Source organism: Oryza brachyantha, chromosome 3 (assembly GCF_000231095.2).
Source record: "Oryza brachyantha chromosome 3, ObraRS2, whole genome shotgun sequence".
NCBI lineage: Eukaryota > Viridiplantae > Streptophyta > Magnoliopsida > Poales > Poaceae > Oryza > Oryza brachyantha.
Window position 1 is genome coordinate 5663603 of NC_023165.2, and position 140950 is coordinate 5804552.

The 140950-nt window shown below is 41.0% G+C and overlaps 12 protein-coding genes and 3 long non-coding RNA genes across 20 annotated transcripts in view; 10 read left to right on the top strand and 5 right to left on the bottom strand.

Moving 5' to 3' along the window:
• The first annotated feature begins 12225 nt into the window (after positions 1-12225).
• Positions 12226-17311, top strand: LOC102708223 (metal tolerance protein 4). Its single transcript, XM_006649600.2, has 7 exons — positions 12226-12620; positions 14689-14861; positions 15020-15218; positions 15833-16011; positions 16104-16254; positions 16596-16729; positions 16820-17311. The coding sequence occupies exons 1-7, from the start codon at positions 12446-12448 to the stop codon at positions 16997-16999; spliced, it is 1191 nt and encodes a 396-aa protein (XP_006649663.1). The 5' UTR covers positions 12226-12445; the 3' UTR covers positions 17000-17311.
• Positions 17312-25264: 7953 nt separating this feature from the next.
• On the top strand, positions 25265-31486 carry LOC102708504. Its single transcript, XM_006649601.2, has 8 exons — positions 25265-25658; positions 26932-27264; positions 27487-27746; positions 28113-28254; positions 28356-28727; positions 28846-28977; positions 29102-29230; positions 29319-31486. Exons 1-8 carry the CDS (start codon positions 25557-25559, stop codon positions 31365-31367), a joined length of 3519 nt encoding a protein of 1172 aa, XP_006649664.1. The 5' UTR covers positions 25265-25556; the 3' UTR covers positions 31368-31486.
• Positions 31487-32070: 584 nt separating this feature from the next.
• Positions 32071-34686, bottom strand: LOC102710289. The gene is made up of 2 exons (XM_006651125.2): positions 34082-34686; positions 32071-32360 (listed from the first exon to the last, which is right to left on the bottom strand). Exons 1-2 carry the CDS (start codon positions 34656-34658, stop codon positions 32164-32166), a joined length of 774 nt encoding a protein of 257 aa, XP_006651188.2. The 5' UTR covers positions 34659-34686; the 3' UTR covers positions 32071-32163.
• Positions 34687-38153: 3467 nt separating this feature from the next.
• Positions 38154-41579, top strand: LOC102710575 (proline-rich receptor-like protein kinase PERK4). The gene is made up of 9 exons (XM_040522168.1): positions 38154-38263; positions 38624-39277; positions 39395-39880; positions 39974-40060; positions 40179-40249; positions 40338-40414; positions 40515-40659; positions 40764-40928; positions 41035-41579. Exons 2-9 carry the CDS (start codon positions 38722-38724, stop codon positions 41266-41268), a joined length of 1821 nt encoding a protein of 606 aa, XP_040378102.1. The 5' UTR covers positions 38154-38263; positions 38624-38721; the 3' UTR covers positions 41269-41579.
• Positions 41580-43391: 1812 nt separating this feature from the next.
• Positions 43392-51297, top strand: LOC102708780 (coatomer subunit gamma-1). The gene is made up of 18 exons (XM_006649602.3): positions 43392-43654; positions 44412-44509; positions 44641-44691; positions 44766-44879; positions 44964-45164; positions 45239-45340; positions 46553-46660; positions 46746-46976; positions 47060-47310; positions 47417-47588; positions 48323-48478; positions 48563-48613; positions 48790-48930; positions 49019-49213; positions 49281-49412; positions 49496-49669; positions 50476-50715; positions 50848-51297. Exons 1-18 carry the CDS (start codon positions 43573-43575, stop codon positions 51040-51042), a joined length of 2694 nt encoding a protein of 897 aa, XP_006649665.1. The 5' UTR covers positions 43392-43572; the 3' UTR covers positions 51043-51297.
• A 2229-nt stretch (positions 51298-53526) lies between these two features.
• Positions 53527-62735, top strand: LOC102709347 (DNA polymerase I). 2 transcript variants are annotated; one of them, XM_006649604.3, is made up of 15 exons: positions 53527-54013; positions 54320-54551; positions 55237-55316; positions 56521-56559; positions 56972-56990; positions 58574-58630; positions 59244-59371; positions 59453-59521; positions 59940-60025; positions 60107-60216; positions 61001-61051; positions 61806-61864; positions 62121-62165; positions 62299-62373; positions 62476-62735. In XM_006649604.3, the coding sequence occupies exons 1-15, from the start codon at positions 53915-53917 to the stop codon at positions 62590-62592; spliced, it is 1266 nt and encodes a 421-aa protein (XP_006649667.1). In that variant the 5' UTR covers positions 53527-53914; the 3' UTR covers positions 62593-62735. The 2 variants fall into 2 exon arrangements, with proteins under 2 accessions (XP_006649667.1, XP_015691061.1); XM_015835575.2 differs by lacking the exon at positions 58574-58630.
• A 163-nt stretch (positions 62736-62898) lies between these two features.
• Positions 62899-68570, bottom strand: LOC102709061 (glucan endo-1,3-beta-glucosidase 7-like). 3 transcript variants are annotated; one of them, XM_006649603.3, is made up of 4 exons: positions 68117-68570; positions 64112-64491; positions 63379-63996; positions 62899-63269 (listed from the first exon to the last, which is right to left on the bottom strand). In XM_006649603.3, the coding sequence occupies exons 1-4, from the start codon at positions 68187-68189 to the stop codon at positions 63060-63062; spliced, it is 1281 nt and encodes a 426-aa protein (XP_006649666.2). In that variant the 5' UTR covers positions 68190-68570; the 3' UTR covers positions 62899-63059. The 3 variants fall into 3 exon arrangements, with proteins under 3 accessions (XP_006649666.2, XP_015691060.2, XP_015691059.2); XM_015835574.2 differs by having other exon boundaries at positions 63373-63996; XM_015835573.2 differs by having other exon boundaries at positions 63367-63996; positions 68117-68569.
• A 5888-nt stretch (positions 68571-74458) lies between these two features.
• On the top strand, positions 74459-77886 carry LOC107303967. The gene is made up of 2 exons (XR_001549987.1): positions 74459-74717; positions 77589-77886. It is a non-coding gene; the product is annotated as an uncharacterized LOC107303967 (long non-coding RNA).
• A 21190-nt stretch (positions 77887-99076) lies between these two features.
• On the top strand, positions 99077-106858 carry LOC102709630 (cytochrome P450 90B2). The gene is made up of 8 exons (XM_040522551.1): positions 99077-99602; positions 99764-100088; positions 100212-100364; positions 103136-103387; positions 103551-103643; positions 104672-104750; positions 104860-104966; positions 106197-106858. Exons 1-8 carry the CDS (start codon positions 99343-99345, stop codon positions 106440-106442), a joined length of 1515 nt encoding a protein of 504 aa, XP_040378485.1. The 5' UTR covers positions 99077-99342; the 3' UTR covers positions 106443-106858.
• A 3661-nt stretch (positions 106859-110519) lies between these two features.
• LOC107303939 lies at positions 110520-112723 on the top strand. Its single transcript, XR_001549929.2, has 3 exons — positions 110520-110863; positions 110962-111493; positions 112335-112723. It is a non-coding gene; the product is annotated as an uncharacterized LOC107303939 (long non-coding RNA).
• Positions 112724-116278: 3555 nt separating this feature from the next.
• On the bottom strand, positions 116279-118005 carry LOC121053991. Of its 2 annotated transcripts, none has more exons than XR_005811465.1 (4): positions 117829-118005; positions 116857-117030; positions 116712-116777; positions 116279-116523 (listed from the first exon to the last, which is right to left on the bottom strand). It is a non-coding gene; the product is annotated as an uncharacterized LOC121053991 (long non-coding RNA). The 2 variants fall into 2 exon arrangements; XR_005811466.1 differs by having other exon boundaries at positions 117772-118005.
• Positions 118006-118629: 624 nt separating this feature from the next.
• Positions 118630-122902, bottom strand: LOC102710102 (probable receptor-like serine/threonine-protein kinase At4g34500). Its single transcript, XM_006649606.3, has 7 exons — positions 122280-122902; positions 120409-120513; positions 120170-120292; positions 119887-120057; positions 119670-119799; positions 119362-119571; positions 118630-119288 (listed from the first exon to the last, which is right to left on the bottom strand). Exons 1-7 carry the CDS (start codon positions 122855-122857, stop codon positions 119178-119180), a joined length of 1428 nt encoding a protein of 475 aa, XP_006649669.2. The 5' UTR covers positions 122858-122902; the 3' UTR covers positions 118630-119177.
• Positions 122903-130928: 8026 nt separating this feature from the next.
• LOC102710384 (uncharacterized protein At1g01500-like) lies at positions 130929-133272 on the bottom strand. The gene is made up of 3 exons (XM_040522348.1): positions 133045-133272; positions 131620-132346; positions 130929-131517 (listed from the first exon to the last, which is right to left on the bottom strand). Exons 2-3 carry the CDS (start codon positions 132256-132258, stop codon positions 131263-131265), a joined length of 894 nt encoding a protein of 297 aa, XP_040378282.1. The 5' UTR covers positions 132259-132346; positions 133045-133272; the 3' UTR covers positions 130929-131262.
• A 3272-nt stretch (positions 133273-136544) lies between these two features.
• On the top strand, positions 136545-139464 carry LOC102710674 (AP-3 complex subunit sigma). The gene is made up of 7 exons (XM_006649607.3): positions 136545-136971; positions 137184-137226; positions 137312-137373; positions 137772-137868; positions 138310-138380; positions 138960-139051; positions 139137-139464. The coding sequence occupies exons 1-7, from the start codon at positions 136903-136905 to the stop codon at positions 139201-139203; spliced, it is 501 nt and encodes a 166-aa protein (XP_006649670.1). The 5' UTR covers positions 136545-136902; the 3' UTR covers positions 139204-139464.
• Positions 139465-140412: 948 nt separating this feature from the next.
• Positions 140413-140950, top strand: part of LOC102710957 — a 5271-nt gene continuing 4733 nt past the window's right edge. Inside the window, exon 1 of one of the 2 annotated variants that reach the window (XM_006649608.2) lies at positions 140413-140772. In XM_006649608.2, the coding sequence (XP_006649671.1) occupies positions 140644-140772 (129 nt within the window). In that variant the 5' untranslated portion in view covers positions 140413-140643. The remainder of the gene's footprint in view (positions 140773-140950) is intronic. The other variant, XM_040522242.1, reaches the window with a different exon arrangement.

The window sequence follows — 140950 nt, forward strand, 5'->3', positions numbered from 1 at the left end:
CCCTATAAATAGGGGTGAAATGGTTGCTTGAGTTTGTAACTTGGTAATGGAATGAAAAATATTTTTCGAGAGTGGTTTGTTACTCTAGCCTGTGTTGGCTAGATGTGACAATAACTCTCATGAATTGTTATTGTTAAGCTTGTGAACCAAGCTTTGTAAACTTCAAATGAAATTTGAAGTTTACTTGTGAAATGAAATTTTATTTACCGCATTTAAATTTTACGCTTTCCGCATTTAAATTTCTGTCAATATTTCCTGCTCTGTTTTATTTTTGATATCTCCATTCCTGTCCTTCTATTTTCACGGAGATATTTTTTGGAGTTTTGCGATCGAGTTGGAATTTTGTTCCTTTTCGGGGATAGTTACAATTTAGCTATATTCACCCCCCCCTCTATAGCCAAATCCGATCTCACAATTGGTATCAGAGCACGGTTATAGTTCGCTGTAACTTAACCGTGGCAACGAACTGTACTTAGGCTATGGAGAAGTACTCAACGAAGTCGTTCGTTTTCGATGGTGGCTCAGATTTTATGTTATGGAAGGCTCGAATGGAATCTTACCTCCAGGGGTTAGGGTTGAAGGAATGGTAAAGTGTTACCGCTGCCTACCAAATACCCGAGGATACCTCAAGTCTCACGGCAGACGCTGTTGCAAAATGGGAGGCAAATTATCGAGCTCGAAATGCACTTCTTGCTGGGTTAGGGTCTGGGGAGTTCAGCAGATTGAACCACCTCAAGACTGCTAACGAAATCTGGAAAAATCTATGCTCCTTCCATGAAGGAAGCAAGGAGATTAAATTGGTTCGTCAAAACCAATTCCAGAGGGAATACCAACGATTTGAGATGAACCCTGGAGAATCTATTGATGAGTACTTTAAGAGATTTGAGAAAATTATTTCAAACATGAGGTCAGTCGGTCTTGAGCTTCAAGAAAATGCAAAGGCTCGACACCTCCTCAACAATTTCGATCTTGGACTTTGGGCTATGAAAGTTACATCCATCACAGAAAGTGCACCTTTGAGTTCTCTTACCGTGGAAATGCTTTACTCTAAGCTAAAAACCCATGAGATGGAAATTTTCTATCGCAAAGGGCAAAAGCACTCGATGGCACTTGTAGCTGAGCCCTCTTCTAGCGCTTGTGCTAATGAAACTGCTTTGGTGTGTGGCGGCATCTCCCTTGCTGCATTACACTCCATCTCTGATGAACAGTTTGAAAAATTTCCTGAAGATGATTTGGCTCTTTTTGCTAAGAAATTTACTAGGGCTTACAACAATGTGAGAGAGAGAAAAAGAGTTAAATCCACAACATCATTTACATGCTTTGAGTGTGGAGAACCAAATCACATTCGTGCTAATTGTCCAAAACTGAAGAAGAAAGGCGAGAATATGTCCAAACGACCTGAGGGCCGAGCACGTGGGAGCCGGAAGGAAGGATTGCGGAAGGTGATCCACAAGGTACTTGCCGCGCTCGAGGAGGTGCAGCTCAGCGACGTCGACTCAGACTCCGACAACGATCGTGACAAGGCCAAGAAGGACAAGGAGCTCGCCGGCATGTGCTGCTACACCGACGACTACCTCATCGACATGTGTCTCATGGCACTTGAGAACATGGATGACTCAACCAAGCATTCTAAGGTACGACCCTATGATGCCTTCTCCCTCGATGATTCTGAAAATGATATGAATGAATTCTCTTGTGATGAGAATTATTCGAGTGATGACTTTGATGAGGATGGCATTAGTAGAGAAAGAATGGCTAGGTTGATGACTACTCTAGATACTCTTAGGTCTTTTTCTTGGAATCAAAGAGTGAAACTTTTGGCTTTTTTCGTGATCTTACTCGTCGCTTGGCCATTGAATTTCCTGGAGCCCTAAAAGCAATTCGCAGTGACAATGGGTCGGAATTCAAGAATGATACTTTTGAAACCTTCTGTGATTCTTCTGGTATTGAGCATCAATTTTCGTCGCCATATGTTCCACAACAGAATGGTGTGGTTGAGAGAAAGAACCGCACACTTGTGGAAATGGCGCGTACCATGCTCGATGAGTACTCTACTCCAAGAAGGTTTTGGACCGAAGCAATTTCGGCTGCTTGCTTCATTTCAAATCGGGTCTTCTTAAGAACTTCCTTGCACAAGACTCCATATGAACTGCGTTTTGGTCGTCGACCTAGTGTTTCTCACTTTCGAGTCTTTGGTTGCAAGTGTTTTGTTCTTAAGCCTGGTAATTTGGACAAGTTTGACTCTCGTTCTTCTGATGGTGTGTTTCTTGGCTATGCTGATCATTCACGCGCTTATAAAGTTCTCATTCTTGAAACTAACAAAATTGTGGAGACCTGTGAGGTTTCTTTTGATGAGGCTAGCCCTGGTGCTAGACCAAATATTTCAGGGACTCCAATTGTTTCAGAGACTTTGTTTATAGAAGAGGATGACGATGATTTTCATCACCCACCTCCAGATCGTGAGGTGGCACTTGAGCAAGATAACGGAGCTCCTACCACTACACCTCTGGCAGACGCACCTGCAACATCTTCATCATCAGTTGATCATATGGAGATGAATGGTGGCACTTCAGGACCAACAGCTCCCCGGCATATCCAGAATCGACATCCGCCTCACATGATGATCGGAAGCCTGGATGAGAGGGTAACTAGAAATCGATCCTATGAAATTGCTAATTCTGCTTTTGTTGCTTCTTTTGAGCCCAAAAATGTCTGTCACGCTTTAACTGATGAGAATTGGGTCAATGCCATGCATGAGGAGTTAGAAAATTTTGAGAGAAACAATGTTTGGTGTCTTGTTGAACCTCCCATAGGGCACAATGTCATAGGCACAAAATGGGTTTTCAAAAACAAACAAGGGGAAGATGGAACCATAGTTAGAAACAAAGCCAGACTGGTTGCACAAGGTTTTTCTCAAGTCGAAGGCTTGGACTTTGAGGAAACTTTCGCACCAGTTGCTAGGTTAGAAGCTATCCGAATTCTTTTGGCTTTTGCTTCTTCTAAAGGTTTCAAACTTTTTCAAATGGATGTCAAAAGTGCTTTCTTAAATGGTGTTATTGAAGAAGAAGTTTATGTCAAACAGCCCCCTGGTTTTGAAAATCCAAAATTTCCTAACCATGTTTTTAAACTTGACAAAGCTTTGTATGGTTTGAAACAAGCACCACGTGCTTGGTACGAAAGGCTGAAAAATTTCTTGCTTTCCAATGGCTTTGAAATGGGAAAGGTTGACAAAACTCTTTTTACACTCAGAGATGGCATTGATTTCCTTCTTGTTCAGATATATGTTGATGACATCATTTTTTGTGGTTCTTCTCATCATCTTGTGGCCAAGTTTTCAGAAACTATGAGCAGAGAGTTTGAGATGAGCATGATGGGTGAGCTGACCTACTTCCTTGGACTTCAAATCAATCAAACTGAGGAAGGCATCTTTGTGCACCAAACCAAGTACTCTAAAGATCTCCTGAAGAAGTTTGACATGGCGGACTGCAAGCCGATCGCCACTCCCATGGCCACAACTGCTACTCTTGGACCAGATGAGGATGGGGAAGCAGTTGACCAGCGTGAGTACCGAAGCATGATCGGCTCCCTCCTCTACCTGACCGCGTCAAGACCAGACATACACTTTGTTGTATGCCTTTGTGCACGATTCCAAGCTTCTCCAAGGACTTCTCATCGACAAGCCGTCAAGCGCATTCTTCGCTACATCAAGTCGACGCTCGAGTATGGACTCTGGTACTCTCGTTCTTCTATCTTGTCTATTCGAGCGTTTTCTGATTCTGACTTTGCTGGCTGCAAAATCGATCGAAAAAGCACTTCTGGTTCTTGCCATTTCTTGGGGACTTCTTTGGTTTCCTGGTCGTCTCGTAAACAATCATCTGTTGCGCAATCTACTGCTGAGGCCGAATATGTGGCTGCTTCTAGTGCTTGCAGTCAAGCGCTTTGGATGATCTCAACTTTACGAGATTACGGGTTGTCTTTCTCGAGTGTTCCTTTGCTTTGTGATAACACTAGTGCCATTAACATTGCAAAAAATCCTGTTCAACATTCGAGGACAAAGCACATTGAAATTCGGTACCATTTTCTCCGAGATAATGTCGAGAAAGGTACTATTGTGCTAGAGTTTGTTGAATCAGAAAGGCAACTTGCTGATATCTTGACCAAGCCGCTTGATCGTTCTCGGTTTGAGTTCTTGAGGGCTGAGTTAGGGGTAATTCATCCCTATGGCTTGAGTTGAGGGGGAGTTCTGTGCTTTGCTCTACATTTGTACATAGTGCATCATGTTTACAAATATCTGTTTTGCATTCTATCATGTCTTCCTGCATGTGAGCTTTGCATGTTATTTCTTTCGCATCACTTTGTTGTGCATGGTTTACATATGTGCCAGTTTGATCCCTTGTCTAACTTTGATGTGCTCTAGTAGCTTGTATGAACTTGCCATGTTTAATCAAGTGCGTTGAAACTTGCCTAACTTGAATTTTCACTTAAACATAAATCTTGTGCAAGTGCTTAATCTAAGAGTTTGCTTAAATTGAAGCTTCTTTCTCATACTTATGTCATGCTTTACTCCTTCTTTGCAATAGCTGTACATGCTGTCGGAAAGCTTTGCTATGGTCCATGTTTTGAATCTTTCATATTATCTATGTCATCTTTTGCTCTTGTCCGGACTACTGAGTGTGTTTACGTGCCAGTAGTTCCGAAGATAGCACGGAGACTGCCTGTAATGGGAACTCCAGCTGGATGTTCTGATTGACCAAATTAGAAGTACCATCGCGATTGTGCTATTAAAAACAAAAAGTGTGATAAGGCATAAAAAAAGGATGATGAATGGCGAAAAAAAAATAAAAAAATTTGATGATGACATGTGCTCTTCTTGAAAAACATGGCTGATTCTTCATGGACTTTGACCTAGCACGTCAAGCATGGGCCTTTTGTGGAGTTGGAGTCTTCATTGCATTCTTATGAGGTCGATTGTTTCTTCTTAAGTCTCTTTTAGAATTTGCATTGCACACTAAGCTGTTAAATTCAGTTGAAAGCTTTTACTGTTGCTTGTGATACATTCTTGCTTCAATATGTCATGATTCATACTTCTTTTGCGCATACATAGCTAGATATTGGCACTTTCTTGCTCTTATGTGGACCATGCACCTCGTTTGGATGTTTTTAGATAACTTCCAAAGCTCACACATTTACTTTGTGCATCTTGCATCTCTATGCATCTGTTCTTTTTACCTTGATGGCCTCATTGTCAAAGGGGGAGAAATATATGCTTTCTTTGAGAAAATTAAAAAAAAAGTGTTTTTCTCTGTATTTGTCACTTGGTTCTTGCGTTTTGTTCTCGTTTGACCAAGTTTGACTTTTTGCGAATCTTTCGCTTTTAAAATTTCAAAACATCATTTTTTTCTGCCTGAGTGTTGCCAATGTTTCCATCAAGGGGGAGATTGTGAAACCAAGAGTGGTTTCGATTAATTGTGATAGAAAATTGGTAAGTGTGAGAGAAGCGTGTGTATTGACTAACGAGGGTCAGGTCGCAAAATCTGTGCCCACAAAACGATGGTTCGGATTGTTTGTGTGCAGGTGCTTGGGGTCAACCTTTGTCAACGACAGACCGGGATCAAACTCAGGGGGAGTTGGGGTCTAGCACGGTCGAAGGCGTCAGGTGACAAGGTGGACACAAGAGCATACACAAAAACGAACGTCGTGTGGACGCATTGGATATTCGCGAAGAAAATAGAAAAGGAGAAGGAGTATGTACATGGATGCATGCATGCACAAGTGTATATGGCTGTATGCATACCTACGTGAAAAGAATGGATGGCTAGCTAGCTGGTTGGTGCAAGGCATGGCTGGCTTAGATTGCATGGTCTAACGTGCATGGCCTGGTCAACCTGCATGCATGCATGTACCGGTGCTAGCTAGCTTTTGGGCGGATGGCAAGCAATCGGCAGAGAAGTCGGAAGTGCGAGTGCACGCATGCGTTTTTGCTCACGGGAGGAAGCGGCGTCGACCGTTCGGTCTATGGAGGAAGCGTCACTGGCAGGCGGGCCTAGCGAGGCATCAGGACGCGCGTGGTGCGACCGCGAGCGTTGTGCTCGGCCGCTGACGAGCGGGCCCAGGCCGCAGGTGCGTGCGTGTTTGGCTTCAGGTGGGAGGAGCTCTCCCGCACGGGACACGCGGCCTATTCTGCTTCGGCGCTCGCGAGCGTTCCAAACGGAGGGCGACGCGTGGCAGGATTGCTCTCCCGTGCGCGCGGGCTGGAGGCAGCTGGAGGCTAGATCTTCTACGGTTCAACGGATCAAGATGTGGCAAGCTACGTGGTGCATTCTGGAGCGCTGATTCTCAGTCCGACGGCTGTGAGGACTTAGAGTAGCCGCCAAGTTTTGGGGGTATTTTGGTCTTTTTCCAATGGAGGATCAGCCCTATAAATAGGGGTGAAATGGTTGCTTGAGTTTGTAACTTGGTAATGGAATGAAAAATATTTTTCGAGAGTGGTTTGTTACTCTAGCCTGTGTTGGCTAGATGTGACAATAACTCTCATGAATTGTTATTGTTAAGCTTGTGAACCAAGCTTTGTAAACTTCAAATGAAATTTGAAGTTTACTTGTGAAATGAAATTTTATTTACCGCATTTAAATTTTACGCTTTCCGCATTTAAATTCCTGTCAATATTTCCTGCTCTGTTTTATTTTTGATATCTCCATTCCTGTCCTTCTATTTTCACGGAGATATTTTTTGGAGTTTTGCGATCGAGTTGGAATTTTGTTCCTTTTCGGGGATAGTTACAATTTAGCTATATTCACCCCCCCTCTATAGCCAAATCCGATCTCACACCTATGCAAGCTCTCTTTCCTTTTTCTTTTTTTTGCAGTGTTTTCCTTTTTCGTTCCTTTGTCTAAGAGAACATCATTAGCACTAATAAATATATTTGTTGTACTGACATACTATTCAAGTGTACACCTTATCTACAACTTTTACGATGTGTTGTGAATTGATTTTTGAAAAGAGGCTCATATGGTAAATTTAGATAGATTTAACAGAGTAAATATTAATATAGAAAAACTTCATCTTATATAATTGGTAGGAATTTTCATCAAAAAAAAATTCTAGGTGCTCATGTCACCTAAAAAAGATATCCATGGCTATGGTTTATACGACCAACCAAACAAAATCTCTACTAAATATAATCTCTCGTACAATCAAAAATTACATCCTAGTTAGACTAGACCAATTTAAACAACCAAAACAGTTATATGGGTATTTCCATAGCCAGGATGAACTCAGCATGGAGTCACTAAAGAGACGAGCATGGCCAATCAGATACGAGGAACCAAACATTCTCTAAGAATACCAATAATCTGACATGATTTACGAAAGCAGCAATTTAAGAGACTTTCTTGCCCTTTTCCATAAGTAAGGCCACGTCGAAAGGCAGAGTCCATTGTGGACTCTTATATGATATACGTCAGCAAACAGAACTTTTTTAATAATAGTACGTGCAAAAGTAGAGTAGGTATGATTTTTTTATTAATATAATAAAACAACACTATTTTTCTTTTATCCACCCTTGTATAACAAAACTTCCTTTAATAAATGCTAAGAGTCAATTTTTAGTATGACAACGACTTTTTTTCTGATTCTCTCCTCCATGTCACCAAATTTACATATGTATCGATTAAGACAGTCAGCAAATAAACACTGTTGTGTGTGCCTTAATGTTATCACACTAAATTATCTTTTTAACTTTCTTACTTAAGTACTACCTCTCAAAAAAAGTACTGAGTTAGGTATATTTTAGGACAACGAATGTTTTTATTTTGAGACGATCGTAGCACTTATATCAATATTTAATTATCCTTTGCTTGGTACAGTAGCTTTTACCGTGGAACGTTTTACCCTCTATGGTCTTTATTCTGTAAACCCGCAAGAGTTCTGTATGGACCATATACTCCCTCCGTTCTAAAATAAATAAATTAAGTTTTGTATAGACCATATACTCCCTTCGTTCTAAAATAAATAAAATTTTCACTTTTTACCTATAATTTTTGACTCTTCGTCTTATTCAAATTTTTTTTGCGATTAATATTTTTGTTTTTATTAGATGATAAATCATGAATAGTACTCTACGTGTGACTAATTTTTTTTTAGTTTTTTAAAAATTTTTCAAATAAGACGGATAGTCAAACGTTAGATACGGAAACCGGAGAATTGGTTTTTTTTCACGGAGGGAGGGAGCATGTCTCTTCCTGTTAGCATTGCTCACTTCATTGCAGAGCTCAGAAATTCAGAGGTTTCAGAGGCTCACTGAAAGCTGCACCTCACACTGTGACACAGCAATCGCCATTCGTCACATGTCCATTTCAGAATTTCCTTTTGGCGTCAGAACAAAAAGATGATGATGTGGAGAGAAAGAAGCAACAAGAGGCCGGCCGGTGCAATTGTACGTTTCTGTACTTCGCGTCGCGGCAAGCGGCGATATCGTTATAGCGGTGACTACGCACAATCGCGTGTGGCATCATTCATCCACAGATTCAGGAAGATGATCCTACTCGTTTTCCATTGATCTCTTTCATCTCGTCCTCCCTTTCTATTGTTGCAACTTGAAAAGGAATTAAATGCTGGCTGCATCGATGAAAACAGCAGGAAATGGACAAGAGAAGACGAACATATGGCGTGCAGAATCTGATTGGTGCAACCTGCATCTGGAGTCCTGGTTTTACACTTGTTTCATCGAAGCGTCGATCTGATTCCCTGTTGGCTGTTGCTTTCGCAAAATATATACGATCTTTTAGGCAAGGAAAGCTTCTTACCGTGTCAATTTACTCCTTACAACGTATGTGACATTTCCATAGTTCATGGATCAGGTCTACAGAAAAAAAAAACCTCACATCAATTCTCATCGGGACATCGGGTACGTACGCTAGGTCGTCGGAGTCCTAAGCATATTTAATGTTGCTTCCTTGTCGCCATGCAGGCATCATGTGTGGTGCACTGCATGCCGTGCCAGTTGCAGCACAGTGAGAGGCATGTGAGGTGCCGTCCTGATCTAGTGTAGAGTAGATCCCACTCCTACTTCGTTCACCGAGAAAAAAATCTGTGCCAGTGTGCATCCTCTGTGGTAAGATCCCAATGCGACAGTGCCCCTATGGTATGGAAGTGCTAGTATAAATTTTGAGCAAGTTCAAGAAAATGTCAAGTGGCCAAATGCTGAATTTTTATTCCTTGTAGTAAGATGCCTGAACTTCTCTTGGATCTTACATTATTCACTAGTAGCAAAGCCAAATATCCTAATTGCAGTTGGCCAGTTTATGCTATAGTGGGGCTAGAAAATTGTATGCCTGCCTGCAAGTCTGCAAAGTGTGCTTCTCTTTTAATGCCTGCTGTAATGCAGAAATGAGGCCCTGTTCAATTTATAAGGTCACTGTCCCAGATTTGGTTACTGTCAACAATAGCTGGCGATGGTATTGTTTATGCAGAGATTGGGTCAACTGCAATCCAGAGGTGACAACTGGTAATCCAGAAAATTCAATGTGAAACATGTCAACCTAATTTCTTGGATCTGATCGAGTCCCTCGACACCAATTGTGCATAAAAATGATCGGAGACTTCGGAGCTCCTAATCTAGAAATTGAAGTTTGCTTGTGCAGTCGAAGCATGGAACAGACCTAGATCAACCTGAACAAAATTCTAAAAAAAAATGGTTTTACCTGAACAAATATTTTTCTCTATTTGATGGGGGGTACGAGATCTAAATGAAAACATATCTGATGGATATATAAACGCAATCCGCAACCATCCTACACCCAATCCACACCAACACAACGCCAAGTAAACCATTATTTTGAATAGACCTGAAATTTCTAGGCCAAGTTGGACAATTTTAGGACTAACTTCATATGTAACTAGAGAACTAAACTCGGTGTATGAGCTACAAATGGAGTACTTTAACTAAAGTTTTTATGGATTTAGGTGTGCTTGGGGTTTTTGTTTAGCCTCATCCAAACGAACAAAGTTTACTTGCCCAAAAGCTATGCAAGACAGAACCAAACAAATTAAGGTAAGTCGTCGGCCGTATTAATTTAGAAAATAGATGGAAATGCCGAACACATTAAGAAAATTAAGGTGTTTGCCCCCCTTAGATACGGACAAGGAAAAATGTACAAGAACCGCTCATTCGGTGTGTACAGACGACAGTCAGACGTCATGAGTGTACATTGCAAATGTCGCCTGGTCATAATTCATAAACAAACAATAAAAACGGTAGACCAGTATAAATGCACTGAGTTCAATCAGATGCAGTATATCTTCCCAAAATAATTTTATCATGTTTATACATCTCCATCTTTGAATACACGATTTGTATTTAGATATTGACATGAAGAAGTTTTGTATGGTAGAATGCAGTTTGGAATTTTGGATTATACATGATCACTTGGCAGTATTTATGAAAATATCTGGATCCGTACATGGCGTGAACAAGTGCATCATGAAAAAGACATAGATGGGATCAAGAGCAGCTGCCCAAACCTAAATACTCCCACTGCAACATGTAGCTCGCTAGTTGCCATTTGGAACAAGACAATTCTTCAACCGAAGTAATTAACTAATTATTGTGAAATACATGTGCAGGAAAACTAAACAGTGCACATGCACGGTATACGTTTAAGCAGTGCACACTGCTAAGTACATCAAACAAATAAGAAAAATATTCTTTATAAAATTTTCACTTAAATTACTTACTTATCTTATTTACTATTTAATTACACTGTTGTAGTGAATCTTTATAACAAGAGTTTACATCATTATATAATTTTATAAAAGATTGTAAATTTTGTTTATAATATGTCCCTCTATTTTTTTATAAAATATTTACAATTCAATTACACCATTGTAAAATCTTTATAACAAAAATATAGATGGATAAGTAAATTAAGAGAAAATTTTATTTGAGCGGTAGCTACTCCCACCGCTTTCTTTGTTTTACATAGTTGATTTTGGATTTATATTTGACCATTCATCTTATTTACAAAATTTATATAATTATTAATAATTTTGTTATGATTTGATTTATTACTATAAGAACTTTAAAAATGACCTATAATTTTGTATATTTATAAAAAAAACTTTTGAATAAACAAATAGTTAAACATAGTTATAAAATGTAGATCTACATATTTGTTTCAGCAAATCATGCCACCAAGATGAACTAAAATGTGAAACAAATGAGATAGAATTTAAAGGCTTTTCTAAGGGTAATTCTATAGAGAATTAGAGATGGACCCGACTCTAGTTTAATTAAACGAAAGATCTCAAAATAAAACTTAGCTTGTTTAATTGAACTGGAGTCCGTCGTGCATTATATGCGGGCTGGCCAGCACCTATCCCTAGATAATTCATTGGTCTTAAAATATAACACCTTTATTCAAAATCTATCTTAAAATATAACAATCCACGCACTAACTTATCTCAGCCAATCATCACCAGCTCTTATTTCATTTTTTATCTACTATACCAACAACAGTTATCTCATATTTAATTTCACTTAATTTCTTAATACACTTGAAAAACTCCAAAGTTCTATGGTTATAAATGGAAGAATACCAAACCAAGGCAACACGTGATATCACATTAAACAAATCAAAGTTGAGGCTACGACAATTGTTTTTTAAAGATGAAGGATGGCTATATAGGAGTCCGATCGTTTGCCCTTTTCATGCCAAACAATAGCATTGTAAATAAAAAATAATTCATAAATATAAATTTTATATACATATTTTTAGCGTTCTAAACGTCATGGCTAAAAATAAAATACGATAAAAAATATCAAAATCTAGTCTAAATTTAAAATAAATAAAAATAAATAAAAATTTTGGTTTATAAGTATTGTCAAAAGCGAAAAGATGAGGTATATGTTTTCTCGTAGAAAACTGAAACAAACTGTACATGATTAGTTGGTAACCGCGCTTCCCAATTACTGCTAGGCAGATTAGCAGTGGCTAACAGACAATTTTCCAATTTAATTGATGGGGGTACACGGCGACATCTCTCACCAAACCTCACAGCTCAGTTCTCCGTAACCCCAGCGCCAGCACCGTGATCTGAACCGCACATCTCACCATCGACGGCCCAGCCCAGTGCAACGCTACTCTCACATGCGAAATAGTCCCCACCTTTCCTCCTGTGAAAAAAAGAAAAAATCCCTTCTAATAAGAGGGCGTCGCAGCCGCACCGCACAAGCACGCGACACCCGGCCTCGCTCGCCATGCGCTACGACGCGCAGCCGAGACGCCAAAAATAAGAAAACGAACCGCGAGCGATACCCGATCACGATTCACAGCGAGAGAGGAGGGAGGAGAGGAGAGAGAGAAAGAGGGAGAGCAGAGCGGAGGAGGAGGAGGAGGACCGCCGGCTCGAGTGCGCTCCCCCCACTAGGGCAGGGGCGGTGTGATCGATGGAGGAGAAGGGGAATGACGCGCGGGCGCCGCTCCTGGCGGGGCGGCGGCGCAACTCGGTCGGGTCGATGCGAGGGGAGTTCGTGTCGAGGCTGCCCAGGAAGGTGCTCGACGCCGTCGACCCCGAGAGGCCGTCCCACGTCGACTTCTCCCGCTCCAAGGGCCTCCGCGAAGGTACTGACGCTGGACAGGCCTCCTCGCATTGCTGCTTCTTCTTCTTGGAGATTGCGTTCTGATTTCTTCCCCCCTTTTTGATCGATCTGTCTTCGCGGATCCTAGCACAGAAGTTTGGGTTCTTGACTGTTGGAAACGTTGCATGGAAGGTGTGGTTTTTATAGGCTTTCTTTTCGTTACAGTCACTTGGGTGGTGGTGACTTTTGGTATGATGATGATGATACTAGCTCTCGGAATCACGGTGGATAATGGCGTTCTTTATGGTGATCGCGCAGTCCGTGTTGTTTTATTTCTGAAAAAAAAAATCGCCTTTTCTATTCTTGATTCTCATCTAACTGCGCATGCTTGTTCTGCGTGTCCTCTTTTCTTGTACTGTTTGACGGTGACAGATCGGTTTCTCGGGTTTACTATCTTTTGGTCCTCCTCTGTGGTCATTTCATATGGTTATCGAGATTGTAACATATATTAGGCGCGACTCTTAATAGAATGACACGCAGATCTCCTCCGAGTTCTAAAAAGAACTTCAAGTGACGTTTTTATCAGCTTGTCATGGTGTGATGCATGCTCCTAGGCAGATATCATTCGTTGAATGCTCTTTAAGGATGCTTGAAGAGCTATTAGTTGTGCATGTTTTGGTTAAAAATCCTTCAGAATGGTGATTTTTCTTTCTTGTTCGCCCTAATAGACAAACTTCTTTTTTGGAGCCAGAAGGGGGAAGAGTACATAGTTCAAGAGAGACAACCAAAAGAAACAAAACCAGTAGCTAGGGGAGGGAGAGGCTTTCCCAGACAGTCCAGAGAGAGTTTTTTTTTGTTAATTCCAAATTGCTACCAAAAGGAACCTGGTATCAAAGTTTTAAAAAAATAGGAAACATATCCATTTGATCTTTCTGCCTCTGCATTTCTTCATTGTCCAGGAGGACCAGGACTTTCACCATCAATTTCCTCTACTAGAACAGTAAATACTATTCTCCAGTCCGGGTAATGTGATGACAGGAAAATAATGCTGCTCAAATAGGGTATACCAGCCTTTGTTAACCTGAAATTTTCTGTGGTTTTTCAGTTCTGCCTGCCTGCCATTCAATTCATTATAGCAATATATACTTACCTTTCCAACTTTGATCTTTATGTTTTTGTAATTGTAGCTTAGATAATAAAACACGTCAAGACTAAACTACAGTTTGTCAAACCGGAGAGATAGTCAGATATACAAAAATCAGCCGGCGCTGGCTGCTAAATACCAATATATTTGTCAGGATGTTCTGCGCCTACCAGTGGAAAATTTTGACTTCTCTACCAATAGCAGGCACAAATTTGGTTATGAGATTTCGTTGGTTGTACATTTGATTATTGAATTGCCATTTCCCTGTCTCTTTCTTTAAAATAAGTGAGGCGGGTGGGATGTTTTTTTCATTTATGTTTATCCATGGTTTGATGCGATCTTGCCTAGCTGTGTCAGGACTGTCCTTCTTGTTGCTCGTGGAGAAACAGACACATCAACTATTTCATAAACAATCTTAGACTGTGCTAACAATTGTTGGATGAAAACACTCACAAATAATATAAAATGAACAGTACAGTTTGTACCAGGAAGATAGAGAAATATAAGGTGGTGTTTTGTCTTAGTATTTCTTACATAGTAATAAGTTCTCGGTCGTATGAATTAACGCATATCTTTTTCATGTGAGTTTCTGTTTGTCGGTCCAACAGCAGGGAATGGAGTGATGTAGCGTTGTCCTGTATCGTTACTTATAAATTCTACTCACATTAAGTATAGATATAATATGTGAACCCTGGAATATAAGAGTTTGTTTTTGTTGTTCCTATGTTTACTTCATTTTTATCAGAGGTTGTTCTTATTCACAAGAATTTTTTCACCATAAACCCCATATGCTTGTTAAGATAAATTTTGTCATAGTCCAATATATTGTATGAACTATTCCTGACATTTCATAACCCTGGACAGTTCCCCATGATCCATATGAAGGGTAACACCAAATAAATTGTCTCTTTATATTCTCAAAAGATACTCTTTTACCTACCTGTGATCTGGTTTTCATCTAATATAGGAGAGAAGGAATATTACGAGAAACAATTTGCCACCTTGAGATCCTTTGAGGAAGTTGATTCGCTTGAAGAATCCAATGTGATTAGTGAAGAAGACGATATTGAGGAGCAAAAGCAGAGTGAATTTGCCATGAAGATATCAAATTATGCAAACATGATTCTTTTGGCATTGAAGGTTGTCCTTCCCCCATTCATTTTAATCTCTCTCTCTCTCTCTCTCTCTCTCTCTCTCTCTCTCTCTCTCTCTCTCTCTCTCTCTCTCTCTCTGTGTGTGTGTGTGTGTGTGTTCGCATTCATCTAGCTAACTTTATTAAACTTCCACACTATCATCAGATATATGCTACAATTAAAAGTGGATCAATTGCTATAGCTGCCTCCACATTGGACTCATTGCTTGATCTCATGGCTGGTGGTATCCTTTGGTTCACACATCTCTCGATGAAGAGCATCAACGTCTACAAGTATCCTATTGGTAAACTGAGGGTGCAGCCTGTTGGAATCATCATCTTTGCTGCTGTAATGGCTACTTTAGGTATGCTTGCATCTTTGTCAGACCAAGTATGGACAATCAAATCAAATACTTCCTCCTTCCCAAAACAAGTTCACCTTTCTAGTTCAAACTTGTTTTGGGACGGAGGGATTATTTACTGGAAGCAAGTTTTTAGCACACGGGTGTAGGTACACCCGTTCCTTGCATGCCATCTAAATAGTCATAAAAAATTATGAAAAAATTTAACAAGATAGTTTAACATGAGTTATATCACTCCACCAACATGTAAGTTTAAATTCAACTTTTACAAGTTGTTGTAAAAATAACAAAAACAATTATTAATATGCGTATACTTAGTTTCAGTTTTGTTTATTTTTTTTTGCTATAACTTGTAGAAGTTGAATTTAAACTTGCATGTTTGTGGAGTGATATAAATCATATTAATCTATCTTGTCAATTTTTTTCATATTTTTTGATGACTATTTAGATGGCATGCAAGCACACGGGTGTACCTACACCCGTGTGCTAAAAACTGTTTCCTATTATTTACTTGCTACTTTGAATACTCAGCAGTATTGTTTTCAAAATACAGAATTTGTCAGCTTTCACAAAATTACGCATTAACACAGCAATGTGCATTTTAATTGCATTTCCAGGATTCCAAGTATTTGTTCAAGCTGTTGAAAAGTTGATAGTGAATGAGACTCCAGATAAATTGACTCCAGGGCAACTCACGTGGCTATATTCAATCATGATTTTTGCAACAGTAGTTAAGCTAGCCCTCTGGCTCTACTGCAGAACATCTGGTAACAAGATAGTCCGGGCGTACGCTAAGGTTTAAATCTTTCTCAATATTTTAATATCAATAGATGCCTTGGAAACAAAATAAGTGCAGTTTCCCAAAGTTTCTTGGGTTGGTATTCACAGGATCATTATTTTGATGTCGTCACGAATGTTGTGGGTTTGGCTGCTGCTGTCCTTGGTGACATGTTCTACTGGTGGATTGACCCAGTTGGTGCAATTGCCCTTGCAGTGTACACAATTACAAACTGGTCTGGAACCGTGTGGGAAAATGCAGGTTTGCATTACTCGTGACAATATTAAATCTCCACATAGGCACCATAGCATGCACCCATTGTCTTACTACCCTAACCATTATCTGTTTGTCGTAATAAGAAGTTTTTCACATCAGACTCTTGTTAGGACTTGGGATTAATTGCTTTGATAGGACTAATGTACATGATAATCTGATGAGTTAACCCATGTAGGAAGCAGGAGGATTATAGGGAACATGTTGTTTTCCAAAACAAATAATAATCTGAATCATTTTTTTGTGTGTAACAACAGTTAGGATTATCATCTAAGTATTTCCTGCATAATACCTTGTGTTTATTCTGCTTGTTTCTATCTTTGATGCAGTGTCCCTAGTAGGTGAAACTGCTCCGCCAGAAATGCTCCAGAAGTTGACATATTTGGCCATCAGACATCATCCTCAGATCAAGCGTGTTGATACGGTTCGAGCATATACCTTTGGGGTGCTTTACTTTGTTGAGGTTTGCACCTCTCAAGTTCTATTTCGTCTTGCTGTTTTTTCTTTGAGGTAAATACATTGTTCACAGCTCATTTGATCAATGAACTGGCAGGTTGACATTGAGCTCCCGGAGGAATTGCCCCTCAAGGAGGCTCATGCTATTGGAGAATCACTTCAAATAAAGATCGAAGAGCTCCCAGAAGTCGAGCGGGCATTTGTTCACCTTGATTTCGAGTGTGACCACAAGCCAGAGCACTCCATCCTCAGCAAATTGCCTAGCAGCCAACCATGACCACCATTTGAATTTCACTGTAAAACCAGAGCACTACCTGGCTGTTTGCTTGCCATGCAGGATGTGCAGTGTACACTCTGCATTATGCTATATATGAAATGGCTGAAGTCAAATGAGATTGTCTGGCCATGATTTCTAAAGTAGGCCTAAGAGGTTCTGTATTAGTTAAGTACCTATTTAGAGATTGTATGGACTGAGTTTGTGAACCCCTCCGCCTAAGAGTTTTGTTGTGAGGAAAGTTCGGTAGAAATGGAAATCACGTTCTGGATGATCTCAAGTAAAATTTTGCCCTGAAATTCAGGTCAATTGTAAGTTTGATCTTCTTTGTTTGACAAAAGTGTGCTACTTTCCTGGAAAGTTATGTTCAAACATTAAAAAAAAAACTCACTGGCTAATATGATCTTCTAGTTTCAGCCCAATATAAGGCCCAACATCCTTTCCAAAAGATAAACAGAATAAGCCCAGTACGTGACAACCAGAAGCAGAGCAAAGATTGGGGAATGCATCCGGCAAAATGGCAAATATTCAGTCAGCAACAACCGATAGGCATACAAAATAACAAACTAAAGCCTCTTTGATAGACCGAATATCCATTTATTGAAAAATTCTGCTGCAATTTCTTCGCATGGCAAGCTGTAGGAGTACAGGATGATTCTTCTACAGTTGTACGCTTCGTCACTAGTGGTTGTACCGTTGCAGTCCGTAGCACGGCCGTGGGCCGCGATCGCGTTCCTGAGCCCTGACTGTCTCTGCAAGCCACGCATGATTGGCTCGGTCGCTGGATGGATGGAATCGCACACTGGCATACATGATACATCTGGTATTATTATTCAGTCGATCGGATCTGTCTGTTGTAATGCCATGTTAGGTGACATTTGTGTCACAGTGTGTACAGTTCAATCTGATCTACTTCCTCCCCCGTGAAGACGTTGACACCCTCCGATCTATACTTGCAACCCCTTTTTTTAAGGCATAAGGAGACTATAGTATCAGATTATATGTTAAAAGCGCCAGGCTCACCACCAGTTTTATAAGATAACTCTTTGAAATTGTACAAAATACATAAAGGTCCTGGATTTTTCGGAGAAGGACAAAACAAAATATAAGTCCTTCTCGATAGGTACACGGTTACTTCGTTTCCATTGAAGAAAAAATCATTTAAAGTTTGGTAAAAAGATGTATAAAGATTTCTATATATTAAGGGCCTGTTTGGCATAACTCGACTCCAACATTTTGAACTTTGCTCTAACTTTTTTTTTCTGCCAAACGCGTCCAAGCCTAGAAACTCCGAATCCAAAAAAAATCCTGGAGTTGGAGGCCAAGTCCATATTTTTCCTAGAGCTCCTCAAGGGGTGCTCTAAAAATCAACCTTATCAACCTAAACATGAAGTTGATAGGTAATTACCTACCAATGCTACCCATTATATATGTACCCCTTCTTAAAAAAAAAAGAGAAACCCAACCCCCCTGTTACTGTTCACGGGGTACTGTTCATCCTGAACAGTGGACCGTCCTCCTCCCTGACCGCCAAACCCTAGGGCGCCACTGCCCCTTCCGTGTTCGGTGGCCCTTCATGGATGACAGAATGGATCTCCCTAATATTTAGGATCCCTTCAATATAAGTACTTGCTATAGTAAAAAGGCAAAAATGTCATATCTCACCAAGCTCTTCTTTTTCTAGGGTTGGATACACGAATTTGTCAAACGTGTACTCGGGATCCTGGATTTGCTAATTCTAAAGTTACGAATCCTAGATTTGCTGATCCGAAGTTGATTTTCTAGAGTTGGAGTGCTCCCAAACAGACCCTTAGTTTGTATCTATAATTTTTTTTGTATATATAATATTGGTGTATATGTAGATTTTTTAATAGAGAGAGTGTGTATATATATAAATTTGTATGTCTAATGTTTATACGCCGAACATCGACAATGACAATGACAATATCAATTGATGTTTTTGCTTGGTTTTTTATATAATGTTTATGCTATATAATGAAGCGAATTAACCTGTAGTCTCATTTGTAGGGCCATGTTTTGTATCTTACATCATAACATCGTATTTCTTGGTGAGGGCCTAATGTTACAACAATGTAGAAGTTAAAGTAAGAACTCAGCTGCTTGGTTGGCTGCCATTCCAAAGTTTTCGGCATAGTGGGTAATAAAACAACCCCGCTAAAAAACCAAATAGTGTTATGGCTGCGTTTGTTTGGGTCATTGTTTTTACGTGCATGCTTTTCAAACTTTTAAATGGTATGTTTTTTAAAACGATTTTATATATAAGTTCATCATCTCAAATTTTCAAGTAAAATTTTAACTTTATAGCAATTAATTTCATTGTTTATATCATCAGATAACTATTAGAAAATCAAATAATTTTTCATCCTTCATTATTCATCTAGAAAAAAAATACAGCCTTTGTAGGTCCTAACTTCTAACTCATAAAGTATATGCTCTAGTTCTCCAATCAACAAAAAGGAGAGGCTAGATTTTGCTAGACTTTCTGCCCTTCAACGATGGTCGTAATTACCTAACTTTTAACTCATATAACTTCTAAATCAAATCTACTATATGACTTATATGGGATAGGGGTAGAAGTTAGGACATATGTAACATGGTTTATAATTTACATATTTCTAAAAAATCAAATGAGATGAACCGTAGGTAGATAAAAAAATCAACAATATGTCAATATTAAATAAAAAACGGAGGAGTATAAATCTAAAAATTTACATCAACAGCCAATAATTCCGTAGAGAAGTTCTAAGGTCAATGTATAGCCGCGTATCGCCTTCACGAGATCGATCAGATCAGCACGTGACAAAAATCAGATCCTTCCTGGGTGCAGTAGCAGGCCAGGAATGTGTACCCACATGAGCACACATGACCACATCACTGATCATTTCCTGTGTCGTCAGATTTAAGCGGCACTCGCACTGTTGCACAGGCGTACAGTTGCATGGGCCATCAATCCACCATCGGCGCACACCGTGCCGTGCGGCCTAGGCCTATGAAGACGGGTGTCATCATCGCCCCCTGCGTGCGTGCCCCCCTGGTCCCCGGATCTCGCACATGGGACATAACGTCTCCCTCGCCCAGACGACACGGTGGCATCCATCCATGTATTTTTTTTATTTTAAAAACAATTTCAATAATAATTATACTACTGAATCTCCTTATTTTCACCGTTGGAAGTACCACCGTTCCTGAGTGGCATAAAGATATGGTAAGCTAAGCTGACTGGCGTGATCACGTTAGGGTGTGTTTAGATGGTAGGACATGGGTGGATATAATTTGGTCGCCGATTTTTAGGTGTGTTTGTTGCTGGACGAAAGAAGGATATGATGGCCTAACAGGGAATATTCTGCTCAGATGTTGGATGGAGAGCTCCGAGCAAATTGCTCGAACACAGCCGCCCGCCTGGACCGAGCGAGCAAGGGCCTCCTTCTGCGTCACCTCCTTCCGCATCACCGGATAGAGCCAGCGAAGAAGGGGCGGGGACCGACGCGGCAGCCGCGGCCGACGTCGAGCGACCGGGGGCTACGACCGGCACGGCCGCAAGAGCTAGGGCGGCGACCGGTGCGGGGCCGACGGCGGCGGCCGTCGAGAGCGGGAGCGGCGACCGGGCGCAGGAGAGGGAGCGGCGTCCGCGCTCATGCTGGGGCAGCACGGGGACGGGGGCGGCGGCTGACGTGGGAGCCGTGGCCGCCATCGAGCATGAGAGCGGGAGCGGCGGCCGTGCTCGATCTAGGCGGCACGGGCACGAGAGCAGGGGACAAGGGTGGCGATCGGCGTGGGAGCCGTGGCCGCCCTTAAGCGAGCGCAGGAGCAGGACCGTCTGGGCGTGAGCGCGGGAGCGATGGCCGTGCTCGAGCTAGGGCGGAGCGGGGTCGGCAACCGGCGTCGAGCAAGGGCGGGACCAACGCGGGAGCGGGGGCGGCGATGGCTCGACGACGACGATGAACTGGGGGCATTACTGGGATTTTTTTATTTTCTCTTTCGTTTTTTTCATTTCATTTACTATATGATTTTTTTACCTCGATCATTTTGTTCTCTTTTTGTTACATGCTATTAAAATTAAACTTAGATTGTTTTTAAAGAGAGAAATATTGTACCGTGAGTGATTGGACATTCTCACAAAGGTGATCGTAACAACTATTCATCATGCTAAACAAACAAAAAACTGGCTCAATATATCCCCTTCTTATCCCTTCAACCTAATGAAAAATTGACTAATTTTACTCGCCAACCAAAAAAAAAATGGATGACCATATCCTCTAGATATAGACGGCCATATCCTATCCCTGCTTGATCATGAACTAAATACATCCTTAAGTACTCATCAATCATGACAGCACATCAGATTAAATGACGTGATAAAAAAATTCAAATAATAAAAATATTTACCTCGCATGTTTAAAATTAAAATTATTTGTTAAAAATGTTTTTTTAAAAAAATCTCCATCCACCCTCTCCCCATCATGCGCAGACAGCTCCCGCCCGTGCGCATGCGCATGCGCGCACCGGCGCAACTCTACCAGTCCACCACCCATCGCTCCAGCCTCCAGGTGCGATGCATCGCGGCGTGACGTCGCGGGGCTCCGAGCCCGACCCATCCCGTGACGAGGAGTGGACGGTCCAACGATTTTCTTGAGTTCTTTGGAACAGTTTTAGCTTTGTTTTCGGCGTTCACCCTGCTGTTCCGGTCTTCGGGACCCAATGTATTTGGCACGAGGATGTGGTCATGGAAAAGTGTATGCTTAATTGCTTGGATTGTACGTATGCCGAAGAGGAGACAAATCCGGCTAACAGTTTGTGTACAGCTCGCAGTTCATCGCACTTTCAACAACCAGACGTTTACTATTGGAGAGCGTACCGTGGGCTCTATCTTAAGCCACGTCAGTAATAAGAGTCTATTTTAAAATAATACATATAAAGGTAGAGTTAGGTGTGGTCTCTTCATTAATACAATAAAATATATTTTATTAAGCTAGTTTCCTTGTTATACATTCTCATGTAAGAAAGTTTTATTTAATAAATGCTAAAAGTTGACTCTAAGCCGTTGTCATACATAACAATAATTTTTCTCTCTCTTTCTTTCTCTTTCTTTCACGTCATCAAATTTACTTATGTAACGACTGAGAGAGACGGCTAATAAGAACATTTGTGTGCCCTTATACCGCTGTGCCATGGCTGTTTGGAATTTTTCCCTTCCAACGTGAGGAGAATAGTATAGAAAAAACAAACTGTCAAGTGGGGTTCGACGGCAGTGAGGCTTTGCAGCCAGCACGCGATCCAGAAAGCCTTGCCTTTTGCTTGCCATCTGACACCGATCCGTTGTTCCTTAGCTTTCCCTTTTGAGTTTTTCGTGTCTCTTTTCCAGTCCTTTCCATGCCTCTGCTTTTTTATGTCATTGCCTGAAAAGTCTAAAGCAGAAAGTTTAGTGCCGGTTGCCTGGTTATTTTGGTTGGTGTCTGAAAGGTAAATCTGTTTATTTCAATTAGTGTGTGATCAATGATAGGTTCAAAAACTGCTGTTTATGTTTCAATGAGTTTTAGGAAATTTTCTCGTGTGAATTGTTTATATTATAGCAGATATCTAATGGATTAGTTAGTCTTCTAAAACTGATGGTCTGAAACTAAGAACCACTCTATTTTAAAATGTAAATATTTTTATTTGAGCATTTTTTTGATGTTTAAGAAGATAACATGAGGTAGCACCGTTTTCTATATAAAATTTAGTACCTTTTACTATCTTAAGGTACTAAGAGGTATCAAATTTTACATAAAAAACAGTGATACATTCTCAAGGATAGTAAAATTGCTCTTTTTAGTTTGTTTATTATAGACAAAGGTCATCTCCAACAATAGAGATAACATACTACTAGAGATAACATACTATCTCTAAGCATTTTAAAAAACGAACTTTTCAATGGTCTAGCTCTTAGCCAATAACTCATAATACAAATAACTCTATAATTCATTCTCACTTGACATTAAAATATTTGCAAGAGACTATCTCTTGATTAAGAGATAGCTTTTATCTCTCTTTTTATTAAAAATTGTATAGTATAGCTATAGATACCTAAAAAAATATATAATATAGTTTATAAATAGCTTATAGATACCCATTAGAGGTGGCCAAGGTCACCTCCAATAATAGAGATAGCATACTATTTCTAAGCATTCTAAAAGATAACTTTTTCAATAATCTAGCTCTTACCAAGTAGCTCATAATACAAATGACCCTACAACTCATTCTAACTTGACATTAAAATATGTGCAAGAGACTATATCTCTTGATTAAAAGATAACTTTTATCTCTCTTCTATTAAAAAATATATAGTACATCTTATAGATAGTTTGTAGATATTCGTTGGAGGTGGCCTAAGAAGATGTTAAAGGATTATTTTTAGTCACTATGGACTACTGTTAGCCCCAAATCGTCATTGGGTTTAGCGACACTATTAACTATTGTTATGTCTCCAAGCCGTTAGATGAGATGGACCTATCGGTATACCGCACGATGAGAGTAGCTCAGTAGCCTAGGCTAACGCTTACCCTTTCGCTTAGTTACATCCTTGGTCAACGCTACTGTTTCCCTGTTATTTTACATTACCATTTTTCTAAAATATAAATATTATAGAGAAAAAATATCAAAAGATTTTCGTTCAATCACTTTAGGGGTTAATTTCTGAATTAATTAGATTTCTTTTCTAAGCATTTAATTGGATCTAGAATCATAAGAATCATAGGGATCAACGCAGAAATGTTACAAATATTTATACGTTGAAACCTGTTTAGTATAGGATATTATCAGCTACCTAGATTTATTTATAAACCAACGTATATTTTTTTATATTTTTTTAGATTTATTGGTATCCAAATGAATTTATGTAATGCTAGAAAGTCTTCTTACGTGAAAGGAAGCGAGTACTAATTTTCATATATTTTTTAAATACTCTTTTTGCAAATAAAAAAAGAAATATATTTGGAAGAAAAATCATGGTTCGTCACCACCATCTCATCGTCAAAGTGCCACGCTTAAAAGAAATGAAAACAATATCATGACTTATCTTATTTTTATATTAGAGCGACTTGACAGACCAACCGCACGGTTTAATTAAACACAAACAAGAAACTACCCATACACAGCATAATCAAGATGGTACTACTAGTATAAACCATACTTATAAATACCTAAAAGCTTAATCATAAGCTTCTGGCAGAAAATAAACATGGTTAAACTTTAAAAAAGAAAATAAAGTCAAGGAAGCGAGAAAAACGTCACGCGACAGCATTTGACACAAGTGCATTTACCAAACCTCTGCCTTGGTCAAACTGATTTTTACAGCAAATCCGGCTTAAAATCCCAAAACAGCTAGAACCCATGTTCTTCTAGACAAGAGCATAGTCAAGATGGTACTACTAGTACAAACCATGCTAAATAACTAAAAACTTAAATCATACCCTAACAAAAGAAAATAAATACTGTTAAACTTTAAAGAACAAAATAAAGACAAAGACAGGAGAAAAATATCACGCGACAATATTAGAGCATTCACGATACGATATAGTAACTAGGATTATATCTATAAAATTAAATAAATTATCACATGAATGAGAGATCAATAACATGACAAGTGATTAAATGAAGAAAAAAGAAAATTATATCTTGTATGACACGTAGTCTATACACAATACAGACATGATGTAAAAAGATACGTGACATTAAATTCATATATAAATTAGCAGTGTTTGCAATATAATTAAAAGCATTGTCTAGTTAGTTTCTCTATAACATATAACATAGAGCATAGAGCGTAGAAATAATGGCTACCTCCTCTGTCCTAGATAAGAAGGAATTTTGACTATTTACTTATAATTTTTGACAATTCGTTTTATTCAAAAATTTAGTGTAAATATAAAAATTTATAAGTAATACTTAAATTAATTTTAATAATAAAGAAAATAATAATAATAAATAAATAATATTTTTCAATTTTTTTAAATAAGACAAGTAGTCAAATATTATAAAGTAGAAGTCAAAATCTATTATAGTCTGGGACGGAGGGAGTAGTGTTTTGTATAGAATGGCTGTTACACACCAGTGTATTTTAGCGAACCAACGCCTCGACTAAACTGATTTTTTGTTACAGCAAATCCCGCTTAAACAGCTGGTAGAACCCATGTTGTTCCGGACATCGCAACCCACGACGCGGGTCTAACCGTGGCGGTTAAAAAGCGTACGGTGTCGTCGCGTTCCCTCCCCCATTTCATCCCTCCTCCCCCTCCCCCTCTTTTTACCCCGCCTCGCCTGGTCTCGCTCTCGCCTCGCCTCGCCGCTCCCCTCCTCCCATCTCGACTCGCCGTCTAGGCCAAAACCCCCTCGCCGAGCCACCGGCGGCGGCCGATCGGACCCGGGGGCCCAGCTGCGGCGAGCGACCACCACCTCCTGCTGCGTCGTAGCTGGCGGCGACCACTTGGATGGGCGGTGGATCGGGGGCGAGCTCGTCGCTGCGTTGAGGGCGTCTCTGGAAGCTGAGAGGGGGGGGGGCGTGATGCCGGGCGTGGCAGCGGATACGGCGGTGGCGGCGGCGGCGTCGGGATCGGGGATCTGGTCGCGGCGGCGGGACGAGATCACGTTGGATCGCCTCCAGAAGGTACGCTCGGCGGGGCATCCAGACTTTGGTCGGGTCGGGATGAGTTTTGACGTCAGCGGTGGGAATTCGGGGTAATCGATGTGGTGTTCCCGAGGATCGGACTGAGCTGCTTGCTTGCGTGTGACTTGATTGGCGTTTTTTGCTTGCGCGTAATTCGCAGAAGAGTTGTCTGCAGGTGGCGTCTGGGAAAGCTAGGTGTTTGGTTGATCTGGATTTGCCCCTAAGCTTGTGAGTTCATTTGCGCGGTGAATTTTGGTGCTTGGATTCAATCAGGTTGCTCTTGGTGCCCACGATGGGCATATATATGCTAATTTTGACTTTATGAGAAGCTCGATTGTACTTGATTTGAGCTGATTCTGGCGGTACATTGCTCTAATAGATGGTGGCAGGTAGATTTGTACTTCTAGTTTGTTATATAAAGGTGGGGAACAAAAATGGTGTTATCGGTTACTTTCTGTGTGAATTTTGGAATTGGATTGGTCATTCGTCAGTAATGTAATGTTTCTGCACAAGCATAGGGCACTTGATTTGAGATATTCCAGTAGAAAAGGATGGGGACTGGTTTCAGGTCGTTCATGATGTTCAATTCGAGTAGTCTATAAATGGTGTTATGCGGATGAAATCTGGTGTGTGAAACTATTCTTGTTAGGAAATAAATTCTGTCAGAACAATTTTAGGAAAACAAGCTATTGACTCGTGCAGAATGTTTACCTTTTGCAAGTTCTGTGAAGTTGTTATGAGTTTCTGTTCTTACCAGCAAACTATGCAAAATGTTCTCTTCAATCATAAATCTTCACGCCTTTTGCTTTTGTTCAATTGTTCATCCTATTATTTGTTTTCTTCCATTTCAGCAAGCTGATAAGCTAGTATAGTCGTAAATATAATTTAATAGAATAGTAACTGCTGAATAAGACATAACGATCATTGAACATCTTTCCGCATTTTGACACACAGATATTTTGCTCGCAGCTCTCTTGAAGCACCTCCAATCGTGCACCACCTCTTTACTTTCATGCTTTAAATTTAAATGCTATGCTCCAATAGTCTTGATTAGAGTAGTGATTAATTGTACTGTGATTGAACTACTCCAGAGCATTTCATTTATCGTTGAATATATTATACTCATTTTTATTCTTTTTGTGTCTTTGAAGTAGTACTCCGTAGCAAGCACTTTCATTTGTACTGGAAAGTCAACCAAAGAGCTTATTTAAGTGTGTATTTCTTAATGTTATGGAGGTTTTGTGATAGCCATATTGGATTAAACTTGTTTCAGTTCTGGAATGACCTTCCTCCTCAAGCGCGGCAGGAGCTTCTAAAATTGGATAAGCAAACCCTCATCGAGCAAGCACGCAAGAATTTGTACTGCTCAAGGTGCAATGGATTGCTTCTGGAAAGTTTCACGCAAATAGTCATGTATGGGAAGACGCTACAGCGTGATGGTTCGGATATTAATCGTCTGAATACAACTGGGGAACCAAGGATTAGGCAAGGGGAACAAGAAGACCCATCAGTTCATCCATGGGGAGGCCTCATAGCAACAAAGGATGGCATCCTTACACTTCTTGACTGCTTTGTAAATACAAAGTCATTGCTTGCCCTTCAGAATGTAAGTTTGCAACTTGGGTTCGTAATTCCTTGTTCTGCTCTTCACTGGCGATTGTACAATTAATAACTAATTTCCTATGATTTTTATATCGATCATTTGTGTTACTTTCTTAAGAAACCTTCAAGTCATGTTTGCCGGGTTCACCTAGAAGTTTCATTGCTAGTTCAGGATAGGTTTACTTGATTAGCTTAACCTTAATGAATTCAACATTGCTTTAATCAGGTGTTTGACAACGCACGGGCAAGAGAAAGGGAAAGAGAGATGCTTTATCCTGATGCATGTGGTGGCAGTGGTCGAGGATGGATTAGCCAACGAATAGCTAGTTATAGCAGGGGGTATGGAACACGAGAAACTTGTGCTCTGCATACTGCCCGCCTTTCATGTGATACACTGGTGGATTTCTGGTCAGCATTGAGTGAAGAAACTAGATTATCTCTTCTGCGCATGAAGGAGGAGGATTTCATGGAAAGACTGATGCGTAGGTGAGCACAATGAAGATGACCTCTGTATCATGCAAATTCAAGTTAATGAAAATAAACTGTTTTGACCAGAATAGGCAGTCAGTCCATGAACATTAATAACCTAGTTAACTATGAGTTCATAACTGGTTTGCAAATATTCACTGGATTTCTACTTAATGATCATGGAAGATTTTATTAGTATATCCGATGCAAAAATATAATGAGGGCCTGATATTTTCTCCATTCGCTGACAGCCATCTATGATCTAGCTAGATCTGTAGGAAGCCATTTCCCCCCAATAATGCATCTTCTTTTTGTATTTCCCAGCAACTAACAATTGATTATTGTAAGATACATTTTAAAATTTTGAAATAAAACTGTCAATAGGTTTGAGAGCAAGAGATTCTGCCGAGATTGCCGAAGGAATGTTATCCGTGAATTCAAGGAACTGAAAGAACTGAAACGCATTCGGAGGGAACCTCGCTGCACCAGTTGGTTCTGTGTTGCAGACACTGATTTCCAGTGTGAGGTCAGGGTGCCTCCTTGATGCCTGCTTCACTATTCTTACTTCCATTCAATGACTTGATTCTGAGTTATACACAAGTTACAAGTGACTTGCCTATTTTCTAGGTGTTTGAGGATGCTGTCATAATTGATTGGCGCCAAACTTTATCAGAGGCTGATGGATCTTATCATCATTTTGAATGGGCCATTGGGACAGATGAAGGACAATCTGATGTTTTTGCCTTCGAAGATGTTGGGATGAATGCTCAAGTCCACAGAGATGGTATTAATCTTGATCAGTTTGAAGACTATTTCATAACTTTGAGAGCTTGGAAGCTTGATGGCAGCTACACAGAGCTGGGTGTTAAAGCACACGCCTTGAAGGGCCAATCATGTGTTCACCACAGACTGGTGGTAGGAAATGGTTTTGTGACAATTACAAAGGGTGAAAGTATCAGAAGTTTCTTTGAGCATGCTGAAGAGGCTGAGGAGGAGGACGTACGTGATTACCACCTATGGTGGATTTATATATAACTAGGCTACCCTTAATTAGGACATTTATTAGTGGTGTTAAAAGTTGCCATTCTGAGTTTCTGACCCATAAAAATATTTCCAGGAAGATGATGCCATGGACAGGGATGGAGCTGATCTTGATGGCGATGGCTTACATCCACAGAAGCATGCTAAAAGTCCTGAACTAGCAAGAGAATTTCTGTTAGATGCTGCTGCAGTGATATTTAAAGAACAGGTAATATTACTAGTAGTGGTTGCTCTAGTTACCAAGATCCAGTCAAGATTTTCTGGGTTTTTTTCTTCTAAAATTTCATACGTTTACGCTACATGCTTAAGCATATGCTATGGGTTAATTGCAGGTCGAGAAGGCATTCAGAGAAGGTACAGCTCGGCAAAATGCACACAGTGTTTTTGTGTCTCTTGCATTAGAACTTTTGGAAGAGCGAGTCCATGTAGCATGCAAAGAAATTATTACGTTGGAAAAGCAGGTACTTGTGGTAACTGGATAGAAATATTAAAATGTTTTCTATCATCCATGATTTGTGCACATCAACTTTGTTGACACACTTCTTGCAGAACAAGCTTCTTGAGGAAGAAGAGAAAGAAAAACAAGATGAACAAGAGCGTAGGATGAGGAGGAGAACAAAAGAGAGAGAGAAGAAGCACAGGAGGAAAGAGAGGCTAAAAGAAAAGGACAGGGATAAAGGGAAGCAACTTCTTGAGCCAAAATCATCAGATGATACTTCATCTTCAACTCTCAGAAACTCAACATCTACTAATGATGAATCAACCAATACTCCTGACTCTAGAGATTCAGCTAGTGAAGAAGATAATACCACAGCTGTGGATCTTTGCTCCCCTGACACCTTTGTTGATCAAACTGATTGCAGCGAGGTTAATGGGCAAAATAATATGGACTACTGCAATACATTGACAGAATTTGCTCCAACAAATAGCAGTGACCTTTCCACATCTGGGCAATCAAAATCATCTAGACGGAATCTGAGATTGAGAAAGGATTTCCCTCAAGATCAGTCATCTTGTTGCTATGATGAATGCGGAAATGAAACTGGAAGCGCTGGTCATTTTCAGTGGCAATCAAAGGAAAGGACAAGACATAGTGCCCGAAGTTGTAGCTCAATGTTTACTACAAATAACAGAACAAGGGATAGACACAACTATATTTCCTTCAGCTGTGACCCTCGTGATGACTACGCAATAAATGACAACTGTTCTTCATCATCAGCTGGATCATGTAGGGAGACGAAGATGGCAAGAAAAACAGGAGTCGAGAGACCTAGGGTGCAGTACCGCAGGTGCTATCCATTGGACAATTTTATTGTGTCGAAAGAAAGCCGTACTGGTAATACACAGCAGAAAAATGTTCCAAAGCAAGTATGGGAGCCAATGGATACTCAAAAGAAGAATGTTTTAGACAACAAAAATAATGTGTCAGGAGCAGTTTGCAACGTCGATTCACCCAAATTAGTGGAGCATGATATCAGTGAATGTCCAAATTTTGACACCGGATATGAACCACCAAGTCAATCTTCTGAAAGATCCAGGGGTATTTCAGAAACAGACCAGCCATGTGAAAACAATGAGAAAAACCAAGTTACTTGTTGTGGTGGAACTATTATGGTGGAGCAAGACCGCTACTCGACAAAAGATGGAGGTTCTAGGCATGATGAAGAGCTAATGATGAACTCTGCCAGTTCTGATGGCTCATCTTCATGTACGAGTGAAGCAGATAGAGAAAGCAGCACAAGTAGTGTGACTTCTTTGAGCGCTCAACATCAAGAATCATCGTCATCCGACTCTGAGGAATCTCCAGAAAGAGTTAATAGCATCACGGAAGCTCCGTCAACAAAGACCGTTTCACGGTCTTTACTTGAGGCTTGTGCAGTAAAAGGTTTCAGAGAGTACCAACCAAAAGCCATGCGCCGGCCTCACGATGACATATTGGGACTCAACATACCCCCTTTCCAAGATCAGCTGATGCATCACCAAGGCATGCATGTACCTCCACATTCTTCAGCCACAATGGGAATCCACAACCATTCCTGGGTAGCTCCAGCAAGTGGATACTTACAGTACAACCAGAGGCACTTCTATTCCAATCCACTCGGATTTGGAGTACCTGGAAAGCAGTCTCCTGATTTCCCAGGGCAGTACAGCAAAGTTCATCACTACCCAGCTCCTGCTTTTAGTTATACGCCTCAGGAGCCAATTCAGAAGTCCACGTCAAACTTTAGAGTCGTGCATCCATCGCCAACTTACCCAAATGGATTGCATCAAAATGGTGGCCGTCCTCATGGAGACCTGACTCTAAACAGGCATCCTTCTAAGACTAAGCCGCTGGACCTGAAGGATGCACCAGAAGAGAATAAGAACTCGCTCGAGGGAAGTGCATCATCCTTCTCGTTGTTCCAGTTCAACCTGCCAATAGCTCCGCCTGCCCCACCATCATCCAAAGATGACAAGAGTGGAGAGTCAGCTGCAGCTGCAAGAACACCATTGGCTCAGGTTCAAGTTCAGCCTTGCTCGAGGGAGCAAACTAATGTCAAGGAATATAATCTGTTTTGCTCAAAAAATGGCAGTATGTTTTCATTTATATCGAGATAAAGGCAACACACGGGGGAGATCTCTGAACTGTTTGTTGCTGCTGTTGTTGTCACAATACTTGTTGAGTGATTTGTATTATCCGGACGAAATAAAAGATGCTTTGCGTTTTTTTTTCCTTACATTGGCTGCATTGTGTTCTAAATTGTAGCTTGTCATTCCCTGAGTGTACCGTGTACGAAAACTTGGTAAAGGCATAGATTTCAGAAATGCGGTAAAGCCCGCATGCCAACAGGAAGATAAGATAGAGAAGGAAATATACAACTAGTAGCAGTTCCTAAAAGCATCCCCAGCAGCACATCTATCTCATCCTGATGCCTTCATCAGGATCTTGAAGAGTAAAAGTTAAGCTCCGACAGAACATCTATTATATCATCTATTTTTAAGATGTCATTTAGAATTTTCATGTGCTCTCATCTTTTGACTTTTATTTATGCTTATAAATCAAAACTTAAATTTTAAATTTAAAGATGATTTTAAGGTTTTTTATTATAGTTTATCTTTTAGCCTTAACTTTTAGATCACTAGAAATACTTGTATAAAATTTTTATTCATAAATTATTTTTCATTTACAAATATGTATTTTGGTTTTTTCCCACGAAAAAACAAAAAGATGACCCCCGCGGAAAACAGTTCATTTCCTCAAAAACTCCCATGAAATTCCTCAGAACCAAATATGCCAACTTGGCTGCCATAAAGATCATTTACTTTGAGATAATTTCTTGCATATCTACAGACTATTTGATTCTTGCGGGCACGGATGATAACATGTATATATAATTTTTTGTTTTCAACAAGTTCATCCTTGAAACTCCAAAACAGCAAGATACAAAGCAGGCTCATCAACAAACTCTACTATTTCAAATTTGCTACCGGCTGTAGCCTTCTCCAGAGAAGACCTAGTAGGCAAATCAGCCGTTACAACTTCAGGATATTCCCTGCGATGTAGCTCCAAATTCTGCCGTCCTTGATCCAAGAAGATGACAACTCTTCCACCTAGGGCAAATGGAATACGGTGTTTCAATTCAATTTTTGTGTTGAGACGAAAAATTGTTTTGCATACAATAAACATTCAGGTAGTAAAATGTAAAATCACAGCATATCAGAATGACCTCAAAACATGAAACACCCTGACAAGTTGACGTTCATGAATTTGGCTAAAGTAGGGTGCGACTGATGAGTAATGATTGATAGCCTTGATAATGTCCTACTAATATGAAGCACCGAGTTAAGCTAGCTAATCTAAGAGCCATGTGAGAAGTTGGGTTAGAGGAGGCAAGGAGAAGCGAAAAACCATACTCTCAGTTCCATGTTATAAGACGTTTTGGCCTTATCTAGATTCAAAGATCAATCAATATGTTTTATATATGTATAAAGATTTATTAGCATCTATATGAATCTAGGGATGGTTAGAGAATCTTATAATGTGTAATGGAGGTAATATAATAAGACCAAAGGACAGATAAATACTAATTTCTATTTTACTAAGAATAAAAACATTTTGATAGCTTGATTCAATTCTCAGACGCAAAAGAAGAAACAAAAAGCACCTACTCCTTCCGGTAAAAAATATTTGATGTTTGGGACAAGATATTGTCAAATTTAAAAAAGCTCCGACAATCAATAATTTGTTAAATGCTTAAAGACAAAAGAAAATCATACAGTTTTGCCTCGAAACGTACTACCATGATATCATTAGCTTATTAAATTTTATTAACCTATTCTAATATAAAGTTAATTGTTAGAATTTTAAAAGTTTGGCCAAATCGTATTCTAAAAGTCAAATATCTAGGACAGTAGGGAGTATAAAGCAACACGGTTAGCAATCACCCCATGAAAACTTTAAGTTCCTTTTAAAGAGCAATGCTGAGCAAATACTACCTCCGGTGATTTTTATTTGATATTGTTGACTTTTATATTTGCGTTTGACCATTCATATTATTCAATTTTTTTGTGCATATATGTAAAATTATAGATTATGCTTAAAGTACCTTTTATGATAAAATGAATCACAATAAAATAATTAATAATTATATAATTTTTTAAATAAGATGAATGATCAAATGTAGATCCAAAAGCTAACTGTGTCAGATTAAAAAAACGGAGGTAGTACTAGTCAGTGAATTGAGCTAATGTGTTCCATGAAACAAACACCATCTATAATTAATGTACAACTAGGATTTAAAACTAGACTAACCACACAAAAGGAACAAAACTTCATCAGTATATGCACACGTATCACGTATGCCTGTTTGGCTTTACTATACGTTGCTTCAGTATTGTTCCAACCAAATTAAATCATCTGAACATATAATATAGGACATTATCAATAATAAACCAGCACATCAAATTTAAAGCAGTTATATGGCAAGGCAACAGGTTACCTAGTACTCCTAGCATTGTTCTCATAGAAATACAGTATAGTCTGACCATTCACCATTGGATCACTTCATACACACACTGACACCAATACCAAATTGTAACCATAAAAGAAGTATTCCTAATATCTACTCTATCTTAAGCATCACATACACCCTCAGAAGCAGGAACACACGAATTCGTTGATATAAACCACTAAACCCTCATCTCATCATCCAGGCCACTAGGCTCTTCATATTTAAGCCTCCAGTTAAGTGAGGAAAATATAGAGGCTGACACTCCAATGATTGCAAAACAACACAGAGATAAGATAGCATATCAGTATGAGAAAATCTCACCTTTGGAGCATCTCTTGACCAGCGATTTGAGCAGCGCGGCGACCGAGACACCCATTCCGGGGAGGTAGCAGACGAACACCGCGTCGAACGCGTTGAACCTCTCCGGCACGGCCTCCACCACTCCGCCTCCCCTGCCGCCTCCCCCTCCCTCCAAGTGGAAGCACCTCACCTCGTCGTGCCCCTCCTTGATCCCCGCCAGCACGTACAGGGACTCGTGCGCGGCCACCAGGAGCTGGCAGGGGGTCCCCGAGAGGAGCGCGGCCACGAAGGACGGCGCGGGCGTCACGGCCAGCACGCGCGACGCGGGGGAGAGCTCCCCCGCCGCGAGCGCGCGTAGGAGGCCTCCACCCGCCGCGGCCGCATCAAGGAAGGACCAGTCCTTCTCCACCACGTCCGCGATGGCTACGCCGTCCGGGGCTGCGGCTACCGGGCCAGCGAAACGGGAAGGTGCGCCGTGCGCAAGGCTGAGCCGTAGGCGCCTAGGAATCCCAGGGTTGATGGGTCGCGACTGGCGTCGGGGACGCGGGGCTGGGAGGAGAAGAGGGGAGAGCGCCAACGAGAGGGAGACGGAGGCCATAGCCAGGACGGAGGAGGATGGAGGGTGGAAAGGTAGACGACGACGAGGGTATCGGCAGTGCAGTATCGGAAGAGAGAAGGGTAGTCACTACAAGGGCCGGCCTCCGAAACCATGGGCCCTTCAAAACTCAGCCCAACTGGTATAGGAGTTATGGGCTTCTACCAAATCTCACGGCCTGTTTATTAGGGTTTGGTGCTCATGGTTCATGACCAACCATCCAATTTTTCAGAGTTTTTTTTTTACATGGCGATTCAAAAATTCAAATGGTTGGACAGAACTAATCACGGTTTGGAAAGATGGAGGGAAGTATTTCCAATTTTTTTTCGACACAACGTGTGGCAAAGAAATCGTACGAGTGAAATGCAAGAGAACAAGATGATTGTGAAAGCCGATCGACATATTTGCAAAACGAACAATACTTTGAGATTAAACTATTATATACGTATTATTAGCGATCTAAAAACAAAGGCCAGAAAATAAATTTAGGATTAAAAGCCCCAAAATCAACTCTAAATTTAAGATTAAAAATTTAAATTTTAGCTTAAAAGCATAAGAAGACAAAAAGATAGGGGTTGGACTTGATTACACGGATCTCTATGCCCAAAGTTTGAATTATCCCACTATCGGTGTTTATGCACATGCTAAAAAATTAGTATAAAAGTTCATCATTTCATATTTATAGAGTAGATTTTTTTAACTTTATACTAATTAAATGTATCATTTATACTATTAAATAATTATAAAAAAGAAAATTTTTCATCTTCATATTCATCTACAAAACGCAACGAGGAAAGTTACATTGATTGTTCAACATATTTGTAAATTAAAAATAATTTATGAAATTTCATATTAGCATATTAAGGCAGTCCCAATGGTACATTAATGGTGGTTTCTATCATTATTAAATAACTTATCACATAAGTAAAATGATGACATGAAAACATAATTAATAAAGAAAAAGAAAGAAAAGCTTAGAAATGGTTTCATCAAGCCAGTCTCAATGCATAGTTTCATAGCATAGTTACCAAGACTGTAAACTAGGTAATCGAGTCAGATTAGTTTCATGGGGATGAAACTCGAGTCAGATTAGTTTCATGGGGATGAAACTCCTCTCTCGTCTCATGAAACCCTCTCATTTATTGACTCTGTCAAGTCAGCAATTTTGCTGATGTGATATCCTATTTAATATGAATGACACCCTATGAAATATGCATTAAGACTGACCTCACGAAGAAATCGAGTCTTCTCTTCAACCAATGCATCAAGAAACCATAAATTCATCATTGGAGAGAAACCACTAGTTTCTAGTGAGTATGTGTCATGCTTACCATTAGTGGAATCTATAGAGTTACGAGAAAGAAAGAGAAAACCATTATTACTCAAAGACATCTCTATTATAAAAATTAGTTTATATAGATGATTTATTGTACTATGGCAACCATGTTGGTTTCTTCCATTGAAACTGTACTTAGCGATCTAAAGCCTAAGACTAAAAAATAAACCATAGAAAAACCTTCAAAATTAAATTCAAAGAGCTATCGAGGGTATATTTGTATTAGGAAGATAGCGAGAAAACGTGTATAATAATCTCCATTCACGTAGGACATAGGGCAGAGAGAACTGTGATGGGTACAGGGTGGAGCTACATGGCGCCAAGTTTGGCGTGGTCATCTTACAATGCCAATTACAGATTGGGTTAGGTGCTACTCAGGTTACACGGCGCTAGCGATGTGAGTCCTTTTTGCTCCGCTTACTCGCCACGTCCAGATTTCATCGATGACGTGGCTGACCATCTCTTGCAGTGTTGCCCTTCTCTTCATGAACACTCGGTTCTTCCTTTTCTATTTAATCTATACTTTTACAAAGAGAAGCAGTAGCAATGATGAATCTTTCACCTATCCCACCACTAACCTCCTCATATTTTTTGAAAAAAAATAAGTGAGGCTTATATATCAGACCATTTTTATTAATTTTACTTCAAGAACATGCTAATAATATGTTTTAAATAAAATTCCGTTGTAACGCATCAGTAACACTAATATGTTAGTGTAAGTTATATATTTAATTTGTAAGCATATATCGTATTTAATGCTTTTATGTTGGCATGTTTCTGATGCTTCTTGTTGTTTCTATTAAACAAATTCGGATGACGCATCAAGCAAAAGCTCATGCCTAATCAGAATTGTGCAATGCATTTTCTTGTACACTCGTGGACCACCATATCCAGCTTCGTTCACGAAACAAACATATAAAAAAACTAGGCAGTTATCAGCCATCCAGAAAAGTCCAGCCAACCAAACACACCCTTAGACAATGCGTTATACTTTTATGCATGAATTTGGAACACTGCAAGTGCATGCATTGTCCAATGCTCCAAAACATTTATTGTCTAACCCTGAAAATGAGTAATTTGAATGTCCATTTCCTTCTAGTTTATGTAAGTGAAGTATTTATCTTATTCTAATCTAATTGTGCTGCTTTGGATTGCCACGAGCCCCTCTTCTTTATTTGGGACACTTGTTATCTTTGAGCAAAATCTACTATTTAAACTATTGCTGTATTTGCTTGCTTGAAACGTCCCTACCTTATTGACCGATTTCAATGATGTTTTCTTATATGGGCATTATGGGTGGATATACAGTTATTTTGGTGTCCTGCTCTTTTGGTCTTCAACTAAATTTCGGTCGCTAGAAACTCAGAACCGATTGTCTTGACAAAAAGATGAGCACCGAACAATTCGGTTTCGGTCTTCAACTAAATTTCGATCACTAGAAACTTAGGACCGATCAGTCTTAAGAAAAAGATTAGCACCAAACAATTTGGTCTCTGTCATGACTGAAATTCAACGATAGCTTCATGTATGCAAAAAAAAAGATCATGGAAATTTTGAACACAAAAATCCTTAAAATAGCAAGAAAGTCTGAGTAAAGACTTTAACTGGTTTGCATGCCTAAAAGGAGTATAGATGTGAAAATTAGAATTTAATCCTATTTAACTTAGCAGATTGTAGGTTGCATTGGGATTTTTTGGTTAATTTAGTTTTTTCGGTCTTTGTTAACCTAGGGGACTAACCGAATTGACTAAATAAAATTTGGCCAATCACTCTCTTCGACCGAAATGACGACAGAATTTCTTGTTCTTAGTCTTCTCGGTTTGTGTATCTCGGTTCGATTTTTTTTGCCCATACCTAACGGACATTAGTTGTTTGACGATAACTAATATTCAGTCTCAGCGCTCTTCTTTTTTTACTGATCCAAGATTATGTTCATGCAATTTCTATTACTGTATCTATATTGGAATGACTAAAAGAAATTTACATGACGCAAAACATTCGCATGGTAAATATACAGAAGCTCCCTAGACCACCAATGGCAGTGCTGTTTGTCAGCTGAGCTCCAATGGTTGTCTGGTTGACAACGTCCCATTTGGCATGGAGACCAAAAATAGAAAATATAAAGAGACTGCATCCAAGAAATGTGGCGAGGCGGTGCGGTGGAGGTTGGGCAATGTGACGAAACCAACCCTTTGAAGCCTACTTCCTTTTCCCTCCCCAATTCTGTTTCAACCCCTTCTGTTCTTTCGCAGAAAGAACAGGGAAAAGGAAGGTAAAAATGTCGATTCTTCAGTTTCATGGCTTTTTAGATTCTTGTCTCTTGGTTTGGTTTCCAGGATGCTGTATTCGATCTCACTTCCAGTTTCATAAACCACTATTTCTTTTTAATGGCGTTTGCTTTTCTGTTATGAAATGTGGTTATTCAGTCGATCCTGATTCTAACATGTGAGATAAACTGCGGATGAGCTATCTTACTTTCTCAAGCGAAAAATGGGAATGCGTTTCAGCGTGTAATTTTGAATGCGTGCGTGGACATCCTCAGATTCCCAACTATGCTCTCCAATGACTATGCATTGCTTCTCTTTTTCTTTTTTTTACATAAAGCTCATCTTTTTCTCCCATATTTTTGCAGGGGTTCATCGCGACGAGGGGGAGGCGCACCTTTACATTCAAGAACAACAGCTGGAATCGTCTTCATCATCAGCTCCGTCTCGACGTCCTGTATAGAAAATGGACGATTCCCCGCTAAATAACCTGTTTGATGGAGATGGAATGGATTCACCGACAACCGCGGATAGCTCTAGCTCCACGGAATCACCGCCGAGCTCCACGTCCACGTCGTCGTCCCCGCCGTCGTCGTCGCCTCCTTCCAGCCCGCCACCGTCCACGCAGTCGCCCCCACCGACCAATTCCTCGGGCTCTCCATCGTCGCCACCTTCCCCTCCGCAGTCGGCGCCACCAGCAGGTGCCGGCGGGTCCCCCCCGTTGCAAGGCTCGCCGCCAGCGACGAAGGCCGTCCCGTCCCCGCCGGCTCCGAAGCATAGCGGCGACGGTGGCTCCTCCTCGGGGAGCGGGAGCTCCAAGGGAGGAGGCGTCTCGAGTAGCCGTGGCGAGAGCGAAAGCAGCAGCAACGGCGCAACGCCAATGGCCGGCGTTGTCGCCGGCATTGTGATCGGGGTCCTGGCCTTCGGCCTGCTGCTGGCCATCGTCTCGTGCGTGTGCTGCGCCAAGAAAAAGAAGAAGAGGCCGCCGCATATGCACATGCCGTACTACACCGACGAGAAAGGTAAGCACATTTACACACGATGCAAGGCATGGCGCGCCGGCCATGGCGCTCGCCGTGAGATAGATCTTGTGTAGTTTGACGTTGGGGCACACGCGCTCTTGCATGCATGCATTGCAGGGAACGTGTACTACGCAAACAGCATGCCCAAGTGGCAGAACAGCGTGGACCACGGCGGCGGCTGGCACCCGCAGTACTCGCCGGGCCAGCCGCCGACGAGCGGGGAGATGAGCGGATCACACGGGACGGGGCCGCTGCCGCCGCCATCACCGGGCATGACGCTGGGGTTCTCGAAGAGCTCCTTCTCGTACGACGAGCTGGCGTCGGCGACGGGCGGGTTCTCGTCGGCGAACCTGCTGGGGCAGGGCGGGTTCGGCTACGTGTACAAGGGCGTGCTCCCGGGCAGCGGCAAGGAGGTCGCCGTGAAGCAGCTCAAGTCCGGAAGCGGGCAAGGCGAGCGCGAGTTCCAGGCCGAGGTGGAGATCATCAGCCGCGTCCACCACCGCCACCTCGTCTCCCTCGTCGGCTACTGCATCGCCGGCTCGTCCCAGCGCCTCCTCGTCTACGAGTTCGTCCCCAACGACACCCTCGAGCACCACCTCCACGGTCTCCATCCTTCTCCATTTCCTAGACATGCGCGGCGTCCGTGCGATTCCTGTTCGATTCTGACACATGCGTGCGTGTGCCCGCTGCGTGCAGGGAAGGGCGTGCCGGTGATGGACTGGCCGGCGAGGCTCGCCATCGCGCTCGGCTCAGCCAAGGGCCTCGCTTATCTGCACGAAGATTGTAAGCTCCCGAATTTAATTACCCCGTCGATCGTTTCGCAATCCGCAGGACCGGATCCAGTGTGTCTTTCTCTAACGAATCTGATTGTTGCACTGTGGTTGTCACGCACGAATTGAAGGCCATCCTAGGATCATCCACCGTGACATCAAGGCGGCTAACATCCTCTTGGACGAGAATTTCGAGGCTAAGGTAATCAACCAAGGACTCAACACACCAAGTTAAGCTACGAGTAAGATTGAACTAGTGCTAAGTTATTTGAAACTTTTTTGCCATCAAGGTTGCGGATTTCGGGCTTGCCAAGTTGACCACGGACACCAACACGCATGTCTCCACGCGCGTCATGGGAACTTTCGGGTTAGTGACACATCACTCCGTGGTTCATTTGCTTGCATAGCCAACCAGCGTGTACAGATGTTGACTCCGGCTATTTACCCGTGCGGCCTGTTGCGTGTAGGTATCTGGCTCCAGAGTACGCGTCGAGCGGCAAGCTGACGGACAAGTCAGACGTGTTCTCGTTCGGCGTCATGCTGCTCGAGCTGATCACTGGCCGGCGACCGGTCGACCCAACCAACTACATGGAGGACAGCTTGGTCGACTGGGTGAGCGCCGTCACACTCCCTCAGCTCCCTCCCAAATCAAACCATATCCTTGGCTGGCTCTGACACGCCGGCGGCGGCCGGCCGGTTCGCGTTGGCTGTGACAGGCGAGGCCCCTCTTGGCGCGCGCGTTATCGGAGGGCGGCAGCTTCGACGAGCTGGTTGACCAGCGCCTGGACAACAGGCTCGACGGTTCGGAGCTGGAGCGCATGGCCGCCTGCGCCGCCGCCGCCGTCCGCCACTCCGCCAAGCGCCGCCCCAAGATGAAGCAGGTGAAGACACACACACACACCTCACGAATGATCATCACCTTGGTTGGTTCATTCAACGCAACATAAGAATTGCTTTTTTCTTTCCTTGCCGCTATCGCATGCGCAGATTGTCCGTGCGCTGGAGGGCGACGCGTCGCTGGACGACCTGAACGAAGGGGTGAAGCCCGGGCAGAGCATGATGTTCAGCGGGGGGACGGATTACGACTCCGGCAACTACGCCTCCAACATTAGCAAGTTCAGGAAGGTGGCTTTCGAGAGCAGCATCGAGGACAGCAGCGAGTACGGGACCCAGTCCAGCGCCGACTCCGGGGAGCGAGCCCGGCGGCAACAGCAGCGCTAGCCGGTATTATATGATCCGAGGCATCGAGCTAGGCATATCATTTCTTCCGTGGGTGCGAAAATGTGGTGCGCAATATGGCGAATTGATGGGAACCCAGGGGGGCGTGCTGTGTGTTGGGGGGATACGGTTATGCAAATTTGCATACCGAGTGTTTCGTCTGACCGCTTTGTTGTTTGTATTATATTGCGATTTACTGGTGTATCCGATGTATTCCTGTGTAATGTGCTATTCTTGAATGACAAAACTTGATACGGGATACTTTAAAAACGTGGCTTTTGTTGAAGGATAGCGTAAAAATGTGGGTTTGAATGACAAAATTGGTTCTGCCTATTGATCAATTGATTGAGGGAAAAATAAATCCATCAATCAACTTTTAGATGGTCTAGGTTGTCTTGAGATTTGTGCATGAACAGTAATCATATCCTTACTTCTCCCGCCGTTCTTACCGCTCGTAGCTACATATCGATTTCATCTCTGCTCCGTCATTGCTTGAGCACACCGCCCCCTACTCACCAGTGTCAGGAGACGCCAACGACGCTTGAGTGCACCTCGTCCCCACTCACTAGTGTCACGAGATGCCAACGACGCCGGCGAGCACCCTTCCCTCTTGGGCTCCTCCCTCCCTCTGTTCTCCCCCTTCCCAATCTAGTGACATGCCTCCGCCCCGTCGTTGTTCCCCGTCTCTGTCGGCTCATGCTGCCGAGACACCTAAACCATCACCGCTCTCCTTCATCCCCACAGCTTCGGCACCGTCAATGGCAGCGCCGCCTGCTCGTTTCCATCACTCATGGTTGGTCCTCCACCACTGGACCATCCCTCGAAAGCCACACTTGCCACCCCTATATCCCTCTCCCACTGCCTCCAACCCCGAAACCCTAATCGTAGGTTTTCCACTGAAGATTAGGAGTGGTCATTGCCGTCACTGGATAGTCACCACTACTTTCTTCTCCCTCATTTCCTCATCCATGCTTTGGTCCAAGGTTGTTTCAGTCAATTGATTGGTTCCTAAAATTACAATTGATCAATCAATCGCAAAACTAGACAAAATAGAGTGAAAGTTGCCCAGGTTTTGGCCATGGGAGATTTAATTGTTTGTCACTCTTACAAATTGTCACTTTTACGTTTGTCCTTGTATATTTGTCATTAGAGACAAAGTGTTTTCAACTATTTGCTACTTTTGCCTATGTGGCATGCCATCTAGGGTTGCTTGCGTGGCATCAATGTTGAGTCATCATATTCTTCCTCTCGCTTCTCTTCGAATCAATGATCATGGACACACGTTGGCTAGATTCAATGGCAAAGCCACTGTTAGCTATTGTTGTTATTTTGACCCTCATGTCATCAGATCACTCTTAGGGTGATAAACACACTCTCGAGACAGTCAATGCAGGCCGAGCATGAGGGCTCAACGCCGACCCAAGCACGGAGATGATGAAAATAGGCAAGGAGATGGTGCTCATTGCCGCCAGGGAAAGGGTCGAGGAAGAAGGCGAGCTTGATGCCAAGATAGTTGGATAGGGTGATGCTCCTTCTCTATGTGCAGCTCTAGCGACCTCCTTCACTTGACACAACTTTGTTGAGCTTCTTCTCAAGTTGTGACTTTGATGAGCACCCTCTCCAGGAGTGACTTCGGTGATATTCTTCCTTAGGCTTGGCCCTGGCGAGCTCCCTCTCCTCACTTAGCTTTGGAGTCACTAATGAGCTTCCTTCCCCACGCGCAAGTGCGCAACATTGGTGAGCTCCCCTCACATGCATGACACCAGCTTTTCTCTCTTCTTTCCTCTCTTTTCTTTATATCATCTATTTTACTTATGTAACGATTGAGAGAGTCAGCTAATAAATATGTCTGTATATGTGCCATTCTAGAACGGTGGGGCCGAGGGTATTCATTGGAGAGGTCGAGGACGCTACTGGGCTGTTGGGCCCAAAGGCCGTCTCCCGGGGCCGGGTGGCCTTGGCTCACCAACGAGATTACGAAGACCGGGGCCTTGGCCCGTTGCGTCGGTCATAGCCCATAGCCACGTCGTAACCGAAACCACGGCCCAACTCACCATAGACTCGACTCGACCGAGGGACCCAAGTGCAAAAAGGGCGCGAGCGAGCTGCCGGTCCCGTCCCGTCCCGAGCTCCCCCACCGGCCAGGCCACCACCGCACCGCACGGCCACCGTTGCGTAGGATCCGGGCGCGACAAGGGGAAGCAGCTTCTTCTTCCGCTCGAAGCCTCCGCCCACCACCTCGGCGGCCCTCAAAAACCCACCACCCGCCACGGTTCGGTGGTTGCCGCCGCCTGCCCAGAGCGTCGCATGCCTCGCTCCCTCGCCGGTGACCTCACCGACCCGGAGATGGCGCAGCCCTACATGAAGAAGGACGACGATGACGAAGAAGGTTAGTCCCCTCCCCCCCCCCTCCTCCTCGTGCTCTCCTCTCATTAGCTTTGTCCCGTCCGCGGTGCGATCTGGAAGCCGCCGCCGGCGGAGATGCCGGATCTGGCAGGGTCTCGCGGTGGATCTCGGCTCGTGTGCATGTCCTGCGAGAGTTGGTGGTGGTGATGGTTATGCGGACCTCCTGTTTGAAGTTCTCGCTGTCCAATAGTATGAGTTGCCGACTAACCGTTTGCAGGCTTTGGTCCTGAGAATTGGAGTGGGAGAGCTTGCGTGTACCTGGATCTGGAGTGCACTCCTCACTCCTTTGCGGCATTACAGTGCCAATTCGGCAATTCCACCTCTCTGGGCGTTTGGTGCGGACGCACTTTGCTTTTATGTTCATCCTCTAGTTTGCAGTCGGTGAGGCGCCGAGGCCCCACTGGTGATCCCATAGCGAGATGAGACTCAGTTGCTCCTGTGTGCTGGAACCATTTCGTTCCACGTGTCATTGGAGTTGTGCCGCGAATGTTGCATCCAGATCCATTACTTAGCATATATATGTGTTCTGTCAATTTGTATGATCCAAAATTCCAAATATGGTGTACGATGCAATCTGGTTACATGTGGTGTTTCCCTTAACTTCAGAGCATTTCATTTTTATGTTGCAGTTCGATCTTTTATATAGAGTCTCTTGTTTTAGATTGAATTCAGTCAGTGCACTAAAATGCTTTCAAGTTATTACCTGTTTACTAATTACTAGCCTGTGGATGCTTTTGCAGTTGAGTACTCACCATTTTTTGGGATTGAGAAGGGAGCCGTTCTGCAGGAGGCAAGGGCTTTCCATGATCCTCAGCTTGACGCCAGAAGGTGCTCGCAAGTAAGTGTTGCTTACATGACCTCTGTTATTTTTGTATAATTTTGATTATTATGTTCAACTGTATGCTTCAACCTCTTGTTATTCATTATTTTGATTTTTCTCTTTGCTTGATATGTCTTGGAATTTCTCAGGTCATCACTAAGCTATTATATTTACTTAACCAAGGGGAGACATTCACGAAGGTATGGTACTACAACTCGTACAACTAAACTTGTCTTATGCCATCAATACCCTGATGGATTTGCTTTTGATGCAGGTGGAGGCCACGGAAGTTTTCTTTGCAGTAACGAAGCTGTTCCAGTCCAAGGATGCTGGTCTTAGGCGGCTGGTGTATTTAATGATCAAAGAGCTTTCACCATCATCAGATGAGGTCAAAGGAAACAGTTTCTAGATCCAAGAATCTGAACTTGTTTCTTGTATTGGCATTCTAAGTTGTTATAGTTTTGTACAACAGGTTATCATAGTCACAAGCTCATTAATGAAAGATATGAACAGCAAGACGGATATGTACCGTGCAAACGCTATTAGAGTTCTTTGCAGAATTATTGATGGTACCCTCCTTACTCAAATCGAGAGATACTTGAAACAAGCTATTGTTGATAAAAATCCTGTGGTTGCTAGCGCTGCTCTTGTTAGTGGCATCCACCTGCTTCAGGTACTTCTATGGTTCTATACCAGAAAAAAAAACAGTTATTTTTTGAAGTCACTAACTAGATTTTCTATGTACAGGCAAATCCTGAAATTGTGAAAAGATGGAGCAATGAAGTGCAGGAAGCTGTTCAATCAAGAGCTGCACTTGTGCAATTTCATGGCCTTGCTCTTCTTCACCAGGTATATTTTGTTTCATCGATCATTCCCCAAATTAATGCAAAGACAATAAGAAAGACAAAGGCATAGAAAATGAATGAGAGATAAGCTATAATGCCCGATGTTATGGTATGCCTCATACTCTGTTGGAATGCATTATGGCCTGCTGGATGGAACTGCTGAGGTGTAACCTAGCACTACCGAAGAAGCTGGCAGCTGTTCTGTGCCTTGCTTCCAAGTTCCGAAAGCAAAACTATGCACAACTCTGTTCAATCATGGCCTTTGGAAGAACACTGAACACTTTAGCTGCATGACCTCATTTGAGGGAGATAATTTTAACCATTTAACGGGTTGCCATCCTACTTTATGCCCTTGGTTTGTGCCATAGGCTCATGGCACATTCTGAGATCTGTGCATGAATTTTCCATTAGCTGTATATTTTTTGTGCTCGGGTCTCAAAGACATTTGGATGACCGATGGTACAGGGGGACATCAAAGTATTTTTCATCGTTTGACTGAATGATGGAATGGTGAAATATCAATTTGTTAATTGATATTGTAGCTTTTGACCATTGAGTCTTTTTAAATGTTCTAGGACAGCTTTCTTTAGTATGATTAGAATGTCTACCTGAATCACTTTGTTTGCCCCGTTTGACTTGATAGCTTATTGGTTCAATTCAGGAGGCCATTATCAGGCAGGTCATATGCTTGGCAGTTTATTGTTTTGGAATAGTTCATGGCTCGTTTACCAGTCCTGATGACTAACTTATACGTGAGATGTCAACATACATATATATCACATTCTCAGAATGGAATTATTAGGTCAAACACTCTCACCGAAGTAAAGCTATTCTGAACTAACCTATGACCACCCAATTTTCAGTTGCTGCAGTACATTTATGCTAGTTTTAGTCATATGCTATGCTGGGCTAACATCTTTAAATACCATTGATCTCCACTTTACAAAATCTCAAAATAACTGTAGTGGTGTAGAAATTGATTTATCTTTCTGCATATGGGATGTAAAAGGAATAGTATGGTATGATGTACTCCATCCATTTCATATTTTAAGATGTTATGGCTATGCCTAGATTCATAAATTGTCTAGATTTATTAGCATCCATGTGAATATATGCAATACTAGAAAGTCTTACATTATGAAACAGAGTTAGTTAGCATCTTAGTCTCAGACACTTGATCAACTGATGCTCAGTTAGTTATCTCTCTAACTTCCAGATCAGACAGAATGATCGTTTAGCTGTTAGCAAGATGGTTTCTGGCTTGACTAAGGGGGCGGTCCGCTCACCTCTTGCACAATGTCTTCTGATTCGTTACACGAGCCAGGTAAACCATATAGGCATATATACCTCTACTGAAACTTGAAATTAAGAAAAAGTAAATTGCTAAACATTGCAAGGTGATTTACTAGGTAATACGTGAGTCAAGCGTGAACACACAGACCAGTGATCGCCCATTTTTTGATTATCTGGAATCATGTTTGAGACATAAATCAGAAATGGTGATTCTAGAGGCTGCACGGAAAATAACTGAGATGGATGTGACAAGTCGTGAATTAGCACCAGCCATTGCGGTTCTACAGTTATTTTTGAGTTCATCCAAACCTGTCCTTCGATTTGCTGCTGTCCGAACACTCAACAAGGTAAACCCTGCATGATGCTTAACCTTTAACAAATAAATTCTCTCAGCTTTTGTCTGTATGTTTATCTGCCTGCTGTTTTGCAGGTTGCTATGACACGCCCTTTGGCAGTGACAAACTGCAATGTGGACTTGGAAAGTCTCATGTCAGACCAGAATAGGAGTATAGCAACCCTGGCAATCACTACACTTCTTAAAACGGGCAATGAATCTAGCGTGGACCGCCTCATGAAACAGATTACCAATTTCATGTCAGACATAGCAGATGAATTCAAGATAGTTGTTGTTGAAGCTATACGATCTTTATGCCTTAAGTTCCCCCTGAAGTATCGTTCAATGTAGGTGCAACGTAATTCAGTCTTGATAACATACAATTTTCCAGTGCATTTTGTTTTGACCATTGGTTGCTTTTGCCAACTCCCTTAATTGTTTTTTCTTTTATAGGATGAACTTTTTGAGTAACAGTTTGAGAGAAGAAGGGGGTTTTGAGTATAAAAAGGCCATCGTTGATTCAATAGTAACTCTTATCAGTGAGATACCAGATGCTAAAGAAATCGGTCTTTTGTATCTCTGTGAGTTCATTGAAGACTGTGAATTCACATATCTTTCCAGTCAGGTAAATTACATGAGCGACCCGTTGTTGATTAAGCAATAACTGGTTAACTTCCAATATTCCAGTTACCTATGAATTAGTTACTATTACTTTATAGTTGTTGGTGAGTCAAAAGGTGATTTCGGTTTGATATACTGAAAATCAAGGTAGACTAACAAATGCTGATGCAATAGCTTTCTTTTTTTTAAAAAAAAAAACTGTGACATCTTTCGTGGCATATAACAAACTGAGGGTCTTTCTATTGATAAAAAAAGCAACTGTTGATGATTTTTCTAAATCTATTCCAATTGCTACTACGTCGCAAAAAAGCAGATCTTAAAATGACCAGCAGGGGAAAGACCGCTCCCATGGATTTCAAGCTAAGAAGAAACCTCAGGCAAAGCCAGACGAGAAAGGCCATGAACACTAGCCCCTTGACACATGGATCTGCCCCCATGGTTCAGGCTTTAATCTGTGCTTTGAGGCCCCTTCCCTGTACACTAGGGCCAGCCCACCATAGGTCATTTCTTAACATGTGTTTTAATCAAGGAGCCAACAAGTGAACTTTTTTCAAATTAGCTAGCTCTGAAAATTTTCTCCTGAGGGGAGTCGAATCCAGTAGCTAGTAGGTGCTACTAGAGCACTGCAACCACTAGGTGTCTAGCAGTCTAGGCCACAAACCCGTTCTGCAAAAAAGGTAGATCTTGTTTATCAACATTTGAAACAAAAAATCAACTCCTTTCTCTCTTTATTGCTAGATATTGCACCTTTTGGGGAATGAAGGGCCAAGGACATCAGATCCAAGCAGATATATACGTTACATCTACAATCGTGTGATACTGGAAAATGCCACTGTTCGTGCTAGTGCTGTCAGTACATTGGCAAAGTTTGGTGCCTTAGTTGATGCCTTGAAGGTAGGGCAAATCATATCATGTGCTCTAGTTTACAGATCACTTTTGCATATTCTTAGCTCATTTAGGATGTTTTTTGTGTTTCAGCCTCGGATCTTTGTTCTTTTGCGCCGTTGCCTGTTTGACATTGATGATGAGGTAAATCACAAATCGACACAATTATTATCAATTTATCATTTTTTTTTTGCTGTGAGATGCATACCTTGGAGTATGCTTTATCAGTATTATGAGTTTATTGCTAAGATCACCTATTATAAGATACCAACTTGTCATTTGGAAACATTAACAAGTCTTATTGGCCTTTGCTGTTATAGGTTCGTGATCGTGCTACACTTTATATCCAAACTCTTGGTGGTGAAGTTGCTGTAGGTAACACTGAGAAGGATGTGAAGGAATTCCTATTTGGATCGTTTGATGTGCCACTTGCCAACTTGGAAGCAAGTCTTAAAACCTATGTATGTTTTACAATGAACACTATGTTTTGTATGTTTTAAGTAATTACCATGCCCTATGGTGTACTAACATCTTCAATTAACTTACCAGGAACCCTCTGAGGAGCCTTTTGATATTTCTTTGGTTTCAAGAGAAGTCAAATCACAGTCACTTCAAGACAAAAAGGCCCCTGGAAAGAAGCCACCTGTTAGTACACCTGCCCCTGCACCTGTTCCGGTTGTTGATGCTTATCAGAAGATACTCTCGTCCATTCCTGAGTTCTCTGGGTTTGGAAAACTCTTCAAGGTTTGTAGCTTCTATACCATTAATAATTTAGAACAGGCACACATTCTAAACCTCTATTTTCCTCCAGTCCTCAGAACCTGTGGAGCTGACAGAGGCAGAGACTGAATATGCGGTTAATGTGGTTAAGCACATATATGGAAGCCATGTTGTGTTGCAGTATAACTGTACAAACACTATACCCGAACAACTGCTAGAAAATGTAAGTACAAACAATTAAGTTCTTGCAGGCACAGTTGTCAACTCAAAATGAAGATTTTTGTATTTGTATGCAACTTTTTGTAGGTGATTGTTTATGTTGATGCCACTGATGCTGAGGAGTTTTCAGAAGTTTGTTCAAAGCCTCTTAGAAGTTTGCCTTATGATTCCCCTGGGCAAATTTTCGTTGCTTTTGAAAAGCCAGAACATGTTCCTGCTACTGGAAAATTTTCAAATGTGCTGAAGTTCATTGCTAGAGAGGTAGGTGTTTTTTGTGATCTTACATCCTGATATGGCTGACAGTAGTATCCTTTGATATACTAATTCAAGTATGGCTACTCTATATCATATGCTTTGAATACACTTTATAATTTCTGTCTAGGCCATTTGTTATGACTTTTGGTACTGAAAAAGTGAATTTCCTCCTGATCTCACAAAACTATTCTTTCACCTTCAATGAGTTTGGGATCCTTCATGAAAGACCTGCTCCGCTTTGTTCATAGCACTGTTTGACAATCTAAATTAAATTAAGAATATAGTAATAATGAAGTGTTCTATGGTCTAAATGATTATAAGCCATTGTGTTTTAAACTTCTAATTGAATTGAGGCATCAACACGTAGGGGCCAGTCTAATGGGCGAACCCCCACGTGCCTGTTAACCTGCTCCAACACTTTTATATGCTTACAAACTTTATCCATACAAACTTTTTATAGTATATATAAACTTTATACATAAAGTTTATATAAAGAAAACTTATGCATGGAAACAAACTTAATGTATAAAGTATCTAGTAGGAAAAAAATATCTACTTCAAAAATATAATGTTAGAAAGTTGTATCTACAAAGATTATACACTAAAATTGTATATATAAAATTTGCCTATGGAAAGTTTGTACATATAAAGTGTTCACACGGGTTAACCGGTGCGCGGGCATTCTCCCAATAGACTCTTCAAACATGTACCCTCTACTGGGGTAACCATTTTCTCTGTTTAAGCTGTTTTATTGTTCTGTGACTATTTATTTTTCCTAGAAAATATGAATCAACACTCCAACCTATTCTCAGGTTGACACATCTACTGGGGAAGTTGATGAAGATGGTGTGGAGGATGAATACCAGATAGAAGACCTTGAAATTGTTTCGGCTGATTACATGCTGAGGGTTGCAGTGTCCAACTTTAGGAATGCCTGGGAAAATATGGACCCAGAAAGCGAGCGTGTCGATGAGTATGGACTTGGTGCTAGAGAGAGCTTGGCTGAAGCTGTGAGTGCTGTTATTAGTATCCTTGGTATGCAGCCATGTGAGGTCAGTATGCACTTCTATCCCTCCATCAGCTAAAGTCAGGCATCTGTGAAGTCTATTCATCGTTGTTGGCCCTACATCATTTGTTTGTTGAGAAATTCATATGTTGCTAAATCTCTACGCATGTTTTGGCAGGGCACTGAGGCTGTACCAAAGAATGCAAGATCACACACTTGCCTGCTGTCTGGAGTGTTTGTCGGCGACGTCAAGGTTCTGGTCAGGCTATCATTTGGACTGAGCGGGCCTAAGGAAGTGGCGATGAAGCTTGCCGTCAGGTCAGATGATCCCGAAGTCAGTGACAAGATCCACGAGATTGTTGCCAGCGGCTAGAGCGGGGCGCACGGCCCCTGATATAAAATGTAGAGCCGGTAGATAGGCATTTTCACATTTTGTGATAAAGTAGTAAATTACACCTGTTGATGCCTCAATATTTACAGACAAGACTGCTCCTGCCTCGTGCATATTCTTGCTCAGGTAGTGTAATAGTGTGTGTATCATTCTTCGTGCCCCTTGTGTAGTCGAGTTCACTGCTTGGTTTGGTCGTTCTTTGGACCCTTGTTTACTGGGTAGTTAATTGGTGAACAAGCTATGATTTGTCACACTAACAGTAACCATTAAATAAAGTCGTGACTAGTTTGAGCTAATCTGGTAACTTTAGGGAGTTCTGCACAAGGGCGCAAGTTTAAATGGCGTGAATTTAGAATTAAAAAAAAACAGTGTTCACTAGTTTGAGCTGATATGCTAACTTGGGAGTTCTTCACAACGGCGCAAGTTCAAATGTCGTGAAGTTCGAATAAAAAAAGTTGTTCACTAGTCAAAACTTTTTGCTAATCAGCTAACAGGCAAGTTCAGATGACATGAAGTTCGAATACGAAAAAAAATAAAAAATGATACCCTATTTCAAGTTTGTGAACAGCAAGGAAATAAAACAAAACTATAACTTTGTTGGATTCAATAAAGGCAAAACTTTTTAAGTTACTCAGACACGTGCTATGACGTCTTAAAAATAAAATACAACTTAAAAATTATATGCTCCACAACGGTAACCCTTAGCTGCTTTCATTCAACCACTGTGGGAATGGACAGGAGACGGAGGCGTGGGTTGCCTTTTGCAACGCTGTAATGTTTGAGTTGTATTAGAATCAGAATTAATGCATCGGTGTGAAGAGATGGACCACAATAACACTATTCCATTGCTCTGGCATCTCTAAACATCTTTTTTGAAGTCGTGTGCAAAAGTCTTGCCTAGGTTTTCAACTATATTGATGCTTGTGGGAGTTGTTTCCTCCGTGCAAGTGTTACTATGCTGACTCTCTTCTTTTCGTGAAAACTTAGTTCGATTCCTGGATGAGTGTTAGTGGCATATTTGTTGTTATTTTCCTCCTTGGAGGCTTTAATTTATAAGGTCTTGCTTCCACAATCAGGGATGCATAGTCTTTAGTTTGTTGTCCGAAATGAAAAGTTGGAGTTGTTTGTCCTTTGCGATGAGTTTGTTAACGACGACTTGTGTCGGGCCTCAATAGTTGTAAGACCACGTGCTCTTTTATATCCAACTTATCTATGAGTTTTTATCGCCTTTCTTTAATTTATCGATAGTTATATGGTTTTTGGGCTTAGTTTTTCTAATAAACTAGGTGTAACTTTTTTCTTCTTATCTTAATATACTAATCTCTTTTAATTTTTATGTTTGATGCCGCTAGACTTTTAGTTGACCATCTATCTTATTCAATTGTTTATAGATATATAAAAGTATAAGTCATACTTAATGATAAATATATGTGATAACAACATACATAATAATTATGTTTTTTAAAATAAGACGACTGGCTTGATTATAAGTTCAAAAGTTAATGATTTTAACATAAAAAGGGAGTATATGAACTCTATGTCATCTTTATCAGGGTTTATCTACAAAATAAAAATATTTTGATTTGTTATAAAGAGAGAAAGAGAGTCATAAATGCATTACAAGACGCTCGAAGGATTAAAAAACATAAGGTAGAACTAATGTTGATCTCTTTGAAATATGACAATAATTTCAATCTTGTAAAACTCCTTTAAAACAACAGTACAAATGGTGGCGGGTGGTTGTCCGACCTGCCGAAAGGTGACTCTGCCGATAAGTACAAACAAGATGACTTAATTATTTCTTTGAATTGAAATGTCTCCCCTCAAAACCCTTCCAATGACATAATAGTTTCTATCCTATAAAACCCCCTTTAAAACAACAAACAAACAATGACTCAATTATTTCTTCGAATTAAAATGGTTCCCCTAAAAACCCTTCCAATGTAGGAGCCATCCATTTTTTTTCATTAGACTTAGGCTCGAAAGTTGGAACTAGCCTTGCACCCTCATCTTTTCTCTTATACTTATGGTTATAAAATGCAATTTGAATTTTAAAACTCAGATTTTGAGTTAATTTTAAGGTTTTTTATTGTAGTTTATTTTCCCAGAATTTATTTTTAGATCACTTACAAACACGTATATAAAAAGTTTACCATAATTTTTTTCAATAATTAATAAATGGTTTCGCCTATACTACCCGTTCCAAAATATAATCACTTCTAATATTTAAAATTTGTACCAGGATATAAGTATTAATGCACTGTTTTTTATGATTTCAATAATTCCAATGACTAGAGCCAATTATATGCTTAAAAAGAGAATCTAATCAATTCAAAATTTAAAAGTTAATCAATAAAATTACTTAAAGAAAATTCTTAGTCTCTATATTAAATAACCTAAAAATACCTGTATTTCATAACAACGCATTCCTCGCTAACAACGAATCAATGGCGCTCTTGGCGAAATCCTGATCCGGCATCACAACATGCACAGCGCCACAGGTCACAATTCACAAACCTTCCTCTTGCAGAACGCGGTCGTCTTGCTCTCGCAGCAGGCCTCGGTGAGAGGGGGGCGGCGGCGCTCGACGAGGGGCGCGCGCTCGCTCGCGGTGGGGCACGGTCAAGGGCGGCTTCCTCGCCGTAGGGTGCGGTGAGGGGTGGTTCTTCCTCATCTCGCAGTCTCGGCTCCAGTCCTCTCCGCCACTCGCACATTTCGTCGAACATCTTCGCCTCCATCCCCTCCTACCAATTCAATCCACGTCCTCCCAAAACCCTAACCCCCAGCCGCCCGGCGCGCGGCTGCTGCATCCCCCACCTCAGCGGGCTACGCGGAAGAGCGGTAGCATCTGGCGATGGCGTGCTGCTGCCTCCGCGCTAGCACGGCGCCTCGTTTCCTCCTCTTCCGCGCCGCCGCGCGGCGGCCCCCATTGCCGCTCGCCGTCTCCAGGAAGGTACATGCTATAGCCCTGTCCTCTTCCTCCTGATCTCTGCTCCTCGGAGAGTAGCACGAAGCGAAAACAATCAGCATTAAGATTTTGGGTGGTCAGCTACCGAGCTTAAATCACATTGCCATTGGATAATGTTCGTTATTCATCGGGACACTATTGTACACTTAAGCTGCAAATGAGACTGTCCACCTTTTCTTATTCTGGATGATAATATTCAAGTTCAAAGGGTCTATCCTGTCATAATGTCATTCATACCATGATTTGAGTGTAAGCTAATTAATGTTACTGAAATTTTCGCTGTAATATTAGGGTTTCTCGGAGCAGTCAGTAATGCCAATCACAGACATGATTGAGAATTTTCAAGGACCATCCATGGAGAACACTCCACGAATTCCATTGTATGATGATGGCTTGCCCTCAAGCTTGTTGACAACTTCTCCGGATCCTAGCAATAGTGTAGCTCGTGCTGACCCTTCAAAGAGTAGAATAATGCTTGTTGATGGAACCTCAGTGATGTACAGATCCTACTACAAGATATTGGGTGAGTGTTTTCCTGATTTTCCTTGTTACAATCTTTATTTGTACATTATGTTTGATTTCTCTACCTTATCAAGGTGAATGGATGTTTAGTAAGTGTTTTGATATTTGTCTTTAAATGAAATTACACTGGCACAAGTAACATGCTGTAACTGAATATTTATATATCTTCCAATAATACGAAGTTACAACAGCATGTAGCAGTATATCCTAGACATACCCAAAAATGGGTAAAAGATGTTGTACATGTGTCTGCAATTGCAAGTTTTCCCTCAAACTTTAATGAAATTTGGCCACCCAATCTTTGGGATGGCCTTGCAAAAAAAATTGCAAGTTTGATTTTATGACATGAAAACATTCTCTCAATTTATTTAGTCATGATATGGGCATTATATTTAAAGGTGGTTTAACTTCTCTTGTGCTTTCCTACCATGACAGACGCAAATCTATTATCTCAACATCTGTCTTGTTGAACTATGTGCTGTGGTAGCATCTTTTAAGCAGCAGAAAATTTTATAATTGATTTCCAGTAGTCTGCTCCTCTCTGGTTCCATTAGGATAATCGTACCATACGCATTCAAACAAAATCATGCCTTAAAGGTGACTAAAAGGCTCTGTTAATTCAGAGTTTGGTGCCCACTTGCATTTATTGTTGGATTCAACAACTTTATTTTTCCCCATGTATGTAGCACAGCTGCAGCATGGTCAACTGGAGCATGCTGATGGAAATGGAGACTGGGTTTTAACTATATTCAAAGCTCTGTCACTGGTAAGTATAACTTTCATAGCTGTTTTTACTCTTTAATGACATCTTTGTTGTTAATAAGCTTGTGGAGAGTATGGATAGTAGGTATCCACATAGCTTACCTATCTGGATAAGGATAGGATGTATGCTGACATAAGGGCAATAGTATATATAATAGAATTTGGGTTTGAGTTGCCTTGTTTCCAATGGCAATACTTAGAAAGAATTAGCCGGGTACTATTATGTACGGAATAGGGAAACCGAGGTCGTGTGTGACTCAGTTTCCTACCCTGTAACCCTATCAATATATAAGGGGAGGCAGGGCTGCCTCAGGGACACGAGAATATTCAACACCAACACAGTCAGCGGAATACAATCCACCTACTCCTCAAACAGGGCTAGGGTATTACTTCACATCGAGGGCCTGAACCTGTATAAATCCCTGTCTTCTGCATCCATCGAGCTTTAGGTCTTGTACGCCATCCCCAATATTACTGCCGTTATAGAACATTGACAAAACTTAAATTATTCATAGTTGGCTTTCTAATTCCCTTTAATGATGCCCTGTTTTTTGTTGCTTCACCTAAAGTTTGCCTGACACATTTTCTAGCACAATTTGATCTTGGCATGTGTTTCTATATAAGGTCAACCATAATACATCTGTTTTTGTTTTGTTCTCTTTACAAATCTATAATCCTACAAGTAGGAATAGAAAAATTGATCGGTGGAGGAATATCAAGCAACTTGTTTTGTAAACAAGCAAGGTTTTCAAGCTGCTATATTGCAAAAGGTGCTCATTTGATGATCTGCGTGTTTTTGACACACATGCTGTCTTTAAGGGACATTGTTTAATGATGGACTCAACTTGTCAGCATGATATAAGAATTACTTGTGATAAATAGTGCAATCACAGAACATACGCTTTTTCTTTAGTGAGCTGTTGGGATTTGGACTTATTAGAAAATGATGATTTCAACCTATTAGAAAATTGAAGGCTTTCTTAACCTCATAAGTTTATCGTTTGACATTTGTCTTTGTGGATCGTTATAAATGTTCATCATGTGGTGGTGTTACTATTCAAAACTTTAATCTTTTTCCTCTAGAAGGAATCTTCTTCTCTCTTTGTAATACTGACACATGATCCTTTGTTGCGAATCCATTGGATCTTCTCTATAACATGTGGGATCCTTGCTGTAAGTATAACTACGTTGACTTTTTATGTCTGCAGATTCTAGATATGCTGGAGTTCATTCCATCTCATGCAGCGGTATGCTCATCTTTTTGCAGCCCAGAATTCTCTTGTTATTTCTCATAGCTGTTATTTTGTCATGGCACTATTGTTGATAAAGTGCTTTAGAACATTATTGGATGAATTATGGACAATTTTAAAACCCTTATAATATATAACTAAGATCACAGACGTCCCATGCAATTCCAATCAGTTTTCTTGCTAGTAAAAGTTTCACACCTGCCCTTAGAAACTAGGGAACATTAAGGCATGGTGCTAAACCAAGCTAATGAAAAGTGTATGTTAGCAGCTTAAATTGTATGTTTAGCCCATAATCGGATTCAAGGGCCATTGAGCCAAATGGTTATTTATTTTTGCCAGTATACTGGAACATAATACTTTGTTCTTCTTAGCAGTCCTTTTCCTTATGATATTTTGAACTCATTTGCAGGTGGTGTTTGACCATGATGGTGAGCTGCTTCATTGGGATAATTCACATGTTCATTGAGTAAACTTTGACTTTATGGTTTTAGTGTTTTGCTGTAACTGTTTTTTGATTGCTCTCTGCAGCAAAACACTCTGTACATTTTTTTTTCTGAAAGCATGGAGCATACGTAGTATGAGATGCTGTCCCATCTGCAACTTATTAACTATGTGAAAGGCCCCATGAGTTGGCCAAATGAGGAAAATACACTAAATTGTGTATTAGCGAAAAAATAATTTATGGTTAAAATTTTATATCTGTGTTCGAAGCAACTTAAACTCCAATGCCGAAAAAAGGAACTAGGATGAAGAAACCTCAAAAGCAAATTACAAAATAAAGTTTTAATATTCAATTTTTGGCAGTGGCATGTTCTATATTAGCCCCTGAAATTTGATGATGTGTTTTTTTAATTTCCTGAACCACATAACTGGCTACTCTATTTCCTGCTTTTATTACTTCTGCAATAGCCTCCTAAGATAGTTCTATAGGCAGTTTTGTCAATGCAGATGATGAGATTGAGCTGGTCATGTGGGCAAGGATTGTGCTGATTCAACTCTCCCTGTTTCCTTCACTATTATCTCCCCTTCCCCTCCCTGTCTGCTGCTGTTGCCCTCACCATCTGCTATCTTTTGTTAGTGGTGTATCTTGCCACTGGCCACGATAAGCACACAGCCACATAGGTACATGGCATTACTTCGACTTAGAATGACGATGCACCCATTGATACTGTGGATCTGATAAAATGGCCATGGATGGTGGCAGTGGTTGGTAGTGACTGTAATTGGAGCCCTACCCAGCAACACTGCTTCCTGAACAGAGCTCAATGAAACAATCTGTAGAGTTTTTGTAAAGTCAGAATCCTGGATGAAAAACATACATGCTCTATTTCTAATACTGCCTGTGTATGTAGCTCATACTAGATCTAGAAGAAAACAAAACTTCTCCGTATGCGGACATGACTTTTTAAGAAAAGCAATATATTAAGAAAAATCTTCCTCTTCCCTGCTCAAATATCGGCTTGTCTGATTTGCTCCTTTAATTGCTGCGTGAAACTGCTGGCTTTTTCCTCACTTTCTTTTCTCACATATCCCCTGTTGAAGTGTACTTGATTTCTTCTTTTATTTTTCTTTCCTGCACAAAACATAGTACATGTAGATATTGACATGACACCAAATAAATGTAAGCAATCTCCTATATATAGTTCAATTTAGGAAACTTTTACGGTCCTTGAGAAAGTATTTCGAGGTACCAAATTTTATTATAAAATTTTGGTAATTCAAAATACCTAGTACTAGAAGGCATTAAGTTTTTACACTAGAAAACATAGTACCTCAAAGGTACCATTCCAAGGATCGTAAATGCTCTTCAATTTAACATGCATCCTTAAGTTTAAATTCATATAATGATATAAATGTATCTGTGGAGGGGGTAGTCTACTTGGATCTACATCCCCTGGCTTACTAGATTGTAAGAAAAATCCTGTCATATTTACTATAAATTTGAAATGATGCATTTTCTGAAAAAAGAATCTTAAGAGTAATAAATAAGTGGCCAAACTTTTCTTTTCAGGAGTCCCATATGGTCATTATACTGCCATGCCATCCAAAGAATGTCACATGGCAAAAGGTAAGAGTGATATATACTGAAGTAATTTGATAGGATCATGGGAGAAGGTGATTTTTGGATGCATTCAAGATTTTAGGCTTACTGCATCTTCATGTTGCATGGCCTAGATCTATCTACACATAAACCACTTTATGTTCATTCCATTCCTTGGCCAAGTATGAACACAGTAGGAGTGAGTTAATATGACTTGTCTTTAGCAATTTTGGAAGACATGTTACAAATGCCTGCCATTGCTTTGTTTTATTATGATTTTTAGGGAGATAATGCTTATTCCTGTTCCTCTTTCAAATTATCCTCCCCCCCTCCCCCCAATAGATTAATACAATTATACTTCATTTTATCATTGGAAATATTTTCACTATATATGATTTTTCATTTGTGTACCCTAGGCCCTTAGCTCATCGTTAGTTGCTTTGGGGCTTCTGGAAACTTGACTTGTCTCTAGCCTGCTGAACTGTAACAATTCATCTTATTTATTTTACCATTCACTGTCTTTTTAGTTGCACTCTGATATAACTGTACGCTGAAAAACAATTAAAATTTCAATCAAAAGTGTCATCTTGTAGTGTTTCTCAATACTCTAAAAGCTTGAAACTGTTTTTTTGTTGGTTAGGAATGACTTTCCGGCACATGTTATACCCTGCTTACAAGAGTAACCGCACCCCAACACCAGACACCATTGTCCAGGGCATGCAATACTTGAAGGCATCTATTAAAGCAATGTCAATCAAAGTAATTGAGGTAAAATATTAGCAGGCGTATGACTGGCATGATTTTCTTTATTTTCTGTTGTCACTTGGCATTCTTAAATGATTGTTGTAGGTTCCTGGTGTTGAAGCTGATGATGTTATCGGCACACTAGCTGTCAACAGTGTATCTGCAGGTTACAAGGTTATACAACTTCCTGCCATGAATATTTTGTAAATATTTTTATTCATGAGTTGTTTTTCAATGAATATTACATCTGTATCTCTCTTCATGAATCATTCTCCAGTATAGTCAATAATCATTAACATCACTTAAAGACGAAATCCTTATAAACCGCCGAGGTGCTATATATTCACTGAAATTGTTTTTTTTTTTTGAAATCATTGAATGTTGGTAAAAGATGATTCATAGCTAATCCTTCCATTTGCACTTGATGAAACATAATGACTGGAATTAAGTCTAGGTATGTTTAACTTTGAAATAAAGTGTTAACAACTAAATGCAATATCGTTGAAGTGCGTTGGATATGACATCTTGTTGTGCACTCATCTATGAAACTAGAAATAACTTTGTCTTGAAATGCCTTGGTTCTCTTCTGAAGGTACGAATTGTCTCCCCAGATAAAGACTTCTTCCAAATTCTATCACCTTCTTTACGTTTGCTGAGAATTGCTCCACGTGGTTCTGGGTATGTGGACTTATTTTTCGGCTTTCCTGCATGTTTTCCTGGAATATTCTAATAGCTAATCTTTTTTGTTTGATCATGGAGGATGGTTTCATTTGGAGTTGAAGACTTTGTCAAGAGATATGGAGCTCTGAAACCATCACAGTTTGTTGACGTTATTGCACTTTCAGGAGATAAAGCTGATAATATACCAGGTACTCTTTTATTACCATTGTACCTTGTGCTGCAAAACTGTTTCTAACATTCATTCTCCTTTCTGACTAACTTCATCACCAACTTTTCACACGTGTTGAGTGACAACTATGAGAAAAAGGATAGTCAGCTTTGGTCTGCAACTCAACGTTGGGTTTTGTCATCTAATTGTACATTCTTAAAACTGTTTTTTAGCAGAGAATAAGATCTTATTGTTTTGCATGAGGCTGAGTAAACCACATACGGTTGTGATTATCCGTTTGTTTATCATAATAACTTCTTGTGCTTGGCTACCTTTGTTTTTCTTGTCCAATATCTTTCATTTCAGCTCTTCAGCTCTAAAACATAGTAAAATTAACCGGAGTTGCACAAAATTTTGAAGTGGAAGAATTTTTAAGGTGGCAATGTGATAGAAAACAAAGTTTAGATACTGGAAATAATGTGTGTTGCAAAGAAAATGTTTGTTGCATGATCTATAGGCATAAATCATATGGCTCTTCTACCTATTTGTTCTTTATTTATTGTGTGATGTACAATTCAACTGTTATTTTACTGTTTGATAAAGGCCTCAATTAACTCATGAGATAGGAATCTTACAAACTCTACGGTCTCCATCTTCTTAAGAAAAAGCATGATTCTTATGTTTGAAAATTATTTCATGTTCTGATATATGTTTGATGCTACAAACGTTCATTGTGCAATGCAGATTCATTATCTAATTTTCTATATGTGGCAGTCTATCGACTGAGTTGTTTGTCTCGTGACTGGAACCATTTTCTTTTTCAGGGGTTGAAGGGATTGGAGATATTAATGCGGTAAAACTGATAACTAAGTTCGGTATGTACTTTTTAAAAGGTTTTTCTGATTTTTGCTTTCGCGCAGACCACCCAATCTAAGCACACACTGTGTAATAAAGGACAGCTCGTATACACTCAACTACTTAAGATTGAAAAGTTAATGGCATTTCCGTGACCAATCCACCTGTTTAGTCTTGGTTATGAAGTTATATTCCCTTAAAAATAAATTTAAGTACTTTTAGGCTTTTCAAGTCTTTCTTAATTGTAAGCATCCTAAACTTCTAGGGCCGCGTTCGATTTGAGTGTGGTAAGTTAAATTACCCTGGTATGGAAAACGTAGTAATAAATTAGTACATAATTAATTAATTTTTAATTATTAAAAAATATAAATAGATTAATATGATTTTTTAAAACAACTTTTCTATAGAAAATTTTTGCAAAAAATACACCATTTAGCAGTTCGAGAAGCGTGCGCGTGGAAAACGAGAGGGATAAGTTAACTTATATGAGGGGAAGAACGCGGCCTAGGTACTTTTTACTCCTTTCTTCCTTTCACTCACCAAATAGATGCTATCACTCGCATGAATGACTCACATTATTCAGTGTGATATAAATGAAGGGCAACAAGGTCATTCAATATACTTTGTTAATCCATGTACAGAAATCTAGAATAACTTATTTGGAATCGAAGTATTCTATGTTTGAGTTAGGAAAACGTGGGCATAATAGCTGTCCTGATAATCCTGCAAGGCTCTAGATGTTATAACTTCGTCATTTTATTGGTACTTACATAGGCTCCTTGGAGAATCTGCTGACATCTGTGGATGAAGTTGAGGATGAACGAATTAAGCAGGTATCATTCTTTATGGTGTCATAAGATGAAACAACCTCTTAGCATTTATGAGCATGCATTTTTAATGCACAGAAAAGTGAGTGACACAGACACTGGGTGCATGATGCTTCTGTTTCAATAAGGCCCCCAGAATTAAACATCACTGACACTTTACCCTTTAGCACGACAGTACATTTTTCTCTTGTCAAATATATCACTTTTCTCTTATGGTTTCTAAAATGGTTTGAGTAATCATGTTTGACTTGGTCCTTTGCAGGCTTTGATATCTCAATCTGAACAGGCAATGCTTTGCAAAAGCTTGGTAATCTTTTCTTGATGTTGCTCAAAAGTTCTCTTTCTATTAACCGCGTAATGCAGCCATCGTCCATGCTATCGTGTATATAGGATTTGCCGTCTCAACCAGACTCTTCTGATTGAAGTTACACTTGTTGTAGGCCACATTACGTTCTGACCTTCCATCTTATATGGTTCCTTTCAAGACATCGGACCTCGTGTTTCAGAAACCAAAGGTAGTGATTGTAGTATCATATATTTAGGAAAACAACTAAGCCATACTTATTTTGTGCTTCTGGTTTCTGCTTACACTGTTGTTTGTTGCGATGCTTCTTCAGGATGATGGAGCCAAATTCGTAAAGCTCTTGCGAGCTTTGGAAGCATATGCAGAAGGCTCCTCAGCAGACCCAATTATAAGAAGAGCCGCCTATCTTTGGAACAAACTTAACTCGTGACGATGTTGATGTTTTCCAGTAGTAACAACACACGAACTTCTCAAGCACAAAAGATAGCCTGAGAACATAGGTGACTTGGTCTTGGTGCCATGCTTCTGTCAAATTTGGTGCGAGCGGTTCGCAGTGCCCTTTCTGGCACAAAAGGTGGTCGCTGCATATGTTTGGACAGGTTATGCATACCTTGAAACTGATCATTAGTTAGCGTTGTAGATAAAAAAGCGAATCATGCCTCATGCAATCTACAGAACATGATATTTTTTGCACTCTAATGGATGGTGGCTGGCAGGTGGAAGAAAGGCAAGTAGGTAACTGAAAGCTTAACCATTCGATATGTGCAACTTCACAGAAATATTAACTAGTGTTATGTTCATATGCACAATGATTCCAAGTTGGTTACAAAAGTATGTGGAGTATGTGTCCATTGCTTTTTAGCAGATGAAAAGTATCTATGCTGTCTATGCAGACATCTACTTGTGGACTAACGTCACCAGGCACAGAAACACCCCAAGCCAAACAAGTCGACGCACAGCAGCGTCAGCTCGCCGCGAAACAGCGCCTGCCGGAAGGTAGCACGAGCTGGTCTGTGGCACTTGCTGCCCCTGCGTCGTCCCAGGCACACCGGCCGCCGTCACACAGAACCCCGTCGGAGTCATCCCCCTGCTCGGCTGCGGTGTGCTCTGCAAAACCCCCAAAAAAACAAGGATCATGTCAGGGACATCCACTCCATCGATCCAAGGCTGCAGGCAAAATCGGCAGGCACGGGTATCGATGAACCTGCACCGTAACTGGAGTGATAGTGGCCGGAGCCGCCGTGCCGGGAGCGGCCGCGAGCCCGATGTCGTAGTTCGCCGTCAGGTCACTCCGGTACAGCCCGAAAGACCGCTCCGACTCCGGCCCGCCCTTCAGGTCCTCGTCGTAGAGCGCGAAGATGTACGTGTCCACCGACTTGCCGGGCGTCCGCGGCGTGCCGACCTGCGACTTGAGGTGCGCGACGAGGTTGCCGTTGTACGCCTTGGCGTTGTCCACCGTGGCGCCGGCCTCGTCGGCGTCGCCCTTGTACGGCCACCCGGTCTCGGCGATGACGATGTCCACGCCGCTGTACCCCTTGGCGTCCAGCGCCGCGCGGATCGCGTCCAGCTGCGCGTCGAACATGTTGGTGTAGGTGAGCCCGGACGCGGCGTCGACGCGGCCGGGGTTCGGCTGGAACAGGCAGAACGCCAGCGTCTCCGGCCGCGTGTCGGAGGCGTAGGCGAAGTACGGGTACGGGTTGATCATGAACGGCGCGCCGTTCTGGTGAAGGAAGTCCAGCACCGGGTCCAGACTGCCGGCGAGGTCCGCGTGGAACGCGCCGGAGGACGGCGGGTCCGACGACGAGAGCACCGCCATGGAATGCACCGTGGAGATCTGCTAGTCAACTGACAACTCGTTCAAGAACCGCTGCATCATCCCCGTGCATGCAATGCATGGATGCTGTTTTTCATCACGCATTTATAGCATGTGTGTGGGTCGAGATACGTGCCTTGGTGGTTGAGCCAGCGGGGAGCGCGGCGAGGAGGTTCTGCATGGCCGGGAGGAGCTGTGGTGCAAGGCTGGGATCGCCGGAGTTGAGCAGCTCATTCCCGACGGAGATGGCGGAGACGGGCACCGTGGTCGGGATGTTCGCTGCAGCCCAGGATGCCGCTGCCGCCGGGGAGGACGCGAGGTTCGGGACGTCGGCGTTAGGGACGCCGAGGAGGATGGAGATGCTGGAGCCCGCGAGCGCCGCAACGAGGTCCGGCTGGGGCTCGTACAGGCGGACCTTGCCGATAGACGTTGACTTCAGGAGGTTGGCCGTCGACGCCGCCGGCGGGAGATTGTCAGCTATCGTCCCATAGTTGACTCCGATGAACGACTGCGGCGCTGCAAATATCAATTGAACTCTCATGCATGAGAAATCCAAGTTACAGAGCACATTTCAGTAAATTCACTTCACATACAAATTTCACATGGCCAACGCCGTCACGAATTTCATACGCGTAACATCTACGAATTACTTAATTCACACGTTAAGCATATGGCAATGAGAGCCCATCACCAGTGGAGACGTGATCGACCACATGCTAATGTACTACTCTACCTTCAGAGAGGTGGTTGGATAGCAACAGGACCTGCCAAGTTGTACAGCTTTGGCCTCTTTGGGACACCATGATCTGTCAAACGCTGCAGGGCGTGAATCGTGATCAATGTTCCGCTTTGTCTGGCCAATGGTTGGCTGTTGATCAAGTTCCAACTATTCTAGCGGCCGTTAGGTGATGAATCTTGTGCCCACGAGCGTTGTCAATTATACAACGTATGCTTTGGTTATAATTGATTTGTTATTGCTAATAGATTCCTTGACCAACCAGTTTAGTGGAGCCCTGGAGTAGATGCGAGTCGTTGGTAAAAGTAACCTCACCATGTCAGTGTACTCTCTCCGTTAAAAAAAAAACAATTCGTACTTGCTTGTCTAGAAATTGGTTCTTTTGGATCAAGGTTTATGCAACTGCAGTTAATGTCATGATGCTTTGTTTTTTCTTTTCTTTTTTTTTCTTAAAAAAAAGCAGAGTCAACTCTAGGTCTATGTATTGTAGCTATAGGGTTTGTTTGGGGAGCTTTTTCCGGCTGCAGCTTTTCCTAGAAGCTGCTTCTGCCAGAAGTTGCCCTAGACAGTCCACAGCTTCTGAGAATCTGTAGTTACAGATTCTAAAAAATAAACTAAGAATCCAGAATCTAGAGAAGCTGGGTTTAGGAGCTTTTCCAGATTCTCAGAAGCTAACTACCAAACAGCTCCTTTTCAGAATCTAAAGCTCTCCAAACAGTTCCATAAAGTCTTTAGGCATAGGCTTCTTTTTTCTAAGAGCAATATTAAACGGTTAATTGCTAGTTCTAAAAATTATCTCTATGGCATAACCTGGTACTGGGTGATATATCATAGTACAGTAAATTTGGACGGTAACCTGTTTAGATTCAATTATACTAGAATATATTGAATCGAGTACTGTTTTTTTTCAATGGAGGAAGCAACACTTGATATAATCAACTTGTTTCACACGTGTAATAGTTAGTACTATCTCCGTTTCATATTGTAAGTTTTTCTAACTTTGTCTAAATTCATTTATGAATGGATGTATATAACTTATATGTGCGTCTAGATTCATTAGTATCCATATGAATCTAGGTAATGCTAGAAAAACTTACACTGTGAAATGGATAGAGTAGTAGATATGCACTATGTCATTAATATTTGGTTCTCATCTCTTATGTATAGTTTATTAGAGTCTGCACAGTTGTTGTTTTTGTTCTTTTTTCTCTGTTGTACCTAAACATAAATCTGATGGGTAATTTTTATAGCCCACTTACATCATCTTATTGTACTTGTTTTAATGGTACCTCGCTACTAATTACTACACTTGGACAAACACGTTGACATGGTGATGCATTTGAGTAAACAATATTTTTAGCTAGTAGCATGGCTTATATTTTTTAGCCTTATGGACATATATAGATCTTCTGCAGCATTCTACCTATAGTGTATTCATGTGTAAGTGGCAGCTGCTGCAGGGGTAGTGTATGAATCCCGATCATAAGCTTACTGGTCAGAGAGAGAGGCAACAATTGAACCACTTTGAGTAGAATAGGCTTATATGTCTCTTACGCAAACAATAACGCTTGCACTTACTCTCCTCTTTCCATACATAAGACGTTTTAACAATTTTTTAAGTCAGGCTTATTTAAGTTGATCAACTTTATAGAAAAAATAGCAACATCCACGACACCAAATTAATTTTATTAAATTTAATATTGCATATATTTTAATAGTATGTTTGTTTTATGTTGAAGATGGTGTTATACTTTTCTATGAAACATAAAATATTTTCAGCTCCATCGTTTTGCAAAAACATAAGCGAAATAACTTATTAACGACTAAAAGATAATTTTTGCTTAAACCTTTTATATACGTGCTCTTAGCAATAAAAAAAAGCAAAGCCTTAAAAATAAACTACGATGAAAAATCATAAAATTAAATCCAAATTTAAGTTTAAAATTTAGAATTTTGATTTATAAGTATAAGTATAAGCGAAAAAGAAAAATTGAGGGGTTTTGACTTTAAAAAAGAACGAAACGGTGGGTGTACAAACCACCCGTCTAAACATAATTTTATACTTTGTGGCATAACACAGTAACTGAATTGATATTTTAGGAAGTTAAGACCAACCACGTTATATTAAATAGACTTTTCTAACAAACAATGGGGCGTTCTTGTAATTAACCACCGCTTTGAAAGCAATCATATCCCAAAACAATTCCTTTCTTTATCCAGGCGCTGGGAATATGATCAGGACTCGTGGCAGATAGCGATAAACTTCATTTCTCTTCTGCAAAAGTCCCTCGTGTTGGAGAAATCTCATTTTCTCGGAGCAAAAAAGTAAGATCTCATCAAATCCTCCCCACCATTATTTTGCCAAAAAAAAAATAATAAAATTGTGCCATCAATCGCCATCGACTTTGCTCAGCATTCCGGAAATGTGAAAAAGCTCGGTAACTGGACACGAATGAGTGACATGCATATGTAGAAATGGCAACCGGTAAATACCTATCGGATATTGGTACCCTATACCCATACCCACCCGTAAAATTTTATACTATCAAAATACCTATACCTGTCACGGGTAGAAAAATTCTCCCATACCCATATCCGCTTGGGTAAACCTTACCTGTCGGGTCACCCATATACCCGCAACAGTTTAAATCAATCTAAATTATATATTTTTCATATAGTATATTATAGTAGACACTAGATACGTAAGACATCACACATTTATATAGTGTGGTGAAAAATGTATGGATGGTTTAAATATCTAGGGTTTTGGTTAATGGTCTAGACTAATTTGATATTAGACTATGACGTGCATTTAAACTTGCGGATATTTATTACCCATGGATAAACGGGTATAAGGATCATAAGAATGTTCTCGAACCCGTGTACCTATCGGGTGAAGGAATTTGCCCGATTACATACCCAAGGTGATATATTTAGTTCATACTCGTACCCTAATGGAGTAAATACCCATCGGATCTCGGGTCACGGGTCCTGTTGCCATCTATATGCATATGTAAAAACTACGCAGAATTTGTCCTCGCACTTCGCTGAACTGACTAAAAGCAGTACAGTACGCTAATTCGAGGAACAAAGAATCACAGCGAAAGTGAAGCCACTATTCCACTATTCCTAAACCGAACTAAACTAACCAGTTAATAAGCATCCAGCTATCGATACAGGATCCGAGGCTGATTCGATCATACCATCTCATCTATCTACCTACCAACAAAATGCAAAACGAAATCTAAACTTTCACACTTCACAGGGAAAAAGAGACAACAGGTAGTACGCTGATGATGTACAACAAGCAACGAATCACTGAGGCGATTCGCAGACAGCTAGCTTGACTGCTTGAGTGAGAAATAAGCATTTTTTTAGCAGGGAAAGAAGAGCAAAGGAACTTACTTGCGAAGTGGAAGAGGAACACTTGGAGGAGCCCAGCGATGGCAGCAGCATCCAGCCGCCTCCTCGTCCCCATGCCGCAGCTTCCAGCCTACTGGCTAGCTACAATCCTACTGCTTGATGCAATCTCTCTGCAACTTCCCAAATGTTCAAGTCCAATGGCTACTCGGGACCAGCTAGCGAAACGGTTGGGCAAGCGAAGTAGCTCGAGTGCGAGGCAATGGGAGAGGCAAGAAGACAAGCCAGGGGAAGGAGGAGGAGGAGGCGAGTCGTCGATGCAGTCTTTGGCTCTTTGCCGGACCCCCTTGCTTGCTGCCTAAAAAAAGAGACACCACCGTGTGTGCGGGAGAAGCCCCGGTCACCGTCGTCGCCTCGCCCTCCTTTCGCGCGATGCCTACCTGTGACTACACGTCTGCACGCGCGCGCGGCCTGTGCCTTTTTTTCCCCGGGCGTTTCTCCTTTGGGGGCGTCAACTCGCCGAGATTTATAGACAAGGAGAAACGCTATGGTACTCTACGTACTGGAAGTGTTTCTCGCGTGGATCGGCACGGCGAAGAGCGGCTTAATTTGATCGGCGAAGGGCACCGAGTCGACGGATGCGTCGCTCTCGGCTCGGGGGCGTTCCATCGTAAGGGACGGGACGAGCATGTGGACGCGCGGTCCTGCCGTGTGCCTGACTCGCGAGAGCAGATCACAGCGTGGAATATGGTTTTCGGATGATGGGGTTTTGCTGTCTGTCAGTCTGTATCATGACTGTTAAGCAGGATGATCGATCGATATATCGAGTGGCGAATATGGTGCTGTGGCGCGAAAACAGCCACACGGGTGGTTATCGTCGTAATTAATGGGTAATAATCATCGCTACTCATCTCCAATTATTAAAACCGCTCGCTGGGTGAGGTAAGCGATTCCATATGCCATAATGCCACGCGGATCGTGATGGGATGATGGCAATATATGGGGAAAAAAAACGTTTCACCTATTCATCATCGCCCCGGTTAATTGCAGTAGTATGTGTGAAGCTTAGCCTGAGACTTACGTTGGTAACCTCGTATGGATGCTCCCCTTGTCGGTGGTCAGTAGCTAATTGCTGTGTCACAGCTCACAAAACGTACACCAACGCCCGTCCTGTCCACAAGGCAGTACCATGCCACCACCGTGTCGTCGACGACTGCGAGGGCACACCGGCGATCTCGAATTCGGCCGAGTTCAGTGACAGTTCCCGTGAAATTTTCGGGGACATGGCTGGATGACTTCTCTGAGTCTGCGTTGACGTGTACGACTGTGGATCTGTTTGCTCGATCGGATTATCAAGATGGCAAAAAATCATAACCATGGTCAGGCTGGCCAGAGTCGGCGTGTCCCGCGGCAGCATCCGGAAACTTAACCAAAACCTGACATTGGTCTTGAACTCCTCCCGCCCTGAGTTTTGTTAGAAGCACTTCAAGGCAAAAGTGACATTTATACTATGCTTGTAGTGATCACACAGACGGTGTGATTCACGTTGCACAAATTTACGAATTGCACGCTGACATACCACGTTTAAGTATATCGTATTCCTAGGGTAGGTGGCTTCAGAGAGAATCCATCAGGGACAATGGACAAGTTGTAATAGGCCTGGTTCAAAAGACAAAAGAAACAAGTTGGCATAGTCTAATCTCTAATAGAACTGGCCAAATGTTGGTTCATCATGCCCAAGGGCTGTTTTCATAGCGGTCCTTCAACACCCAAGAATATCACACGATTTTTAACTTTCTGATGTTATTCTTCGGAACCTCCGATCAACTTTTTCTGCTTGTTTGAGACAACTGAAAGTTCCGACGAGTAGGAACCAAAAATTCTGCTTGATCAGGAATCTAACCGTTGCACTGAAGAGTTGTAAGAACACATATTAACCCCCTTTATGTTACTTAAACGAGCTCTCAATTGGAGATGGAGATACACCCCCATTCCCTATGGGTGATCCTTTCGATGCCAAGAGCTCTACCAACAAGAATAGAGTCAAGTGAGTTTCTAGTCCTCTTGACTATGAGAAACTCAATTCATACTCTTATATCCAACTCATACCCATACATTTCTAGGCGAACTCTTTTTTTATGGAACTTTATATGTCCGCTTGGAAGCACAAGATGAAATTACATCTATCATCTCTGTATCCTAGTGTCTGGAAGATTATGAGCACATGGTGTGATGTGTTGGAGGACACCAACAACCTTACATCAAGCAAGAACCATTGGAACACTCATGTCGTTAGTGTTATATTAAGTGCTTTGAGTCTATTGGAATTCAATAAGTTGGATCAACTAGAGGAAACCAAGGAGGTTTGAGTGATTTTTAACTCGCTCATGAAAGTTCTCCGGGCTTGAAGGAGTCAAGACTGAAGTAGTTGGAAGGACAACTTGGTCGGTTCATGATAGGACAACAATAATACTCCTTGAGAGATGTACAAACCCATGATAATCATCAATAAGATTCGAGGTCTTGGCGGGGAAGACATGATTAAGCATTTCGTCGTCAAGAAACTCAGAAGAACCTTCATGCCAAGAAACAACACTTTGGTGACTCTAATTCGGAAGAACAAGAACTACAAAAGGCTTACTCGAAATGATGTACTTTTAGGAATCAGCGAGCACTTTTCCGATCTAAATGTGCTTCTTTGTAAAAAGAATTTATCTAAAAGTTTCTTTTAAAAAATTATATTAAACCATTTTCCAAGGTTAGAATAGTCTGTATTTAATTAATCATTCCCTAATATGATATCTCATTTTGCATGATCATCTTCTCTGCCCCAACACCCTCTTCCGAACACATCCATAATCATTTTTTAAAAAAAATTAAATTGCCTATTCGTGGTCAACTAAGAAAATAAGAAAATATGTGTAGAAGAGTTCAAAATAAAAACACAGAAGCACTTAAAAGTAACTCATAGGTATGTAAAAAACCCCTCCTTGTTTTTGCTTTTTTAGATAATTGATGAAACCATCTGGTCTTTACTTCAAAAGAAGTTCCAACTACTTATTACAGACTTTGATCTATCAACCTTCCGAAGTTTAAAGATGACAAAATACAAACGGATAACACCAAACTAAAGGAGAAACATAGTTAAAAAGATAACCTATTACTAAATCTACATCCAAAGATGGTGAAAATATGCATAACCATAGTCTCTAAACTATGACATGCTGTAAGGATAAGCTCCTTATCATCATCACACTTTATAGTAGGGCTCATAATCGAAACCAGTAAGTTGCCCTAAAAACATCTGGATGTAAGATTTAGTTGTTATGATGTAAAAAAACATATCATTTTTAAGACAAAGAGCCAAATGCCTCTACTAGCATACATTTTTTTTTCTAAAATCACAGCCATGTAGTCAACTCCCTAACATATGTGAAAGGTGGATTATTGTTAAAGGAAACATGTACAGTCCTTCAAAGAAAATTAGTAATGCGGTAGTAAAAAAAACACATGTTGGACAGAAAATTAGCAGTACGGTAGTCAAAGACAGATGTCGGATAGATTCATTATGCATTAAAAATGACATTTTGTACTACCATTCCTGTTCATGTTTGCTAAATTATTCTTGCTTAAAATAACTCATTTACATACATACCAAAGTAAGATTTTAATTTAAGAGATATTTTTAGTTTCCAAATCACCTTATTTCTCTCTATATAAGTTGATTATTTTTAGATAATAGATTAAAAATCTGGCCTCTATATCCAAAGGGACGTACACAGCCAAATATAAGTTGATTATTGACCAATACACTGTACGAACAGAAAATAATCATTTTGGTGAAGATTCCATCTAGAAATTTTAGCGACCAAAGTATGCAATAAAGCAAGATTCTAAGACACTGAAGCTTCAAGTGGTATAGAACTAAACACGGATGCCACAAATGCGTTCTTTTTACGAATAATGTTGTATAAAGAAGTATATTGTTCCTTGCAAGAGGCATTACAAATCCACTGTGATCCCAGAATCCAACTCGTTTCCCATCTTTAATAATGAAATCTTTTACCACACTTAAGAACTTTTCTTATAGAGCAATTTTATCATTCTTGAGTACGTACCATGAGGTACCACTGTTTTCTACGTAAAATGGTAATTTTACGTAGAAACCAGTGATACCTCATGTTACCTCCTAATGAGAAAAATGCTTTTCTTTTAGAGCTTTTTTACCGTTCCTGGAAAAGTATCTCCAGGTACCACACTTTTTAAGTGTAAAATGTGTAGTACCTTAAGTTACTTTGTATCTTAAGGTACCAATAATTTATACTAAAATTCTTGGTACCTTGAGATACTCTTCAAAGACGATAAAAAAGCCCTTCCTTTTAACTTTCATGAGCCCCGACCAAAATGAGTCTGAAGATCTTTTTTTTACTTGTGCTATATCATGATTCATAATATACTCCCTCCTAAGGCCGTATTCGGTAGTTATCCAACACGGAAAACATAGTAATATATTAGTACATGATTAATTAATTATTAATTATAAAAAATATAAAATAGATTAATCTGACTTTTTAAAACAACTTTTCTAAATTTTTCCAAAAACTACCCCGTTTAGCAGCTCAGGAAACGTGCATGTGAAAAACGGATGAACTAGCTAACTTACATGCCTTGCCGAACGGGGCCTAAGTTAATTATATTAAATAGCATCCTCATTAATCAGATTAAAAAACTATTTACTTAATAAACATTGATTTTGTGCACCAGTATTTTGAATACCAAGGTCAGCTTGTTCTTGTTCCTTTGGTTAATAGGCAATATCCCATTTAGTCAGGCGAGACTTCTTATAATTATCGCATTGTAGTATGATACTAGAGTTATGTGTGCACAACTCCAATCATCGGGGTTCCTATCCTATTGCACTTCAATATGCGCACACGCAAGTGAGTTTTTAATAGAGTTTTAGGGAGATTAGGAATATACCACTGGTTTTCGTCTTTGAACATTTGTTAAGGGACATATTCGAAGTGTGCGAGTGTGATGTTGCTGAATTAATATATGGGTCTTGGATCATATGAAGATTAATTCTATGAAAAATCACGAAAGACCACCTTATATGACGGCATGTGAGAAAATTTAGTACCACCTTATTTATTTTAGAAAAGGGACCTCTTTACAAGGGGATTGTATCCTAGCTATTTGAGATATGTGTGGTGGAAAGAACAAGTGAAATACACGCGCACACAACTATCTTTTGCGGTTTTGTTTTGCTGCAATTCGGTTTTTTAAATCTGAATATTCTGGTGCATGCAACGATGCGGTGTGGAGCCCATATAAGATACATGCGATTTATAATGTTCAGTTACATGAAGTAGAGATAAGACGGACGTCCTAATCACATGTTACATCTATATATATATATATATATATATATATATATATATATATATATATATATATATATATATATATATGTATCGAGCCACCGCCTCGTCACATAAAAAAAAACAAAAAAGCAATCTAGATTTTTGTCTCCTCCTCTGTACTGTGTTGTCGATTGTAGTCTACTCTGTCCCGCTCACCAGTGTGCACTGGCGATCGGGAGAGCAGGTCTCCGGAACCTTCGCATTCGACGTCCTGCACCCGAAGAAGGCGCCAATAAGGTTTTTAGGTAGCACGTTGTGAGACTGCTCGCTAATCTTCTACAATGACTCGTCTACCTCTACGCTCGAGAGCTACGCGCTAATGACAACATCCGATACTGTGCGTCGGTCCTCTGGTGCGCGCGATTCCTCATCAACACGATCAGCAACAAATTCAGAACACTCGTTATATATTCGTCATGTCTTTTATATATGATCTGTTCATATTTTAGTGTCTAGTTTACGTGCATAGATCATATGATGTGAGTATCATACTACCTTCATCCCATATTAAGTTTATTTTTTAATTTTTAGATACAATGTTTTGACTCTTCGTCTTATTTAAATTTTTTTGTGATTAATATTTTTATGGTTACTCGATGTTAAAACATGAATATTACACGTGACTAATTTTTTAAAGTTTTTTTACAAATTTTTTAAATAAGACAAATGGTTAAACTTTGGACATATAAATCGAAAAATGAAATTATTATGAGACGGAGGTAGTAATTTATATGGTTAATGTCATAATTTATTTATAAAATAAATTAAATCATTTTGTGCTTATATATTTATGTTACGTGTCTTGTGATATGTCCGTCTGTAATCGGGAGAAATAAATAAATGATCTCGTGCGCATCCAAAATTTACCTTTTGGCAAACAACCCCAAAATGCAATCCCAGTCGTTGATCTCCGATCCTGTGGTGTTGCGAGCGCGGCAACAGTAGAACTGTGGAACAACGAACGATGCATCGCGAGTCTCCTCTTCCTCCTCCAATCCCTCCTCTTCGCACTTCGTCCTTTCCTCTTGTTCTTGTCTTCCCTCCGCCAATTCCAGGGAGTTCTAGCAAACGTGCCCTCGGGTGAATCGGGAGCGGTGGCGGGGAGAGGAGATGATCACTCGAGCGAAGCTGGTGGAGCAGCTGAGAGAGCACCAGATCCGGTCGGCCCAGTCCTACTCTGCCGCCCTCGCCGTCTTCTCGCCCAACCCTCACATCGCCTCCAGGTCAGGTCCCCGCATCTTCTTGGCTTCTTGTTTCTGCTAAGATCTGGTGCGGCGCTCTGTTTAGGCTTTCAATCGAATGGCTCCTTTTTGGGGGGCGGTCTCTCTAGATTCAGTGTAATGAGCAAATCAGATTCGTTTGGCCGGCAAATATAGAAGCTTTTTGTCCTTCCGTGTGCTTCTTGATCATGTGATATTGGATGATCTGTATGTTATTTCTTGGTTAGTTTCTGACTGTAACAGCGGACAATAAGAAGGGATTTTTAGTCTCCTTTGTATTGGTGGGACACAGTATGCTATATGTTTGAGTGTGTATAAATTTACCGCATGAAAATAATAAACTTCATGACTAATTGGCTGTACACTCAACTGAAGGCACAATGTCTTTATAAAAGTTAGAATTTCGAGGTCTCTACTCCCTAGTAAGAGATCTGTTTTGACTTTTGAGTCTAGGATTGTTGAAAAGATTGGAAATATAATATCTCTTCGATGGCAAGGTGCTGGATGCATCATCTGCAGGGCTCTAAGACAAGGCCTCCTTTGTGTGTATGTGGGTGTTACCATAGCTATTGTGTTCTGTTGGTATATTTGGATAAAACAGCTTAATTATGCACCAGTTTGTCCATTCCCATGAATCCATAACCATAGCCAATGGAGTACTTGAACAAACAACAAGCACATTCAAGAATAAACGATGCATGGTATGGTGTCTTTAGTTTTATTATTAGCCGAAGACAACAATCTGTGAATGAACCAAGGAAAAAAACTGAATACTCTCAGCTAGTTGTAGTTTCCTATACCCGAGCAAAACTCATGCCTGCTGTGCATTTGGATTCTTTCATCTACGCTACCTGGTGTAGGCCCAGGTTTGACAAAATTGCCCAAAACAATAAGGCCTGGTTGCTAGCAGGCTTCGCACTTAGAACCTGTACTATCCCTAAACCTGGTCTCAAGCCCTGCAAAGCGCATCTACCATTCTACCTTGGGCAGGCCAAGCTCAGTTTGCTCAAGTTTGACTTTTACTGGTCATCAGGTCATCCAGTTATGCCTAGATTCAGGTATATGCCTAGCAAGCAGGAAGCACTGCATAAGTTTAGAACTTTATCCATCATATGTACTGAATTATTATACTACTAACAGCGAAGTGTTAAGATGGTATGGGTTATCATGTTTTAACTTTTAAGTTTATTGATCACAACATATCATGACCTGCCATCTCATACTTCAAGTAACATGGATTGTCTGCATGGCATCTGCCAGGCCAGTTGGAAGGCTTACATGACAGCCACTGGATAATTGATGATCAATTAAAGCGAAACACATTGTTTGTCTAGCACCTGTCCTCAAATAATTTATAGTTGAAGGAACTAAGCAGGAATCAGTATGTCAATACAACTGATGGAATTAGGCAGGCTTGGTCCAGTTGGTAGCAATATTCCTTATAAGAATGAAAGAAGTCGATGCTCTATTAAAGAAAAGGTTGGGAGGTGATTCTTTTATTTTGTTTATTTATTCTATTGTTCGTTTTTTCCATTGGTTACAACAATTATATTTCCTTTAGTACTACAAAAACATTGAGTCATGATTACCAAAGTTCAATAACAAGTTGATCGCTTGATTTTTGGCCTTACAGACAATATTTATTAACATGAACCTATGACCTTGAAGAACCTAAAACAAAAGACAAAAGAAGCTCACAGTGTCCAAGGTTTAGGACTAGTGATGAAAAACTAATAGTAGAGGTAGTATGTTTATGTTCTGATTTTGAACAGATTCTTTTTACCCACTATTTGTTGTAGTCTATCATGCCAAAGCCTTACTTTTATTTGTCTTGCAATACTTTCTTTAGGCAGTCATGAAAGTGCTGCAGTTGAATATTTGAATTTAGCTGTAATGATACATGTCTCTACATAAATGCATATCCAAAACATAGTGGGTGCCAGCCTTGTAGGAGCAAGCCAATGTTGACTTTAAACTACAGTATTCTATAAACGAGTTTATTAGGCTACATAAAGGGAACGGGTGCTCATAACTGTGCGGTTAGGCTACTGTCTAGGTAGGCCATATTGATATGGTAAAATGAAATACATTAACAGAGTACACTAGGTAGGTGGCCAATATGAGGAAGGTGGCTGGATGAATACCGGTTACTGATTTTTAGAACCTTGGTATTCTACTTTGCTTTGTACTCTGTTTTCTGATTATATGGATTTACTTAAAGTTATCTGAGGAAGACCTACTGGCCAGTTCTTAAATTTTTCTGTACAGCATTACTGTCATATTTATAAATAACTGATTACACCTGTGGTACTGCATTAAGACTCATAACTGTCTTTAAAAAAATAGTTTGTAGTTGTAGTGCTAACATAAACTATGCTTTGTGTTGAACCGTTCAAAACCTATTCTGATTTATTCCCTGTAGCCTTCATCAAAACTAATTGTGTAACTAATGAAACTACAAGACAAATTGGTAATGAATGCCTTCAACTACAACAGAGGATTTCATTTTATCATATCATTCACTGTCCTGAACGGTATTATATTAGGCAAATTTGTAATAATGTCTAAACTTAGCTTGTGCTGGAGTGAATAAAGGATACATCCAGTTTATAGTGAAAACAACGTGCTAGCAAACTGAAAGTGGCATTATTAATGCAAATGAGCTCTGTATACAGTAAGCATGTTGCTTGTTTTCTAATGAAACTGATAGAGGATACTATAGCTTGTGAAGCTATTCACAGCTGGAAGTCCTAGCTGATTTTCATTTTGGTTAGCACAATCTATAATCTGTTGGTTGTTGCTATCTTGTTTCTGCTCTTTTGACTTCTGAGGCCTTTTTAATTGCTCTTAAATCCATGATCCTTTATATTGCAGGCGGGATCTCAAGGTTGCTCTCTTCTATGCCATCTTCTTTTGTTTTCTTATGGTATCCTGCTATGTTGCCCTTTACTTGAGATGGTTCAGACTTTCAGCCATCTTTGTATCTTTTGGCATCTTCCTTCCAGTAAGTCTCAAAATATCTAGGCATAGAAGGCTGAAGAGGAAAAGAGAAAGGAGATTGTTGTTACCTTTGTCGATGTGAATATCTTTTTGATATCTTGTAACATTTTAGTAAAAACTCCACAACTGCAAATAGGAAATTACCTGCTTTACTCAATTTACAGGCAGCTCAGTTTACACCCAAAATGTCTGTATGTATTACCTATTATGGTTGGGTGCATGCACATACATATGCACCAACACCATTGTGTCAGTTTTTGCCCATCTTTTTCGAACTTTGCCTTCAAAAGGTAATGCTATCTTTAGAAATTTCTGACAATGAATCTCTGGAGATCTATGCGTGTTTGTTGTCATTCGTTTGCTCGTTGTTGATGCAGCAATGTGAATATCTAGTCAATTATTGAATCACTTGTAATTATCTCCCTTTTTTGCGGGGAAATTAACTTTTGTTCAGTGTGCCAAGTGAAGCTCTGCCTGTTCTTGGCATACCGGGTGTGAATATGGACACCGTATGATTCAGATAACTTTCTTTGCGTCTGTGTAGATTCTGTTCTACAGGGCTACAGTTTGTGGTGTCACAATCCTGAGAATATACACATGCTTTTGGAATAATAATATTAACCAGACTCCGTTTTCTGCTTCTCAAAAGTCTTTGCAATTCTCAGGTGTGCTGCAACCTGTGCATAGTTGTTCAATCAAGGATATTGTCGGCCTATAAACCTTCAATACGGAGTACACTTCCTATATGAACCGCTTCTGCCGTCTGGCCATCTGTACAGCCTGCTGGCAGCGTTCCTTGAGCTCGAGTGACCTGGGGATAAAAAAGCATAGCCGCCACTGTGCCAGGATAACTTACATTAGCTATCAGGTCAGAAACAGGTTAGTTCAGGCGCACTGTCTGGCTACCAGAGGCGCCTCGCCTGCCGTCTGCTGATGAGGGGATAAGATCATCAGCAGCGGCGGCAGCATCATCATCCATGGTTCGGCCTATCACCACTGATATACATACTGTGCGCTGATCTGAGCTCAGCTCTTGTCGAATGTAGGGCTGAAAACGAAGCGAATACGGATGGATAACGCACGTATCGTATTTGTTTCTATATTTTTAGTTGGATACGAAACGGATACGAATATCTCGAATACGGAAACAAATACGAATTATCTCGAATACGAATAAGGATCGGATGTAGTCGAACACGGATACGAAATTAAATATTTCTCAGAACATACAAACCACTCAAACCATTCATAAAGACAAATAACACCACATATATATAGCTAACTTAATCAGGAAAATTGTCATTTTAGGTCTTATCATAGATTAAACACGTTACATTTAATTTTACGGTTAACAGATAAGTGACATAAGTTTACCACATAGCACATAATGAGTTCAACAAATATTAATAGTTTAATAGCAAAAAACAATTTGTAGTAAATTGGTTGATGGGCTAGAGCTGAAATCAAGTGGGCTAAACTGATTTCAGGTGTTCGTGGATATCCGCTCATTATAATCTTCGGATATCTGTCGAAATATCCGTATCCGTCGAAAATTGTCATACCGTATTCGTATTTGTATCCGAAGAAAATTATCCGTATTCGGATTATCCAAAAAATATCCGCTCCGAGCTACCTCCGTATCCGTTTTTTTTCAGAGCGAACGGAGACTATCCGCTCCGTTTTCAGCCGACTCGGAGCAAGCTCTGTGCCATGATCGGAACGTAGGACGCCGGGGCGGATGGATGCGTTATCCGCGGGAGCACCAGGCGGAGGCCGAACTGATCGGTTGCCATCTCGACGATGCCACCCTCCCATCAAACCCAGCGGCGCCACCAGCCCGCCCGGCCGGTCGATTGGTTGCCGCGCGCGTCGCCACGTCGCCCGAGTCTGGGAAACCACCGTCGTTTTCATTTCGGTGGCGAGTTATAATTAGTACGAAAAGAAAAACCTCATGTGACCCCGGTGTCGAGGCAATCCGTGGCCGTAAGATTTTTACCACGAGTGGATAGGTAGGTTCGCCATCCACCGAGGGAAGCACGGAGGCCTGACCATCGATCCGGACGCAGTTCCGTCAGAAAATAAAATGGACAGGAGCAAATATCTAAAGCCCGCCGCCGAGCACCCACTCAAAAAAATTCCAGCACATGCTTTGATGCTCCTTTGCACAATCCATCTCTCGAGTGCTTCCGTAATTGACCTGCTGCCTCCGTGTGGGTGTACATACATTCCAATCTGTCAAGCAGCAGCAGCAGCAACCAGCACTCCAGCAGGGTATGTATGTATGTGTACTCCATTGCATCTAGATAGCTTTGCACACCCACATTCCGCCACGCTTTTCATCCGTTTGATGAATGAATGGAACCACCTCGGCCACTAGTACATAGTAGTATATTACTTTGGATTTGAGAGGGTCGTCTAGTTGGGCAATGTGCCCACCACCCCCACGCTTCCACAAGGTGGGCCGAAAAGCGCCAGGACCCTTTCATCTTTTATCAGAAAGGCCTGCACCACGCAGAGCCACGTAAGGTTTCTGGGCGGCGTTGCACGAGCGCCTCCTCCTAGGTTACCATATCCTTCCTTCCCGACTCGCAAATTTCCTCAGCACACAACAACAATATCGGTGTGTCATTGACCACCACCCAGCCGGTGACAATTTGTGGCTTTCGCTGTCTGAAGAGCCCCTGCGTTTGCGTGTTCTTCCTCCGAGCTGAAAGCTACCATCTCCTATGCCGCGCGCGAATATTAGCCAAAAGCTGGAGCATTTGTGCCGCACGAGCGAGTGCCCAATGGAAATGCTAAGTTGCAGAATTAGGACCAGAGGGGGTCATGACAAGTGCCTGCACCCAATGATGGCAGTGGCCTTTTGAGGCCTGAGGTCGCAAGCCGCAGACGCAACCCGATCTGCACACTTCAGCTCGCACTAAAGTAAACTCGTCTAAGCTTGCTTTTCTTCTTAACCTGGTCACTTGTTGTGCACATTAGCAATAAACTAATCGGATGGTAAGCTCATCGAGTTGCCCTTTGATCAAAAGAACCTATTTGTCTGTTGAGCAATCGACACATCCTTGTGCACTTGCATTAGCATTTTTGGGTAAAAAATCCATAGCCTAATCTATGGAGCCCTTCTTTTTCCTACCCCCTCAGCATCATCTTTGTTCATGCACATTCATCATGTCCTCGAGCAACATCACTACATCTTTCCCCGACACTTGCTATTCTATTTTCTCCCTCCTCTTTAACCTGTTGATAGTTGGCGCTGGATTGCCGACATGTCTTCTAGTAAAATCAGGTCAAATCATGGTTCAATCGCACAATTAGGTACGCATCTCGCGGAGCCTATATCCCGTTACTTGTTACTATATATATCACACAGAGCTCCAGAAAAGCTGGTCAGCGTACACAGTGCGTGTTAAATTACTTGAACAGTAATCAGTGATTTCTTTTCAAGTATATATCTCTTTTTAAATAGCTTTTTATCAGACAGAGCTCCAGAAAACCTGGTCAGACATCACCAGTCCTTAATTACCTGAACAGTGATTATTGAATTGTTTTCCTTTTTTTAAGTGTAGGTTTTGGTTGATTACACGATGTTTAATTTGAAAGCAAGATCTCTGTTCTTGTCTTCCTGATTGTTCTATATGCTGAAAGGACCATAGTATATTGCTGCAAGGACAGAACCACTCGATCGATTAAGACGAGCAGAACGGGGGGTTTGGTGGTCGTCAGAAATGATGCAAAGGTGTGTAGCCCATGCAATGCATGCCTCCTTTCTGGTCAAACGCTTTCTTTAGCCATCCTGCGCATGGCACTGTGCAAATTAACTTTATCGATATCAATGCGTGCATGTACACAGTACAAGCATAATGATATATGCTGCAGTGGTCATACATGGATACTGTAGTAATTGAGTAGCAAGTATGATCTAAAGCTGTGCCGCCAAATAGTCCAAGGCCACCGGCTGATCGATCTCGCCTGCCGATGGAACAGTGAACAGTGGCAAGGAACAAAATCAGTACCAGTAGCCCAGTGCCACTAGCACATATGAAACCGAGCGATTCTATTATCCAACAGTTGAAGTAGCGTCCCCAGCAGAGGCGGCAGCATGGACGAAGCCAGATCGATCCGATTGAGGCGCGGAGGCCGGACGAGATCATGAGAGGCACGATCGGCCACGCACGCACGCGCACTGTGCAGACGGCCTGTGCCTGTGCGTGTGGCTGTGCTGTGCATGCACCACCCAATCCAATCGATCGGCACGTACGTACAGCATCGATCGGTCGCGAGTCCTTTGAACAGTGGGGGTGCAGCTGTGCAGTCTTAATTGTCGATGTAGCTAAAGGCAAGGCCGGCTTCGGACACCGATCGAGATGGGCACACGCACCCGCTCTACTCGATCGACTCGACGCGAGGGCCCAGCGCCAATGATAAGCAGTATGTGTATACGCAGCAGGTCAGGACCAGCTGCGCCTTAAATTGAAAGCCACCGCTGCGCCCGGGCATGCAGCCAGCTAATACGTCCGACCCCCCCGGCGGCCCGCGAGATACGCAGAATCTCGTGTCATCCGCGCGCCCCCCCGCGTACGTCCGTCCGTGCGCACGCACGCGCGCACACAGGATCCCTCCGCGGAGGCCGCCCCGCCGTCGCTTTCCGCCGCGCGCGTCGGCTTCCGCCCTGGCGGGGCCGCCTCCTTTCCTGTGGCTGTGCCCATCCATCCATCCATCGGTCGATCCGCCTCGACGTCGCGGTGTTCGCGGGCTGGGGGGAATCGCGCGCGTCGGACCGACGTCCCACCGGGGAAATCCCTCCCGTGCGTGTACGCTACGCGCGCGTGCGGTCGCGGGGCTCGCCACCTCACACGCGCGCGTCAGCGGCGGAGGGCGACGTGATATGGTGAGCCATACGACCGACGCATAGCGGCAACATAAACTACTGTTTCCCCCCCTTGCCCACCATGCACCCGCAACGACGTACCTGCCTTTGCCTACCCTGTAGCGGGAGCCCATCGGATCTCTGCTAGTAGATCGGAGGATGCATGCATGCATGGGCGAGCGAGTAAAAGAGGCTTGCGGCTCTCATAATCTCTTCATACACATTGGGCGTTAATTGTTGACTTGAACCTGATGATCAATGTCTGATTGTCTGTCCTCTTCTTCTCTCCGTCAAGGCCCAACCACAAACGTTGACGTGAGTTGGGTACCACAATGCTGTCCTTGATCGTACCGCCTACACCTGCACGCTCTGAGCTGTTGACACAAAACGCACTGTGGTACGTACTGCAACTTTTCTTTTAAGCACGTGAAGTCCATCGCCGAAATAGCAGGTGAAGAATCTATAACCTGTACCAGAGTTGAAGCCAGTCCATGGTGACCCGGCCGGCCGGGTGTACTGTACGTAGCCAGGCAGCTACTACGTGCAACGATTCGCGAATAGTACTACTCCTGTTGCTAGTAGTATTCCACTAGTTGAGATGTCAATGTGCATGTGACCGGCGCATGGGGGAAACCTGATTCGCACCGTTTGTCGTCCTATGATCGGGTCTAGTTCCCCAACCGTTGACCATCGAACATGTTACTACGTACTGTTCGCCATAAAAGGGCCAAACAGGAGGATACACGGCTAGCTTAGCAACGACTCAACTATTTGTGTGATTATAAGCATGTGAGGGTTTTAATTTCTTATATTAATTCTGAAACTATTGCTAAGTTGGATTACGCACTACCTTAAAATAATAGGTAGAATTGTACGGGGTGGGTAGGTGTGTGTTTACTTCCAGGTATCCAGCCACCTAGCCTATTTTCAACCTTGCACGTGGCTCGGAAAGAATCCACTTCTTTTTTTTTCTACCGACAAGCTCTTTCAAAGTACACTCTCTGTGCAAATAAATAAAAGGTCCCGTTAGTTAAGTGGTGTTTAGATTGAGAAAATTTTTAGGAGAAGTGTCACATCAAATATTTGGTCGGATGTCGGAAGGGGTTTTCGGACACGAATGAAAAAACGAATTTCACGGCTAGCCTGGAAACCGCAAGACGAATCTTTTGAGCCTAATTAATCCGTCATTAGCATATGTTGGTTACTGTAGCACTTATGACTAATCATGGGCTAATTAGGCTCAAAAGATTTGTCTCAAGATTTCTTTCATAACTGTGTAATTAGTTTTTTGGTTCATCTATGTTTAATGCTTTATTTAGGTGTCCAAAAATTCGATGTAATGTTTTTGGAGAAAAATTTTGGGACTAAACAAGTCCTTAGTGAGAAGAAAATATTTTCATGTCACATTAGATATTTAACCAGATATTGAAAGACGTTTGATGATATAAATGAAAAAAATGAATTTCTAGCTCGCCTAGAAATCGCAAGAGGAATTTGTTGAGCCTAATTAATCTATCATTAACGCATGTGGTTTACTGTAGCACTTATGGCTCATCATACATTAATTAGGCTTAAATAATTTGTCTCACGATTTCCCTCCTAACTGTGCAATTAGTTTTTTTTCATCTATGTTTAACGTTTTATTTATGTGTCCAAAGATTTGATGTGATGTTTTTAGAAAAAAAACTAAAAAAGACCTAAGTCATTTTATCCTCTTGTTTTGTTAAAAAGTATAAATGATTCTACTGTCCCAAGATAAAAATTTATGCTCTATCCATACTAATTTATTCCCCATTTAACACCGTGTGTATTATCCTTCCATTCGAGAATGAATTATTTTACCCCTTATAATTTATCCTAGAATGCCATCTCAACCAAATGACAAACATTCTCATTTTTCCACCTACATTCTTATCAACTAATTAGAGCATTCTTTGAATCATTTCATATACTCTCTTAATCTCTATAAATGGTTGTATTTTCCGATGAAGGGAGCTGTCTATTCTTCCAACCACCACTTTTGAACTAGTTTCTCCCCCAAATCATCTTATTTTGTACTATGATTTGACATTCTCCTACTTCCTTATTTTTCTAAAATAAATAGCATTAATACTTACATATTTAGGAGAAGAGAGCACTTAGAGTGCGCTACGGTGGATGCAAAAATATTCTTCCAATCGTTTTATATCGTAAGACCTGCTTAAATTTATCTATTGATGAATACATATAATTTGTATATATGTTTATGAACCTAGCTAACCAGAACGCTTTACATGGTGAAACGGGAAGAGTACGTGCATATGACCTAGGATGAGGAAGACCAGTACATGTATAATAATTTTCTATTCGACGAATCATAGGTTTGGAATTAATTAGAAGAAACCCAAAACATATGTTTTATACAGGGGAGTATTTTTAAACTACACAAGAGCTAGTGGTTCTTTTGCAATTTTTTGGAGGTACAAATCCCATAATCCCGCATAGCATGACTCCTAATTTGAAAATATCAGAATAAATTTCAGAGGGCTCTAGCCTCTAAAAGAAGCCTTTAAGTCAGTACTGTAAGACGTTTCCCCGTCGGCATAGACCGTATGGTTCTCGATTGAGTGTTTTTTGACTTTTTATTGGCATATTTTTAACGCACGCTGTGCTTTTTAAAAAAATTAAATTCCAAGCTGTTATAGTTTGCCAGCTAGATGAAAGCTTAATACTATCACCTCGAGCCTCCAGATCGCATTACCTGGCACTACTTTTCTGGCTTTAATGGCGAAATATTCACCAGAAGAGACTAGAGTAGCCTGTCAACATGATTATAGCGATCATCGGTGTCTCATTCAACAAAATGTTATTCATTTAATATGAAAAAAAACACTCTTAGAAACCGCCCCAGGATGTGATTGCCGTTTCCAGGATTCACAAAACAAAGGGTGCGTTTTTGGATGAAAACCCTTTAGAAAATTGTTGACTATAGATGAAATCCGATCAATTTTTTCCACAACTAAAATCCAGTTTGATTTTTTTTTGAACTTGATTAGGAAACCAAAAAAGTCTGGGTTCCTAAGCTAGCCCAAAAAAATTGGTTTTAGTTGCTTTTGTAAATCAAGGTCATTTCTACTTTTACGTTACGAAATAAAATGACATTATGCATAATTCAACATTTCATATCATCGTTAAATATTCAAAACAAAAGGGCATCCTAGACGACGAAGAAACAACATTATTGTGTTGTCATATATATAACAGGTGTATATAAAAGACCATGGGTGTACATGCTACATATCTATAACGGTTCATATACCTACTCATCTTTTCTCTTCCGCTTACGTTTACAAACCAAAATTTAAATTTTCCGCTTATGTTTACAAACCAAAATTTAAATTTTCAACCTAAATCTAGAGTTGATTTGAAGTCTTTTTAATTATCGTATTTTATATTTTTATCCTTAACTTTTATATTGCTAAGAAAACATATATAAAATTATTCACAAATTATTTTTCGCTTGCAAACATGTCGTTTAGCATTTTCTCTTTAAAAAACCGAAACATTACCACATATAGTTGAGCCGTTATAGACACGTTTATGATGTCGTTGTGAAGCTAATCAATGAGAAACCTGTCATCCATAATTTGTCACTATGATAAACCACTATAGCTAGCGTACCATATCACCGATCACTAATCTCTAACGACAGTGAACCCAGTAGAGGATCCAGGATCCAAAGGCTGAGAGGCTGGTTACTTCTTCTTCTTCCAGTACCCTCTCCCTCTTCTTTTCTTTCTTTTCCTCTTCTCCCCCTCCCCTCCCCTCTCCTCTATTTTCCATGTAGGATCCAGCGTGTAGAGGGGCTGGAGCCCCAGGCCCTTTTCCTTTCCACTGCTGGATCCGCCCTTGGTGATACTTGTTATAGAAGAGGGTTATCAACTGTCACCTATGTTTCTGAATCAGTGTTATATTAGCTTAACCACTAATAGAAATCATGTATATCTACTATTCCAAGCAAAGAAAGTCGTCCATCCGCTTACCTCTCTAATAGTTCCTCACACATAGAGCGAGCAAAATTACCCCACCCAAAAAACCGATGGGCATTGGTGCATGATTCAACATGAGAAAAAAAAACAGAATAGAGAAAACTGAGCTACACAAAAAAAATAACCCACACATAAGTAAACTGGAAAAAACAATCAAATCACCCTCGAGCATCTCGAAAGATCATATTGCCAAGCACTTCTATCTTATTATTCCTAGTAGGTAGGAGTACTAATGATTTCGTAATAGTACCCTTTCTATCCTAACATGGTTGAGCTGACAGTTTTAGAACTCATCGTGCTGCACCTGCCCACGTAAAGGTAATTAAGGACTAGCCCATACCTCATATGCCCAGCTGAGCGAGATACCGCTAGAAAGCTAGAGCAATCCCCGGATACGTATAGATTCTGAAGCATGGCCTGAAAGGGGTTGAGCCAGGTATGGGCTATACTATCTTGAAATCAATACATTTGAATTAGGGATGACAATTTAACTCATAGATATGTGTATATGTGGGTACCCGATCCAATAAATATAAGCATAGTTTTTTTTATTCGTGTGTATGTCTGCCCCGTGATCCAAAAGCCCAGTGAGTTGTAACTGAGTTAATACTTTGGCCGTTGGTAAAACATGCTAAACCCGCTGTGCACGTGGAGATTGACTTTGGTCATTCTCTAGTACCTTTTTTATTTTTATTGACATATTAAAATCTTACTCTTGGTAAAATTATGCTAGTTTTAGGATACTTTATGTTGCTATTTTAAACCTTTGGTGTTAATTTTACTATTTATCAGTTAGTATGTTACTTTTTGTTAAATTATCTATTTGTTGCTCCATTCATTTCAAAAAAAATAGCTATTTCTAGGGGGCACGTGGATTAAGAAAGTAGGTGAGAAGGATTTTGAAGAATGGTTGTGGTTGACTGAGAAGAAAATGTAGGTGAAGTAATAAATGAAGCATGGTTATGATTAATTGGTTGAAATAATAAGATAGACAAAGAAATAGCTTTATTTTGGAACATAAATAGCTTCATTTTAAAACAGATAGAGTGATGTATTACCCATGTGAAACTCCTCCGGTATTCATATAACATACATGTACATATAACATACATGTATATGTACTTAAATTATACTCGTCAATACTATCAGATATTTATTAAATAAGTAAATTAAGATGGATATCGGATCAGATATAGATTTGCTATACTCATGTCCGATACAACACATTATCATCCCTTCTTTTGTATATGATAATGCGTGCAACATCTCTTTACGTCGATCTCATCATGGTTGTTTCGCTCCGGCTATTGGGGTGGATACCAACAGATCCACTGCGCCGGTTAGTTTGACTACAAACTATAGTCGGTTTTCTTCTTCTGTTAAGTTTATTCTAGGCTTTTTCCTTTTTTCACACACGTGCTTCTAGAACTACTAAATGATGTGTTATTTATAAAATATTTCTATATAAAAGCTTATAATCTCACATTTATAAAATATATTTTTATTTTTTAGTAGCCGTTAAGACGGTGTTCTTCTCTTTAAATTATTCTTGGTTTTTTCTTATCTTTTACATACGCTTCCCAAACTGTTAAACGACGTATCTTTTATAAAATTTTTCTATATAGAAGTTTATCATCAAACCTTTATTGGATAGATTTTTTAACATTTTATTGTTTATACCAACAAATAGCTATAAAAATAGATTATGGTTAATAGTTTTCATCTTTGCTTGTAAAAAACACATCCTTAATAGCTATTACAAAATCAGAAAATCGTTTATGTTTAAACCTTCATAAAGATCGAAACATAAGTCTAGTACTACATGAAACTAAGCAGTACTAGTGACAAATTGGTGGAGGTAGTAAAGTCTTCTTATGGATGAAGATGAGGACGAAAGCTTATTATTATTATTATTATTATTATAAACAATAAAAATACTAGTAAAGGTTATAAAGCTAAAAATCTATTTTAAAAATATGAGAGTATGAACTTATATATATATATACAAATAAATAAATAATACATCGATCGATTAGTAGTTCAGTAATCGCACCTAAAAATCAAAGAGAAATCATGGTAAAAAGATACAGCCTTAGGGGATGTTTGGATCCTCCAAACTTTTATTTAGGACATGTAACATCGAATGTTTGGACATTAATTAGAAGTGTTAAATATAGACTATTAATAAAACCCACCCCATACTATGGACTATTTTGCGAGACGAATCTATTGAGCCTAATTAGTCCATGATTAGCGAATGTGATGCTACAGTAAACATTTGCTAATCGTGGATTAATTAGACTTAAAAAATTTGTCTAATGAAATAGTCTTTATTTATGCCATTAGTTTTATTATCAGTCTATATTTAATATTTTTAATTAACGTCCAAACATTCGATATGACGAGAGACTAAAAAAGTCTCTGGATCCAAACAGCCACTTGGTAAGATATATGCATTTGAGCGTCCTTTCGACCGGGATATGTAGTGTGTTACTACCTCCAGTTTTTAATATATGGCGTTTAGGACAATCAGATTAAGTTAAATGTAGCTATTTTTTTCCTAAACGTCATTTAATAATGACCGGAGAGAGTACGTGTCATTGTGCCATGGTGACATTCAAAATAGTAACGGACAATTCTAAATTTATCGCTCGTTTAAAATAATATTATTACAAAACTACTATTAGAAAATTAAAAATACTACTTTAATCGTCATCCCTACTATTAAAAAAATGACAAATTTTGACGGAGAGCAGCGAGGACTTGTCCACGACAGCCACAGCGGTAGCCATATCTGTCACGAACCGGATGAGATCGTCTACGATCTGTCGATAGGTCGAGCCCGGGTTTGACGGTCGAGCCTGCCGGCCAGCCGGCCGGCCGGCCGGCGTCACTGTCACTTGTCAGGTCGCGTCGAGTCTGAGTCGCGTCCCTACTGCCGCTCGGATTGGCATATTGGATGGCGCAATTCCGGCCGAAGCTTTGTCGATCGCCCGTCTCGTCACGCTGACCGGCCGGCCTGGAATCAAGGATCAGAGAGTGCACGGGCAGCGAGCTATCATATCGGTCAGACGAGATCGAAGTGAGATCAATCAGCCTCTCGCCAGTCGAGTCATACCGAACTGATTTGTACGACCACCCGTGCGTCACGAGGATCGAAGAATTTTTTTGCTTCTTGTTGTTCTTAAGCGGGGAGGAAGACGCAGGGCAGCGAGTTTGCATCCTCTGCTGCACTACAGTACTACAAGACTGCCAGGTGGAACTGCAGACGATCTCGGTTCCAGTGCAGTGGAAGGCTACACCGCCGATTTGCTCCGCCCTAATGAAATTCGTTACGTTGAGTAAATATGAAAATTAATTAACACTAGCGTGGAACTTAACAAACCACGTATACCGTTTTTACCGGGTAGACAAAAATTCGCACTAGAGATGATCAGTAGCACAGATCCCTTGTAGGTAATGGCTCAAAACAATCATTTGTGACGGCTCAGTCAATCCTTACCACCTTTTGGTGCCTGGAAGGGGAATTCATCTGTAACAACTAAAGTCACTATAGTGAGTGATAATCCTAATGACTTGAATGCTGCCCATTACAGATACATGATACGTAGTATATAACGTATTGTGAATGCACTTAGTAAGCACTTTACACCATCTAGTAATATTCATAAGGTTTCTCATGTGTTGTTATAGGCACTAAATGTGCCACGATCACCATATATGACCTCAAATCGAACTATCTATTAGCATCTATAACTTTGATCAAGAGGTGGCACCTATCAAAAGACTTAAATAGAACACACCTAGAGGAGTAACTTTGATCGGTACTGTATACCTCCATTACTCGTTCTAGGTTGTTAGAGAAAAATATACCCCCATATTAAATGATGTGTGATAAAAATAGGAAGATAAGAAAATTTTAGATAAGGATGATTAATGTGATCAATAGTACTCTAGAGTAACAAGTTTTTTTATAATAAACTTCAAACGAAGGTGATAAGTTTTTGGGAACGTCAGAAATACGTAGTAGTATTTACGAAAACAGCAGGCCATGCATCTGACCATTTTAGGGACTATTTGGTTTGGAGAAAGACAAAGAATTTGATTGTTGTAAAAGTATCTCGAATGGTAGGGATGAAATATAGGAAAATAAAAAAGATTATTTCCTTTAAATTGTAGAGAGAAAACATAGGAAAATCTCCACCCACTCAAACCTCTTGAAAAATTTCTACATATCGATGTGGGTACAGATTCTAATTCCTCCCATTTCCTATTAAAATAGGTTAAAACTCTCCCATATGAATAGGTCCTTACGGTCGATTCTCCCCAATCCCAACCAAATAGGGGTGATCGACATATTTATAAATAAAAAATAATTTATGTATAATAATTTGATATATGTATTCCTAGCGATCTAAAGCCAATGGCTGAAAAATGCGTTACGATGAAAAAAATTCTAAAATGAATTTTAAATTTAAGGTCAAAATTCAAATTTTGCCTTAAGACAAAAAGAAAAGACGGGGTTAAGAACCACTCTGCCTGACTGATAGGCTCCACAACCAAGCAGGGGGCATTTAACTATTTGCCACTCTTACGAATGGCCTTAACTTTTTGCCACTCTCATGTGTCTATGACATATGGGTTAAATTAGTTGCGCTTGTAAGAGCGACAAATGGTTAATTTTTCCACCAAGCTGCAACGCACTTTGGCCGCTCCAACGAAGTGAAAGGAGAAAAAGGAAAGGAAAGGCGGCCCCTTTCAACGGCACGACCAGGATGACACATCCCCACACGTGTGGCCAGCCGTAGGGGCACACCGGGGAGTCACATCACGATCTGGCTTTACACATGTCGCACCATGAGTGGGCGGAGCCACCCGCACGGGTGCTTGGTCGCATCCCCCGTCTTCTCTTCTGCTCTCTCCCCCGCTCCGGAGCCGGAGCCGGAGGTCATCACTCCCTCGCCTTCTCCCCTCCCCCACGTCCCTCGCGCGCGGCCACATCAAGGCCGCTTTCGCATCGTTTTGTTTCTAGTGTGCCGAACCGATGGAAATGTATCGGTGGGACGGTAGGTGTCCGGCCACCTCCAACAAACAAAGATAACATATTATCTTTAAGTATTTTAAAAGATAATTTTTTAATGGTCTAACTCTTAGAAAATAATTTGATCGTACAATTCATTCTCACCTGATATTAAAAGAGACGTAAGAGACTATGAGATAGCTTTTATCTCTTTAAATTATATAGTATATTTTATTAATAGCTTATAGATATTCATCGGAGGTGATCTCATGCCCGTTTTCCTTACTCGGCTGGCTGTAAAAAGAAAATGACATCGTGGACCATGCAGGTGCAGCATAGCCAAGCCGGCTTATGGTTTTTCACAGGTCACGGGTGGTAACTCGGGGGAGTACGTCGGCGGGGTTTCTAGAAGCTAAGGCGGTTGCTATTTGACCATTTATCTGGAAATAAAATATAATATTATGCGTGTTTTATTTTTTCTATATATATTCACACGGATGCTAATAATTATTAATATTTATATAAAATATATGCATTCATCTATTTAATGCTCGGAATGTCTAAGTCTATGTAGGACTGTTAAATTGAATAGAGTAACATATGTTACATGAATGCCATAGGTGGTTGCTGAACAAAAATACTGACAAACCCAAATTATGGCAAAGTATTAGCAATGCTAGCATTTTGATAACATATGTGTTATTCTCTCTGTTTTTTGTTTGACGTCGTTAACTAATTGATTTACATTTGATTCTTCGTCTTATTCAAAAATTTTATTCAAATATACAAAATGGTAAATCATACTTAAAGTTACTTTAGTAATAAATCAAATCATAATAAAAAAGGATAAATTTTTTGAATAAAACAAAGGGTCAAACGTAGATAAAAAGTCAACGGCGTAAAAAAATTGGAGTGAGTATAAGATATTGGCAATATGGCAATAGCCAAATGCAGAAGCACACCGTAGAAAGTTCAAACTTAACTATGGCACTCAAATATGATATTTGCCAATGAGATTTAACTGATGGATACATCCTCGAAGCACCAATTATCAGTAATTACAATGTACCAGTGTATTCATGACCATCGACCGATTAGATCACCTCAGTCCATCGTCTATGCTATAATCATCGTAAGTTAGAAAATGGCCGCTCCTCTTTTAAGAGACAGCATAGAACAAGGTTTTTACTCTAATTCTGTCATACATGTATTACAACTTCAAATCTTGATTTATAACCATATTTATACATATATTTAACGCAAACTCTAATAACCAAACAATGCCAAATTACTTATTTTTGGTAAGGCAAGCCTAAATGCCCTAAATAAGCGTCCATCTCCAGTGCATTCTACTGGTAGTAAAATTTAATCGGCACCGCTGATCTATTTTTACTGGATGGTTACGATTAAATTATACTACCAACAATATTAGGTGTAATAAAAATTTGAAGGGACAATGTTTTCCTTTTTATTATGATCTTTATTGAAAAAATAAAATTACATAATACTACTAATTAATTGATTAACAATCTAACAAAAATACCTTTTCAATTAATGGCTAAAATTAGCTTCTTTTTTTTTACCGTTTCGTTTTCCTTACCGACCGGGGAAGGATCATGCGTGGCAGAAATAGTGGTAACTGTGTGAGTTTCAAGCAAAACTAACGAAAATTGGCACCTCATGTATTATTGTCTCTTATGTTTATGTTTATAGATAAATTTTAAATTTTTAACCTTAAATTTAAAGTTGATATTATAGTTTTTTCATCGTAGCGATCTAAGAATATATATATATAAATTTTATTCATATTATTTTTTATTTGTAAATATGTTATTTTCCATTAAAAATACAATCAATCAGCTCCTCGGATGTATCCTAAACTTTTTGGTACCGCGCCCTTCAGCCCCATATTGTCATATTAGAGCATCCAACATATCATCTAAATTTGATTATTTATATCTTTATTTAGATGATCATATGAAATAGCTTTATCATATCTCTTTGTACTCCAACAGATCATCCATATATGATATCCTCCATATTTTTTTTGGATGAAGAGAGAACATCTAAATATAGAGTTTCTCTCTAAATATGGATGACATTTAAAAATAGAGCATGAGATGGATGTTCTGTTGGAGCTCAATCTTTATCTTTTATCCTCTATTTTTAGGACAGATAATGAAATAGATTAACGGCTGATGCTCTTAGTGACTTAAGGTACGTTCATTTTGACTGATGGGATGGGCTAATCACTAGTTTTAAGTAAACATGCTTATTAATCTATTAACGACGCGTTTTTCCATAAAAACTATATGAAACTTTCTTTTAAAAATCGAAAAGGTCTATTTTTAAAATTTATAATAGCTAATACTTTATTTACCAATTGCTCGTCCTGTTTTATGTGCCATAACTAGCTCAACAACGACCTGCGTCCAATGGAGCTTTAGTGGAGACAACACATGAGGATAGTATTGGGATACGTAGGTCCTTTTTTTCTTGGCCGAAAGATTATTTGATTTTTGATAGTTATTTAATAATATAAATAATAAATTAACTAATATAAAGTTAAAAAATTACTTTAGAAATATAAAAATTGTTTTTTAAAAAAAAAACATTGTTCAAAAAGTGTGTGCGTAAAAGCAAAGAAAAATCTGTGAGGTTCCTAGCCGAACAAACGCAGCGGTACAGCTTTATCGCTTCATATATGCTTATACTTCTTCATATGGCATATTACCAAACTAAAAATATATTATGGTAAAACATTTATATATACATGTACATATCAATTCAAAAGCAAATAATATAAAATAAAATTAGGATTAAAAACCACAAATTTAACTTTATAATTAAGTTTTAAATGCATAAGCATGATCAAAATGACGAGGGTCGTATATTTTTACATTTTTTAAAGAAAAGAGTAATTTCACTATCATCGAGTACCTCTGGGCCTAAAAATTTATAGTCAATTTTTGGTACCTTAGGTGCATAGCGTTTGGAGGTACCAAAATTAATATTAGAATTAATTGTACCTCCTAGTACCTTTTAAAAATTGTAAAATTACCCTTAAGAAAATGGTAAACGTCTAGAGGCCTGTTTAATTCACCGACAAAATAAAGCTTACCAAATTTTGGCCTTACCAAAACTTTGGCAATATAACAAGTCAAACGTTACCTAAAATTCTCTCCCCTACAAAAGCTTGATAATTCTAGACTATTTCTCTCACACTTAGAAAATGCAACAAACCTTATATAATTTGCCTATCAACCATACTAAATGTTGGCAATAACAAAATTTACCACTTACAGAATTTGGTAGGGTGATTTTGGCATAAAAGTGAACAGACCCTAAGTCCCCGTTACAGTTTGGGAGAAGCATATTTTAGAGGGGATTTGGCCCATTTTGAGTCAACACGTGGACCTAGTGAAGTATACTCGAGGCCGCGTTCGTTTGCCCCCGGTAAGTTAACTTCTCCATTCGTTTTTCACGTGCGCTCTTCCTAAACTGCTAAACGGTGTATTTTTTTAAAAAAATTTCTATAGAAAAGTTGTTTTAAAAAATTATATTAATCTATTTTATATTTTTAATAATTAATAATTAATTAATCATATACTAATCTATTATTACGTTTTCTGTACCAGAGATAAGTTAACTTACCCCTCAAGCCAAACGCGGCCTCAGTGTCTGGAGTCACCCCTAATCCAAGCTTGCAGAAGTATGGAGGCTGATCTTAACGGGAATTAGAAATGCTATTTTTTGGATTAGTACATAATAAGTATTGTAGCCAGCGACGATAGGAAAAAAAGGGGTGAATTTTTGGATTTATATATGTGAATACTAAATCACTGTCCAGCTAGGTTATGCACAGAACAACAATTAATTGAGCGAACATCCGACTAAAAACTGAGGGGCAGGGCGTGCAACAGATACTATTTCGCAACCTCCAGGCCTCTGTCCACAGATTAAAGGCGCATCACACCATAATTACATGGGACCGCAGCAACAGCCGCGAATTATGCAGCACACATATAAAAAAGTTATCTGTAAACATCACCCTAATCATCTTTCCATGGCACCAGATTAACAATGATGCTGGCCTATCTGGAAATCTGGATCCAGACCCTTCCTTTTGATCATTCCTGTTCCATGCTTCCTCATGGTGCAGGGGCCATCTCTGCCAGTGCCTTTGATCAGGCTCTGCCAAGAGAATTGATTGTCAGTGCTGCGGAATCTCATGCGGTTCGTGGATGAACGGGACCAGTCGGGTTTGATGAGAGCCATATATATCAGATTCCGTTAACAAGCTGGAAGCACTAATAACACTGTCCATGTTCGGTTTTCTAAAACAAATCAGATGCTGGCTAGCTTTGAACTCAAATACTAATAGATTAGTATACTAATGAAAAGTTTAAGAACTTGACAGAGTAGCACGATATGATATCCATGTTTCACGAATACATTATACATGTGAAACTCTTTTGTAGATTAGGAAGCTGATGGTCTTAGAAGAATTCTTCTAATAATTAAGGATGCTCCCCACCTCTCAAACACCACATATTCACTCCGAAAATATAAGTATTTTTAATTCTAATTTTGTATCACAAAATAAGCATCTATGTGTTGATTCCTGTTATTTCCATGATTCAAATGATTCCACAACTAATCACATGCTTGGAAAGAAAATCAAAATAATTCAAATTTTCAAGATTGACTATTGAGTAATAAATAGTTCTAAAAATAATTGAAAACACTAGCACAATTTACATCCATCATCCCGTAAAATTCTAGTCCGAACTTGATCCGCAGAACAAGAAAAAAAAACATATAATAGTGCATGCACTGTTCACAGCTGAATTTGTAGTTTTTTTTAATTCCTTTGTCTAGTCTATACAAGTACGCTTTATGTTGTTTGTTTGAATATCATCTTTCATATATAACCATTCACATTATATAGGGTCGAAGGCATAAGAAAAATAACATGATCTTATATTATAAATATTACTACTAGTTGCCAACCCGAGTGTTGCACGGGTTATTGCTATTGATGCCAAAAATATGAAAGCTTCAATCATATGCTAAATACTCTCTCCATGATTAAATATATGACGTTGGTTAGTTCAAAATTGAACTAACCAACGTCATATATAAAAAATGAGAGGGAGTATGTGTAGTAGTTGTTTTATAAACTATAGCAGTTTATATTAAGAGTACATTCCAATTACACCTTACTAATAAGTCCAAATTGAAAAAAAAAATTAAATAACACAACTTCATATTTGTTAGTCGTACTATTAAAATTTGGAATGATCAGAATAAAGAACCCACAGTAGAATTTCAACTATATGTCCGTTACTTGGAAGCTCAAGTATGAAATCAATACCTAGTCCTATAGTTGTCTTATAGTCTCATTTAGTATTTTGGTCATTAATCGCTGTTCTAAAATTCATTGTTAGTAACTACAGAGCTTTACTGTGCATTGGTTTTTTGTTTTGTTTTTTTACCAATTTTTTTTGTTCTAATTCGAGTGCCTAAGATCAGATTAGTATAACTATAAGTTCTATATAGCAATTTAGTTTTAATATCGTCATTTTGTCTTAATTTAATAATATCACATTAATTATTTTTCCTGGTTGATTTAATCATATATTTCAATTGGAGTACGATACAGTCAAACGTGGAAAAGTCCATGCATGCTTGCAATGGGCCACGGCTGGCGGTGGTTCTTGTTATATTAGGACATGTCGAAAAGTAGAGAATAGGGTGATTCTTCTCTGATCAATATCAACATCAAAAACCTATTTTACAAGCGCATATAGAAAGATTGAGTTATATGTTTTTTTTCTTAATCAATATAACAAAAATATATTTTTATTATCATCCATTCATTTTTATCCACCCTATACAAGCAAATTTCCTTTAATAAATGTTAAGAGTCGACTCTAAACCATTATCATGCATAACAATAATTTTTCTCTCTCCTCTATATCATCATATTTGGTTATATAATAATGAAGAGAATAAAGTAATAAACGTGAAATGTACATGCCTTGGGATTTCAAAATCCTGATCGGTTTATGAGATGTGAATAGATGAGAAAGTAATATATTTTAATTAATTAATTAAAACATTGATTTAATAAACGGTTATGATACCATGACATACTTAATCAGCGATCAGATTTTCTGATTTATGTGGGGGCTCCTACGTAAATTTCCAATAGATAGATTTAATATTTATGATAAGATTTTTGATGTTTAGGGTGGTACTTTTCAATTTACCATTTTTGTATTTCAGATACTGTTGGTGATCAAACTTAAAATTTTTGACTAAATAATATAGATATTAAATAGTTATTTTCGGAAGGAGTACTGCTCTGTGCGTTGAGGAGCTTCAGGTGTCGTGTAACATGCAGCGGCACAGGTCAGGCTCGGCCTCGTAGAGGCGATGGAGAAAGAGCAGAGCTGGCATGACGGCGCTGCTGCTGTAGCCGCAGCAACCATCTTCCTATTTCCTGCGATACACACGGCGCTACGCCTATGGTGTAGCAGCAAACTAGAAATCAGTTAAGACTCTGATCCAGTGGAGCTGTCATTATCTGTTGGATGATATCGATTTGCAGCCGCCTGCACAGCAGTGGAAGTGCTATATCATCATTAATTAGATATTATGTGCAACATAGTTTCGTGCTGTCTTGGCTTGACTAAATTATGTATGCTCACATCCTGAACTGTATGAGAATAAAACACGATTAGCATCCTAACCTGTTGTCGCATTAGTAGAGATTCTATTTTAAGGGTGCTGAGTGTGTGCACTGTGCAACACACTACAGCAGTACTAATGATATTCACAAAAAAGATATGCATGCCCAGATAGCTCATGAAATTAGTGCAAATTAATTGAAATTTGACACAGAGGTGGAATTTTTAAGCACTGTGCAAGGTTTTGAGTGAAGCCTACCACTGTATCTGCAGGAAACCTAACTTGCCCATTGATTCCTATGAGACCAATATGCACAGCACAAGTTGTTTAACCAGTGGAGCATTGCTTTATTTCTTCTATATATATCCAGGCGATCTCTGTACGACTGTAATAAAAGACTTTGCTAGTCTACTTTTTATATTATCCTGGTCTCAAAAAAAAGATGCATGTGACGAATAAAAACAGAAGCAGCTTCTCCCCATCCACATCCTGCCAATTTGAACTGAACAAGAGGCGCTTCCTGTGCAGACCCTGATCCTGTGATTAATCAGGATCAGAACGGTAGAATGGTTTGTTATTCTGATATTCTCTTAAGTAGTACCAGTTCGTATTATATACTCCATTGTATGGCAAGTAGAGCGGGAAAGAAAATATTAGTACTATCTACTAGCAGGAGAGCCCCACTCCTCCCCTGCTGCGCCGCACCAAAAATTGTTGAATTATAGCAAAAGAATCCTCGCAACAACCACCTTCTTCTTCTTCTTCTTCTTCTTCCTGTGTCGCGCGCGCCTCAAAAACTTATATAAGAGCACCCCGAGTCCACAGCAGAGAGCGAGGTGAGGTGGGCACACCCTCCTAGCTACCGAATTCTTCTTTGCGCAAAGCAGAAAGGTTGCTGTGCTGTGCAGCGAGAGAGAGAGGGAGAGATTCAGTTTGGCGAGGCGTGCGAGCGAGAGGGAAAATATATCTGTGCAGAAAGAGCAACTGGCCGCGCGGCCGGAATCTTGGCTCGGCATGGCCGCCATGATGGCGTCCATCACCAGCGAGCTGCTCTTCTTTCTCCCCTTCGTCCTCCTGGCCCTGCTCACCTTCTACACCACCACCGTGGCCAAATGCCACGGCGGGCGCCATGGCTGGTGGCGAGGGACGAAGAGGAAGCGTCCGAACCTGCCGCCGGGCGCCGCCGGCTTGCCGTTCGTCGGCGAGACGTTCGGCTACCTCCGCGCCCACCCGGCCACCTCCGTCGGCCGCTTCATGGAGCAGCACATCGCACGGTCGGTTTCATTAATCTGTGGTATACACACGCTAGCTCATCGCGCCGCCGCCGTGAAGCAAAAGCAAGCTAGCTAGGATCATGTCGATCGGTACGTACGTAGCAGGTGTTGATCGGTAGGTGGCGCGCTGACGGCGAGCTGGGCTCTGGCGCCGCGTGCAGGTACGGGAGGATTTACCGGTCGAGCCTGTTCGGGGAGCGGACGGTGGTGTCGGCGGACGCGGGGCTGAACCGGTACATCCTCCAGAACGAGGGGCGGCTGTTCGAGTGCAGCTACCCGCGCAGCATCGGCGGCATCCTGGGCAAGTGGTCCATGCTGGTGCTCGTCGGCGACCCGCACCGCGAGATGCGCGCCATCTCCCTCAACTTCCTCTCCTCCGTCCGCCTCCGCGCCGTCCTCCTCCCCGAGGTCGAGCGCCACACCCTCCTCGTCCTCCGCGCCTGGCCCCCCTCCTCCACCTTCTCCGCCCAGCACGAAGCCAAGAAGGTACGTACCACTGTGCACTGCACCACACCACTCCATTCAACTTCAACGTACATGCACATACATCCATCGATCGCCGATCGATCGATCAATCAATAAACCGCGCGCGTTCTCGATCGGTCGCAGTTCACGTTCAACCTGATGGCGAAGAACATAATGAGCATGGACCAAGGCGAGGAAGAGACGGAGCGGCTGCGCCGGGAGTACATCACCTTCATGAAGGGCGTGGTCTCCGCGCCGCTCAACCTGCCCGGGACGCCGTACTGGAAGGCTCTCAAGGTACTAACACACTAGTTTTTACCTCCTCGCCCGCGCGCAGGTGTGTGCGTCCCTCTCTTCCTACACGGCAGCCTGCGCCCCATACGCACACGACTTGCGTGCGTGCGCGCGTGCGTGCGTTCTACTTTACATATATCACCGACCGGCCGGGCTCCTTTCTTCTGCTGTCCCAGCATGCCCATACTATAACCACCCACTGCACCTAGCTTACCAACAACCGAGATGTATATATACATATACGAGGGGTTATCTTTTGGGTTTTTTTTTAAAAAAATCAAACAGCATATTTATAAATAAAAAATAATTTACAAATAAAATTTTTATATATGTGTACATAGTGATCTAAAAACTAAAGCTAAAAAATAAACTACAACAAAAAAAAACTCAAAATCAACTCTAAATTTAAGGTTAAAAAATTAAATTCTGGTTTATAAACATAAGCAAAAACCAAAAGATGAGAGTGATGTACAAGGGCGATCGTATTGGAGCCTTGGAGGGGGGAGGAGGGAGATAGATTTATATGGCGACTTATTTGTGAGCGATAAGCGAATATATTTATGTGTGTGTGGGAACGACGACGACCTTCCTGTCAATGTTTTGTTTGGTACGCACACGAGGGGAAGGGTTAGAGAAAGGAATGGGCTAGAGGGCTACGTTTAGTTTCTTTAATTTTTTGTTTGGTGGTCTTGTGTGTAGCTAGCTAGTTTGCTAGCTAGGTGCATGCATGATATATGCAATGGCCCATGCATCAACATATTGATATATATACATGACGGCAGTGCACTTATATGTAGGGGCATATACAAGATGCGTGTGTTTAGAATTGTGGATGGTCCAAAGATTTGTTGTAGCTGCTAAGTACTAGTACTAGCATAGTGCTGCATGTATCATCTCATCGATCAGGGTCCAATCAGTTAGCTCGCACCCCGGGTCTTTTATTAGTACGATTTGCTAGCTCCGGCGAATTATCTTGCTCTTCAGATAATCAACATGGGATTGAAACTGTGTAGCAAATAGACCATAGCTATTTGGGAATATAGGAAGCTAAAAAAAAATGTTGATTGAAAGGGTGCATGCATGCTGTGTCTTCTAGGCCCGGCCGGCCCGTTACGTTTTTTGGAAGGGCAATTTCTCTAGGAATTAATTAAGTACTTAAAGGTGATATTCTGGCAGAGCTCATATGAATTTCTTGTTTATCTTCCAAACATGAGCCAAAACCTATAGATGGTTAACTCAGAAAAACATGCACAGGTACTTCTGATTTCTGAATACGGATCAACCGTTTCGATCCGGGGGGACTGATCGATCATGCAGATTCTTTTCTTTCTTTTTCCATGGGGACGTATACTGATCATCACTCATGTGAGCATAAAATGTTGCCCACTTTTTACTGCATGTGAGGTCACACTCAAATGATCTTTATTGATTGCCTCAGCATGCATGCTGCTAGCTTGCTTTCACGATCTCTCTCCGATGCACACACCCTGCGCTGTGCTCAGCAGCATGCAACCTAGCAAGTGGAGTTTTTAATCCGTTGGAAAGTAAATGACCAACCTTCATAATTTGGTATGATTATATGCTGGGGAATCCATCATTTATCATGATTCAACCGCTGACCAAACTCTCGCCACACACCGGAACCACATTAATATCGTTAAGCAGATGATTAGCTAGCAACCTTTCACGGTTTAATTGGTTTCAGTTAATGAAAAGGTACCTGTAGTTTTTGTTAGCTGAAGACACCATGCAGTACTCCTACTGATCATCTGTCCTTTAAGAGCACTTTTCTCATCCTTGAGGAGGTACCATCAGATACCACTGTTTTCTATGTAAAATTTGGTACTTTCTAGTTTTAGTATCTAAGATATCAAGAGGTATTAAATTTTATATAGAAAAAAGTGGTACCTTAGGGCATTCCTAACCCAATGACTAGGATGGTGTCCATAACATTAAATAAATTGCCATCTAGAATAAAAGATAATATGGCAAGTGAATAAATGAGAAAAGAGAATGAAACCATGTCTTGCATGAGACATGATTTCTACACAACATATATTATGTGAGATAAATAGCATTAAATTGAAGTATGGAATAGTAGTGTTTACATTGAAAGAGTAGTGTCTAGTACTAGTTTCTTGATGATATGAAGTTTATGAAAACTACATCTAGTGTTATGGGTTGGGAATACCCTTATCAAGGATGGTGTTCGTTCTTTAAACATCACTAATTGACCAACAAAATAACTACTGTGATCACTGATCACTGCTAATTAAAAGTACTATAAGGCATTAATTAGCAAGTTTCATGAAATGCCATAAGAGCGAGGTTAATGAATTATTGTGTTCTATGCGGGGAATATATATCTTGTGATCAGTGTCAATGTATAACTAAACACAGCAACACATGGGTGTTTAAGAATGAACCTATATATAGACGTACGACACACTTGAGAAAAAAAAAAGTAGCTACCGAGATGAAGAACCCCTCGATCTCTCGTCTGGTGTCGACACACATGCGTCCTTTCTATGTTCAAAGGAAACGACATTTTTTCTTTCCAAAACAGAAAGCTATGGCAAGAGACAATCCTAGACTCGTAGGCGGTTAGGCAACATCATATCTGAATTTGATACATGTCCCACATATTTTTCCTGATAAGAATTGAAGGGAGTATTTTTCACCGTAAGATTTTTTTTTCCTGCTCTATATATATGTTGGCATTGGTTCCATGCATGCATGATGTTTACTGTGTGGTTTTACTGTTTTCCCCGCAGTCGCGTGCTGCCATTCTCGGAGTGATAGAGAGGAAAATGGAAGAGCGGGTTGAGAAGATGAGCAAGGAGGATGCGAGCGTCGAGCAAGACGATCTTCTCGGATGGGCTCTGAAACAGTCTAACCTCTCAAAAGAGCAAATCCTGGACCTCTTGCTGAGCTTGCTCTTCGCCGGGCACGAGACGTCGTCCATGGCGCTCGCCCTCGCTATCTTCTTCCTTGAAGGCTGCCCTAAGGCTGTCCAAGAACTGAGGGTACATAAAAGTTTACGCAGAATTAACTTAAACATTTACTCTACTGTCATATATACACAGTGCTACGTTTTAACTGTAGAGCAACCAGCAGAAAGCGAAAGGCATCAGAAATGACATGGGGATTGATTAGTTAACTTAACCTTTACTGACGCATGACATGCAGGAGGAGCATCTTGGGATTGCAAGGAGACAACGGCTAAGAGGGGAGTGCAAATTGAGCTGGGAAGACTACAAAGAGATGGTTTTCACGCAATGCGTAAGGCCCTTAATTTGTTCGTTTCGATCCTATCCCTCCCTCCCTCCCTCCCTAAACGCTAACGTGAATCGGTGCAAGGATTTGTGCTAGCTCTGCTGTTTTGTTTGGTCACTTGCGTAGACGGATAGCAACTTATTCCCGAAATGTCATGTACGAAATGGAGATTGAAAGCTCTGCAAAATAATTGCCGGGACACGTACTACGCTCCCCCTCTCTCTGCAGCTTCGATCGATCGAGCTAAGCGCACGCACGCACGCATGTGTTTCTCGATCGGTAGAGTCTGTGCTCTGCCTTGTAAGCTAGCTAGATGCGTACTAGCTAGCAGAGGTTCTTCCGTTTTGGAAGCTTCTATAGGTGTGAGGCCCATCGTCTTGCAACGATCCAAATGCGTTGATAAGTACATGTTGTTGTAGGGTTCCAAGCGCCCCAAGAGAAGGTATCTGCATCGTCTGCGTTGCTGTTCAGACGCAGAGCAGAACATGCCGAAATACCATTCAGTTACACTATGTGTGTGTGTGGGGTACTCCCTCCATATTTTTATATATGACACCGTTGACTTTTAGAATTACGTTTAACCATTTGTCTTATTCAAAATTTATATCCAAATATACAAAATTATAATGCATACTTAAAGTTTCTATAATAATAAATCATATTATAACAAAATAATTAATAATTATTTTGAATAAAACGAATAGCCAAACATGGATCTAAAAGTCAACGGTGTTATATAAAAAATATGAAGGGAGTATTAAGTAAGAGGGCAGAGTAATTTGAGGCCTTAGAAACCCAGATGAAATGCTATCGAGAGTTGTCGCCTACCAAGAATAGGTTGCACGTAATAATTAATTAGTCAACAGGGTAGTTTAGGCGATGAAGTACTGTAGAGTGTAGCATGGAGTTGAAAGTAGCATCTTCCCTCTAAGATTCCCAGCTACATGCAGTCAAAAGCAGACTAAAAAACATGAACTTTAGCATCGATCCAAGATTCCAAATGATATTTCTTTTATTTGGGGTCCTTATTGCAGGTCATAAACGAGACGTTGCGGCTAGGAAACGTGGTCAGGTTCCTACACCGGAAGGTCATCAAGGACGTGCACTACAAGGGTGAGTAGCTCGATCGATCGATCGATCGGCTCTTCTTCCCTCTGTCGTTCTCTCCTCTATCTGACGGCAGAGGCTAACTGAACTGAATCTGAACTGAACTGAACTGAAGGCTATGACATTCCAAGCGGATGGAAGATCCTGCCGGTGTTAGCCGCGGTGCATCTGGACTCGTCCCTCTACGAGGACCCCCAGCGCTTCAATCCCTGGAGATGGAAGGTCAGTGGCAGTATGATTGTTTATTTTTCTCTCCATTTCACGTTACAAGACTTTTTGATATTGTTTAAATTTATTTATATGCTAATTAATCTATATATATAGACAATAATCAATGGATGAATTTAGATAAACTCAGAAAATCTTATAATATAAAACAGGTAGAATAATTAGTTAACCTAAGCTATTAATCTCGGTTTAATTGCTGCGATTCGACTGGAACAAAAGAAGAGAAAAATATATTTATGTGCTAATTAATGTATACACATATACAATAGTCAATGGATGAATCTAGACAAACTTAAAAAATCTTATAATATAAAACGGAGTGAATAATTAGTTAACCTAAGCTATTAATCTCGGTTTAATTGCTGCGATTCGACTGGAACAAAAGAAGAGGAAAAAAAATATCTGGGACACGCCCGGCTGTCGCTGTTGGGCCGTACGTGTCAATCATAAGCGGGGAGGGGATCATATCAGAATCTGCAAAAGCAGCATAGGCTAAACGCGTTCTTCCCTTGAGCAGAAATCGTGCAGAGGCACGGCACCTCGATTTATAATTCTCCGTGTAAGCTCGGCGATGGTAACATGCATGGTGAATCAACCTGGCATGAAAGTGAATACTCCAACCTCGATCGCGCGCATGTGCATGCGCATGTTAGCTGGTCAATGGAGTCCCGGTTAACTGTACTAAGTCAGTTGTGATCTCTGGCTGCAAGCTAGGTTTTGCATGGGTAGTAGCAAGCTAGGGAACGTGTGCTTGGGCAACGCTCGATGGATTATGCATTCGTGCGAAAATCCAAGAGCATGGTCCAAATCCGCAAGTGGATAATCGAACTGAACCAATCAGTGAACGATTGGAATCCTGGCAGTCTATCCATCACATCGTCATTCTTATCCGCTATATACACGACTCGACCGAATATTAGTCGTTCGTTCATGTATGTGTGCTCGATCGATCGAACAGTGGATCTGCAGTGCGGTTGCCGATGCCGACGAGATTATCTGCTCGTGGCATGCAGCCGAGAAAGCGACCGATATATCCGGATATGGATTAGATTATCCTCCAGGAGATTGATCATAATTCCCGTGCGCGTAAACTGCCGCCATTGATCCGGCCTTACACATGGCGCCGCGATAAAAAGCCATGCTTGCTGCTCGCTCCGCCATTCGTACTACGGTCAAATTATTGATGAAAAGAATGTTCCTTTTGTCCGTTCTTGCCCGTTGCAGAGCAATGGATCGTCCGCCGGAGCGGCTCAGAGCAGCAGCAGCTTCATGCCGTACGGCGGCGGCACGCGGCTGTGCGCCGGGTCGGAGCTCGCGAAGCTGGAGATGGCCGTCTTCCTGCACCATCTGGTGCTCGGCTTCAGGTGGGAGCTCGCCGAGCCGGACCAGGCCTTCGTGTTCCCCTTCGTCGACTTCCCCAAGGGCCTTCCCATTAGGGTTCATAGAATTGCACAGGATGAGCAGGAGTGAATTGAAGCCTTTTGACCTTGTTGGGTATATATAAGAAAAAGAGGGAAAGAAATCAAAACCAGTGTCTAGGAAAGTACAGAATGCATTGTACACGTTTTCGTTTTCCTTTTTTGGTGGCGGTTTGTGGTATGTAGATGTGATCAGAAAAGGATATATACTAAGATTAGGGTAAAGCATTGGCTGGATGGAAGCCGGCGACATGATGGGTAGCTCCAGCCGTGAGCTGGTGGAATAAGGCCGGCCCATGGGCCATGGCCCGCTTCAAGTAATACAATAGGCTTACCTTGGCATGACTGCATCATTTGTTAAACTAGTAACCTACAAGTGTATTATAAGACGCACGTATAACTATGATAGACCTTATGGACTCGTACAACTGTTTTAGGCAATCCATATGACTACTAGCGATGGCATCCGGTGCTAGCGGAGGTAATGGGCAGGGTTGTACTTTCGTCGGAGCCACTGAGTACCGTGAAAACCATGTTAAATTTAAATTTAAAATTTTTGAATTCAAATCCAATGATAACCATGTTTTAGCTTAAAAACCCGCACGGTTTGGCTCGAAAATCGCATGGTTTAGGTAGAAAACCGTGAGAAATTCAACCTGAGGATAAACATAGAATAAATCCAAAAAAATTATAAGAATTTAAAAATAATAGAAAATAAATATGATATATTTAGAACAATTAGGATGTAGTATTTGCAAAATAGAAAAAAATCATCAACTGTTAAAATAAGGACATTCAAATAATTATATATGACAATTAATATAGAACACAACTAGAGGTTAAAATATATACTTACACAATAATACACTAATAACTAGTACACATATTATATTTGGGCCTTCATGGGCCACGATGAACTATGCTCTTTTTTTTCTTTTTCTTTTACCTTAACTGTCACATATTTCTTTCGTCAAACAACTAGATCCCTACCATTGTTTTTTTTTCAAAAAATCTTAAAATTTTCAATATGGATAAAATTTAGTAACTCAAATTGTTCCCTATCGCTACGGTGCCTTAACGGAGCACGTGGTAACCACGATTATCGCGCGGAGAACACCGTCTCGCGAACCCTTGTAACGAGTCAAGTTTTTTCCCTACAAAAATTAAGGCTTGAATTCAAAATTGGGTAACTTTTTATAGATTTTGAGTTAAACATTTTTAAGGCTTAAGAATGGTCGTGAAATGACCGGGGAGCCTTAGCCCATTATCACACATAGGTGTAACCAACCGGTTTTATTTTTTTCAACAAACCACTTTTGCGTGTGTGCACTCACGGTTTTGTGGTTGGTGCAACCCAGGGAAAGGGATGAATTTACTACTAAGTCCATCCAAAAAGATTCCATCTTTTTCTCTATCTTACGTATATGAATATTTAATATAAATATTAAAATATCATCATTTTCAATTCCCAATGCATGTATCCCTTACTTTCTTCAATTCCAATAAATTTGTCATCTACTTTCTCAAAATCAATATGATGATTACTTAATAAATGGAGTTTGTGTGACACAAATATTTTTACCAAATATGAATCTTTTGTACAATGGAGGGAGTATTTGACACCGAGGAACTATTTCTTTTTGCAACATATTTAGAGATATTTGAAAATGTACCATGTTATTAAAGCTTGTTGCTTACAAAACATAAACAAATCTTAATTATAGCCTTACCGGTTTAAAAATATCTATCTACTATATTATATCATAAATATAACTTCAAAAGAAAATAAGTTGGTTCTACAAGCTATAAATTATCACATTAATGATAAAGAGAGAAATGTTTTAATTGTTTGATCACGATGAAATGTGTATAGATCCATCGATATAATTGTATATAGAATACATTCATATATAGAAATAGGAACTAAAGAACTGTCTATGAAATTCAAGCACATAGAGATAGAAACTAAGAGATATATATATGAAATCCAAAGTTTATAGAAATAAAAGTTAATAGTTGTGTATGAAACCCAAATATACTTCTATGTACAATGGTATATATACAGAAATAAGATCTCAGAGTTGCCACATAATATATATAACATGTTATCTATCGGTTCAACTGTTTTGACAAAGCGCATGAGCATATTAAATCTAACTCTAGGTGAACTACATAGCTACCCGCAAAATTGTGGTTAGCAATCCCTATATTATATTATAAAGACAACTCAAAATGAAGATATACATTTGTTCTGTAGGTGACGAATTACCACGTCCATCCAACAAAAATAGAAAGATCTTAATCATTAAATCATAATGGTCCATATTATTAAAAGTTAATAGTTCTATATGCATTTCGAAATTCTACCACAAACGGTGGTATCGAAATAAGAATTATAAAAGATATATATTAAATCAAAATATAACTAAACTATTTAACATCGTGCAAAACTTAATAGGACAATCCCTTCTGCTGTGGTTATGGTTATAATTATTCCCTCTGATTTTTTTTTGACGTCGTTGACTTTTTGATATATATATTTGACCTTTTATCTTATTCAAAAAATTTATATAATTATTGACTATTTTATTATGATTTGATTTATTACTAAAATAACACTTTAAGTATGATTTATAATTTAGTATATTTGAATCAAATTTTTAAATAAGAGAGAGGTCAAACGTAAATAAAAAGCCAACGGTATAAAAGACTGTTGGGAGTACATTAAAGTTAAACCCTGTTTGGATCGCAGGGACTTTTTTTTAAAGTCCTGTCACATCGAATGTTTGGATACTAGTAGAAGTATTAAATATAGACTATTAATAAAATCCACTTCATGCTCTGGACTATTTTACGAGACGAATCTATCGAGCCTAATTAGTCCATGATTAACGAATGTGATGCTACAGTAAACATTCGTTAATCGTGGCTTAATTAGACTTAAAAAATTGTCTAATAAAATAGCATTTATTTATGTAATTAATTTTATTATCAGTCTATATTTAATACTTCTAATTAACCTCTAAATATTCGATGTGACAAGTGACTACAAGAAAAGTCCCTGAATCCAAACAGCCACTTAAAGTTGTCGAGTAAACGTAATGTACTTAAAACAGTCTCGAAGCGGCACGATTAATGTTGGAATAAGTCCATTTGAGGTCCCTCAACTTATCGTCCAGTCTGTTTTTCGTCCTTCGACCGTAAAACCGGATACAACTGGTCCCTGAACTATCAAAACCGATGTAAAAGAGGTCCCTCGGTGGTTTTGAAGACGGTTTTGGCTAACTTGGCGCTTTTGACTAGGTCTCTATTCTACGTGGTATAGATATGACGCTTACGTGGCAATTATACAGCTAGTAGGAATGCATGTGAAGTCCACGTGGGTCCCACCATATTTATTTCTTTTGGGTCACTAACTGTGGGCCCACGTGGGCCTGCCATTTTTAAATTTTTTTTGTGTAGCTGACAAGTGGGCCCATTGTTTTTTGGATATATATTTGCCATGTAAGCGTCATTTCAATTCCACGTGGGACGGAGACTTAGGCAAACTAGCCATGTAGACGCCAAGTCAGCTAAAACCGCCTACAAAACCGACGAGGGACCTATTTTGCACCAGTTTTGATAGTTCAAGAACCAGTTGTATCTAGTTTTACGCTCCAAGGACGAAAAATAGACTGCACGATAAGTTGAGGAACCTCAAGTGAACTTATTCTATTAATGTTCCACGAAACCAAATCAAACTGTTACAGCCCAGGCCCCGACAGATGGCGAAGCGCAGTAATGGGCCTAAAGTCTCGAGCAAGATGCCAAGGCCCAACTAGCAGACCTGTTGGAAAATCCACGTCGCAGGGCTTGCAGGCTTGCAGCCAATCAGCATCCCCCGAACAGGTGGCCACAAAAACGCATATCCGTGTTCGCTCCCACAAACGATCCCGTCGAACCGATGACGCACGCAGTGACGTTAATTCCCCCCGCAAGTTGCGCTGTCCTTGTGCGATCCAGCTGTCACAGCCAATGGCGCCGCGCCACGCGCCCCGCATCGTGACCGTCCGAGCGAAACAGCCTCATCTGGACCGTCCGTTTCGTCCGACCAGACCATAAATACCTTTGCTTCCTCTGTTTCGCCTCTCCACCGCCCCGCGACGCCAACCCTAGCCGCCCCTTTTCCCCTACCTTCTCCCAGATCTGGAGTTCGCTACCTGAATCCCATGCGTGGTAGGTTTTCTTGTAGGTTTCGGGATCCAATCCGTCGCTCCGACGCCGCAACGGTGAGGTTTTCCTCTGATTTATAAGGGGGGGAACACGCGCCGTTTGCCTTTTTTTGTGTTCTTACGCAGGTTCAGAGCGATCTATCTTGGATGGATGGGCGTGTTCGGCTCTCGGCTCGTGGAAACCATGGATCGAGGCGCGGAGCGGTATGGATCTGGCGGGAAGCTGCTCGTCCTCGCATTTGGGGTGCTGGATCTGAGACTGGTGAGTTTCGAATCATCTGTAGCACCCGTGTTGCTTCGTTTCTAGAACATGCTGCAACGCGTGCTGATCTGTGGATGTCTTGGTTATTCTGCGCGCAGATCGGACATGACGAGGCCTTTCCGGGATGCTCCGTGCGAGTCAACGCGGCAAAACCGGCGGGGTGAGGGCGAAGGCCGGTCATCGGGATCCCCTTCAACGCGACCTCGCCCGATGATGTCTCTCTGTATTGATAATTATTGGATGAAATTTCGATAATTATTAGATCTAAGAGATTTGTTGTTCGATGGAGCCGAGCCGTGCCGAGATGAAGGCGGCAAGGTAAGATGAAAGGTGAAGCTGTAACAAGCGAGGTGCTTGTGTCTGAGGGGGTCAAAAAGAGTAAAAAAAGAGAGATGTGACATCGCAAGATTGGCCTTTGCCATGTTGGGTGCGCTCGCATGGCAGGCCACCGTAATAAAGATGTTCTTTTGTGTCCCGGGGGGAGTTCGCACGGGGGTTATTCTGTTTAGCCCCGGGTTCTCCCCCCCATCTGGTGTCCCCTGTGTTGGTTATCTCAGACTCCACTGCGACCACAACTTTCAGCAACGATCGCGCGCGAATCTAACGTGGAGCTACAGCGCAAGAACCAAGGTACAATTGAAAATCTACATATGCAATCATGCCACAAAAATTTCTTTTGAATTCACGGTATTTAATATTTCTGAATTATTTAAAATTACTTGATTGTCATTGTCGGTACATACCTATGATCATCAGCAAGATAATAGCAAGAATTACCCGACATGTAACTAGAAGTGCATAAGATAATCATCAGAATATTGCGTATAGCATCGTGCTACATACAATCATTAACATTATGCGTGTTAAACTTAATAACTACTAACGTGGCTGCTACTGCGGTGGTCTCCCTTCCAAATAGTTACACCTATGTTCCCTATTAGTTCGGATAATATGCCCTGTTGGTTAAGTGTGTCTTCATTTTCGCCATACTATTGTGGATTGCATGTAGTCGGTGAACATTGTCTTCACGTTTTCACTGTACGTTTGGGTTGCATGTAGTCGGTGAACATTGTCTTTACATTTTCGCTATACAATTGGATTGCATGCCGTTGAACATAATAACGTCCGTTGGCTTCCCTAATCTACAGGGCTTTCACTGTTTAATTGTTAATGATTCATGATCTAACTGCTGATGCGCTCCATGTATGAGCTGCTGCTTTTCACCGTCCTATTACCTCCTGCCTATATAGCAGGCCAGTAATGCTGTCTTTGCAATATGAGAATTTGTTTATTAGCATAATATTTTATCATACAAATATTAGTTTACTATCACGATGTAAATTCAGTAAATTCTCTATTTTGACTTTTGTCTCATCTCAGCATAGTATAACACTGTATTGTTGTACTAGCATCTGTATTCTGAAGAATTATGTTATTCAGGGTGTGGAGATTCATTAAAGTTTGTATGTAGACTTTGTAGCTATATCTGAACTATGTAGATGAAGAATCCGGTGATTTGGTTTCAGTGAAGACAGGAGTATCCCGACAAATCAAGTTGGTTGAGCTGATTGATTCCTCTGAAATCTTGCATCTGAAGACGAGAGGATTGTTCCCTGCTTTGAAGCTGTGTGTGACATATTCGGTACATTGTGCAGTTGCTATCACCTTACCAATTGAGGTGCTAATCAAGTTTGATTAGTTTAATACTAGTCACTATTGAGCTATTTACCTGTAGCATATGGTTTGGTCACTAATTGGAAATCATGAAATTCTATTTGGTGATTTGGTGATAATAATCACGACGTCATGTATAAGTTAAATTTCTACCGTGAAATTAACTAATGTCTGCTTTGGAGGTTCGATGCTGGATTCCAAGTTCGCCTCTGCTGCCCAAGGTTTGTTTACTAAGGTTATTCGGAAGGTAAATTTTTTGAAGTCCTAATCTTGCATTATATAATAGTTAGTACCTTGTCGCCGTTTGTATCGTTTGCAGAGTTACGAAATCTAAGTAAAAATTGATTTAAAATAAATCGGTCGAGCACCTGCTCTGGACTTTTACTAGAAAATACCGAAATGAACTATCGCGCGACGTTTCCTCTGGTTTTAAACCCGAGCAGAGAATTGCTCCTAAACTTTACCAGAAAATGCCGAAATAAACAAGAGCTCGTTGAATTGCCGATGTGGATCTTGCCTCAGTTCGGGAGGTCCTCCGTTGATTGTTGGGCTTGAGCTTTTGCAATTGCGGATGGGCGGTGGTTCAATTCCACCAAGGTCCCCTTAAGGTCATCTCTTGTGGAGCCCAAATTCCTTGAGGCATTTGGGCTTAGCAAGTCTAGTTAGTTTGAAATTTATCGTTTTCGATTGTTTTTTATTTGCGCGAAGTTCTATGGTATATTGGATTATCACGTTTTGGTTCCTGAAAATCGTCTGCATTGGCAGTCTGGCTGTTCTTTAATTTTGAAATTACCCGTTTTAAATCGTCTGCATAGGAAACAGGCAGTTGACAGTTCATTCTATTAGTTAAATTACCATCTCAACGTCCAAAGCTGGCACGGTTTGACGTTTTAATTTAATTTCTTACAAGTTAAATTAAGCATTTTTCTTTTCTAGGTGCTAAATTGTTTTGGTTAATGCATGATTCTTGAATTGTAACATGTTTCTGAACTTTTGGCCCAAAGCCATATTATGATATTATGCCCTTCTTTTCATATACTAGTGCTTTTTTTTTGCGAAGGCTTAACACTAATATAATCTGGGCCTATAAGTTACTCATCCCTAATTCAGCTAAAAGCTCACGATTATGCTTAAATGGACAAGCCCAATAGTACTAGGCCTAAGATTGGACCTTTTGAAATTTATGCCAAACTCTAGTTGTTATGTGTTCATATTTTTCCGTTGTATACATCTATTTTATTCCAAGATTAATTAATACGTATGAAATTTTGGTCAAAGGTTAATACAAGTTAAATATTCACTTTTTTCGGCCGAAGGGTGATTTATTCAGGGAAGACTTGCATATGCAATGGGCCGAAGGCTTCCTAATTCTGTCAGGTCCAAACTCAATTATTGGGCCGAAAGCATGCATACATGTGCAATGAGCCGAAGACGGATAATCACGAATAATTGGGCTTGAGGCTTACACGCCTGGGCCATAGGTTGACATACAGTCCTGAGCTATTAGGGCCCATGATGCTACTACAAATATATGCTTTTGGGATGAGCCGTGTGCAGTTTTGAAACGAGGTCTCATGCTATTTCGGCTCAAGGTCTACACATGTAAACGAGCTAAGAGTAATACTCACGAGTTATTGTGGAGAACAGCAGACGGCCACGAGTTATTATTGTTATGGAGTTTATCTATTACGGTAGATACTTTCCTTTCTTTTGGGCCTATCAAAGTCGGAGTAGACATCATTTATCTCCTCATAAAACTTATATATTTGTGTGAATGTTAACACTAATGCCTTTCAGGTCTATTAAAAAACCGATCAAAAAGGGCGAGCGAAGTAAGTAATCGAAAAACTTTATTCTTTGTTCGTCCTATCTATAAGAGGAGAGCATATGAAAAATGTAACCTATTCTATAAGAGGAGAGCATATAAAAAGGGCGAGAGAAGTATGTAATCGAAGAGTGTTTTGTGGCCAGAGGCTATATGTATTTTTGGACTAAGATTAATAGCATGTTTCTTCCATTTTTGGGCCGAAGAGTATATCCTCAATGGAACATGGAGTTGGGCTGAATGCTAATATTCATGTTTTTCTTTTCTTTTTGCTAAAGCTAGTCCTCGTTTCGTTCCAAAATAAATTTATTCTAGAACAGAGAGATTACTCGTTAAATTTGGCCCAAAGGTTAATAAGCATACACTTACTAGCCTAAGGTTAGTATACGTGAAATTTTTATTCAAATGTTAATCCTCAAGTGTTTTTGGGTGGAAGGCTTTCACACATTTTGAGGCCAATGCTAATATTTCGTCCGTTTTTGGATTCAAATAAAATTTAGTACTAAAGGAGAATACTCAAATGTTTTTCAAATTGAAGGCTAATATTCACGGAGCTGTAGGTGGGATTTGTCTCATCCTTTGCACACGTGTAGTAAGTACTCCCATGTCACTAAATATAAAGACTTTTAGGGTTGGACATGAGTATCTATACTCCTATAAAAAGGAGCAGTGGTGATGGTAGACACCATCACCTACCCCCACTACAGTTTTACAATTTAGCACTTAAATTTTTTAATATTAAAAACCAATTAAATATAGATTGATATCTACATATAAATTTAAATTAAGGTGACTATTTCATATAAAAAATTTGATAACACATCATAAATCCGTAGCAAAGCACATGTATTTAACTAGTGCTAAAAGGAAATGTAAAATGAAATATGATGATTTTGATTGGTTGAGATAAGAAAATAAGTAGAGAAATGAAATGAGAGGTGGCTGTGATAGGTTGAAATGAGGGACTGGGTACAAAGGTATCTGTATTTTGGGAAAAAGTTTGAATAATAAAAGATAATTATATTTTGGGAGAGAGTACGTATTAAATTTTTTGTGAACCGTAAAAAATCGACTCATCTCCTTCTTAGATGTTTAAATCAAATAGTTAAGGTGTATTTTACATATCAACACCCCTGCTAAGCATTGATGCTTAATGAAACAATTGTGCTTTAGGATTTGCGTCTCTCGTCCTATCTGTTGGACAAAACGATTATTTCTATATATGTACTTACCTAGATAACTGGATTAGAGACGGCCTAAAGAGCATCTGAAATTTTCTCACGAGTGATAGTATGTTGGAGGAATCCAGCAGTGGCCATAGTTGGAATGCTATGTTTTCGTTAGAGTAAGATATATACCCTTTTTTTAAATTTAGACCGGATGTCCACTAATTCTACAAACTTATAAAATACACATTTAGGTTCTTGATACCGGTTTAGTGAATCGCCCAAAATTCAAAGTGCAAATATATAGCTGTGCATGTCCACAATAGTGACAACTTTGCATTTTTATGATCCATTCACTATAGTATGACCCGAAGTCGACTCTCATTGTTGTCTTTGATCTAATTAGAAGTGACGAGAGTTGGTTCGGAGACATGTTGTAGTGGAGATGACTAAATACAAAATTTATGTTATTTGAGACAACCACGCCAATGTGCGGAGCTACATTATACGCACTTTGGACCTTACGTAGCATACTAAACCAAAATTAGTGGGAAAATTTAACCTTTTGCCATTCTTACGAGTCACCCTGTTCATGCACGGGTTGGTCCGGGTTTTGGTGGTTTTTTGACCCAGCCCACCAGCGTGTGGTTTAGTCAGGTTGGGTTGGTTTCAGCGGTTTGAATTGATGTGATTTAAACGGGTTGGTCTGGTCCGGTTTCACAGTTTGAATAGTTTGAGACCAGTTAATAATACCTATCAATTTCAGTTGCTGCTAACAACGTAACTATAGACACCAGTAACGCACATACCATTTTCAGTGAATGTACGTGAATACACAAATATAAGATTTAAATCACTTTATACATCGACAAGGACAAAATGAAATGGTCAGACTATGAATTGATCTGATCTATTTCACGCATCTTTCGTCTAATTAAACAGCATTATAATCCAAAATTTTGTCATGTTAAGCCCACGCCTGATGAAAAGAGATCCTGCAAACCATAGAATTGATTAATTCATAGCTTCACTAGGTCAGTTCTGAATTTGAAACAATACAAGAGAAGAACAAATCAAAATAATCATCAGATCAAAATACAATACACAACCTGCTACAGAAAAATTGTCAACCAAAATAAACTATGCAACCGACTCTAAATTTCAGAAGGGACAATATTCTAACCTAGAGTAGCAATATAATGTTAGCAAGCTAGTTAACTTGTGCCTCCACCCACCAGCCTAGTAATTTCTGTAAAAAGATAAACACCATGGTCATTTTAAGTTATGCTCTAAGCAGACTTAACATATGCAAACATAAAAAATTTTACCTCAATTACATAAGGTGTTTGGCCCCCAATAGTCGTTGAGCTAATTCTGGTTGTGCTGTTCACCTCAACAGGATTTGTTACCCTGGTTTGAGTTTCAGATATTTTCATCGGCACAGTCATAGTGTGCTCAGCCTCCACATTAAAATAGCATTGTGGTGCTACTTGATTGTCCATCTGCAATAGAAACATTCTTAAATTCAGAATAAATGTTATGAAGAAACCAAACAAACAAGAATCATCTCACTGAATCTGAATAAGAAATACTAAATAGAGGACTAGTGCAGTGACAGCAATGTACAAACTCATTCATAGATTAATTTTAATCTATGAATAGCCATATTAACAAGGGTACAATTATTAGAAATCAGATCGAATTAAAAAACCTGCCACCATAATACAATAAATACCTTTTCAATCCATATATTCTTTTGCAAGAAAAAATAAAACCTATGCATGTTTCAACAGGTGAACCATAAGTCAAATATTCTCAGTAAATCTTACTACCAGACATTTCAAACTAAACACTAGCCTATTCACACAAATTACTGCTAATACCAGGCATCAGACAAAGGTCACAAAGGTTCCAGCCCACACGTACTGCATATATGAAAAAGAAACATATTAATTGCTACATACTTACATGCCATTGCCTATATGCCTGACACTTGGGCATAATTTTCTGAACAAACGTCAGCACAAATTAGACCAAAATAAATCTAATAGTTGCATCAGTGAATGATAATGCTAATCTTGAACGGACTGCATCACACACCAACAAGAAACATGACAGTAAAAAAATGTCTATATCGAAAATCCTCTATGTTAGGTTCTTTCCTGACAGATCAACCCATCAGACTTAATCCAATCAGAGAAAAGATGCAAATCCAATCCATAGGATGAATCAGTGACCCATACCTTAGAACGGAATCGAAAGCGCACCTTGTGCGCTCAGAACGGAATCAGAAAGCACACCTTGTGCGTGCAGAGGAAGGACGCATCCGCGGCGGAAGAGGCAGAGAGAAGGATGGTGAGGAGGACGGAGCTCCGTCGTTGCCGCGCGCGCCGCGCCGCCGCCGCCGTCGCCGTCGTCGTGTGTGGGTTTCGAGCGTGAGAGCGTGGATTGGGACGGGTTTGGTGGTTTCACTGGTTCTACCCGCCCTAAAATCTAACCCGTGAGTATTTTTAGTGGTTTTGACCCGGGAACCATTAGACCCGTTAAAACTATCAACAGCGGATTGGTCCGGTCTGGTTTCACTGGTTGGGCTAGTTTTGCTCGACCCATGTGCAGGGTGACTTACAAGTGGGCCCAGTGAGATATGGGTCATCGTGCGTCTATGTGGGGCAGTGACAAATCTATTATGAACATTCGTAATAAGTGGTAAAAAGTTAAACGTCTTAAATTAGAGACTCAAATATGTATTTTATTTGTTTATAAAGTTAGATGATATCTTAACAAAATTTATGAACCAGCCATATATTTAAAAAATGAGGTAAAAATTCAATAGATTTTTCAGAGCAAAGGCATCACGACATCATATCACAACCCTCTATATATGGGCGGAGCTTGAACGAAAAACAGAGAATCAATCATTTGTTTAATGTTTTGAAATGAATTTAGGCTGCTCTGGCTGATTGAGTTAGGTTGGGCATCATGCATATATGTGATAAAATAAATAAGCTCTAACTAAAATAATTTTTAAAACGGGTTTCCTAAACCTCTCCTCTAACTCAGCTCCAACCCTACGAGTGAGGGGCTGGTATGTGCCCCTGGCAACGATGGCTTGGCGCCAACAGGATGTGCACGGATTGAGGTAATTTATAATTAACTCTAGTGCTTCTTATCTGTAAACAAGTGCTTCTTATCTGTAAGCCCGCGGGTGGCCTCTGCGGCTCTGCTTCGTGGCGCACCCGTGCCAAGCTTCCGCTGCATTTCCCACGCGGACGCGGCTGGCACCGGTGGTTTGCCCCGGTGATTCGATCTTCTGCGAGCTTCATTGTGCGGTCCCGCGACCGAGAGAGGCTCGGAGTCGGTGCAGCCTACGCGCTCCGTCAATGCGCCGTCGCACGCCATGACGGACTCGCCTCGCGGCCAGACAGCAACAACAACGTACGACGAGTACATCATTTATCCTCAACGTTTGGTCAGCGACGACATTGCCTTTTGAAACATCGTGTCACTTATACATTACGCCAAAACACAATTTTAAACCCAAACCAGCAACAGTATCAAACGCTCGATCGATCCCGGCCGCGTTAAACAAACCAAAAAAAATGTACACCGTGTGTGTGGAGTGGAGGAAGAACTGGTCAGCTGTTCATCATCATCGCCACATCGACCTGTCCAAGTCCTCGGCTCCGACCTTCTCCGACATAAGCAGCGGCCGCGTGTTGTTAGGCGACGTCCGGTGAGTCGCCCTCGGCGACCGGTGCTCCTGCGCGATGGGCAGCTGACTTAGTCAGAAGAAATCAAAGGATCTGCGAGTTCGAGAGCACGCACGCACTTACCGTGCGGAAGGGGAACTCGTCGCCTTCGAGCATGTGCACGATCTGCCCCATCTTGGGCCGCTTGTGCGCGTCGGAGTCGATGCAGCGGAGGCACACCAGCAGCACCCTGTTCAGCGCCCTCGCCGCCGGCGGATCCTCGATGCGCCGGTCGACCAGCTCCTCCACCCGCCTGCTCCCCACCATCCCCTTGAACCACTCCACCAAGTTCACCTGCACCGGCGCCACACCAGTGTCAGTCGCCCTGTCACTCTCACCAGGAACATGCAGGGCAGATGGATTGACACGTCATCGTTCGACAGATCGATCACCTCGCCGACAGACTTGCTGTAGTCCACGGGCCTCTTCCCGGAGATGAGCTCCATCAGCAGCACGCCGAAGCTGTATATGTCGCTGCTCTCGTTCAGCATGCCCGTCGAGGCATACTCAGGCGCGACGTAGCTGCGAAAGGTTTTCATCAGTCAGCTGGATATCGTCGTCTTTCAGCAACGGCGGCGCTCTGAGAATGTGTCGCGTGTGTGCGCGTACCCGAACGTGCCCATGACACGGGTCGTCACGTAGCTGGAGCCGGAGCCGAGGACCTTGGCCATCCCGAAGTCGGAAACCTTGGGGTTCCACTTCTTGTCCAGGAGGATGTTGCTGGACTTGATGTCTCGGTGCACCACTTTGGGCTCCAGGCCTTCGTGCAGGTAAGCTATTCTGCAATGGCCATCAACACGCACAATGTCAGACCGGGCACCTGCCGATCTGGAAGTGATCGATGGAAATTCAGAGCAAATGGACAGTGCCATTCAGCTGAGAGTAGACCGACCCTTTGGCCGTTCCGACGGCGATCTTCATCCGGATGTCCCATGTCAGCGGACTGACCGGCCCAACGTCGCCGTGCAGCCACTGCTCCAGGTTGCCGTTCTCGACGAACTCGTACACGAGCATCCTGTGAGCACGGAGTGATGATGGCATTGATTAGTGCGTTGCTGCATTGTCCTCGTTTCACTTCCTGCTGAATTAATGCTCAGAATTCATCGAGGATCCAGAGCTGGCATCACTTACCGTTTCGGCCCTTCTGCACAGTAACCAACCAGACCGACCAGATGCTTATGCCTCACCTTGCCGATCGCTTCTACCTCCACCTTGAATTCCTTCTCAGCCTGACCCCTGAAAAACGAACAATTCTAATTCCAAATCAACAAGCATCCCTAGTTTCTTCAGACATTGGTTATCTGTACGTGCTATAATTCATAACTTTTTCATACTATTCCATTTAAAACCATTTGCGCATAAATCTCACTAGAAACTATAAGCGCCTCGTCCATTTGGACTTTGGCGTTAGCAGAGACCAAAAGAAAAAAAGAAAAAAAAAACATAACAGTTGCTGTCCCTGAGCCAATCCTCGTGCATTCATTTGATTTACTTAAAAGCTAAACAGCTTCAAAGTTAATAGCCCTATGAATTTTGTAGCATAGTCTAGGATCAGAAAAGGAAAAGCATGGTCATCGCTTTGGCTTTCTCTTGCTTTATCTTTTCTTGAAAGAAAGGATAGATCGGTGCATATGACTGCCAACTAAGTAGATGGATATATACTATCCGTCACACAAAAGCACAAAAAGAGCCACCAACTGATATCACAAACACATGAATCCACAAAAAAGGAAAAAAATCTGAGAACTAGAAAGGAAGAAAAGGAAAAATTATCCATTCTTGGCAACATTGACTTAAAGCACCAGCATTTCCTATGGACGTTAATCTAAATGAAATTGACTAATTCACAAGAGTATCTTTATCTAGAACGTAATTCACAAGGTCCTACAAGATCAGTATTATCGATGATCGCACTTATTATATGTAGTATAATGCAAGATGTTCAGGGTGTGAAAATCCTCTGCAATTTTTTGTTGCTTACTATATTTCTGCAGTCTGCAAGCAAAATTCAGTTCTCTAATGACATTTGCCCGTCCAGTCAAAATGACAACCGAAGATTCTGAACCCCACTTAGTCAAGAAAGCTGGCATAAGATCTATCCTTTATTTTTCGGAAAGACACAAAGGGTTTCTCTATAAAATTATATGTACGTACTTTTGAAACAAAACAAAATAAATTCTGCACCGAGTAGTTCTTTCACGCTTCCCAGAAATCAAATTGCAGAAGTTCTATTAGTCGCCACTTTGCTACCGAACAACGGTAGGTTGCTGATCAGTCTATCAGCTGATTATAGTTACGTGATTAAATTTTCTAGTAGAAAACAATCATCCACTTAAGCACCGTCCATCCGGTAGCCTTGAAATCTCCCAAAATAAAAAAACAGATTCAGAGTATTTCAGCTACAATAATCAATGAATAATTTTTTTCAAGGGGAAATAGGCCCTAAAAATTCTGTCGCATTTATCAAATTACAAATGTGCTCCATTGACTGTTAATACACGGAAGCCGTCTTTAGCTTTAGTTAATAAGTTCATGAAAACCATCCAATAGACAATTTAATACATGATCATGATGCATGCTATTAACTCTAGGACAGATTTTGCGTTTAAGCGTGTATATATTTCCACATAATAATGTGGCAAACTTAAAGCCATATCAACAACACAACTACAACTACCACCCCACTCATTGTGACAAATTAACAACAAATGCATTTAATCTACAAAAGCATCAAGTACACCGATTGTTCAGAATCCAAATCTGATGTCGGATACGATAACCTTCTACAAATTTTTACATTTACACTAGGGAGAAAAAAAATCTAAAAAGGGAGGAAGTGAGAGAACAAGTGTGCAAAAATTTACTGCTAGTGCTTAGGTTGATTTTTCTTTTTACAGTTGTCCTCTTTTTATCTGGAAACTATAATACCCATTTCCACCGTGCTAACTACAGTACAAAAGATGAATAGTAATAAGGACAAAAAATAAACAGTGAGTACTCACTTGTGATCGAGCAAGTTCTTGACAGCGACCACCTCGCCGCCGGCGAGCACGCCGCGGTAGACTGTGCCATAGCCTCCCTCCCCAACAACGTTCTGGACGCCGAAACCGCCCGTCGCCGCCTCCAGCTCCTCCAGGTCGTACCACCGGCCCCAGCCCATATCCATCGCCGCCGCGCAGCTGATCCTCTCCGGTTTCCTCCTCACCGGAGACTCGAGGTAGCTGGCCGCGGCCCCCGACGAGCTGGCCACGTCGGAGGAGCTCGTGCCGGTTCCCGCCCCGACCTCCGCGTCCACGTAGTCCTTCTCCTTGGGCGTGGACGTCGGGCGGAGCGAGCCGGAGGAGGGGGCGTGCTCGACGCGCGATATCGACAGATGCTTGGCGCCCCTCCGCCTCCGCGCAAACAACCTTGCGGTCGCGGCCGCCACGAGGACGAGGACGAGGATCGCCGCCGCCGCCGCTGCCGCCCCCAAGGCAGAGGTGGACAGGCCGAAGAATGATGTCCTGGCTCCGGAGTCGGCGCCGCCGCCGCTGACGTCGACGGAACCTACTGCGGGCGGAGGCGGTCCAGCGGCGTCCATCAGCGGGCGGTGGGTCCGGCTGGGTCGGCTACGGCGAGGGAGTGGAGAGGGTGGTGGCGACGGCGAGCGGAGGAGAGAGGCAGCAGAGTGGGAGCGTGGCTGCGTGCGCTTGCGTTATATGGGAGCCCTGCCTCGCGAACGTTGGTGGACTCGGTGCACCCTGGTCCCGAACCCCCACCACGTACAAGCAAGCTCGAGGCGATGGCGCCTCCGGTGGTCGGCGTCTACGGGTGGCGACGGAGGAAGTGGTCGTTGGGTGGGTGGGGCCAGGGGGGAGCCAACGGGCGGGACCCACCTGGGAAGCGGGGCCCGTGACTCTTGTATTTTGCTTCTCCAGAGTCCGTGTGTTGAGCTCAGCTCTGTCCATCCTGAATCCATCTATACGTGTACAGACACTAGTCTGTACAGACACGTCTACAGCACTGCAAATTTGCGATTAATCCACCCATTCTTTTACAGGAGGTATTGTTTGGCTTTTTTATTAAAAAAAGTTAAACAACATGTTTACAAACTAAAACAATTTATAAATAAAAAATTTTACATGTATATTCTTACCGATCTAAAAGATAATTTTAAAAAATAAATTTCGGCAAAAAATTCTAAAATTAACTCCAAATTCAATATTAAAAGTTTAAATTTTAACTCATACATATAAGTATAATAAAAAAGACCAACCTGATCTATAAACACACGGGCACATTATGAATGGATTTATGCATACTGGCCGCTGCATGGTCACTTCATATTTTCTGTGTTCACATACAAGCAGGCTACCGACAGAGTATGGAACGGGTGAGAGAGCCCAGCTCAACTGACGGACACTCCTGTTCATTGCACACCTCACCATCGACTCCTTCATCAGGCTGTCAATTCGCGAAAAAATCTTTATTTTTTGATAGCAATTCGCTTAAACCTCGATCGCCACCGTAATCTTTTGAGGAGGAAGCTTTGGGCCCCTAAGAAAAAAAAAAGAAGAGCCGTTTAATCCCACTTCGAATAACTAATAGCCCACACGGAATTCAGAGTTTTCAGAAAGTGACCTGCAGACTGCAAGTGAGTGATTAAGCTCTCGGATCATCTCTTTGGCGTGATCTTGGTGGATTAATTAAGGTTTTTTTTTCATCAGCAATGTTCTGGACGTCCTTAGGTAGGTTAACCATGGCTGCCAGGAAAGCGACGGGGCCAAGGAGACGAACGGAATTGGCCTGGCTTGGCTTGGAAAGCAAGCGTGAAAAAAAATGACAAAAAAGATGGAGGTGTGTGCCCATGCTGCCCCGTGACTTAATTTAGGTCTAAATAAATCGGTATTAGGGCCCGAATAAAAATTTTAGGCAATCATGTAGAACGTCTTGATCGTATAAAAATTCAGAACGTTGGTGCATGAATGCTGCCTTACTAGTGCCATGCCTGTCGTTGTGGGCTTGTTGGCTGTCTCCACCGAACTTGTACATTGAAATGTTAGTATTATCTTAGCAGTGTTTTTTTTCGAGATGAAGCATACCAGCGTAGTGTCCTTTAAGAAAACAATCTCTTTAGCTAATTGAAATGTTAGTATTTTCGTCCCCGTAATTTTCATAACATATTTTATGAATGTCATGAAAGGTTCCATTCTACGTGTTTTGTTCAGGAAAGAGTGCAGGAAAAAATTGGGTGATTGTTTACTGCATTTACAAGTGAAAAATAATTTGTGAATGAAATTTTTATATATGTATTTTTAGTGATCTAAAAGTAAGGCTAAAAAATAAATTTTGGTGAAAAAAACCCAAAATCAACTCTAAGTCTAATTAAAAAATTTAAATTTTGGCTTAAAAGGATAAACAAAAGCGAAAAGATAACGGGACCGAGCAATATCTGCAAAGCGTTCTAGGGTGGGACTGCAGCAATAATTTTTGCTACTGAATCATCTTCCTCTCCTAATTTGGCAGGTGATAACCATCTAAAACCTTATCCTAGTGCACCCCACTCAAATATCAAACAGTCAAACTCTACGCCCCCATCTTTTCATTGTTTTTTATAGCTTATAAGATAAATTTGAGTTTTTAACTTTAAAATTGTAGTTGATTTTGGTATTTTTTTCATCGAAGTTTATTTTTCAGTTTTGAATTTTAGATCGCTAAGAATACATATATAAAAGTTTTATTTATAAATTATTATTTTGTTTGTAAATATTTTTGCCTCCTTGTACATTAAAAAGACATTTAAAAATTTTCTTCCTTGTTTGGTGCTTGGAGTTGGAGAATGATGCTTCAGTCTTAAATTTTTAGCAGTCGTTCTGGTCCTCGTGGACGGGGGTTCAATAGGGTCGAAACCTTTAGAGCAAGGAATTTCAGTACTGTATGGACGTAGTTACTAATACACCTACAGCTCGGTTCTATAAACTTTATTTTTCTTTTTTCATATCCAATGTTTAATCATTCGTCTTATTTAAAAAATTTATACAAAAACTTAAAAAAATTAGTCACACATAAAGTACTATTCATATTTTATCATTTAGTAACAATAAAAATATTAATCGTAAAAAAATTCAAATAAAACGAAGAGTCAGAACATTATATAAAAAACTAAAAAATAAAGTTATTATAAGACAAAGAGTATGATGTAAAGTTAAAGAGACGTTGTCACTGACACACACATACATATATATATATATATATATATATATATATATATATATATATATATATATATATATATATATATATGGACCCACATGTTAGTCTCTTGAGTCCCTCTTACTTTATGTACGTTGGAGAATCTCGTTCCACTCGTATATAACATCCTACGAATTTTATAGGGACTAAGAAAGTATACGAAATTAAATTAATAATAGGATTTGGCTGGTTGGTACAAGAAAGTAGTCAAGAAATTAAACATGCTATTACCCTAATCATTAGGGAGTAGACGGATTATAGTATACAGAAATTTTTTAAATACTAGAAATTACTATATTTAGGCCTTGTTTAGTTTCAAAAACATCACATCGAATTTTTAGACATTTAAATAGAGCATTAAATATAGATGAATCAAAAAACTAATTGCACAGTTGTGAAAGAAATCTTAAGATGAATCTTTTAAGCCTAATTAGTCCATGATTAGCCATAAATGCTACAATAACCAACATATACTAATGACGGCTTAATTAGGCTCAAAAAATTTATCTCACGGTTTCCAGCCGAGCTGTGAAATTCGTTTTTTCATTCGTGACCAAAAACTCCTTTCGAGATCCGGTTAAACGTTTAATGTGACCTATTCCCCAAAAAATTTTGCTATGTAAACACCGGATAAAATCACACCTAGTCAGTTACTCATTTACACTTGTTCATATACAATGACCGTGGGCCACGATTTACACGACCCTACTGGGTTGGTACGTGGTATGTGTCAGTCTCCTCTCCTGGCCGACTCCCAGGAACAGAAGAGAAGAAGAAAGAAACTTGCGAGTAGCAATCGGTTACGTTACGCCATGCCATTGCCAACTAACTACATGTCTCGTTTACCGGCTTTTCTTTTACCAGAAATGCAGAGGCTGTCGCCTGGGGCCATAGCAGTTACATTCAGGTAGTTCTTTTTCCTTTCCCTTGCGAGGACATTCAGGTAGGTTGATGCATTAAGATCCACATAATGCTGGTCACGAACAGAGAGAACAGTATTAAGTATTTAATTTGCTTCAGTAGTCTGTACTACATTGCAAAATTTTACTGTCCTCGGCGAAACCGAAACATACTCACCCATGCATACTCGAACCTGTAGCACTACAAAACAAGACGACGAATTAGTACTAATTTTCAGGTGTCAACTGTCAAATGCAGTTAGAAGCTCGGAATTGTTCAGGTGGTTTGGTAGCGCCGGGGCCGGGAAATGGAGGCATCGGCTTATTTTGTCAGTCCTTACTTTCGTTCCTGTGAAGATTCATAGATATGGTGCAGTACAGGAGAAAGAAACGCAAAAAACGCAATCTTGCAGTGCAGATTGGCTTTCTTTCCCAATTTTTTTGGGGGTGTAATTAGCTGTCCTCCTAGCCTGACATCGACTCTCTACTGTGGATCGAGAAAGCTCTCCAAACTAGGACGATCTTGCATGCGTTCGTGAGGCCGACCAGATTGTTGCTAATTTATTGCATATGTATATCTATGCCAAAAAAACATGCCCATCCTGTATAAATACATGGCACTTATACATCTGACACTAATTTGGTTGTCTCTACTCTCTACGCCGCTCGATTTTTTTTTTCGTACAATCATGAACTCAAGGCCATTTTCGCCCGTGCTGCACAAGTTTAGACCAAGATCAGCTCCAAACCAATGGAGCTATGCATCGTAAATGGGCCAGTTTGGCTGCTAGCTTTGTCGGCCATGGCGAGCACATCGCACATGTGAGAACCTAACAAAGAACACGCGCTACGTACCCCAGCATGGATGCAGCAATGCAGGGGATGCACAGTGCGCAATCAATACTTGTACCGAAGGCGCCTGTACTGCGCCTTCTCTTCTTCCAATCTTCACCCACGGCTACTGTTCCGTGGGCGGGGCTCGCCATTAAGCAGAGGCCGGCCAGGGCATGCGTCGTCGTCTCTGCCTCTCTCTGATCGATGATTACAATTCACAGGTCGTTGGCCAAAGAGATCATGTCGCTTACTGTAGCCCCAGCTAATCGCCTCTGATGCGAAATGGGAGCTAACACGTACAGGGTACCGTCTCCAATTAAGTGCAGCAAGGTGCCGATCCGGCTACATGGTTCTTGCTCGGATCATGAGCAGAAAAGTAAGGACAGTTATACCCTTGTAGTTGTACATGCATTGTCATCGCACAGGGATGTTCTGTTATCGAGTCAGATTGTTGATCTGGACCTGTTTCTTTCTGTTTGGTCAGCTAAGCTCGCATAGCAAACACAGTAGATGAGCACCGAAAAGGCCCTGCCATGAGCCATGCCACGTTGCCACTGCTTTGGCTGTGTAGCTGCTGATGAGTGGCTTCAGGGTAAAGGCAGCAGCTGCAGAGAGGCTCTTTACCCCTTGTGGGCATCTTCAGTTTTGCACTTGCCTTGTTCTGTCCTTCTGGGGGGCAGGCAGAGGTAGCATGAATCATGGATGCATCCAAATGTTTAATTTGGCGGTCAGGCGTCAGCATCAGCAACCAATCTAGCCCGAACAAGAATAGATAAGAACGGAAGAATGAAGAAACCATTAAAATATGCACACGGCACACGCCGGCAAATCTATAAATCTTCAATAATCCATGGCTTCAAATCATCACAGCATCGATCGGTTGGTGTCTTGGGATGCTATTGCGAATCCAACTAGATGCCCATACCCAACGAACTCCCAAAACGAGTAATAACCTCTTTGAGAGATGACACGGTACCCACCCCCCAATATATCCAAATTATGAGAGGCTTAAAACGAATCAATGTTGATCCTGACGTCTCAAGCTCCCCAGGCTTCAGTACCTTGATTTGATCTGGACAGTGCAGAAAATGCTCCCAAGCAAATGAGAAAAATTCCTAAAGTCATTGGGCATCTCCAATCCCCTTGGCCTCGGGGGAACACTATATTTGCTCACCCGTTGGACAGAAACAGCTGCGTAAATTAAACAGCTTTAGCCGCTCTGATCGTTGAATCGTACTGTCACTGCCAACGCAATTTAATAGCGTGTGTGCTATTGCGTCTCTCTGCACAATTGTACTGGCGGTTGCTGAGAGGAAATCCTGGGATCCAGGTCAAAAATCCAGGCTGTTCAAAGGTCAGTTTCAGATATTCCTACAATCCTATCAGGGTTTCAGAATTCCAGATTGAAGCTTATGACTGTGGATGCCAGGACATTTGCAGTGTCATTTGAATAGTACTACTAACCTAATGCATTTCATCAGTTACTCATGATCAGATCTCTGTTAATTGCAGGTAGTATAAAAATGCATTCGAGCTGGCTGCATATCTAGAAGCTTGTAACTTCTCTTTTCTTTTGTAACTTTGCTATTAGCTGCCTGTTCATATCATGTGACACTCGGGAAAGAACAGGGAGTTTGTATCTGAGAAAAAAATCAAAAGCATAGCAGCATCTGAATGAGAGATGCCTTACCTGACACTGGCAACACCCTCTCTCACACTCTCTTTGAGATGGCAACACTTGCTCTCGATGTGTACCATATTACTGGTAAGTCTGTAACTCACGCCTCAAAGCGGAGCTTGCGCAGGAGTAGCAGTGGTCCTTGTCACAAGGTAAAGCATAGCATCTGAACATTTACATGTACACACCATACATGCATACTTGCATGGTAAGATTCACGAGACAAGAAGATTTGTTGTCCTCGAGTTTCTAGATGGCAAGCAATTCGCTCTCGAGGTGCAAAAATCTACCGGGCAATTTGCTTTCGATCGAAGCATGCTGCATGCACCAGCAGATCACGCTGTAATGGGCTTAGAAAAGCTAGAGATGGGCTCAAACAGTCTTTGTACTGGATTAGGCCGCTGGTTGCGACGTAGATGTTCAGATTTGCAAGTGAATTTCGTTGAACAATCACCAAACCAAGAGAAAGACATTCAAATTCACCCCAAGAAATTTAAAATCAACCACGAGTTAATGAGTAATGACTCTTATGTATTCCCATGAAACGCAGGCACGCAGCACGCACGTATTACGGCTTAGCACCAACCCTGCACCGGCCACCGCCTGTCGGGGTCCGGCCGCCACGACGACCGCCTCCGCTCCTTGGCCGTCGCCTCCGCTTCCTCGTCTCCGCGGTGCCACCCCCTTTGGACGGCGCGGGTGAGAGCCCCCCAGAGCAGCCAGCTCCCGCGGGGCAGACACGCCGGTGACGACGACGACCGCGCGCCGCTCGCGCCGTCGTCGGCATCGTCGGGGAGCGCCGTGCCGTACGCGCTCGGAATGCGCTGGTAGCCGGGGAGCACGGACATGATCTCCACCCCACCGGCCTCCGCGGCCACCAGGGACGACGACGCCGACGTGGGCGCCCTCCACGCGCTGGGCCCGCACGCCATGATCCGGCGGAGGAACGCCGCGGCGGGCGCGCTCTCCTCCGCCTCCGCCTCCTCCTCCACGCGCATTGCCATCCACGACGGTGCCGTTGCTGAATCAGACTAGAGCGTGCGGAGTTGAACACTATTTATACGTTGCCGCGGCTACGGGTGCGGCTGTGATTGAGGGAGACCACTAACACGAGTTCTCTGTCACTGCGCGTGGGCCCGTGTACACCCGAGGTCCGAGGAAAGGTCAGAATTCGCCACGACTAATTTATTTGCTCTTATTTTATTTGTTTTCAGGCCCAGCAGAGCCGACAGGAGACAGGGGATAGACAGCTTGGGCCAAACCTACTGCCGCAAAAAACTGGGCCTCGTTTTGGCCCACATAAGTTGGGCCTACTTCCGATCAGTGCCGAATACGAGCCCAATAACATGGCCTGTCTCACTACTGATTTTGTCTTGCCAGTGTGTCATGTCATGCTCTGGTATGGTATGGAAAACTCCGTATAATAGCGGGCTATAAATCAACTATAAATATATTTTAAAGAGGTAAGAGATAAGAGAGAAGAGCAGTGAGCTATAAATTTGTAGCCAACTGTAGCACGAACTTCAAGACACAGTGTATGCATGATATGTGGGACCTAGTAATATATGCTTTGTAGCTAGTTATTGTATGAATTGACTATTAGATGAATTGTAGCCAACAGTTGGCTATAGTATTGAATTTGCTCCAAAGAGGAGCCGTATCAAATAATAACCGAGAAGGGACAGGCTTGTACAGTCTTCAAATGAAATAGTTTCACAACATCGGGATCTTGATCCATCGATTGGTCCATGTGGATGGGATTTAAGGGTCTCGATTTGATTTTTTATGCTGCCTGATTATACAAGTATGTAAACCAGTAAACCGAAGTGCCATCTGACCTATCATCTAAGTAGTTATAAAAAAATAATTTTTAACAAAACAGATTAATGTGCGATATAGATTAATAAATAAATATATAAAATCAAATTTAACTTCTATAAGTTACAACGAAAAAAATGTATATGAATATGTGTATACTGATCAAACTTTAATTTGTTATTTTTGTCACGACTTAAATGGATTAAATTTGGACGTGTATGTTTCTAAAGTGGTATAACACACTAATGTATCTCGTCAATTTTTCTCAGTTTCTTTCATAATTACATTGGTAACGTATTAAAACGAGTGAACATCTATAATCTATTCCATCTCACTCTATCAACGACGGTACAAAGATATATACACTGGACCACCCAGCCTAACATAGGGGATCTGAAATTTGAGCATATGCACGGCCACAGCAGCAAATTGGCGTCGCTGCGAATGCTATAGGATCCATGATAATACAGAAGGACAGTGATATTTGACGCACTACTGATCAATGGCACCAATTGTGGTAGAAGTTCAGAGCAGGCTCGAGATCAACCGGCTTTTCAGGCTCCTCGAGGTGGAGTGGTACGAGCGGGCCAGGAGACCGGCGCCGATGCCGATCCCGAGGCAGATGCCGACGCTGATGCCGACGCCGACTCTGACGCCGGCGGTGAACCATGAGAAGTCACCGTCCTCTCCTTCCTCGCCTGCGGGACTCACATAGTAGCCGTCGCAGTCGGCGTCGCCGCCGTCCGGCTCGGGCCTGTAGCACCTGTACTCCGACGCCGCCTGCATGCAGGGTGCAGCTCACCCATTTTCAGTTGAAGAAGAAGTAGAAAGACGGCAAACGGAAATTCATCGGAGCAAAAAGGTTGGACTTTTTTTTTTTACCTCTGTTTGATGCTTCGGAGGCAGCATTTCTTTCACGTCCTCCGCCGGCTCGCCGCACTCGGGGATGGGCTCCATGAAGGCCTTGGCCTGGCGCCGCCTCCTGAACCGCAGCTGCATCGCCTTGGTGAAGATGACCGGGGCGCCCCGGGCCAGGCCGGCGACGTACACCTCGACCACCGGCGGCTTCGTCTCCTTCCCGCGCCTCAGGAGGCCCGAGCCGCGCTGCACGGCGACCTGGCACTTCATCGCCCAGCCGCCGCCCTTGCCCGCCGCGCCGGCGTCGCACGTCTCCAGGATCCCGACGAGGAGCCGCTCGCCTCCGCCCTGGACCTCGAACCGCACGCTCCTGGATACCCTGACGTCCGCCGTGCTGACGAAGGTGCAGGCGCCGCCGCCGCCTTCCGAGACGGCGCCGGCGCGGTCCATGCGGAGAGACACGTGGCCGCTGCTGACGACGCTGCCGCCGTTCACCTCGAGCACGGTGCCAGGGGTGAGCGGGGCGTGGGTGACGGTCAGGGAGTCCGCCATGGACTCGTTCACCTCGCACCTGCTCACCCTCAGGAAGAAGACCTTGAGGTTCAGCCAAGACGAAGGCTCCGGCGTGGCCCTGGCGACTTCAGCTACCGGAATTTCGCCCATGTTTCCAAGATTCTTGGACCCGAGTCGCTCACATCAGAGGATAGATTGGGTGGGGATTTCAGCATACGAGCATCCTTGGGCATTCCATCTGCAACGATGAAAAAAAAAAGAGACAAAGAGTTAGGATGGAAAGATTTTAGAAATCTGTGATGAACTGCTCCGTGTCAAATTTTCATCCGAATACAACTGTTCAATTCATTGAAACAGATACAGCTCATGTACTACGAATCCTACGTACAGGCCAGAACGGATGAACACATGTGACTTATTTATGATTCAGCGGAAACATAGAAACGGAGAGCATATTCTTAGACGAACACTTAGCTAATTTCTGAATTCAATAGACACACTATTAATGAATTCTGCATAAGGGACGTGAATGAAGATATTCTTTAACAGAACAAATCAAACTCTTCTGCTAATTCCTGAATTCTGCAGTGTAAAGGTTTCTTTCAAATTCCCCTTCCATTTGTAAACATGGATAAAGTACTTCTGAACCAATCTGAAAAGTTCTTTTGTACTGTACTTGTAACATGGAACATGAAGGAAGATGATGATGACACAACTGAAGTAAAAACCATAAGGCTCTGATCCACCACTAGCAAAGAGGACCAGATTTAGGAGAATCAAAGAACAGGAAATGAACTCGAGTTTCTAACTTAACTCTGACCCATTATCTGAAAAAAACTTCACTCTGATCGTCCGAAACATGCCCAAACAAGGATTCCATGTCTTTGGAATAACAGCATGAAGAACACGGAGCAAGGCAGCGACAGAATTCCTTACCAGATTGAGCTCCTAGGCTCAAGGGTGCCTGGCTCCCTCTTCACACAATACACAGTGTGCCGCTGCTAGGGAAGTAATAGACGAACAGTGGACTAGTAGTCCTGAAAAGAAGCTTTCCTATTCATTATATTACCAATTTATTTCTCGAAGGAATTGAGCCCCGTAAATCCCTCAACTGACACCTCACACAATGCACACGAAAGTCCAAAAACCACCTCTTCATGCATGACTGCATAATTCCGTTTGGCACTTTGGCAGACCTGAAGAAAATATAAAATTGCACATGATGGAAATGGAAGCTGCTCCTGCCTTTTTTTTAATGAAAAAAATCATTTCTCCATGTGTCATCCTGAACAAATGTCCATATGTAACTGATTGGGGCCTTTCAATGTGTGTTCAATTCTCAGCTATTATTGAGTTTCACATATGTATTTCGTTTACAGTCACCTACACACACATAAAAAGGACATGAAACCAGTTGCGCGTTTGTTGTTTCTCTGTTTTTTATGTGGTTTGAGCTTCTGACATGTCGATATCATTTTGGCAAAATGCCTAAAAATTGTATTACCCAGTAGAATTCATTTTCAAAGGTCAAGAAGAATTTAGGTGGCTGGAAACAAAAGGAGTATAGCCCCCACATAGTGTCCAGGATCTTGAACTTGGTAATGGTAGTCTTACTGGTCTCCATCAACTGTTTCCTGCCACATATACATAATTTTGTTGATGGTGATATATATCATATATCCGCCACATCTTGGGGGAAAAAATCTATTACAGCTTATTTCCAGTAAACAAAATGAGACACATAGTCTTATACCCAAGATCAATATGTTGGATAAGATCAAATTATATGAGAATCTCGTAGGAAAATACCATAGATATTTTCTGTATCCATGCAGGAGTCAAAGACAGAAGGCGCCGCATTTTTATGTCAAAACATAAAACTAGTCTTTCATATACAAAATAAAGGCACGGTTGGATGAGCTTTTGGAGCTACAATTTATCTCGGAACCTTCAGTTTCCTCTAAACAGACTACTTCGCGAACTAGAAAATAGAAACCCGAAAACTCATCTTTTTTCATATTCTCATCAGCTTGTTTCTCAACAACTGCATGTCATACGCCTGAGCGGTTGAGCCTTCAATCAAGTCCAAAATCTATATACACAAACTCATAAGTTGTTGATACAAGACAAGTAGTATAATACTGTGATAAATAAAATTTATGTAACATATGCAATCTTATAAGTTGGTGGTGGTATGGTAGAAGGAAAAGATATTCATCAGTTGGTGGTACTTCGTTCTTAGGAAACAAATGCGCTCAGTAAAAGGGATATAGCATAGTGGTTATAATGACCTGAGTAGCACTAGGATCTTAGGTTTAAATCTTGGTAGAAGCATAAATTTTAGATCGAGAAAAAAAGAAAACAAATGCTCTATCCACTGAGCTACTGAATTTACTCTATTAGCATTATTGATATGACATACCTTATGCTCTTGTCCTCGTATAGTAATGTGTTACCGGAAAGCAAATTTAGCACACAACACTTTTCAACACCGGAAGTGAGTCCAAGCATATGGACTCCCCAGTCGCCACGCACATACGCATCATAATTACTGGACTCCTATCCATGACCTAGAACGAAACTCTACAGTAGAAAACACTAGTGAAATGCTTGTGCGTCGTAACAGGTAAAAATAGAAAAATTAAGTCTTGTTAAAATATTTGAAATTGGCTGAAACAAGATCACACGTGTGTTATAACGTGTTTAAAAAATACAAATAATATTTCATATGAAAAAAATAAAAACAACATACTTAAAAAATTAAGTTGTACAGTTATGCAAGTAAAAAAAAACAGCTAGAACATTCACGCATGTTGCGTTAAAATGTAGATAACAAACTCCGTATTACTTGTCGTCGGATTCACCTCTCAAGTGTTCAATCTTTTGGCACCTTCACCCTACATGTCTCATTATATCCCTATGAAACCGCTCAAATAGGCAAGCTAGCCTTAGGTTTTAGGGCACAACACTTGCTAAGTAAGGCCTCGTTTAGTTCTCAAAATTTTTTTCTAAAAACATCACATTAAATTTTTGGACACATAAATAAAGCACTAAATATAGATGAATCAAAAAACTAATTGCATAGTTATGAAAGAAATCTTGAGACGAATCTTTTGAGCCTAATTAGCTCATGATTAATCATAAGTGCTACAGTAACTAACATGTGCTAATGACGGATTAATTAGGCTCAAAAGATTCGTCTCGCGATTTCTAGGCTAGCCGTGAAATTCGTTTTTTCATTCATGTCCAAAAACCCTTCCGACATTCGATCAAACATTTGACTGACTCTTCTCTCAAAAATTTTCTCAATCTAAACACCACCTAAATTACCTTATTCATATAGCAAAATCGAGTTTCTCAAAGATGCTACTTGTGCTCTGGGTGAATATGGGCAAGGTGACCTTGTACTGACACTTTTGATATATCTTTACGTATGTTTTCAATAAAATTATTTAAACTTTTCATAGATTTTTTTACTATAACTTTCAATACAATTTTTCTAATTCCAGTGGAAAAAAATAAATGTCTTTCAACACAAAAATCTACAACTTTCAAGACAAAATTTCAAACTTTCTATAGAATTTTGTAAACTGTCGATACAAAACCACATAAAAAAATTCAAAACATCGCAGTGCATATAAAAAGCGCACATGACCATTTTCCCCTAAATGCCCATCCTCTTCATGAGGATGCTTGTAGGCAAGTTCGTCCGGCTAGACAAAGGAAAAAAAAAAAAGAAGTGGTGTGATATGTGATGAAAGGAAAGACAAACCGAGAATTGAAATCAATTCCATAAGTCTCAGCACGATTTATTGTTTGCGCAATAATCGATAAAAATGAACGAGATGACAAAAAATAGACTATGATATACAAACCTCTAAATTCATATATAAATTAAGTTTCAAAATTGAAATTACGTTTCTAGGTCATCTCCTAATTCTTCCGGAGCACCGAGTTCACGTTTTGTATGGAAACGAGTTCAAAACCACGAAATTTTGAGCTTTCGAAATGGGGCAAAAGCAGATCTCGAGGCAGGCAAATTTCAAATGGTTTTCGAGAAGTTAAAATCTGTAACAGTAAGGGGGTGTTTAGTTGCCAAAATTTTTTGGCAGAAACATCATCGAACGTTTGACTGTATGTCGGAAGTGGTTTTCGGACATGAATAAAAAAACGAATTTCACGGCTAGCCTAAAAACCACGAGACAAATCTTTTGAGCCTAATTAATTCGTCATTAGCACATGTTAGTACTGTAGCACTTATGGCTAATCATAGATTAATTAGTCTCAAAAGATTTGTCTCAAGATTTTTTAAATAACTGTGTAATTAGTTTTTTTGGTTCATGTTTTATTTAGGTGTCCAATAATTCAATGTGATGTTTTTAGAAACTAAGGCTTTAATTGGAGCTAAATATGGCGAAAACCGTCCGTGCCCCCCACCGCTTGGGGTCGGAAGTCGGAACTCGGTAGTCCATCGGAAAGGTAGAAGTAACCCGTGGCGCCTCTCTCCGCGGGCGAGCGGGCGGCCCAAGTGGACGGCGGGCGAAACGAGCAGGAGGACCGCGCGGCTGGAGGCACGACGGGGCCGGCCGGACCTCGTCGGAGGGGCGGGGGTCGGTGGCAGCGCCAGAGCTGGTCGACGGGGGGCCTTTGCGGCGGCGCGGAAGCTCGTCGGTCTTCCGTCGGCGCGAGGACTCGGCGGCGTTGCCGGAGCTCGTGGGCGCGCTGCTCGTGTGGCAGCGTGGGCGGATCTAGCCGCATCGCGAGTTTCTCGCCTCTTCCTTCTCTCCGGGGGCCATGATCCAGGCGGTGATGGTGATGAACACGCAGGGGAAGCCCCGCCTCCTCAAGTTCTACAGCTTCCAGGTTCTGACCCTGCGCCATTCGCGGATTCGCCATCATCTCCTCCTCTTCTGCTGTCGTTGTCGATGCCATCTTCGCCCAGTGCTGCATCAATTTCCCAATCCCCACCCATCAGACCAATTGCCGCTTACATGCTTGTTGAAATGCGTCTGGCGAATATGCTCCCCGGAGCTCATATTCTGTTCTAAGTTTCACAAATTGTTTGTTGTATGCAGCCCCCCGAGAAGCATCAGGACCTCGTCCGCGGCGTCTTCCAGCGTATGTATCGCGCGCAGTCCGTTTTCCTGTAGTTTTTCCTCTTTGTATAAGATGATATGCTTGATCTGCGAAGCACCTTTTGCAGTATTGTCTGCAAGGCCGGACAGCGTGAGCAATTTCGTCAAGGTTGATGCAATCTTTGGACCGGTAATGAACCCTCTCCAAGACTGATCTAGTAACAGATCTTATGCAAAAGAGAGACCATGCTGGAACTGACATGGGAATTTTTGGAGTCTCCTTGCTCTAATGTCAGTTGATCTCTCTCTTTTGTTTTATAGCCTGCTACTATCTCAGACTTTTACTTAATCTGTATGCAATTGTAAATGCTTGGAAGATCCTTGTAGAGGAAAGGAAGAAAAATGTTGACGATTTCTTTACTTTTCCTTGCTGCAAAAATCTGAGGGTGGTATAAGTTTATCGTTTACTTGATATTTACCTTTTCTCTTCTACATGAGTCAAATTGAGAAACTTTACTGGGGAATAAATAACATTACTTATGGTAGCATGATGGTCAGGAAGTCTGGTTGTCTTGTTTTCATTTGCAGGGAGCGAAACTGGTCTACAAGCATTTGGCCACACTGTACTTTGTTTTTGTCTTTGATAGCTCTGAGAATGAACTTGCTGTGCTTGATCTTGTACAAGGTAACCTAGCGCTTTATTGATGTAATCGTTTATTCAGATACTTAAACCGCTGGGTTCTTATGACATGACAAAAACCAAACAGATGGGATTTACACTTGCATAACTAAATAACTGTTATGTTCATGTGCAATGTTACTACAGACTTGTTCAGTTGTGTGACTTGTCTTGCTAAATGTTTGTTGTAATGTATGCTATGCTTGTTTGTGTTAATACTGTGGCACTTATTTCAGTTTTGGTGTTCATACACTACTATTTATTATTATTTATCATTCCTCCAATAATTTATGACTTGCTGCTCTTGAAATTCCCTCAACATGTATTCTTTGTGTGTACAATGCTTGGTTCTCGTTTCTCTTCTGTTAAGCCCACCTTGACTCTACTTTTTATCAGCTTTGATTCCAGCAGATCGATTAATCTGTAGAAAGTTTATCTTGTGCACAGTTTTTGTCGAAACATTGGACAGATGCTTCAAGAATGTATGTGAGCTTGACATCGTATTTAATTTCAACAAGGTACATTGTTTCTCACGATCTGATTATTTACTCTGGATATGCTCCATTGAGCCCCAAGCTCGAAGAATATAAATTGGTCAAATTAACAAGCATGCTTATGGACCTTTATAAGAGAGAGCTAATGGCTCCCATCGTTTCGCAGTTGCAACTGCTTATAAACTAAAATTTGAATTTTAGAACTTAGTTTTGGACTTAATTTTGTGGTTTTTTCATCATTGTTTGTTTTACACATTTCACTTTTAAGTCGCTATGGACACATATATAAAAGTCTTACCTATAAACTATTTTTCGTTTGCAAAAAGGCGTTTTCGCTTATTACTCTAAAAAGCGAAACGATGGGAGCCAATATTGTTTTATTAGTATCCAAATGATTTAGAAAACAGTAACGTAGGAAATCTGTTACAGAAAGAGAGCTAGGGGCTAGGTCAACTTTTGCTGATGCTACCATCAATCAATAAGATCAAATTGTAACGATTGCTATGGTGTTGCTACCCACTGCTTCCAAAGTGTTATAGTGATGATTATTGATACTTAAAGATAATCACCATCTTATTAGGCTAATTGCAATATATAATGCAGCTGCATACAATTTTGGATGAAATGATACTTGGGGGACAAGTGATTGAAACAAGTTCAGAGCAAATAATGAGATCTGTAGAAGAGATTGCAAGGTTCTTACTCCCCGTTGCCTTTTCCTTGCATATAATGTGTGCATGTTTATGTGTAATCCTAAAAGTTCTCATTTTCTTTACGCAGGCTGGAAAAACAGTCAAATACAACTAGCATCATACCGAAGTCAATTTCAGAGCGTTTCAGCCGTTGAGCCGTTAGAGCTTCACTTATTTTATGGACAAACGTTCAATGCATGATAGAAGAAATCCGATCGATTGCATATTCTACCTCTGCAGTTCTCCGAAGTCTTGAGCATCTACCGTTTGACAAGAACTTGTAATCGTCATGGCGTAGATTCATCTGTTCCAGCATGAAATTGTAAGGTGTAACCTGAAACGTGAATTCTTCGGCCCCTGAATTATCTGGCTATGCTTGCCGATTAATTGCAAATTGAAGTATCATGCCTCCTAAACAAAATAATACATAGCTCTCGTTCTGCTGATGATCTCCCCAGCACTCCAGCAGTTTGTGATGCAAACTTGCAATGGTGTTATTCATTGGAAGACGTGCAAATCTCACACAATACACGGTTTGAGATAGATAACCGATGCATTGTTCTCACTGTGCTGTTTTCTGAGGCCTTGGTTAGTTCCTAAATTTTTTTTTCAAAACATCATATTGAATTTTTGGATATCTAAATAAAACATTAAATATAGATAAACCAAAAAACTAATTGCACACTTACGGAAGAAATATTGAGACGAATCTTTTGAGCCTAATTAGCCTAATTAGTTCATGATTAGCCATAACCAACATGTGTTAATGACGGATTAATTAGGCTCAAAAGATTCGTCTCGCGGTTTCCAGGCTAGCCGTAAAATTCGTTTTTTCATTCGTGTCCGAAAACATCTTTCGACATCCGGTCAAACATTTGATGTGACACTTCTCCAAAAAATTTTCTCAATCTAAACACCTCCTGAATCCGTAATTTTGTGACACTATCCGTCTAAGGTGGTGTTTAGATTGAGAAAGTTTTTGGAAGAAGTGTCACGTCAAATGTTTGATCGGATGTCGGAAGGGGTTTTCGGACACGAATGAAAAAACGAATTTCACGGCTAGCCTAGAAACCGCGAAACGAATCTTTTGAGCCTAATTAATCCGTCATTAGTACATGTTGGTTACTGTAGTACTTATGGCTAATCATGTGCTAATTAGGCTCAAAAGATTCGTCTCAAGATTTCTTCCATAACTATGAAATTAGTTTTTTGGTTCATCTATATTTAATGCTTTATTTAGATGTCCAAAAATTCGATGCGATGTTTTTGGAAAAAAAATTTTAAAACTAAACAAGACCTAAAAATAGACCGCGATTACAAGCGATGTCCGCTACACCTGTCCCTGTACGGCAATACTTCTCCCGCACAAATCTCAGAGCAGGCCTATTCCCCCAAATTCTCTTCCTCTCCGCCTCGGCGGCGAACCGGCGAGGTATCGCAAGTTTCTCGCGCTCGGAATCGCATGTAGCGCGAGCTTCTCGTACTCGGTATCTCGAGCGGCGGCGATTCGCAGGTTTCGCTCTCGCTCTCGCTCTCCCCGGAATCCCCAATTTTGCAGGGTCCGAGGCTTGGAGCCGCTGCTCCACTCCGCTCCCATGAGCGATCTCCGCCGAGGGTTAGACATGCGGCGAGAGCTGCCGTCGGCGGAGGTGGTGGGGCGGCTCAAGGACGATGGAGACTTCGACGGCCTCCGCCGCGCCATCATCCGCAAGGTCAAGGACAACGTAAGTTCCCCTCGTACGCGCCCCCTCCCAATGGTATTTGCATCGCAATCACGCTATTTCGTTCATCCGGTTCGTGCTCCGGTGTGGGCGGTGCCTTCGGCGTGTAAAAACACACTCCTTTTTTCTCGAAATTCTTCGGTGGGCTGTTATTACCTGATTCTTAACTGTTTGTGTTTAT

Bases quoted from the DNA above. Each gene is read 5' to 3' on its own strand.
- LOC102708223 (XM_006649600.2), top strand. From the start codon at position 12,446: ATGGAGGAGAAGGGGAATGACGCGCGGGCGCCGCTCCTGGCGGGGCGG. The intron at 12,621-14,688 runs GTACTGACGCTG...CATCTAATATAG, and splicing joins CTCCAAGGGCCTCCGCGAAG to GAGAGAAGGAATATTACGAG. The intron at 14,862-15,019 runs GTTGTCCTTCCC...CACTATCATCAG, and splicing joins TGATTCTTTTGGCATTGAAG to ATATATGCTACAATTAAAAG.
- LOC102708504 (XM_006649601.2), top strand. From the start codon at position 25,557: ATGCCGGGCGTGGCAGCGGATACGGCGGTGGCGGCGGCGGCGTCGGGA. The intron at 25,659-26,931 runs GTACGCTCGGCG...AACTTGTTTCAG, and splicing joins CGTTGGATCGCCTCCAGAAG to TTCTGGAATGACCTTCCTCC. The intron at 28,255-28,355 runs GTCAGGGTGCCT...CCTATTTTCTAG, and splicing joins ACACTGATTTCCAGTGTGAG to GTGTTTGAGGATGCTGTCAT.
- LOC102710289 (XM_006651125.2), bottom strand. From the start codon at position 34,658: ATGGCCTCCGTCTCCCTCTCGTTGGCGCTCTCCCCTCTTCTCCTCCCA. The intron at 32,361-34,081 runs GTGAGATTTTCT...CATTTGCCCTAG, and splicing joins GGTCAAGAGATGCTCCAAAG to GTGGAAGAGTTGTCATCTTC.
- LOC102710575 (XM_040522168.1), top strand. From the start codon at position 38,722: ATGGACGATTCCCCGCTAAATAACCTGTTTGATGGAGATGGAATGGAT. The intron at 40,250-40,337 runs GTAATCAACCAA...TTTGCCATCAAG, and splicing joins ACGAGAATTTCGAGGCTAAG to GTTGCGGATTTCGGGCTTGC. The intron at 40,660-40,763 runs GTGAGCGCCGTC...TGGCTGTGACAG, and splicing joins AGGACAGCTTGGTCGACTGG to GCGAGGCCCCTCTTGGCGCG.
- LOC102708780 (XM_006649602.3), top strand. From the start codon at position 43,573: ATGCCTCGCTCCCTCGCCGGTGACCTCACCGACCCGGAGATGGCGCAG. The intron at 44,880-44,963 runs GTCAAAGGAAAC...TTTGTACAACAG, and splicing joins TTTCACCATCATCAGATGAG to GTTATCATAGTCACAAGCTC. The intron at 47,589-48,322 runs GTAAATTACATG...CTTTATTGCTAG, and splicing joins TCACATATCTTTCCAGTCAG to ATATTGCACCTTTTGGGGAA.
- LOC102709347 (XM_006649604.3), top strand. From the start codon at position 53,915: ATGGCGTGCTGCTGCCTCCGCGCTAGCACGGCGCCTCGTTTCCTCCTC. The intron at 55,317-56,520 runs GTAAGTATAACT...TTATGTCTGCAG, and splicing joins TATTCAAAGCTCTGTCACTG to ATTCTAGATATGCTGGAGTT. The intron at 60,026-60,106 runs GTATGTGGACTT...TTGATCATGGAG, and splicing joins ATTGCTCCACGTGGTTCTGG to GATGGTTTCATTTGGAGTTG.
- LOC102709061 (XM_015835573.2), bottom strand. From the start codon at position 68,189: ATGGGGACGAGGAGGCGGCTGGATGCTGCTGCCATCGCTGGGCTCCTC. The intron at 64,492-68,116 runs GTAAGTTCCTTT...TGATATTTGCAG, and splicing joins GTTCCTCTTCCACTTCGCAA to CGCCGCAGTCGTTCATCGGA. The intron at 63,270-63,366 runs GTTCATCGATAC...GGGGTTTTGCAG, and splicing joins TCACTCCAGTTACGGTGCAG to AGCACACCGCAGCCGAGCAG.
- LOC102709630 (XM_040522551.1), top strand. From the start codon at position 99,343: ATGGCCGCCATGATGGCGTCCATCACCAGCGAGCTGCTCTTCTTTCTC. The intron at 99,603-99,763 runs GTCGGTTTCATT...CGCCGCGTGCAG, and splicing joins ATGGAGCAGCACATCGCACG to GTACGGGAGGATTTACCGGT. The intron at 104,967-106,196 runs GTCAGTGGCAGT...TGCCCGTTGCAG, and splicing joins TCAATCCCTGGAGATGGAAG to AGCAATGGATCGTCCGCCGG.
- LOC102710102 (XM_006649606.3), bottom strand. From the start codon at position 122,857: ATGGACGCCGCTGGACCGCCTCCGCCCGCAGTAGGTTCCGTCGACGTC. The intron at 120,514-122,279 runs GTGAGTACTCAC...TTCGTTTTTCAG, and splicing joins AAGAACTTGCTCGATCACAA to GGGTCAGGCTGAGAAGGAAT. The intron at 120,058-120,169 runs GTCGGTCTACTC...TGGCCATTGCAG, and splicing joins GCCGTCGGAACGGCCAAAGG to AATAGCTTACCTGCACGAAG.
- LOC102710384 (XM_040522348.1), bottom strand. From the start codon at position 132,258: ATGGGCGAAATTCCGGTAGCTGAAGTCGCCAGGGCCACGCCGGAGCCT. The intron at 131,518-131,619 runs GTAAAAAAAAAA...CCCTGCATGCAG, and splicing joins CTCCGAAGCATCAAACAGAG to GCGGCGTCGGAGTACAGGTG.
- LOC102710674 (XM_006649607.3), top strand. From the start codon at position 136,903: ATGATCCAGGCGGTGATGGTGATGAACACGCAGGGGAAGCCCCGCCTC. The intron at 137,227-137,311 runs GTATGTATCGCG...CACCTTTTGCAG, and splicing joins CGTCCGCGGCGTCTTCCAGC to TATTGTCTGCAAGGCCGGAC. The intron at 137,869-138,309 runs GTAACCTAGCGC...TCTTGTGCACAG, and splicing joins TGTGCTTGATCTTGTACAAG to TTTTTGTCGAAACATTGGAC.